General features: G+C 35.5%; 11 protein-coding genes across 20 annotated transcripts in view; 9 read left to right on the top strand and 2 right to left on the bottom strand.

Moving 5' to 3' along the window:
• The first annotated feature begins 2192 nt into the window (after positions 1–2192).
• On the top strand, positions 2193–9210 carry LOC106881337 (uncharacterized). Its single transcript, XM_014931692.3, has 2 exons — positions 2193–4077; positions 7260–9210. The coding sequence occupies exon 2, from the start codon at positions 7873–7875 to the stop codon at positions 8929–8931; it is 1059 nt and encodes a 352-aa protein (XP_014787178.1). The 5' UTR covers positions 2193–4077; positions 7260–7872; the 3' UTR covers positions 8932–9210.
• A 3071-nt stretch (positions 9211–12281) lies between these two features.
• LOC128248340 (uncharacterized) lies at positions 12282–40133 on the top strand. The gene is made up of 5 exons (XM_089355250.1): positions 12282–13344; positions 15192–17019; positions 30120–30195; positions 38039–38060; positions 38742–40133. The coding sequence occupies exons 2-5, from the start codon at positions 15855–15857 to the stop codon at positions 39672–39674; spliced, it is 2196 nt and encodes a 731-aa protein (XP_089211376.1). The 5' UTR covers positions 12282–13344; positions 15192–15854; the 3' UTR covers positions 39675–40133.
• Positions 22332–29214, top strand: LOC106881323 (uncharacterized). The gene is made up of 2 exons (XM_089355850.1): positions 22332–23439; positions 26534–29214. Exon 2 carries the CDS (start codon positions 27401–27403, stop codon positions 28694–28696), a length of 1296 nt encoding a protein of 431 aa, XP_089211976.1. The 5' UTR covers positions 22332–23439; positions 26534–27400; the 3' UTR covers positions 28697–29214.
• Positions 40134–44968: 4835 nt separating the features above from the next.
• Positions 44969–49112, top strand: LOC106881322 (uncharacterized). The gene is made up of 2 exons (XM_014931667.3): positions 44969–45213; positions 47262–49112. The coding sequence occupies exon 2, from the start codon at positions 48018–48020 to the stop codon at positions 48744–48746; it is 729 nt and encodes a 242-aa protein (XP_014787153.2). The 5' UTR covers positions 44969–45213; positions 47262–48017; the 3' UTR covers positions 48747–49112.
• Positions 49113–52782: 3670 nt separating this feature from the next.
• On the top strand, positions 52783–57115 carry LOC128248339 (uncharacterized). Its single transcript, XM_052969347.2, has 2 exons — positions 52783–52978; positions 55391–57115. Exon 2 carries the CDS (start codon positions 55613–55615, stop codon positions 56822–56824), a length of 1212 nt encoding a protein of 403 aa, XP_052825307.1. The 5' UTR covers positions 52783–52978; positions 55391–55612; the 3' UTR covers positions 56825–57115.
• Positions 57116–57242: 127 nt separating this feature from the next.
• Positions 57243–68785, top strand: LOC128248338 (uncharacterized). Of its 2 annotated transcripts, none has more exons than XM_052969346.2 (2): positions 57243–60951; positions 66467–68785. In XM_052969346.2, the coding sequence occupies exon 2, from the start codon at positions 66908–66910 to the stop codon at positions 68009–68011; it is 1104 nt and encodes a 367-aa protein (XP_052825306.1). In that variant the 5' UTR covers positions 57243–60951; positions 66467–66907; the 3' UTR covers positions 68012–68785. The 2 variants fall into 2 exon arrangements, with proteins under 2 accessions (XP_052825306.1, XP_089211994.1); XM_089355868.1 differs by having other exon boundaries at positions 61469–68785.
• Positions 68786–71927: 3142 nt separating this feature from the next.
• Positions 71928–77036, top strand: LOC106881334 (uncharacterized). 3 transcript variants are annotated; one of them, XM_014931687.3, is made up of 3 exons: positions 71928–72694; positions 73369–73549; positions 75167–77036. In XM_014931687.3, exon 3 carries the CDS (start codon positions 75662–75664, stop codon positions 76811–76813), a length of 1152 nt encoding a protein of 383 aa, XP_014787173.1. In that variant the 5' UTR covers positions 71928–72694; positions 73369–73549; positions 75167–75661; the 3' UTR covers positions 76814–77036. The 3 variants fall into 3 exon arrangements, with proteins under 3 accessions (XP_014787173.1, XP_014787172.1, XP_014787174.1); XM_014931686.3 differs by having other exon boundaries at positions 73366–73549; XM_014931688.3 differs by lacking the exon at positions 73369–73549.
• A 2189-nt stretch (positions 77037–79225) lies between these two features.
• LOC128248337 (uncharacterized) lies at positions 79226–84254 on the bottom strand. Of its 2 annotated transcripts, none has more exons than XM_089355867.1 (2): positions 84116–84254; positions 79226–82464 (listed from the first exon to the last, which is right to left on the bottom strand). In XM_089355867.1, exon 2 carries the CDS (start codon positions 82206–82208, stop codon positions 81096–81098), a length of 1113 nt encoding a protein of 370 aa, XP_089211993.1. In that variant the 5' UTR covers positions 82209–82464; positions 84116–84254; the 3' UTR covers positions 79226–81095. The 2 variants fall into 2 exon arrangements, with proteins under 2 accessions (XP_089211993.1, XP_052825305.1); XM_052969345.2 differs by lacking the exon at positions 84116–84254 and adding an exon at positions 83734–83872.
• A 231-nt stretch (positions 84255–84485) lies between these two features.
• LOC106881329 (uncharacterized) lies at positions 84486–87696 on the top strand. 2 transcript variants are annotated; one of them, XM_014931676.3, is made up of 2 exons: positions 84486–84624; positions 85487–87696. In XM_014931676.3, the coding sequence occupies exon 2, from the start codon at positions 85912–85914 to the stop codon at positions 87172–87174; it is 1263 nt and encodes a 420-aa protein (XP_014787162.1). In that variant the 5' UTR covers positions 84486–84624; positions 85487–85911; the 3' UTR covers positions 87175–87696. The 2 variants fall into 2 exon arrangements, with proteins under 2 accessions (XP_014787162.1, XP_089211981.1); XM_089355855.1 differs by lacking the exon at positions 84486–84624 and adding an exon at positions 84634–84723.
• On the top strand, positions 84545–97412 carry LOC106881330 (uncharacterized). 3 transcript variants are annotated; one of them, XM_089355856.1, is made up of 2 exons: positions 84545–84624; positions 95232–97412. In XM_089355856.1, the coding sequence occupies exon 2, from the start codon at positions 95941–95943 to the stop codon at positions 97177–97179; it is 1239 nt and encodes a 412-aa protein (XP_089211982.1). In that variant the 5' UTR covers positions 84545–84624; positions 95232–95940; the 3' UTR covers positions 97180–97412. The 3 variants fall into 3 exon arrangements, with proteins under 3 accessions (XP_089211982.1, XP_014787166.1, XP_014787163.1); XM_014931680.3 differs by lacking the exon at positions 84545–84624 and adding an exon at positions 87808–90516; XM_014931677.3 differs by lacking the exon at positions 84545–84624 and adding an exon at positions 90542–91299.
• Positions 97413–109941: 12529 nt separating this feature from the next.
• LOC106881321 (uncharacterized) overlaps positions 109942–114484 on the bottom strand; it is a 6219-nt gene continuing 1676 nt past the window's right edge. For 2 of the 3 annotated variants that reach the window (XM_052969342.2, XM_089355894.1), the window contains one exon: positions 109942–111994. In XM_052969342.2, coding sequence (XP_052825302.1) covers positions 110637–111386 — 750 coding nt within the window. In that variant the 5' untranslated portion in view covers positions 111387–111994 and the 3' untranslated portion in view covers positions 109942–110636. Of the gene's footprint in view, positions 111995–114422 lie in introns of all 3 variants that reach the window. The other variant, XM_014931666.3, reaches the window with a different exon arrangement.

Raw genomic sequence — 114484 nt, 5'->3', positions numbered from 1 at the left:
ATATAGAGGATTCAAGTATATCCTAATCATTATCAGACCTGACTTAATCAAAACAAACTGAATTTTGAGTTCTTCTGTTTTGCCTGTAATATTGGAGACATTATATAATTTTTTTTATATGCACAGGCATTCTGGTATTATGAGAAAGTGTCAAGCCAATCAATGCCTTGTGTGTGAATTTAATTGACAGAAATTGCAGGAAGCCTATCATGTGTGTGTGAATGTTGATATTCCATGCTCGTTGCTGCTTGAGTGAAACTAATGTTGATATACCCAGTTGATGTTATAGCAGGTTGCTCTGTACTTTTGAATACTTCTGGAATAAAAAAAAATTTCCTTACTTGAAAAGACAGTAAAGGTTGGTAATAGGAAGAGCATCCAGTCATAAAATCCTACTGCAAATAACTTTCCATCAAACTCACACAAACAAGAAGAATAGATATAAACCATAGATAAGCATAACTTTTAAAACGGGTAGAACTTGTGTTAAAGTACCGCATGAAACATATGCCAGACTCATGCCTCCATAAATCAAAACCTGGGTAGAAGTATACATGAATTTCAATAGAGTTTGTATTTGGTCATGACTGTGAATTTAAACTATAAAGGTTAAAGAAATAATCTTCATTTGTATGAGATTCTTTTTAGTCTTGAATATATTCAAACATTATCAGGGTCAGATTGTTCAAAAAATAAAATCTCAATCACAAGACTATGGATGGTGAAACTAAAAATGTTGGATTGGATGTCTTGCAGAATTTCTGGCTCTCTCCATTCTGAGTTCAACTCCTGCCATAGCCTGCTTGGGTGGTAGCCTTAATCCCTTATCCCTTTTAACACTACCACTTGGCATCTTTGGTGTCTTTTGCAGAGTTCACTCAATTGCAAGGACTTGTTCTTGGTCTCCAGTTTGAGGATATCTCCCTTCCCCTACCTGTTTTAGAGTCCCTGTAAAGAGTATTGCCAACCCTTATGACTAAAAGATAAAGACAAACTGATTATTGTGCAAATTTCCTTCTGTCTGAAAATACTGTAAATTGCATCAACTCTATTAAAAATTGTATCAAACAGGCTGTGGTTACTGTAAATGACCACACTTTACCTTTTACTAATAGAGACAGGTGCTACTGACGAAACTATTGCTGCAACATTATCAGAAGATAGATGATCTGTGACGTGTTTTCAAAGTCCTACATTAATTCTGGAAAAAAAGCTTTTACCACATTATTTGGTAACAAATAATTAATGCTTGTTTACAATCTTATGTGATGTAAAAACAAGGAAACACAAACATACACATGCAGATAAGGAAATTCCATGTCAATTTTTGGTCCATGCATCAGCTAAATTATGAGAAAGATATTTTTACTTTTTAAAATTAAATTAAACAAAGACAGCATTTTATGAGTTGGGGAGCTGCACCAGACTCTAGTCTGATTTGACATGGTTTCTATGGCTGGATGCCCTTCCTAACACCAACTGTTATATTCAGGTGGTGTCCCTTGGTAACCAATATATAGTCTCATCAAAAAAAAAAAATTGTTATTCTTTATACATTTTTTTTCCTTCCACACATATCTCATCTTCCATTCATATGGGCTCCGACTCTGAAAATGATAAAGATATGCAGGTTATAGAAGTTAGTGGTAATGAAGTGTGTGGAGAGATAATGGACGATAAATTCATCTAAAAAACACACGTTAGAGTTTTTGCATCTATTTGTGAAATGAAGTAAAAATATATTAAAACAAAATATCATTTTCCTACCTCTTAAAATCACTGGATATAATATAATAATCCCAGATTGCAGAATAGATTTGAAAAACTAACGCATTTTCCCTTTGCAATTTTTGGCACCAAAATGAGTTTCATTTTTGTGTGGGTAGAGAGAGAGAGGTTAAACGATGATGATATATAATGATATATATAATTATGATATTGTTACTCCATTCAAAGTTTAGGTAATCTTCGTCACCCACTCACTCTCTGTTTCTGTCACTCACTCTCTCTCTCTCTCTCTCTCACTCACTCTCTCTCTCTCTCTCTCTCACTCACTCTCTCTCTCTCTCCACACAAAAATGAAACTCACCTTGGTGCAAAGGGAAAATGCTTTAGTTTTCAAATCTATTCTGCAATCCAGGATTATTATATATTTTATATCCAGTGATTTTAAGAGGTAGGAAAAAGATATTTTGTTTTAATATATTTTTACTTCATTTCACACATACATTCAAAAACTCTAACATGTTTTTTCATCATTTATCATTTAATTTATCATTCGTTATCTCTCCACACACTTCATTACCACTAACTTCTATAACCTCTGCATTTTCACTTATTCATTTCAAACTTCTTTGAATTTTCAATCTAATGTAATCAACACTCTCTCGAAAACGTATTTCTGCAAAATGTTATCTAAAATTATGGGTAAAGAAAGAAATAGCAAAAAATATTTGAAAATGGGGGTAGGGTGAAAATTTCCAAGGGTTTTACCCCCATCCCACCACACCCCATTTTCCGGACCCCAAAAAGGGTTTTGTAGCATATTAGATCACCGGAATTCATTTAATTGAAAACATTTTTGTGAGGGAAATCTTTTCCAAGGGGGTGGGGAGAGGACTTCGGAAAATTCACAAAATCCGAGATTTTCCCCCTCGTAACTTTTAGGAAAATGGGTTTCTTTTAATGAAATTTTATAGAAATACCTTTCAAACGGCATACATTACGATTATAAAGTAATTTGTGGGGAAAATCTTTTCCAAAGAGTGGGGAGAGGACATCGGAAAATTCACAAAATACCAGTTTTTCCTCAACTGTATATATATACATATATATATATATATATATATATATGTGAGTGTGTATATATATATATATACATGTGTATATATATATATATATATAGAGAGAGAGAGAGAGAGTAGTAACGAATGAATGAGAATAACGACGAAGGGTTAAAAAAGCGTAAAAATAATTGAAAATGAAGCAAAATTGAAGCCAAAACATTAAAAATCATTTAAAGTGGGTAGAAATAAACACTACGTAGTGTAGTAGTACTGCGTTAGGGTATCCGTAGAAAGTTGAATGTGATTTCGGAATATAACGAGGAAAAATTCGAATCTTGGAAAGTTTCCGAAAGTCCTCTCCCCACCTCAAGATTTTCCCCACAAATTACTTTATAGACATAATGTATGCCGTTACAAAGGTATTTATATAAAATTTCATTGAAAAAAACCCATTTCCTTAAAAGTTATGAGGAAAATCTCGGATTTTGTGAATTTTCCGAAGTCCTCTCGCCACTCCCTTGGAAAAGATTTCCCTCACAAATTTCTTTATAATCGTAATTTATGCCGTTTGAAAGGTATTTCCATAAAATTTCATTGAAAAAACTCCATTGTGAATTTTCCGAAGTCCTCTCCCCACCCTCCCGTTGATTTGCGCGCATTTTTTTTTCATATTCGTTTCCTACCCATTGTTTTACATTCATTCCAGTATATATATATATATTTTTTATTTTCATTTCCAAGTCAAGAAGTAAACATTAACCAAAAATATTTCCAATGATTCCGGGATAATAGGGGGGGGGGGTCAGTCCCCGCCTTTTTTCCGAACGAAAATAAGGGATTTGCAGCTTATTAGTAGGTCAGGGTACTTGATTCCACGCAAAAAATCCGAGTTTTTTTTTTTAGTGAAAATCATGCGGGTGCAAGGGTCAAAATATACCCAGTTGCGTACTGTGATCGATCTAATCGACTGCCTCCCCCACCTAATCCCCAAAAATTTCGGGCTTTGTGCCTAGAGAAGAAAAGAATATTATTTATTTGAGTGATTAGGTGCTTCTAATTAGCGTTTTTAATGATCACTGCACTGCACTAAATTCGTTACGACTTAAAAGTAATATTACGAAAATAATGTTGAAGATTTGATGCATTACATCAGCTTGTTTTGTGTTGTCATTTTAGTTTACTTAATTGAGCATGATAGATACTTTCTATGTTTTTTAATATCCACTGCTCCGTCCCCGCTCGTATTAATATTACATCAAATAGTAAAAAAGAAAAGAAAGGACAAAATGCAGTAAGTTGATCTGTTGTTGATCTGTTGTTAGCTCATTGTTACTATGTTTTAGTATTTCGGGTGCAGAATGGCATATTAATGGTGAGGTGTTATTTACATTCAGATATTTCTATTTAAATGTAAATGAAATTCAAATAGATTTCCGTCTTCTTCGTAACATAAACACCAGTGACGTTCACTTTTAGAAACTGTTTACCATTCATAATAATCTTGAATAATTATGGCAAAGCAATACGTTCCACTGTCATATCTCTTATTTTGGATACCCGGTCATTGTATCCAGTCAGTATATGTATGTAAATACAGGTTTTGGAACGTAACACCCGCGATAGTCGAGGGATTATTGTATGTTCAGCACGCTTATCGATATTCATTTGAACGAAATACCAAAACATTAAAATGCAATAGAAAGATAATACATCATAGATATTATTAATAAATTATTGTAAAAGTAATCTCAAACATTTTTGTTCTCTATTGTTTGCAACATCTCGCCTCTGTAGATTATGCCAGACGTGTTAAGTAAAAATATCAGTAAAAAATAATTGAATGGAAATGTATTTTTTGCTGTTAGCATATTTCAACTAATATCTTGTTTATATGCTGAATGTGTTTATATTTAACGAGTTCTTTAATAAAACCTCTGAATATGAGATATACATAAAATCCGCCGGTTCCTGTTTTTTTTTTTCATATCTGTCTTTAGCATTCACCTGCCTAATTATAAAAATGCTGTGTACAACAGAGCACCGTTTGTGTTTATCTTGCCTGGGATCTTTCTCTACCATACCTTTTAAAGTTTTGCTTCCAGCAGAATGGACTTCTTAAAGGGATTAAATTTTAAATGGAAGTGAGCTTGATACCATGGGTTGCAGCTTTGAAACTTTTCAAAATTGGTTGTCTCTGAATAGAATCTGAATTCATGAAAATTAATTCACACTTTGACAATTTTAATTTTTACCCAAGGTTTGTGTGTCTGTGGGAGAAGCCTGGCAAAACTGTTTTTTTGCTTATTTTGCTGTAGTGTGTTGTCATCCAAACACCATAAATTTAGAGCACACATTTCTTAATGGTATCCATAAAGATGAGAGAAGGCAGGAAGGAACTTAGAGGATCATCTTCTTGAACTCCTACCTTTGAAAACAAAGTTTGATCGCCATAGAAAAGCCAGAAGGTCTCTGAATGTGCTTGAAACACAAAGGAGATCTCCTTTAACAACTCTTCTGACTATTAAAATTATTTTTGATGATAACACTTTCTTTATCATTTTGAATGTTTATATACCTTCTCAGGAAGTGTATTGCCATTTTAATCACTAAAGGCCAAACCAACTAGTTTAGCTCATATTTGGTTGATATGACTTTTGACAATATCATCGTACACATTTTCTCAGCCAGACATCTAAGTATACAACCGATAGCAATGGGATAAACCCAGCCATCCTTTTTCACTAATGCCAGTAAAGGTGCTCTGTAGGATGAGGAATAAATGAGTTCACAGGATATTCTTACATACATCTGTACCACTGAAAAACTTTACCTGAACTTCCAAAAAAATTTCATACTACTTCATTGTGAAAATCTCCAATGAAGTGTTCACATAGCCTGAGACATGGCCTATCAGCCGTCTTTTTATTTTTTTGAAGGATAAGATTGATTATCTTGTATTGAAATTTATACGCTTCATAAACAAAATTCAACTGATGTAGGAAGTGGGAAGTTAAAACATTATGACCATCTAAATGTTTCTTATTTTAACTGATTAAAGAATTCTTGAGTATTAAGATGAACTGAATAATCCTGTGAAATAATTCTAGTTGCATCTTTCATGTTAAGACATGCAAACATTGCTGATAAGACAGTAGCTACTGGATAATTTGATTTCAATTGTTGGGTGATTCTCTTCCCAACCACATGATTTTGGGTTTGATGTGTTCTACTACAGCCGTGGGCCAACCTAAGTCTTGTGAGTAGAATAGGTAGACAGAAACTGAAAGAAGCTTATATATATGTATATATATATATATATATATATAGTCTAATAATGGCAACAAGTAAAAGTAAAAAAAAATTCTGGCGCCAATACATTCGACTAAAAATTCTTCAAGGTGGTGCCCCAGCATGGCCGCAGTCTAATGACTGAAACAAATAAAAGGTGAAAAAACAAAAAATAACTGAAAAATATAACCGTGAGGCTTTTGCCCTACACACATACATTTTACATTATATACACACATATATATATATATATATATATATCATCATCATCATCGTTTAACGTCCGCTTTCCATGCTAGCATGGGTTGGACGATTTGACTGAGGACTGGTGGACCAAGTGGCTACACCAGGCTCCAATCTGATTTGGCAGAGTTTCTACTGCTGGATGCCCTTCCTAACGCCAACCACTCCGTGAGTGTAGTGGGTGCTTTTACGTGCCATCGGCATGAAGGCCAGTCAGGCGGTACTGGCAACGGCCACACTCAAAATGGTGTATTTTACGTGCCACCTGCATAGGAGCCAGTCCAGCGGCACTGGCAACGATCTCGCTCGAATGTCTTTTCACATGCCAGGAAGGCGACACACACACACATATATATATATATAAATATTCAAGGATATATACACATATTTACATATATAGATATATGTGTGTGTGTATGTTAGTTTCTCCTTGTCTTAACTTTGCATGATAATTGTAAATGAGCATCACTGTCATACAAGTAGAGTCCTTTGTTTGCATTCTACAAGGAAATATGGCTGGCCAAGGGGAAATATTATCTTTCTTGGAAACAGATGAGAGTTTCCAAAAATAATTATATTTTTCACTGACTATTATTGTTTTACTTTCCATGTCATTATTTCTTAGCTTTTTAATACTCATTGTATTAAAGATATTAATAGTAACTAAACAATAGTTTTCAATGCAAATGACGTCCCTGAGATATCTATTCATATATAGCTTCACTAAAAACATTCTTGTATCTTTTGCTATGTCTGTGTATCCCAATATTATCTTCTTCCTAAATTTTTCTATCCACACATAGGATCGTTCATTTTCACTACATAGCCATATTGTTGTTTTTCCTCTGTAGTTATTTTCTAATCTTTCTTTGTTATTTTAGCATTCAATAACTACCGTGTTAAATTTTCATTGTTCTTTCTACCATATATTTTTTATTTCAGAGTTTGTGGTGACATTGAAATGCAAATTGCTGATTCAAGAAATTTGTCGGTTTTTGGAAACAGAAGAATGATATTATCAAGTTCACAAGTAATAGTTCTCCATAACTCCACATTGCTGTAAAATTAAAATCAAGGTTATAAACAGAGTAATTGAGATGTGGAAAATATATTATCTGACATGTGTTGGTAGATACACATAAGAAATCATATCAATTAAACATTTATTCAGTCTAATACCTAATTTAAACAATTGCTAAGATGAAAGAATTTAGCAATACATTATCTGTGGCAAATGTTTCTTCTGTAACAATAATTTGACTAAGCACTAATGTCATACTGGTATACCACTGTGATACTTGTAGTAAACTATTCTTTGAGCAAGATCATTTGACTACACACAAATATATTCATTCAGGTGAGAGCCCATATAACTTTGGTATATGGAGGAGAACATCCTCTAAATTGATAAATAAATTCTTCACAAATTTACTCATACAGGAGACAAAACATATTGTTGTATTTGTTCTATAACATTCTGCAGAAGTCCATTCACGCAAGTAGACAGCTATATTACAGCGGTGTCTGTGGCAAAACTTTCTCTGAAAAAGATAATATGACTAATCACAAAAATGCTCACACTGGTAAGAAACCATATCACTGTGATATCTGTGGAAAAGCATTCTCTGGCAAAACCATACTAACTAAACACATACGCATTCACACTGGGGAGAAACCATACCACTGTGACATTTGTGGCAAAACATTTTCTGCAAATGGTCATTTAACTCAACATGTACGCATTCACACAGGTGACAATCCATTTCACTGTGATATCTGTGGTAAAACATTTTCCCAAAGGGGTCATTTAACACTTCATATTCGTACTCACACCGGTGAGAAACCATACCACTGTGATATCTGTGGGAAAACCTTCTCTGTATGTAATAATTTAACTAATCACAAACATGTTCACTCAGGAGACAAGCCATTCCACTGTGATATGTGTGGAAAGACATTCTCTAGTAATAGTAGATTAACTAGACATACACGCACTCATACTGGTGACAAACCATACCGCTGTGATATCTGTGGCAAAACATTTTCTGACAACAGTACATTAATTAGGCATGTACGCATGCACACAGGTGATAATCCATACCGTTGTGAAATCTGTGGTAAAACATTCTCGGTGAATGGTCATTTAACTCAACATGTACGTATTCACACCGGTGAGAAACCATACCCTTGTGATATCTGTGAAAAAAGGTTCTTTGACAAGAGTGGATTAACTAAACACATACGCTTGCACACTGGTGAGAAACCATTTCACTGTGATATCTGTGGCAAAACATTCTCACAGAATGGTCATTTAACTCAACATGTGCGTATTCACACAGGTGAAAAGCCATACCATTGTGATATCTGCGGTAAAATGTTTTCACGGAAAGGTCATTTAACACTTCATATACGTGGTCACACAGGTGTGAGGCCATATAGCTGTGACATTTGTGGTAAATCATATGCTGATAATCAGAATTTAAATCGTCACAAACCTGTTCACACAGGTGTAAAACCATATCATTGTGATATCTGTAGTAAAACTTACAATGAGAATAGGAGTTTGTCTAATCATAAAGAAAAAGCACATGCAAAACAAACAATAAAAGAATAAAATCATTTTAAAGAATTTATAAGAACTGTTATTTTTATGAAGCTACATAAGATTCTTGTGATTCAGATTAGAAAAAGTAGGAGGTTGGTGCAATTCAGAAACTATGTTTTTCATTGTCTTATTTTGTCTCTGATAAACATAAACTGAAACTTCTTGCAGTGAAGTATTATATCAGCCACACAAATGCACAAAATACATTTGATTTTCCTTTTGTCATCACCTACTCTGTCTCATACACAAAAACCTTCAATAAAAAGAAAACTTTTGTCTCTAAAACTCCTTCCTTGTACATGTTTTCCTTTCAGACACCAATCTGCAGTGCACACGTGCACACACATGTGTGTATATACATACATTCATCATTGCCTCACAGAAGCAGAAGCAGTGATGAATGGCGAAGACCTTTGGCATCATGCTGTGCTTGAGAAAACCCATCAAGCCAAGTAAAATTGCAGTCATGGCAGATTCTGGTGTCATGCAAATGGCACCCATGTCAGTGGCACGTAAAAGCGCCCATTACACTCTTGGAGTGGTTGGCGTTAGGAAGAGCACCCAGTTGTAGAAACCATGCTAAATCAGACTGGAGTCTGGTGCAGCCTTCTAGCCTGCCAGCCCTGGTCAAACCATCCAATCCATGCCAGCAAGGACAACAGATGTTAAATGATGACGATGATGAAATATCTATATATATATATATATATATATATATATATATATAGTTTTAGGGAAAATAACCAATTTTCAAGAACTCATCGATTTTAATCGATTTAAATTTCTTTTCTATTTGAAAATTAGTTATGAAACAAGTGTAATCTTTTTATTATATTTATTTATGATATTTACATTACTTTATATTATACTCATTTATTGTGCTTTTAATTATTAATTTTTCTATATGTGATAGTGGATTTTCATCGATGAGTTCTTGAAAATTGGTTATTTTCCCTAAAACTATATATTTTATATATACTTTATCTATAAGGCTCAATTTAATTTTTATTTTTTATAAATTGATTTTAATTGAGTTTTTTACCTGTAATTTTGGATTTTGTCCCTAATATTATTATTATTATATATATATATTCCAAGAAGCAAGGCAGTTTGGAAAAGAAAGATCTGGAATCTTAAGGACTCTGAATAATCAGAGGTTTAGGGACTTCCTAACTGAAGCATTTGATGAGGAGGAGTTACAGACTTGCAATATAGAGGATAACTTAGTAGTGGAACAATGAAGTTGACAGAGCCATTAGAGCTAAGAATCAGGCTTGAAAGGACTGGAAGGGTGGTGGTAGCAAGGAACTGTATCAGGCAGCTAGAAGGGAGGCTAGGAAGTAGGTATACTTAGCCAGGGGTGAAGCAGAAGGGAAGGGGTTTGCTAATGTTCTGTAACTAGAGGACCAGTGGCTTGAAGTGTTTCAGTTTGCAAGGCAGTGTGCCAGGGAAAACTGTGGTGTGGGAGAAGCGTGTTCACATGGATAATGGTTCACTTACAGTTAGTGACTCTGCAAGGAAAGAGGTTTGGAAGTGCCACTATGAAAGGCGACTAAATACAGAGAACTCATGGGAGAAGGAGAGTCTGTGTAATGTTGTTCCAACAGAGGGACCAGAAATCCGAATAGACAGTAGCATTGTAGACAAAGCTATGAAGGATATGAAGATGGGGAAAGTCTCCGGCCCATCAGGAATAACTGCTGAGTTGCTTAAAATATCTGGCAGTGTGGGTTATAGTTTAGTCACCCATATAGTTAATCAGGTAGTACATAAAGGAGTCATGCCCAGTTGATTATGGTGTAGCAGCATCATAGTCAAATGCAACAAAGGTAAAGGTGATGAGTTAGAAATAATTACAGCAATATCAATTTATTGGATCAGGTGATGAAAGTCACAGAGAGGGTCATAACCCAACTAATTAGGGAGAGAGTTAGTCTAGATGAGATGTAGTTTGGTTTTGTGCCAAGGAGAAGCATTACTGATGCTATATTTCTTGTAAGACAGCTGCAGGAGAAGTACCTAGGCAAAGACAAACCTCTGTACTTGGCTTTTATTGACATGGTGAAAGCCTTTGACAGGGTCCCCTGATCCCTTATCTGGTGGTCAATGCAGAACCTAGGGACAGATGAGTGGTTGGTGAGAGATGTACAAGCCATGTACAGGGATGCTGTCAGTAAGGTGAGGGTTGGCAACAAATATAGTAATGAATTCAAGGTACAAGTAGGGGTTCACCAAGGATCAGTCCTGAGCCCCCCCCCCCTTGCTCATCATAGTCCTCCAGGCAATAACGGAGGAATTTAAGATGGGTTGCCCTTGGGAGCTTCTCTGTGCTGATGACCTTGTTCTGATTGCTGAATCACACTACCAGAACTAGAGAAGAAGTTTCAGATGTAGAAGCAAGGTCTAGAATCAAAGGGCTTTAAAGTTAACCCAGCAAAAGCCAAAGTCTTAGTAAGTAGGAAAGCAGACAAATCACAAATCCCTTCAGGTAGATGACCCTGCTCATCTGTAGGAAAAGTGAAGATAGAAATTCCATAAGATGTACCTAGTGCAAGCTACAGATACATAAGAGGAGCAACAATATCAGAGGAAGGTTAACTGGGAAAATGGGTTTTGTGTGTGGAAGGTGCACTGGTACAATAAACACTAAAAATGTACAGACAATAGACTCTATCAAATGCCAGGAGGGTAAGCTAGAGGTAGTTGATAGCTTCCGCTATCTAGGTGACCCAGTCAGTAGCGGAGGTGGCTGCTCCAAGAGCATAGCTGCAAGAATAAGAATAAGCTGACTTTAGATAACTGAAAATTATGAATTTCTCCAAAGTATTGTTTTATACTATATTTTCATTGATACCAGAACTTGGTTGGAACCTTGCATTGCAAAACCATTTTTTTTTAGTTTTCCTTGAACATAGAATATTTGAAATCTTACAACTGTATTTATAGACTTAATTGTTATTTAGTAAAGTACAGTGTACATGAAGGATGTTTTGAAAGATATTGTTTCAATTAGAAGCCATATAAACTGATAATTTTGAAATGTTGTTGAGCTCAGAATAAACTCTAAACAAGTCTGGAGTTGTCTTCCTTACTTGCTGAGACAATGGAAATATTTTAGCCATTGCTTAATGTTTTTCTTTTCCAGTTTATTTATATATTTATCATAGTGACATATGAGAACACATCTTAGATAAAAGAACAACCCCAAAACATTAGATTCCATTTCTATCAATGAACTGAAGTATTTCCTATTTTTCCTTTTTTTCGTTTTATTTGTTTCAGTCATTGGACTGTAGCCATGCTGGGGCACTGCCTTAAGGGATTTTGTCAAATTGTCCCCAGTACTTATTTTATCAGTTTCTTTTTGGTGAATTACTAAGTTGCAAGGATGTAAACAAACCAACACAGGTTGTCAAGCAGTAGTGGGTGATAAACAAACACACACATATATAAACAATAATCATAATGACATAGGAGATTATTTCCTTTTACTTTATAAATTCATACAGCATATTTTTATGGTTAGTAATCAATGTGGTTACCTGTAACCTAGAACATAACTGAGAGCCAGCACGGTATCCGCCCAGATATAGCCCTCCAAACTTACACTAATATATATATGGCAACTCCTTTGTACACAAGGCTGCTGCAGGAGAAGATGATTGAAAAGAAAAGAGTCGCCATATTTCATTCCATAATGGTTACCTCTGAAGAGTGCAGGGTTAAATAATCAGACTGTTACTTAACACTTTGTTGAATCTTGAGTGTGAAGCCAATTGGTAAAATCGGCTGTAATGGATATATAATACTGTACACTTCAATTAATATACCCATTCTACTGACAGATGTACAAGTGCATTTTTTCCAGACTTATGGATTCTTAGATGGCTTACACACACATATTATGCAACAAGCTTTTTTTTCAGTTTCTGTCTATCAAATCCACTTATAAAGCTTTGGTCAGCCTGGAGCAATTGCCAAGGTGCCATACAGTGAAATTTAACTTGTAACCGCAGGATGGGCATGAAGCTTCTTCGCACATAGGCATGCCTACTACTACAAATGTTTCTTTCTAAACCTTTTGGTGATATCAACATTAATGGAAATGCTTACAGTCTTCATAATTTGTATTATTTAAAGGAGGTTTTTCATTCTACGTCTTGTGTATATTTAAAAAACAAAATGGTAAGTGACTGAAAGGTCCTTTTACGAAAGTACGGCCGATGATTCTCTGGATTAATTAGGTCTGCATTACAGTATTATGACAGGCTTGTGTCGTATGTTGTCAATGAACTTCGTCAAATATATGTTTACTACATTTCGCGTAAACATTGCTGTTTACTACAATATGTTCGTAGATGTCCACAAAGCAGTTCGACTTTCATTATTTCACCAAATAGTGTGAAAAACAGAAAGGAAACAGTAAGTTGATCTGTTTTTCAGTAGCTAATTGTTAAATAATATGTGTAGTAACATCTACGTAGACTAAGCTGGCAAGTTGTTATTTACATTCATGGAAAAATCATTCTGGTGTTCAGTTTTTGAAACTATTCATGGTCAATATGCATGATCTTGAAGTATTTGCTATTAACTGTGACGGATTATTATAATGTTTCCCATTATCATACTTCTTTATTAATTGAATTTCAGTCAAATCAATTTATACAGTTTTAATATATTTTGGACATCTAGAATTCCCGATTTATAGCTTGTCACGTTGACTTTCTGTGTCGGTTTTTTTAAGTGTCTTTGAATTCTAAATTTTTATTAATGTAACAATAGTGATGATTCTTCCATAATATAAGCTTTTACAAAAGAAGACAACGAAAAGAAAAAAATAGGGAGAGAAAAGAAAAAGAGAAGAAGAGGGAAGGACATCAATGCAGCACGAAGTGTAGCAATTGGTTGCACACCCCAAGGTTCAACGGAGCCTACTGAATTCTATCAAGAATTTGTTTTGACAATAAATATACATATATTTATATTGTATTCCGTGCGCTTAATTATATTTACTTTAACAAAATCTAAAAACATCAAAATGAATGGAGATGTTAAACAATAATCAGTCATGATAAAATTGTTTTAAATTTCTAATTCTACTTGCTTTCTTATCGTTGTTTGTAGTTTCTCGTCCGACAGTTTCTGATCAGACACGTGCTAAATAACATGCTTATAGACAATTACTAAATGAAAACATTCATTGTTTATTTTCTGTAATAATGTATCCACGTTTTTAATTGGTGTGTTAAGGCGTGAATTTAGACATAATAATAAATAGTTCAACAAAAAACATTTATATAACAACGAAATGATTATACATTACTTAACATCAGTGTAATTTATATCAAAATAGTTTTCATTAACTGTTTCAAGTAAAAGAGCATTCCAATCCCATCAACTACTGTAGGCCTTGTCTTTACGATAGCTTACCCTCTCCCTCTCTCTCTTTCTCACTTCGAGACATCTTGGGCAAATAGTCTCAGTTCGATCTTGTGAGTGAAATTGAGTTGACGGAAATTGTGCAGAAGCCCATTAAGTGGATACACACAGCCATCCTGGACACACATCCAGAGAAAGGGCACCCGACTAATTGGCCTGAAGTCACTCACCAGTACATTCCAACTTCTGACCCACAATCATGGTATCTCTTCTGTCATTCCATCATTGACCAGTCTCCTATCACCTAACTCAGGCACTTCTGACTCTTGTATCTCATTTTACTGTGTGTGTGAAATTGTGTGTGTCGGTGGGGGCTGGTGTCTACACCGCTAGGTCCCACACCAAGTACTTTTACCAATTCTTCCTTGTTAGTTTGTTGATCTTCTAGAATTTCTTCCCTACTCTTACTCTTTTACTTGTTTCAGTCATTTGACTGCGGCCATGCTGGAGCACCGTCTTTAGTCGAGCAACTCAACCCCAGGACTTATTCTTTGGATGCCTAATACTTATTCTATCGGTTCTCTTTTGCCGAACCGCTAAGTTATGGACACATAAACACACCAGCATCTGTTGTCAAGCGATGTTGGAGGGACAAACACAGACACACAAACATATACACACACATATATATACATATACATATATGTCCCCATATATGTCTTAAGTCCCCATCCTCTTATCACATCATCCATATTATTGTGTCTTTCCTCTATGTATTTTTTTAAACTTTTCTATATTATTACAATATTTCATGTTTGTTTAAGATCCTTCTCTCATAATTTGCATGTTCACTTTTCATTGTCCTTTCTACCTTATATTCTTTATTTCAGAGTTTGTGGGAACATTGAAATGGTAATTACTGATTCAAGATATATCCAGAAATATATCAAATTTTGAAAACAGAAGACAGGCATTATCAAAAAAAAACTGTTCTTTATAACCTTAATTAAGTTTCTGTGAAATTTAAATTAAGTTTATAAACAGATTACAGTATAAACATGATAACATAGGGACTGTCTTGGCGTAATGACTTCCATATCTGTTTGTCTTCCTGAGAACTGGAGTCAGTTTATTTGTTAGTTTCTAATTCCACTTTAACTCCAAGAAAAAAAAAACCAATAAAATGATTTATAACAGTTTCTTTATGATTGATACGTCTACAGATGTTGTCAAATATCACTTTTTATGGTAAGAAAAAATACATTACTACTTCAGAAATTGTTGAGAATCATCATCACTGTTTTATAGCTGCTTTTCCATGCTGGCATGAGTCATGTGTTGTCTGAGGCAACATTTTACAGCCAGATCCCCTTCTTGCTGTCAAGCTTTTTATATGCCTTTTACATTATGCAGAGACACAGTGTGACCATCCTGCAACAGAGATACACTTGATAAAACTGGAATAGATGCAGTAAATCTTGAAACGTGTCCGAGCATCTTTATTTATTATACTACATTTGAAAATAATCTTTTTCTAGATTTATAAGGAAGCTATGGAGGATAAACTTTACAAAAGTCAATTGTATGCTCAAACACAGCTCAACTTCAGTGACACATCTCTTCAGACATATGTAAATGCACAGAAAACAGCATATCACTTAAACATCAACAATAAGACATTTACTAAATGTAACTTGTTATTTAAGCAAAACTTACAACAGACAAACTCAAAACTTAAATATTTTAACATTACCAAAAATGGTCCGTTGTCTTTGCTTAAAAATGTTCAGAAAGAGGAGAAAATTTACCAATGCATAATTTGTGGCAAAATTTTCACTGACAGTAGTAATTTGACCAAGCACAAACGTATTCATACTGGTGAAAAGCCATACCACTGTGATGTTTGTAGTAGAACATTCTCTCAGAAAGGTCATTTGTCTGCACACAAATATACTCATTCAGGTGAGAAACCATATCACTGTGATATTTGTGGTAAAACATTTTCACAAAATAGTGTGTTAACTGTTCATAAGCGTGTCCACACAGGAGAGAAACCATATCAATGTGGAATTTGTGCTAAAACATTTTCCCGAGGTTATGATTTGAATAGACACAAATACATTCACACAAATGAAAAGCCCTATTACTGTGATGTCTGTGGGAAAACATTCTCCGAAAGAGGTAGTATGACTAAGCACAAACACATTCACACTGGTGAGAAACCATACCATTGTGATATCTGTGGGAAAACGTTTTCTGAATCTAATAAGTTGACTCGTCACAAACAAGTTCACACAGGAGAGAAGCCATTTTACTGTGATATTTGTGGAAAAACATTCTCAGGTAATAGCACATTAAATAGACATAAACGCTTGCACACGGGTGACAACCCATACCACTGTGATATCTGTGGGAAAAGATTTGCTGTGAGTAATAGTTTAACTATACACATACGTATGCACACTGGGGAGAAACCATATCATTGTGATATCTGTGGTAAAACATTCTCTCAAAATGGTCATTTAACTCAACATGTACGTATTCACACTGGTGAGAATCCATTTCACTGTGATAGTTGTGGTAAATCCTTCTCTCAAAAAGGTCATTTAACTCTTCATATACGTGGTCACACAGGTGAAAGACCATACAGCTGTGATATTTGTGGTAAATCATATGCTGATAACCAGAATTTATCTCGCCACAGACGTATTCACAATGGTGAGTGACTCCTCATGGTTTCAGTTGAAGAACAGCTGCTAAAAATGGTAGTTTGACTAACCACTAATGACGTTAAATGCAAGATAAACCATTAAACATAGAATTACTTGGAAGAAATTGTGCAAATTATTATTACTTCATGAGAAGGAAATTTTGTGAGACAATACAATGAAATATTGGAATTTTTATGTGACAGTCAATGTAATATTTTTATTACAGAAATGAATGAAAGTTGGATCCATTTAATTTTATGTTACTTTAATTAAAATTTTGTCATGAGTTCTGAGTTAAGGAATTATTATTATACACTGATACTAGAATATTACCCATCGCCACTGTGAATGGCATATAATAATTATAATTCAATTTTTATCAAATTTCTTAATACTTGTACAAAATGATAAAATGAGTATTAATTTTCAAAAGAAAAATATTTCCTTGAAATACAATGAAATGAAGCAAATTTCCCATTTGGATAACTCCTCCCATAAGTACTCTGTATTTATTCCCTTTCTTACTCCTGCCAATAAACCTAGTATTTACAGTCACCCTATGTCACTGATGTTAAATCTCTTGTATCTCATTTACTCTCTTTTACCTTATTCTATATGACATAAAATAACTAGCGGAATCAAATAACCATCCAACATTTATGTAGGTTATTATTAAATAGGGATATTCAGATGAGTACTTTCATTGTGGTTGTTGTCATAAGGTTTCAACCATTTTAACCTCCAACTATTAGGTTCCTGCTATATTCAGTAACATAGTCAGAGTTTCAACTGAACCCCCTGATAACCTACTAACTTAAGCTATTATATAACTCAACTAGCAAAACTACTACAGTTAGCACTTTATGATTATATTCATTACTTTGTTACCCCATTGGACAGTTGGTGGAAATTAAGAAGTATAAACTTTCTTTTCCTCTTTATTCATAGTTTAGCTGAATTCAGCTAAACTCCAGCTAATCTCTGGTTTATGCAGACTGATCTTGCAGTATCAGATGGAAGAGAATGTCTTTGAACAACAGCATAAGAATAATCTATTGTATGTAACTGAATATGACAGGCACTCGAAGAAGGCTGGAGGATACATCATCCAAAACATTGTGACAATAACAACCAAGATGAGGATGCTAATGTGAATACATCAGAGTATAATAATTGATTATATGGAAAATTATAAATAACTGTTTTAGTATTTAATACAGGTTGTTCATAAATTACCATTACAATTTGAAAGATTCAGTTAGAAATGAAAAATAAGTATATAATAAGCCTCTTTAAAGACAAAGAAAAGTAATTTAAATATTAAAACTTCAATGATATTTATTTAATATGCAAAGAAGTTGATTGATGGAGCTCAACTTTAATGTAATAGTTGTAAAGATAACTTTTGGACACCCTGTATGCCTAACTTTTTTTAAAACAATCTATTTCATCATACCACACCAGCCAGATATTCTCCATAGTTGAGAAATTCTTCAATAAACTATTCACAGTTTAATTTTTTTTAAATCTCACCTATTTGCAATATTTTTATATAGTGTTATCGTCTTTCTTTCTCAAGCATAAGCTTGAAATTTCTTTTAACTTTTTTTCTAGAATATTCAGAAACATAGTAATGAAATTGAATACAGATTTACATGTGTCAAGGTGGTGTTAGGAAGGGCATCCAACCATAGAAACCATGCCAAATCAGGCTGGAGTCTGGTGCAGCCTTCCAGCCTGCCAGCCCTGGTCAAACTGTCCAACCCATGCCAGCATGAACAACGGACATTAAATGATGATGATGATGAAGTGTAGTTATAATTTATTATTAAACTTTATATAGATGTGTGATATTCTCTACTGATATATTCTGGGTTAACTTTGATATCCAAGCTGGTTACACAGATATAAAAATATGTCACTTTTGTATCTGCTTTACAAGATTTCTTATTTCTTTATTGCCCACAAGGGGCTAAACATAGAGGGGAAAAACAAGGACAGACAAAGGGATTAAATCGACCCCAGCGCGTAACTGGTACTTAATTTATCGACCCCGAAAGGATGAAAGGCAAAGTCGACCTCGGCGGAATTTGAACTCAGAACGTAACAGCAGACGAAATACCGATAAGCATTTCGCCTGGCATGTTAACGTTTCTGCCAGCTCGCTACCTCTGCTTCACAATATTTCTGATATGAGATTGTGTTGATGTATTTTGGGAGCACCGTTCTGCCAATAATAACCTACTCACTGGTTTTAATTTACTTTTGTGTTAAGTAATTAGTTAACTGATTTTGAGAAACTATTAAAGAGAGGGGACTTATCAGTGTTTATGTCACAGCCTGTGGCAGAAGACTCTGGGAAACTAATCAATTGATGAATTAACTATGAATTGTTGACTGTAGAGTCAGAAAATTTGGAAGAAAGGGATGACAAATTTGATGAGTGACACTTGAGAAAAGTGACTGAGAGATAGTTAGTCCTATTGGAATTAATTATGCCCTAGAAGGAGAGGATGCAGGAGGCACATGAGTGGAAGAGAGCCAATTACCAGAAGTTGGTGGATGACTGTTGTAAGAGTGGGTGGAGAACAAAGTTTTTGCCAATGGAGCTTAGCAGCTGAGGGTTTACAGTTCATACTTTAAGTCAGGTCTATGGAAATCTGGGTATTACAGGAACAAGCAAAAGAATCAAGAACAATATAGTTGTTCAGAAAGTGTCTAGATGGTTCTAGTTGAAAAGAGATGGTTAATGGCATCAGTAGAATGCTGTTTACCTTAGGCTTGATCGATCAAGGTTGGATTGCCTGAATGAGGTTGTATGTTTTAAGATCCAGAACACTCAGTGACACTGATGGTGTGTTCAAGCAAAGCATATGTCAATATATCAAACATTGAAGAACTAAATTATAATACAGGGTGAAAATGGGTAACAAAAGAAATGAGGTACATTCATCGGAAAAGAATGTAGTTCTAATGCCTTCATCAGAATAGTAGTGAGATGTCAGCCCAGAAAGTTGGATAAAAAGCTGAGCTTTGTAATTATAACCCATTATGGTCACTATGACTACCTCATTATTATATTAGTAGAACTCACAAAAAAGGATATGTAGTTTAAAATGAGGTCTAATTTTTGTGAGTTGAAGAAATAGTTGCAATGCTAAGTTTAGGGAAATGACAGCTGTAAGGAATAAATTTTACAGCCAAGTAACTCTTGTACAAAGAATGATTGTATTGTGAAATTTCAGGATTTTTTTTTACATTGGATATATTTGATTTTATGAAGGTAAGGTAGAATTTGAGGAAGACTTGGTTGCAATTTCTTGTAGATTATGTGACCATGTAAAAGTTTCCTCATTGGCACCAAGTATGGATTCAGGACATCAGTATACCGCAAGCCAACCTTCAGTGAACGATACCTCAACTTCAATTCCCACCATCCATACAGTATAAAGAGAGGGATTGCTCAGTGCCTAAAACATTGAGCAAAGAATATAAGTAGTGATCGTGATAACTTGAAATAATCAAGCTCAGTAACAATCTATTAAGCAACAACTACCCTAAAAACATACTATCCACTCCAATTATGAAGAAAAGAGAGGATGAAACCAATAAACTGTCCACAGTCTGTTTACCCTATGTGAAAGGCCTTTCCGAAAAGATATAAAAGATATGCAGCCCATATGACATCAGAGCAGTATTCAAGAGTAATATAACACTTTGCAAATATCTCCTTCGTGTAAAACTACCAATAAAAGAGAATATGACCAAAAACTGTGTGTACTCCATCCCATGCAGCTGTGGTAGGTTATACAAAGGTGAAACATGTTGCCCCCTCAAAATAAGTGTAGAGGAGCATCGCAAAGCTGTGACACAAGGAGATATTGATAAATCGGGTATAGCTGATCATGTATGGAAAAATGAAGTTAAAATAATAGACAGAACACCACTGGAAAATATGAAAACTAAAAGAAGCAGCACATATGCTAGGACACAACGACCTCCTAAGCAGACCAAGTGCAGATATGAATAGTATAAGGGAACTGGTATTAAGGAAGAATAGGAGAATATTAGATTTATAAGCCCTAAAATTCCCTCCATAATTGCCCACAGGCATATGGCATAGTGGTCAAGAGCACGGGTTACAAACCCCAAGATTTCGATTCAGGGTAGTGGCCTGAATAATAATAATAACAACAACATCGAAAAATACCTGAGGAATGAGAACCCAGGTTCAAAATTTCCCCAAGACACCTGATGAAGGCTGGAGGGTATATCAGCCAAAATGTTGTGTCCTCATCCTGTTTGTGCTAACAACAAACAGGATGAGGACAATCTGTCAAATGGAAATAATGTTAGTATCATAGTGTTGACTTAATTATGTATTAACCTGAACTTCACTACAGGTCTGTATATTCTGGAATATCTTTTTTGAGGTAGAGCAAGAGAAAAATTTATTACTGTTTTAAGACTAATTGTTTGAATAGTACTGTCAGCAGTTCTAGTGGATTTATAGAGAAACAATAAACCTCAATTTGATCAATACCAAATGCCTACAGCATAATAAATAAGTTAAAGTGACATATGGAAAAATTTCTCAATGAATAGAAATGTCTTTTTAGTTGAAGAAAGAAAACAAACCTGGAGATAATTGTTAACAAGAAATCAAAACTCACCTTCACAAAATTTACATATTTAATGGAAAATCTTATAAGGTGACTGGTATGACCTTGTATCAAAATTATTGGACAGTAGTCAAAGTTGAACCTGATTTATCATTCGACAACAAGGATTTTTACATATAGAAATAGATTTAGGGAGAGTAGAAGTTTACCTAAAGCAAGCTATGGGAAATAACTCAAGAAGACCAATGCCATGAATTTAGAAATAATTTAAGTTGTGGAGTACTGAATAATATAAGTAAAAAAAATCCTCAGTTAACTGAAATTTCCTAATGAATAACTTCTGATTTTTCATTATTTTCTCCCTGCATGTTTGAAATTGCAAGGATTGCATCATTATTTTGCACTGTTGCAAGGCATAAATGTTAGCACGCCTGGTGAAATACTTAGCAGTATTTAGTTTGTCTTTATGTTCTGAGTTCAAATTCTGCTGAGGTCGACTTTGCCTTTCATCCTTTTGGGATCGATAAATTAAGTACCAGTTGTATACTGGAGTCAATCTAATTGACTGGCCCCCTTCCCCGAAATTTTGGGCCTTGTGCCTAGAGTAGAAAAGATTATTTTGTACTGTTGCATCATGAGCAAAAATTGATCAGCACAGTTGTTGTTGTTGTTGTTGAAGTTGAGAGAGTCTGACACATAGTCAGTTGGTAGGTCCTCTTATCAAGAAATTTTTCCTCAAACTTGACTTGATTGTAATTGTGGCTGCTAACAAAATATCTGGATAATTTTTGGTGTTTAACAATCAATATTCTTCTCTCTTGGATTCCAATTCAATTTTTTTCTCACACAAATGTCTAGTTTGATAATTTTAAAGTTTTAAAACATGATGTATAGACATGAGGTAAAATGAGCAATGTCTAATTCCAATGATTTCTTCTCCTGAACTGCATGGTGAGTAGATATATCACAAAGAGGACACTCGAGCAGATCGTGATGAAGCTATAGATATTTTATGTTGAAGTTTTTTATATATTTAGTTGAGATTTGTTAATTTCATATCATGTGCCATTTTCCCTGATCCTCTTTCATTTAACCTAGATATTAAATTTAAAAAAAATATTTCTGATCTTTTTGATGACTAGAGATAGATATTGATGTGTATGAATCAGTTTTCTGGAAAACTGAAGTGTCAAATTTACTTTATCTTGGCTTACTCATTTTGCCCCAACCAAAATTGTCTTTTATATGCTCAAAGAGAATGGCGATAATTTTTGAAATTGAGATCAGATTACGTTATAATGCTTTTAATGAAATCAGGGAAGGTCATTTGCTTAACTGATGTAGTTTTGTAAGGTAGTGAACATTTGTAAAAAAATATATTTTGTCTCAAATCAAAAATGCAGTAAAAACACCTTATTTTGCCACTTCCCCCTCCTCCCACTGTAAGGTTAACTTCGCTTTCAGCCCTTTGAGCTAGGTTGTAATTAATCCAAACCCTGAAATAATTTACGTCAAAAAAACTTAGATGCTGCTTTTTTAGAATCATAAGGTATTTTATACATACCATTCCTTTCATGTATATAACATAGTAGAGAATGAATAAACAACCCATTTTGTGAAAGTATGGCTGAAGAATTTATACTGATGTATCTGTATCGGTTAGTTTGGGCTGTATTATCACTGCTGTTCACTAATTGAGTATGTTGGTATATTTGTGTACTAATAATGTCCGTTAATTGCCCTCAAATCCGTTCATGTCTCAATATTATTACACCAAGTAATGAAAGAAGACAAGAAAGAAAACGGTAAGTTGATCTGTTATCAGTAGCTAATTATTGAATATAATGTTTTAGATATTTTTGTGAAAACATCTGTTTTAGCAGCCTACAATATTAATGGTCAGGTGTTATTTACATCCAGGTTTAATTTTTTATCTAAAATAAAAAAAAGTAGTCGTTGGTGATGTTCTGTTTGAGAAACTATTTAGCAACACTATACATGGTGACATTGAAGTTTATTTATTAATTACGACGTATTATCACAATGTTCTGCATCGTTTTTCTCTTGTTAGCTAAATCTCGTTAGAACTAAATCAATTGCAGTCGATATTTTGGATATCCAGAGTTGAGTTTCTCTTTTGATTAAGCCTCTATGTGTATATAAAATATGTTTTTCTTGTGTTCAGTGTGTTAAATCATATTCACTTTAAAGAAATAGGAACACATCAATACCCAGTTTATACGGTCAAACTAAAGCGTGTGTTGATGGGTGTTGATGTTGTACATCATATATAATCAATAATGATAAACATGTTTTTAAAAACCGAATTTAAACAATTCTATTTGCTATCATTTTATTGTGGCTTTCAGTCTTGGTTATCTTTGATTAGACATGCTAAGTAAGCACATTAAAAAAATTATGTGTTATATGGTATTATTTCATTTTCATGAATGGAAAATGAAAGTGGAAATAATGACACTGTTAAGCAATGATCGGGTGGACTTGTCGGATAAACCTTCCTTTCCATTCTCTCCCTCCACCCAATGAAGATATTTCTTCAGATTCATGTTTTTAACAACGGAGATAACGATTTAGACCTTTTCTGTTGCTGTCACACTTTTCTTTTTTTTTATTATAGTGTTTTAGTTGTTTTCAAATTTGGTGTACAGAAAAGACCCTACGATTTTACCAGAAATAGTTTTTCAAATTTTGAATTCTTTTCTTGAATTTTTCTGCTCTTAACATTTTTCGATTTTTTTTTTTTCTTAGCGTCAACTCTTAAAATTACGGAGATTACAATTGATTACAATATTGCAGTACTGATAAAAAATTAAAAAATGATATTCAAAATTTTTAATGCCAATTATACACAATAACTTTCTGCCTTCGTTCAGTGATCATAAAACGAAAGAAGGCTGGTTACATTTAATTTTTAGCCCCATTCACGAGTATTTTAAATCGTTGTGCATGGTTATAGTGTCATACACAACAATCTATATCATGTATGCGTACCTTTCCTTCATTGGACACTAAACTCTGCTTGTGAAGACCTGTTGAGGCAAGTGAAATCGAAATCAAATTCGATGACTGGTATCCGTGCTAGTGGAGCGCTAAGAGCACCATCCGAGTGTGATCGTTACCAGAGCAGTTGACTGGCTTCCATGCCGGTGGCACGTAAAAAGCACCATTCGAGCGTGATCGTTACCATTTGAGCATGGCTGTTGCCAGTACTGCCTGACTGGCCCTCGTGCCGGTGGCACGTAAAAGCACCCACTACACTCTTGGAGTGGTTAGTGTTAGGAAGGGCATCCAGCTGTAGAAACTCTGCCAACTTAGCAGTTTGACAAAAAAAAAAAAGACTAATAGAATAAGTACTAGGCTTACAAAGAATAAGTCCTGGGTCAATTTCTTTGACTAAAAAAAAACCTTTTAAGGCAGTACTCCAGCATGGCTGTAGTCAAATGACTGAAACATGGAAAAGAATAAAAGAATATATATATGTATATCACTGTATTGACCAGATTATTGGATATTATACACTGCTAATCACAGTACACTTCCTTGTATTGCTGTAGCTTTCGAACAATGTCACCCTGCTGAATGATGTGGCCTGCTACCAATAGATCATCCATTTACAGCCGAGTGAACTGAAGCAATGTGAAATGAAGTTTTTTGCTCAAGAACACAATGCACTACTGATTTGGAAATCAAAACCATGAACTTGCAATCATGGGTGCAATATATATATACACTCTCTCTTTCCTTTCCTGAGCGTCCAATAATACTATCCATATCACGTCCTCACCTTGTTGTTTTTTTGTTTTTTTGTTATTGTGTTTTTGAACTATATATATATATATATATATATATATTTAATCTTTTACTTGTTTCAGTCATTTGACTTGTCATGCTGGAGCACTGCTTTAACGGGTTTTGATCTCTGTTACCGAACCTCTAAGTTATGGGAACGTAAACACACCAACATCGATTGTCAAGTCATGGTGGTGGGGACAAACACGCACACACACACACACATGTATATATACGACGGACTTCTTTCAGTTTCTGTCTACCAAATTCACTCACAATGCTTTGGTTGGTCCAAGGCTACAGTAAAAGACACTTGCCCACAGTGAGACTGAACCTGGAACCATGTGGTTGGGAAGCAAGCTTCTTATCACACAGCCATGCCTGTGCCTTATGTGTATGTGTGTGTGTGTGTGTGTGTGTAATTTGTGCCTCCTTGTCTTGATATTGCATTATGTCACCATGAGGCATGCTGTGCCATTTGCTTCCACTTTTCCATGAAAAACATATCTGGTCATAGAAAATCTGCTTCAACAAATTCTGTAAGTGTGGGAAACTGGATCTTAAAATGATGATGATTAAATACACAAAGGGCTTCTTTCAGTTTCATTTACCAAATCTACTCATAAAACTTTGGTTGACCCAAGGTGATAGTAAAAGATACTTGCCCAAGGTGGCATGCAGTGGGATTGTACCCGAAACCTCTTTGTTGGGAAGAAAACATCTCAACCACATATGTACATATTCTCATGCATAATTGTTAACAATAAATTTTTTTTCATATATGTTTAATAGATGTCTGAAAAAAAAAACGTTTTTTCAGTTAATATCTGTTCATATCTAATTTCCACTAAAATCATTTTGATCTGTTTTCTCTATCTGTACACCCCATTATTATCTTCCTTCTAAAGTCCTCATGTACACATTATATCATCCATTTCCACTACATATCCGTACTATTGTGTCTTGCTTCTGTAAGTATTTTCTGATCTTTGTTATTTTAATATTCAATGTCTCTAGTCAAGTCCCTCCTTTTTAATAACCTCCATTCAATTTTGCTTTGTCCTTTCTACTTTATATTCTCTATTTCAGGGTTTGTGGTGACATTGAAATGGAAATTGCCAGTTCAAGAAATTTGTCAGTTTTTAAAACAAAACTAATGTTATCAAGTACACAAGTAACTATTGTTCATAACCATAAGTTGCAGCAAAATTAAAATCAAGTTTATAAACATATAATTCAGATTGGAGCCTGGTGTAGCCATCTGGTTTCACCAGTCCTCAGTCAAATCATCCAACCCATGCTAGCATGGAAAGCGGACATTAAACGACGATGATGAATTCAGTCACTTAAAATGTGAACAAAGCTTGATCCTAGTGACATGTGTACATTCGCAGAAACATCATATCACTTCAACATCTGTTATAAGACATTCATTCAGTCTAATCCCTTATTTAATTTGAGCAAAAAGTATTTCATATAAATTCAAGGATAACTATTTTAAAATCTATAAGTAAAGAAATTACTAAAAACAATTCTTTGTCTTTGCATAAAAATGTTCAGTGAGATATAAAAAAAAAAAAATTACCAATGCACAATCATGTGGTAAAACTTATCCTACATCAGCAATTTGACCAAGTATAAATGTATTCATACTGGTGAAAGGCCATACCACTGTGATATTTGTGGTAGAGAATTTTCTCAGTAAGGTCATTTGACTATGCACAAATATATTCACTTAGGTGAGAAACCATATCACTGTGATATCTGTGGAAAAACATTTTGGCATAATAGCGAATCAACTATTCTGAAACATATTCACACAAACATATCAATGTAGTATTTGTATGAAAACATTTTTCTGAAGTTCTAATTTGAATTAGACTCAACTACATTCATCAAAGAAAAAGGCCATACCTTTGTATTATCTCTAAGAGAGCATTTTTAGAAAGAGGGAATATGACTAATTATAAAGATACTCACATGGGTGAGAAACCATACCGTTGTGATATCGAAGAGAAAATTTTCTCTTTGTTAGCTAATCACAAACAAGTCAGAGATAAAGCATTCCACTGTGATATTTGTGGGAAAGGATTCTCTGACAACAGTGCATTAACTAGACATGTACGTGTGCACACTGGTGACAACCCATACCACTGTGATATCTGTGGGAAAACATTCTCTGGTAGCAGCACATTGAGTAGGCACATTCGCATGCACACTGGTGACAACCGATACCACTGTGATGTCTGTGGGAAAAGATTCTCTGACAATAGTGCATTAACTAGACATATACGAATGCACACTGGTGAGAAACCATACCACTGTGATATCTGTGGAAAATCATTTTCTGACAGTAATAGTTTAACTAAGCACATTCGTATGCACACTGGTGAGAAACCATACCCATGTGATATATGTGGAAAGAGATTCTTTGATGGAAGTGGATTAACGAAACACATACGTATGCATACTGGTGAGAAACCATACCACTGTGATATCTGTGGGAAAACATTCTCTCAGAATGGTCACTTAACTGAACATGTACGTATTCACACAGGTGAGAATCCATTTCACTGTGATATCTGTGGTAAATCCTTCTCTCGGAGTAGTCACTTAACTCTTCATGTACGTATTCATACTGGTGAGAGACCATACAATTGTACAGTCTGTGGGAAAAATTTCTCTGCATATAGTAGTTTAACTAGTCACAAGCAAGTTCACACAGGACATAAACCATTTTACTGTGATATCTGTGGAAAAACATTCTCTAACAGTAGTGGTTTAACTAACCATATACGCATACACACTGGTGACAACCCATACCACTGTGATATTTGTGGTAAAACATTCTCTGACAATAGTACATTAACTAGACACATACGCACACACACTGGTGAGAAACCATACCATTGTGATATTTGTGGTAAAACATTCTCTCAAAATGGTCATCTAACTCAACATGTACGTGTCCATACAGGTGAAAAACCATATCATTGTGATATCTGTGGTAAGACATTTTCTCAAAGAGGTCATTTAACAATTCATGTACGTGGCCATACAGGTGAGAGACCATATAGCTGTGATATTTGTGGTAAAACATATTCTGATAATCAAAGCTTAACTCGTCACAGGCCTGTCCACACAGGTGAGAAACCCTATCATTGTGACATCTGTGGTAAAACTTTCTCTGAGAATAGAATTTTAACTAATCATAAGAAAAAGTCACACGGAAGTCAAACCTTAGAACAATAGGATAACTTGGAAGACATTGTGTAAATTATTACTTCATGAAACTGGAAGGAATTCCTCTAGGACAGAATTTGGTGAAATATGATTGGATATTACAAGAAAATGGACAAAATTTTATTTTCTTTACCTCAATATTCTCTCTCTGAAAAACCTTTGCTGGAGATTATTTAAATTTTTTACTGTAATGAAAATGAGTTAAAGATTTACACTTTTGAATGTGACAATTTCTCTGGTAGAAAGTTAGCGTAAATAACAAATGAAGTATTGCAATGTTTTGTAATCAAACTTTATTTAAATGTGTGATCTTCTCAACAGATTAACTTTTATAACTAGTCTGGTTGTGGAAATATCAGTATTGTGATACTGTGAACAGTCAACAATTGTGTTTTGCATCTGAAGTACTTGTTTGTCTTTGAATTGATGTTTCAATACAAGCAGATTCGTCCATTCAACTTTCATTTCTAGTAGTTTTGTTTGTAAAAATAAAATGGTATGTGTGTGCAGGCAGCTTTTGAGAGTCATCATGTTGTACTCTCATATTCCTTAGACTTTCAAATGTTTGAAGTGTATGAAAATTTGCCTGTAATATAGATAAGCTTATTTCATTGTTTCTGCAATAGTGAGTTTGTGTCTTTGGGAGGTGATTGATCTGATCTTTTCAAGGCTGGAAAACACTTCAGCATCCAATAACTATTAACCCTCAACAAAGGTCAGGTACAACCTACAATGAAGTATTGCTGCAACACAAATATATCCAAGAGTACATCTAAAGAAATGCGTCTCAACTGATTGGCGTATAGTCATTCACTAAGATGTTCTAAACTCCAGTCTATAGATGAGCTTTGTCCCTTTTCTATGCATGTCTGCAGGTCCCATTCCTTCTTCTCTTCTTCTTTGGCAGTCCATCTTGACAAATGATGACGTTGTCTTTGATCCTTAGGGGTTGTCTTGATGGCGTTGGCAGGCCCTCTCATGGCCGAAAAGGCCGATTCTAGAGGCACATGTCCGATTACACTGAGAACAGCGAAGAGGGCTCCAACGAAGATGAGCTCATCTAGGATTTTGCTGACATTCCTTGAGCTGTTTCTGATTTTCCTTGTGAAGTCTAGTCCGCTCATCCTCAAAATGCTGCGTACCAGTTTTGACCATACCCCTCCAGGTAGTACGGTCTGTGGCCAGTGTTTCAATTTTACCAGGGAGGATGTTGCAGAGCTTCAGGGATTTCTTGAGATAATCTTTACATCGCTTCTTTGGACCTCCATGCGGTCAGTTACCCTCTGCTAACTTCTCGAAAAGGACAATCTTGGGTATACGGTTTTCTGGAATCCTGATAACATGCCCCACCCAGTGCAGTTGATGTTCGAGGATCATGCTGGTCAATTTTGCTCATCTCAGGATCTCCATATGTGGGATCTTGTCCTTCCAGGTCAGATGAAGAATTCGCTGGAGACAGCGGATGTGAAAGAATTTGAGGAGTTTGACATGATGAATATAGTGTCCAGGTTTCTGAGGCATACAGAAGCATGGAAACCACAACAAATAAACCACAATAAACCTCGATTTTCGTGGAGAGATTCAGATCAGGATTAAGGAAGACCCTATCCTTGAGACATCCAAAAGCGGAGAAGGCAAGGTGGATGCGATTCTGAATTTTGTGGTCAATGATCCCATTGCTTGAGATGATGCTACCCAAATAGGTGAATTTCTCGGTGTTCTTTAGCTGGTTGTCTTGGATCGAAAGAGTCATGGGGTAAACCATTTTTGGAGCATTGAAGGATCTCTGTTTTCTTGGTGTTGACCTGGAGTCCAGCCCGATGATAGGTGTTGCACACAACATTTAGGTTCTGCTGAAGGCTGGCTGGTTCATTGGTGATCTTGAAAAAGGCCACGATTCTCAGGATCATACAGTTTCGTGGTGTTTAGTCGTTTTGATGCTGTCGACTAGGGGGTTGAATGTTGATTCTAAGCTTGGAGCGGATAAGATTGTGGTTCGACCAGCAATCTGCTCCATGCACTGCGCGAGTATGGAGGACATCACCCATGTCTTGACAACGGATAATGATGTAGTCTAGATGCCACTTTTTGGAATGCGGGTGCATCCATGATGTTTTGTAAATGTCCCGCTTTTTAAAGAGGGTGTTAGTGATGCACAGGTCATACTCAGAGCAGAAAGTGAGTAGTCTCTGTCCATTAGCGTTCATTTTCCCTGTGCCGTGAAGACGGCATTGTCACACCCAACACGGGAGTGGAAGTCACCCATGAGTACGATCTTGTCTGATCGGGAGATGTTCTGAAACGCAGTATGCAGAGAATCATAGAAGGCGTCTTTTACCTCTTCATCAGAGTCAAGAGTTGGTCCATAAACGCTGAGAATTGTTAGAAAGCGTTTGTTTGAAAGTAGGATTTTGATTGTCATTAGGCACTCGCTGATACAGGAGGATACTCCAGGAATTTTCTGCAATAGGCTGTTCTTTATTGCGAAACCAACCCCATGCAAATGGGGCATCCCAGAGGGATGTCCTTTCCAGAAGAAGGTGTATCCACCAGCTTCTTCAGTGAGGGAACCCTCATCAGGGAAACGAGTCTCACTGAGTGCAGCAATGTCGACATTGTAGCGCTTGAGTTCAGTGGCTACAATAGCAGTGCGTCGTGGGGGTCATCGAGTGTCCGGCTCATCATGTGAAACATCATCAAGGAGGGTGTGAACATTCCAACATGCAAAGATAAGTTTGTCGTAGTTCGCCTTTATAGCCAGCTTGCATGGCATCACCTTCAACCACCTTCACTAGGAACAGATCTGCTGTTGGGGACTTGCAATGCCAGAGCCACATTTTCAGGATTCGGGCTCTAAGTATATATATAAAAGTAAAAATATATACACACACACACATATATATATATATATATATATATATATATATATATATATACATATAAAAAAAATAGAAATAAAAGAATTATTAAAAAAAAGGTGCCATGTGTGAATAAGAATTATATATAAATAATATTGTATAAAGAAAAGCAAAAGATATGCAATTAAAAGACATAAAATAATATATATATATATATATAAAGAGAGAGAGAGTAAAAATATACATATACACACATAAAAAAAAAAGGTGTATACATATTTACAGACATTTTGTTGGATGGCCGTTGACTATTCAGGAGTTCATCCTCCCTTTGAGAGGTTTTATTTTTCATCCTGCAGGGTGTCCAACAACACCCTGCTCACCAAGCAAGCCTGGTGGGGTTGCCAGTTTAGTCACCGATGACCCGACCATGCGATAGGTTGTACTGGATTACATGTTACCAGTAGCTCTCAAGAGCGTCCTGATATTCCACCCAGTATGTGTAGATCTTTTTTTTCCTGCTCATATTTTTGCAACTGTTTAATGTTGACATGTTAACAATGTCAATTTCACCAGTCTCTATGAGCCTGCAGAAGCTGTATACATAGCGTTTACCTCCAGACCAAACTAATAATGTAAAAGCCGGATTTTAATTGAAATACACACTCTTTCAGGTTATTGCATTCAAAATGTAAAATAATTGAAAAAAAAAATTATTTTTGATTGAGAAGAAAGCCATAACTTGGAAAAGGGGAATATGGCTGTTGAAAAATGTCTCTCAATAGAATTAGAAACTTGTATTTAGATTGAAAATTATAGAATAACTGACTACTAAACAGTGATAACAGATCTAATGCTGCAAGCTAATTATTTATTCTATAATTAGAGTAGGGTCCCCAGATTAACAATTTAAAACATTATGATGAAATAGTGAAGTAAATAAGGGTTATTAAAGAAGTGACAGTTTTGGTTGGATTAGAATGAAAGTAACGGAGGAATATATAGAGACAAGGCTGGATGATAGACGTCAGATGTAGCTTGCTGGTAGAAGGAATGACAGTTTGTAAGTATTTTACATCAAATGAATGATGAGTGAAGTGCTTAAAATTGTAAAAGAATGTATTAATGTGAACTACAATGTCATTGGAGGAAAAGTGTATTTAGAATGGTGCTGCTGAACATAGAGTGTGAATGAATTAGGTTAATTATAGCTATCGTAGAATCAGTTGAGGGTCCAGTTGTGGTGGTCAATGTAGAGGTGATCAGTAAACAACTAGAGAGTTTGCAATAGGGTGGACTCTGCTAAAAGGTGTCAGGTGGTGTTGGACTAAGTCTATCATCTAAGGAGGCTATGGTGGGATTTGAACTCAGAAAGCAAAGAGCCAAAACAAATACTGTAAAGCATCTGGTTCAATGTTCTTATAGTTTTGCTAATCTACCACTCTAGATTGGCATCTCCTTTCCATCCTGAAAGGATTAAAGATGAAGTGACCATGGCAAGATTTGAATACAGATGTGTGTGGGTGTGTGCCAAGAGAGTTTGTTGGAGATTTGGCTGTTATTTCGGTACTCCTATTTTATGAAGCATATACTCATTTACTTGTTTCAGTCATTTGACTGCGGCCATGCTGGAGCACCACCTTTAGTCGAGCAAATCGACCCCAGGACTTATTCTTTGTTAGCCTAGTACTTATTCTATCGGTCTCTTTTGCCGAACCACTAAGTTACGGGGACGTAAACACACCAGCATCGGTTGTCAAGCAAAGATGGGGGGACAAACACAGACACACAAACGTATACACACACACATATATATATATATATATATATATATATATATATACGACAGGCTTCTTTCAGTTTCCGTCTATCAAATCTACTCACAAGGCTTTGGTCGGCCCGAGGCTATAGTAGAAGACACTTGCCCAAGGTGCCACGCAGTAGGACTGAACCCAGAACCATGTGGTTGGTAAGCAAGCTACCGACCAAAAAATTTCAATAAAAAATATGTGCAAAAAAGAGTTTGTGTGAGATTTGCCTGTTATTTCTAGCGTATGGATAGACTGCTTGAAGGCTTATTTAATGTCCGAGAGTGAGTGGGTTACGTCTCCACCATGTGCGCCCAATTTTGATTTCAAAGTATTTAATAAGTTATTTGGAAATCATGAAGTGAAACAAACGATGGATCTTTCTGATTTGGCAGGCGCCACTTGTTTTCTTAATGAAACACTTTCAAACTTGGGACACTGGTAGAATGTGTCATATAAAACATCTTTTACTCTTAGTGTTATTGAGAAAATTTTATCTATTTAAAGTTATTTCATGTTAAAATTGTCGTATTTCGGTAATTTCAACCAATCACTGACGTCTATTGAAGTGAAAACAATTACTGCTGTGGAATGTAAACAACAGGTTCTAGCGGTGTAATGGGATCTTTTCCCTTGAATAAAAGTAGTGTCGTTGTTTGTCAACAACAACTATCGACGACACTGTTATTTATGACATCGTTCGTGCGTTTGTACTGGTTTTACCTTTACGGTTTTAGGGTTCGGGTTTTAGAGTTAGGGTTAGGTTTATGAGTATTTTTTCCAAACCCTAAAGCTAAAACCAGTACAAATGCACGAACGATGTCATAAATAACAGTACCGCCGATGGCGCGATTCTGCCGTTTGGGATCTTTCTGATAACATTCTACCAGTGTTCCAAGTTTGAAAGTGTTTTGTTAAGAAAACAAGTGGCGCCCGCCAAATCAGAAAGATCCGAATCATAATCTCTGTATTTTCCCACATATTTAAAAAAAAAAAAAAAAAAAAAAAATTCTGATAAACGTCAAAAATGAAGGAATGGGTGGAGGTGGGGGATTGAAATTTTGAAATGCCAATTTTTGCCAATTTTTTTTCCAAATTCGCAATCTCCGTACCCGAAAACAGGGGTTTCTGTGAATAAAAAAAAATAAAAGGGGAGGGGTACAAAAAGAAGTCTTTCCTCAACATAATTTACGGAATACTTCTTGGGCGTCCAACAACCAAATCACTGAGGCTACATTAATTCTCCAGGCCACACCTGCCTGTATCTCTCATTTTGTGACATTATGCGACAAAACAGAACTCCTGTCTCTCATTTGCATTGGGAATAGCAATTAAGGTAAATTTTCAGATTAACACCCGCACGATTTTCACTAGGGTGTTAGGGTGGGAATTCCGTCCCTAACCCTTAACACCCTAGTGAAAATCGTGCGGGTGTTTATCTGAAAATTAACTGCAATTAATTCTCTAATTAAACACACACTAATCAAGGCTGAGATTAATTATCAAGTTACTATCATCTCATGCTAAGTGGAGACCAACATGTCAAAGAATAGATCCAATATTTCCTCTGCGTGTCGTAAAAGACGGACTTAAAGAAGTTGAGGATTTGCACTCCGACTTCGTAAAACCATCACTAGCAACGCCTACTTAACAGATCCATAAGTTGGAGGGTTGTCGCCTGGAATTGGGAATCATAAACTGCGACGCGCTATTGCAGCGCATTCCTCCATACTATTACTGTTTATTTTCCTCTAAAAACGTAACCTTTCTCTTCACAACCAACCCCTAATTTCCAGCATGCGCACGTCCACATCTTCACACACATTACATCTAGCCCTCTCTTTTTGCTCTATTCACACCATCCACACTTCAGGACACCACACTCAACATGCACACACATTTCTTTAATCTTTATAGTCAGTCAGTTACTTATCTTCCTCAGCTTTTCGCTCTTTTGGATGCAAAACAGTGTTCTCCACACTTCCGCTCTGCAATTTGTCATTCTGCTTCAATTTCATAAGATCACTTAATGCTATTCTCCTTTTCTGTTCTCTCTCTTCTATTTTTGATGAATTATTTTTTGCTTCTTCCTCGCAATGTAATGAAATTCTCTCAACTCCACTTCGTTGTTTTCTTTCTTTTCCTGACTATGCTTGTATATTCTGATGCATTCTACCTGGATTACAACTGGGTTTATCTTATTAAAGTATATAACTAAGTTTTATGTTATCAACCAAGTTTATTTATTGAACCTATATATATATCAGTGTAAATACTCAGAGATCTGTTCACCTTTTTTATATTATGACATCAAATTGTGGGAAAATACAGAATGAATGATATCAGTAAGTTGATCTATTGTCAGTAGCTAATTATTGAATATGATGTTTTAGTATTTCTAGGGCAAACATCTGTTGTAACAACCCACAATATGATGTATTGATAGTAAGTGTTATTTTACATTTATGTTTAATCGCTGTTTGAAAGTTAAAATATCAGCAATGTTTAGTTTTTGAAACTATTTACTAAAACTAAATATACGATAGCTCTTTGTTTATTAATTGTCACAGTGTTCTCTATTGAGAATCTTATTTTAATAAAATCAGTTTGTAGAGAGCCTTGATATATTTTGAACATTCAGAGAAGTTTGTTTCGACACGGTCTCTATAAATATATAGGTTTATCTCGTGTTCCATGTGTTTATTTACAATTCACTTTAATAAAATATAAAATCCTCCAAGAACAGTGCAAACGTGCTAGACATCATATTGTTAAATATTTAGATAAATATTGTTAAAAATAAGTAATGTTAGCTCCGTTCTAAATTTTCACCTTGTCTGTAAAAATCTCTGATCAGAGGCATTTAATAAACTTGATATAGAAAATAAATGTATGAATAAATAAACTAATATGTAATTATATTTTGTAAATTTTAACAATCATCTCATGTATATTGCTGAATATGTGCATTTTTAATTGGTTCTGTTGTAAAACTCCTGAGTATAATATATAAAGACTTGCAGGACCCATGTTTTCTTCATACCTCTTTTTAGCATCTACCGAAATATATTTGTTGGACATAGCTGCACAAGTGAGGCCTTCCTCATAACATTTTGAAAAATTGATATATTTTTAATGAAACTTTGCGCAAATACCTTTCATATGGTTTAGATTACGATTATATCGGAATTTAATATAAGAAAAGAAAAACTGATCGGGGGAGCAGATATTTCACACATCCTGACTTTGTTTCCTCATACGTTCTGATGATGTATATTCCAATTATGTTTTAAAAAATATGATTATGTAGATTACGATTTGTGTAAAAAAATTACTTTTGGGGACTGTTCCTCCCTTTCCCTTCTGGAGTTCGCTACATGAATATTTTCTAATAAAATGAAAATTTCCAGAAATACCGTCATAATTTGAAAAATAAAATTATCAGAGGTGAATTTATTGGTAAGGCGATTTAGTATGCTATGGGTCTTGACGTTTTCATTTTTTCTTTTTAATATTCATTCAACATATTCCAAAAGGGAAAAGGTAGAATACTCCTCAAAAAAAATTTTTTTTTTGTTTCAACATATTTGTAATCATCATCAAAACATATGAGGAAATAAAAGTCAGGACATGTAAATTATCTGAAACTCTTCTAACCACCCATGAAAAAAAATTCGCAACAAATTCTAATATAGTCGTAATCTACACCATCTGAAACGTATTTGTAGAACATATTGAAAAATAGATATGAGGAAACAAAGTCAGGGGGCGGGGCACACCTGTGTAAATACGCCTTTTGTTGTGAACACTTTTATTATTGTACACATCACGGTAAATTTTCAGATTAACACCCGCACGATTTTCACTAGGGTGTTAGGGTAAGGGACGGAATTCCCTAACCCTAAAACCGTAACCCTAACACCCTAGTGAAAATCATGCAAGTGTTAATCTGAAAATTTACCCACATCACAACCTGTATCATATATTCCATCAGAGGTTTTTCATCTATCTGTCACTATACTGATAATGTCTTCTAATGTTTCTCGTTTTCTGTTATTTTACCTTCACCATTCAACATTTCCCTGACCACCACTCCTCTTTATAATATCAAAGGTTCAATGTCTCCTATAGTCCTTTCTATCAATTTCAAGCGGTGTTCAACAAATGTTGATAGTGAAATCAGAAACGCTGTTCACGGACGTCATTATATAAAGTTCGTTGATTAAAGGGACATAATAATGACGACGAAATGTTGCAACAGCTTTGCTTTTCAAAATAACTTTTAACATCTTTTGTAGAGAGTGGTGGGGAATAAAAGAAACCAATTAAATTTGCTCAGCATCCGCACCTTACAATTACGTTATTACATAGATATATGTAACAATCAGTAAATCAATAAAACTATTTCAAGTTGAAAATCAAATGTCACTTCACACCGACAATGTATGGATATACATGTAATCAAATGGTCGATATTTCTATCACAGTGTTGATTGTGTTATTGCTGAAAAGCAACAAATCCTCTTAAAGTAGCTGACTAGTTTCTGATCTGGAATTTAGATGATTTATTTCATGTCTTCTCTTTCCCTGTTATTCTTTCATTCAATCTAGTCAAGCCCCATTTCTCTAATAACATCCATGTTAGCTTTTCATTGTCCTTTTATACCTTATATTCTTTATTTCAGGTTTTCTGGTGACATTGAAATGGTAACGATAGATTCCTTTTATTTAAAAGAAATCTGTCCGGTTTTGAAGACAGAAGATATACATTATGACATGAAGTACACAAGTGGCTGTTCTTTATAACCTCAAATAAGTGACTTTGAAATATAATTTAAGGCTGTAAACATATTGCAACTGAGACATGAAGCATGGTAACATACAGAATCTGTCATGTGTAGGTGTACAGAATAAATCACATCACAAAAACATCAAGAAGAAAGTATTCACATAATCTAAAGCCTTATTTAAACAAAAATTACTTCATACCAGATCAAAATTTTTATAATTCATAATAGAACACTTCATACCAACTCAAACCTATTAGGATTCACAGTACATCAGTTGCTAAAAACAGCTGTCTCTGTAAAAATGTTCAGAAATACAAAGCTTGCCAATGCATAATCTTGCCATAATTTTCTCTGACAACAATAATTTGGCCAAGCATAAATGTGTTCATACTGGTGAAAAGCCAAACTACTGTGATATCTATGGTAGAACAATTACACAGTAAGGTATTTGACTAAATCCAAATATATTCATTCAGGTGAGAAATCATCACTGAAATCTGTGAGAAAAGTTTCTTGCAGAAAGGTAAATTAACTGTATACACACACACACATACATACATATATATATATATATATATATATATATATATAAGAAAAGTTATCAGCATGGTATGCAGAAATATTTTCTGAAGGAGGTAAAATGACTAATCACAAACGTACTCACACAGGTGAGAAACCATATCACTGTGATATATGTGGGAAAACATTCTCTGTCTGTAATAGTCTGACTCAACACAAACAGGTTCACATAAGACAGAAGTCATTCCCTTGTGATACCTGTGGAAAAACATTTTCTGGTAACAGTGCATTGACAAGACATGTACGCATGCACACTGGTGATAATCCACACCACTGTGATATCTGTGGAAAAAAATTTTGTGACAGTAATAGATTAACTAGACACATACGCATGCACACTGGAGAAAAACCATACAACTGTGATATTTGTGGAAAGAGTTTCTCTGACAGAAGTGGTTTAACTCAACACATACGTGTACACACTGGAGAAAAGCCATACCATTGTGATATTTGTGGTAAAACATTCTCTGGCAATAGTTCATTAACTAAGCATATACGTGTGCACACTGGTGACAACCCATACTACTGTGAAATCTGTGGTAAAACGTTTTCTGACAATAGTCATTTAACTCAACATGTACGCATACACACTGGTGAGAAGCCATACCACTGTGATATCTGTGGGAAAACATTCTCTCAGAATGGTCATTTAACTCAACATGTACGTATTCACACAGGTGAGAATCCATTTCACTGTGATACCTGTGGTAAATCCTTCTCTCAGAGAGGTCATTTAACACTTCATATACGTGGTCACACAGGTGAAAGACCATACACTTGTGATATTTGTGGCAAATCATATGCTGACAATCAGAATTTAAACCGTCACAAACCTGTACACACTGGTGTAAAACCATATCATTGTGATATTTGTGGTAAAACTTACTCTGAGAATAGGAGTTTGAGACATCATAAAAAAAAGGCCCATGGACAAGTAACAGTAAAAGAATAGAATCATTTTGAAAAACTTCATAAATTCACAAGCAAATTTCTATGAGGCATAATACAATGAAATTTTTGGGGAACATTACAGAAAGTGGATAAGAACTATGTTTTCATAACAATGTTTGTCTCTAACAAACATAAACTACATACTTTTTAAAAACTTCTTTCCAGAATGTTCAACATGGCAATGGAACGGAATATAGACTTACATGTCATTTTGACCTAATTTGGCTAAAACATTGTAAATATGAAACAGTTTAATGTTTTATAAAAGGAAATTTACATAAACGTATAGACCTCTCTATGAGATTATTAAAGATCAAAAATATATATTTTTAAATTATTAACTTTAATATCCACTCTGTTTACACAGACATTTGTCATAATTTTAATGCTATGAACTGTTCTATTTTGTGATTGATATATTTTTCTGTCTTTCAAGTAAAGTTGCAATAATCTATAAAAACTATTACACCGTTTCTTTCTATTAGAAGTATTTGGAAGTAGGATGATTTGATATAAATGCTTTACCTTAAATAAAACTAGTTATTTTGTACAGTATGGCATTCAAAATGTCAAAAACTATTAAAAGAGAGGCAAGCCTTCGTTAGTAAAAGCACACACACATACACAGGGTGCTTAGCTAAATTTGATGATTTTTTTATGTCACCTTTTTTTTTTCAGGAACAGCTTGATGAATTTGTAAACAATCAACAGCACTGGAAAGCATTAACATTAAAGTTGTTAAGAAAAAGTTAGCTGACATGGGAGATTGGAAGCCATCTGAATATTGAAAAAGAGTTACATGTATCATAATGATTTGCACCAGGTATCAAAATGCCAGCATCATAACTGCTGCTCAGTGCTCTGTAAAAGTTGTAAGACCTGGACAGCTGCAACAGAGGCTACAAAGCCATGGCCAGCAAGAAGGGACACAGCAGACGTTCTAATTGCATCTACACACTGGAATTCATACCCACATATTTGATCAGGGCTTTAGGCTCATTTCAGATGGCTATGTGAAGCTGCTGGAAGGCCATGTGTGTGGCAGCAGGATTCAGCTCTTTGTTATACCTTCAGAAAGAGTCAAAAGTGGTTGTCAGAGAATTTCTATGACTTTATCAGCCCCAACTTCTCGCCTCCTAATTCTCTAATTGTAATCCCATGGAATACTTTGTGTGGGGTATGGTCGAGAAAGACACCAACTGCTCTGCCTACAATACCACAGCTGAACTGGTGGCTAAGATCAAGGAGGTATTTAAAGATCTTCCCAGAGACACTGAGCAATACGTACACCAGGTTCCAGAGCCATCTTGTGGCTGCTGTGATAGAAACTGAGGATGGCTACTTTGAGTAAACTGTCACCTTCCAACCATTATCTAGTTGTTATTTTTTAAAGTACTTTTATTTTTTTTGACAGAATATTGTTTTCTTTTCCTTTCATGCAAGCTGTCAAATTTTGCTCCAGCACATCATCATTTAAAATCCGTCTTCCATGCTGCTCCCTTCACACTCTAATGGAGCATGCCTTTCTGTCCCCTTTGTACTGCTTATACTTACAGGCAGATCCCAATGTATCTTCAACACCATCTATTCCCCTCCCCCTCTCTCAATCTGACTGTCTCTATCTTTCTCTCTATCTCTTCTTCATGGTAAGACTCTTATCTTTGTCCTATTATTCTCTAACCTTTCACTCCCTCTCCCTGCTAATAAGTATTCATCTTGCAAGTTACTTGGTGCCTCTACTGGTGTTGGTACTACATAAAAAGTACCAGTGCCGGTGCCACATAAAAAGCACCCTGTACACTGTAAAATGGTTGACATAGAAACCATGCCAAAGCAGGAGATAGAAAAGCCTTCTTTTTTCTGTTGAGGGCTTATATGCCCCTTTATTAGACTATTTTCCTTTGTCATTGCACGCTGACCGCCATAAGCTTTAAGCTTATATAAAAATACCATTATTATTATTTATAGGATTGTAAAAATGGTGCCATATAAAAAATATTTGTACCGGAAGGATATATATATTGGATAGGAAAGCCTTCTTTTTTCAGTCGAGGACTTATATGCCCCTTTATCAGACTATCTTCCTTGGTCATTGCACACTGATTGCCATAAGTTCTAAGATTATATAAAAATACCATTATTATTATTTACAGGATTTTTAAAATGGCATTGTATAAAAAACCATTCACACTGGAAGGATATATATATATATATGTCATCACACACAAATGCACACACACTTATAATGTTGCCATAAGCAAGATGCAGAGTCAGTAAACTAGTTCAGAATATTATGTATATTTAGACTCAAAGTTCATTGTGGTAATTACAATGGAATTTACATCTAGTTACATGTCAGAGTTCCCTGTATGTTGATAACCTGGACCTCGTTCATTTTTTTTGAGTCAGAAACAACATCAAGATGAGTATCCTTGTTGACCTAAAATCACCACTGATGTATCTAGACCTGGTAACTATGTGGACCTGTGGGTTTAAAATAATTAAATTCAGAGTATTACTAATATGTGTAGAGTAGAAATAGTAGAAATCTTGTTAAGAAGCTAATTAAATTTACTTACAATTTGGTTATAAAAGTCATTAGTCTCATCCACATGATTATGATAAAAAATTAAAAGAACTAGAGAAGATCAAATGTTCATCCTGAGCCATAGGCTCATAAAACTGGTTCCTTGGATTGTGTGGCATATATATATATCCCCTCCATCTCTAAACAAGATGCTGGTCCATTGCTGGATTACTCATTTTTGCCAGCTGAGTGGACTGGAGCAATGTGAAATTAAATATTTTGCTCAGCACATCACCTGGTCCATAAATCAAAACCTCAATCTTACCATCATGAATTCAGCATTCTAACCACTACATTTATTCACATTGCATGTGATAACTCACTAGTATATTATAGCTTCTTTTTATTTCTTTGCTATATAGCATCCTCTGCTCTTCTGAACTGCCAAACATCGTTTCAGTCACTCAAACCACCCTGTATCTCACACAAAAACTTGTATTAAAAAAAATTATATCTAGAACTCCTTCCCTGCCCATGTTTTCCCTTCAGACATCAACCAGTAATAATTCAAACTGAACAAAAAAGCTTATATACATTTATATATTAGTTGACACAGTTTATTAGTAAATATGTCGTGTACACTTGAGTGAAATTCCTCTCCTCTCTATTATATATACATACGAATGTAGTAGATAACCGCTAGCATTTGACCACATTTTGGACCCTGTTGTGTCCACTACTCTGATTGGTCGGTATTGACACAATTTGTCTCTTGCTCTATCGCGTGCCAATATGCAACCCAACCAACCGCAGCCTTCAAATAAGGTCACGTATGACAAGCCTGTTTTCTACATCAGCTGAGCCCACAACTCCTTATAAAAAAACCTAACTTTTCCTCATCTCGATGTCTTTGGTTTCAGGCATTTTAAAGTCTAACCACTGACCACAGAAGACACCGCCATTTCCAGCGACAACACAACAGCAGCCACATGGAGACTCATCAACTTTGTCCAGCAGCATTCAGTGACCTCCATCTCCGTCGCCACCATTTGTCCTAATGTCAACATCTTTCTACATACGCATACATCTTCTTATGATGGCTTGCCAATTATTCTGTAAATATGACGCACACACAATCACACATGTTAACATATCAATAAATCTCTTAAACGTTCTACCCAGTTGTGTCTCTTATTTCCCTCTGGCACATATATGCATTGTTCTATTTATATTTATTGTATCGACCGTGTGGTGTACTAAGGAGCCATTCTCATCACCTCACTTCGCACAGACATCACAAATCAGTGACCCGTTCCAGCTTCTTGAAACTACAAAACAATTATAATGGGAGAAGAAGAGGGAGATACTCCACAGGTATCTAAACCTTCATGTCCATTATAAATATATACCGACACTGGTTACTGTGAAGAGATTCATTAAGACTGAAACCAGTCACTTTGTTTTCAAAGGGTGTGTCCACATTGTAAATTATATCAATATCTGACTAAATACAATAATATGTTTTAGTGTTCTGACTTGGACTTTTGAAAATCTGACAACTCAGCTGATCAAGTCAAAATATATGTTGGAACAGATTTGAAATGGTCGTTTATGCTACCAGAAAAGGAAAATAGTTTCTGATTTAAGTACAAAGTCAAATATTTTGAGATGATAGGTCAGTCAGTACCATTGAACTTAACTGGTACTTTATTTTATCAAACTTGGGCAGATGACAGGCAATATAACCTCAGCAGGATTTGATCTCAGAATGTAAAGAGTTGAAACAAATACCACAATGCATTTTTTTAAGATTCCCTTACAATTTCACCAATTTGTCAACTTTTGGAAAAAGTAAAGTAATATTAATTAGTGACAGACATTGTTTCTCCTGTCCTTGCTTTCGTACAGCAAGCAAAATGTAAATATAGTCTTTTACACACTAACACAGTGCGAAAGTATGAGATACATCTCGGTCATAGATAACCAAACAAACAGTTGTATATAAACTTGGTTTTTATTTAATGCCATTTTTGTTGCTATGTTTATAAGACTTGTCAGTCTGCCTCATGGTCCTGGTGGACAAAATGGAAAGGTATTGCCCAGGAGGATGGTGAGGAAGATGCACTAGAACAGCCACTCTGACTAACAAAGTTTGCATTTGTTGATAGCCATCTCTGCCCAAGAGCTGTGAGCAGGGATGTAGGCTGGGGGTCTCCACACCCACAGGTTGGACTACAAATCAGTTAGAGAGTGGTCGATAGCTTACTCTTCTCAGCTTGATGAGCAGCGAAACCTGGGCTGGCAAACAAACACACCAGATTGTCAACGCCCATGATGGAGTACTGCCCTAAATGGTTAAGTTGACCAAATTGACCCCAGTTCTTATTTTCTAAGTCTAGTTAGTATTTTATTGGTGTGACACTGCTAGATTATAGAGACATAAACAAACCTAAATGGCTGACACACATATACATATACAATGGCCTTCTGCATCTGTCAAATTCACTCACAAAGAATTGATCAACTTGCTCTGTTTTCTTGTATGTGCATCCATTTTGATAAAAATATTATTTGAATGATGACATCGTTCATGTAGCTAATACACAAAAATAGAATTTTTCCTAACAAAGGAAGATAAAAGAGAGAGAAAAAGAACTAAATAAAAATCAAAGAGAAGAAAGTTAAAAATAGAGACGTATCTATTTTTACGAAAGCGCGGCTGATGATTTGATGAATTAAGTTGGCATTAAAGTATGCCGCGTAGATTCTGTGAAAATAAAGTTGGTTGACTGCACATAAACTGAGTATCTCTATCTCTCTAAATATATATATATATAAGCATACACTCACAGATCAGACCATCACTCGGTGTTACGGCACAACATAATGAGAAAAAAGAAAATAAGTCTTTTTTTTTACGAAAATACGGCTGAAGATTTGATGAACTAGGTTTGCATTAAAGTTTATTGCTAAGGTTCTGTGAAATCAGTGGAATTGCTTGACTAGACATATAGTGAGTATATTATATCTCTACATATCTCCATATATCTGATTATCTCACCAAATACAGAGAAAACATTAAGTTGATGCTTTGTCAGTTGTTAATTATTTTAATATTTCTAGTACAAGAAACTTCTCTGTTGTAATAATCCATATTATGATCTATTGGTAGTCAGGTGTTATTTACATTCAGGCTTAATCTCGATTGAATTTAAATACTAACAGCATTCAGTTTCAGAAACTATGTGCCAAACATTAAGCATGGCAACTTTCAAGTATCATTTGTGACAGATTGTCATAATTAATAACAAATCCTGTTTTTTCTCTGTTGTCATTGAATCTCTTTTCAACCATATCAGTTTGTTCTGGATCCCGGTATGTTTTGTTCATCCAAAGTGTTTTGTGTTTTGACGAGGCATCTATCTGTATATGTTTAAATATTTACGTTTATCTTGTGTTCAATGTGGATATTTTAGTTTCAATTTAACGATATAGAAGAACTTTAAACAACAATAGAAACATTGTATTCAACTTAAAATATTAATAAACAATGGTAAAAAATTTTTGAACAGAAACTTATTGTAAACAATTGCAGCGTGGAAGGTGTTTATAAGCCATTTAAAATAACACACAAAAGCCGTCAGATTCACTTCAACATTTAAATTTAATTTGTCAAAATATTTTCCTCGCTCTGAGACCGCGACCTGTTCACTGACAAAATTGTGTTGCATCTCAGTGAACTGCATTGTCAGTGAACAGGTCGCGGTCTCAAAGCGACGAAAATATTTTGACAAATTAAATTTAAATGTTGAAGTGAATCTGACGGCTTTTGTGTGTTATTTTAAATGGCTTATAAACACCTTCCACGCTGCAATTGTTTTTGTTCCAGTACACGATCTCAGATCAGGTCACTTGCTATGCAAGTACATCTCCGTAATTTATTGTAAATTTTCTTTATATAGTTTGCAGCTTCATGTACCAATTTCTAATGAGACTTAATATGTTAATAGACAATGTTAATGAAAATGCATTATTTAGCATCCATCTCTGGTGGATTGCTTTTAATGTCTTCTGTCATAAAATATTCTGTGTTCCCTAAGTTCCTTACTGTCTTTTAGCTCCCATCCAATTTTATTGTGAACAACAGAATCTTTGTAATTAGATTTCCGTCCCTATCCCGAGGGTGTGTGTTCAAATTTCTTTTATATCCCCGGTAACCACCTTACAGCTTCACTCCATTAAAGTCCCAATGCCATGTACATCGCTGTATTGTTGTTGCCTAGTTTTGATGGGTATGTTTTCTTTAGTAAATTGATGGTGTCCCCGAGTTACCTATTTATATTATAGTCCACTCACACAAAATAAATAAATAAAAATTTTATCAGTTTTTCTACGTCTGTATACTTCATTATTACCTCATCTATGCATCATCCATTTACACACTATTGTGTCTCACCTTCACAGTATTTTCTGTATTTTTTATTGTAACATTGTTATTGTTCTGGTCTAGTCCCCACTCTCTTCAAATCATCATCATCGTTTAACGTCCGCTTTCCATGCTAGCATGGGTTGGACGATTTGACTGAGGACTGGTGAACCAGATGGCTACACCAGGCTCCAATCTGATTTGGCAGAGTTTCTACAGCTGGGTGCTTTTACGTACCACCGGCACGAAGGCCAGTCAGGCGGTACTGGCAAAGGCCACGCTCAAAATGGTGTATTTTACGTGCCACCTGCACAGGAGCCAGTCTAGGGGCACTGTGTTAAATTTTCATTGCTTTTTTTTTCAACCTTCTATGTGGATGACAACACTGTTTGTTATTTATATGTGTATACTCCCACAAAAAGAATTCTTGATTTCTTTCTACATCTGTGTGTCTCATTATTTCCTTTCAAAAGTTCTTGTCCATACATCACATCATAACTGATGTTATGTATGGATATCCTTAATATTGTTTTTCTGCTCTTCCCCTTTTATTCTCTCATTCAATCTAGTCAAGCCCTATTTCTCTAATAACTGTCATTTACATTGTCCTTTTTACCTTATATTTTTTATTTCAGGTTTTGTGGTGACAATGAGATGGTATTGTGGAATTCAGTATATTTAAGGAACTTTACCAGATTTTGAAGAAAGAAAACTGGTATTATGAAGAATAGATTACAAGTAACACATCTATAACATCTTGAGGAAGTTGCATTAATGTTTGAATTAAGATTATAAGCACATTGTGATAGAGATATGTAACATGATCGAGCTAAATCAGAATCTAGTTGCTACACAGATACAAATTTTGTCTTTTGTATACCAGTAAAAAAACATTTATATAGTTTAATCCTTTATTAAAGAAAGTTTTTTTGGTTTTTCATACAAGTTAAAAAGCTTAAATGTTTTAAAATGAATAGTTAAGTAATTATCAAAAACAAATTTTGTTCTTGCATAATGATGTCCAGAAAGATAAGAAATTTTATCAGGGCATAATCTCTTGTAAAACTTTATCCTACATCAGTAATTTGACCAAGCATAAATGTATCTATACTGGTGAAAAGTTATACTGTTTTGATATTTGTGGAAGAGTGTCCTCTCAGCAAAGTCATTTGACTACACACAAATATATTCATTTATGTGAGAAACCATATCAATGCAATATCTGTGGAAAAATATTTGCTGCATTTGATAAATTAATGTTTGGCTATGAAAATGGTATTTGTGGTAAGCATATTTTAGAATATCCATTAAATAGACACAATCCTATTTACACAAGTGAAAAGCCATGCTATTTTAATACTTGTAGGAAAACATTCTTTTGAAGAGGTAACATGACTAATCACAGAGGTGCTCAGGGTAGTGAGAATCCATACTCTTGTGATATCTGTGGGAAAACATTCTCTGGCAGTAGTGCATTAACTAGACACATACGCATACACACTGGTGATAACCCATACCACTGTGATATCTGTGGTAAAAGATTCTGTGTCAGTAATAGATTAACTCAGCACATCCGCATGCACACTGGTGAGAAACCATACCACTGTGATATTTGTGGAAAAAGATTCTCTGGCAAGAGTAATTTATCTAGACACATACGCATGCACACAGGTGACAATCCATACCACTGTGAAATCTGTGGTAAAACCTTCTCGGTGAATACTCATCTAACTCAACATGTACGCATACACACTGGTGAGAAACCATATCACTGTGATATATGTGATAAAACATTCACTCAGAATGGTCATTTAATTCAACATGTACGTATTCACACAGGTGAAAATCCATTTCACTGTGATACCTGTGGTAAATCCTTCTCTCAGAAAGGTCATTTAACACTCCATGTACGTGGTCACACAGGTGAAAGACCATACACTTGTGATATTTGTGGTAAATCATATGCTGACAATCAGAATTTAAATCGTCACAAACCTGTTCACACAGGTGTAAAACCATATCATTGTGATATTTGTGGTAAAACTTACTCTGAGAGTAGGAGTTTGACTAATCATAAAAAAAAGGCACATGGACAGCAAGCAATAAAAGAATTAATCTGAAGAAGTTTTATGAACTGTTACCTCATGAAGACAAAAGGGAATTTCTATGGGACAGATAATACAAAGGAATTTTTTGGAAAATGGACAAATATAAACTGGAGATTTTCTTTTTTCTCACACATTCTACATGATGATAGAACTGAAGCATGGAAGGTAATTGTAAATAAGAAGCAGTGCATAGTGTTATAATAAAAGAATCTCTCCACTACATGGTTATTACATTTTTCAATGATTCATTTTGGATTAACTTTAGTATCTAGTTTGCTTACACAGACATTTGTCATCATTTTAATGCTATGAATTGTTCTATTTTGTGACTGATGTATTTCTCTGTCTTTTAATTAAAGTTTTAATAATCTACAAAAACTATTTCATCATTTGTTTCTGCAAGAATAAGTTTGTGTATTTAGAAGTAGGATGATTTGCTGTAAACTGTTAACTTTAATTGAAACATTCTGTCTTGCTGATTATTGCATGCAGAATGTTAAATAATATAAAAAGAAGAGATACAAATGGAGAAAGAAAATCTAAACGTGCTGACAAATATCTCTCAATGGGATTTGAGAAATACAATTTTGACTTATAGCATCACAGAGCACTGGATATTGTCAAATTGTAACATGTTAGAAGTAAGTGACTAATAGTACAGTTAGAGCAGGACTTGGAGCAAAGCAGTATACAATAGGTGAATAGGAGGATGAAGTTTGAAAAGCTAAGTGACCCTTTTAAGGATAGAAAGTAAAAGTGTGACACAGAAGAATGCATGTTACATTACTGTTGCTATCAGAATATGATTGATGAAGTTGAAGTGTTTAAATGTTATAAGTGTTAAAGGGTATGTCCATGTGAACTACATTGTCATTGGGGAGAAAAGTATGTCCAAATCGACATGGCATGTCAGTGTGATCATTATTAAGGTACTTATTGATCTAACTTAACAAACACCTCTCAGCCCTAACCCATAATTGTCTATCTTTGACCTTTTGGCTCCAGTTTGGTCATATAGCTACCTTTTAAAATTGTCCTACTCCATTAATTTCAGTGTACCACTGGAGTGCTTATATTTGTGTTCACCAGTCTGTCACCTGTTGACCTGCTTTGTAGATATCACACCTACTGTCATTATACAACTAGTCACTGAATTGTAGCATGTTATATTTTAATACTGTCGTGTATTCTATTATGTTATAATCCTCTATCTAAATTAGGGGTCAGCAAACTTATTTCATTGATCCCTCCATTGAATAGTTGATAACTTATTGACTCCTTTCATGTGAATTTGTAAGTATAATTAATAAAAATTTGATTTAAAAACAATAATTCCTTCCTTCCTTTTGTGCTATTACCCATTTTTAATAAATATTTAATGAAAATACTCAACAAAATTGAAAAATAAAAATCCAGTCATATTATATTGACATAGACGGGATGTATACTGTGAAATATGTTTGATGAATACTAGTAGTTATTGTATTGATATTTGGCTGGAAATTAGTGAGCTTTAACCTTAAATTATCATGCTTTTCTAGATTCAATTTGCTCATAATTCAACACCTTTAATGCTTAAAATCGTTTCAGGTGTTTATTGATCCTTTGGATTGCAACCTAGACTACATTACCCCTGGTCCAAATAGATAATTCTATTTCCATTGATTGAGAGATATCTATCATCTCTTTTTTTTCCAAATCATAACTCTGCTTCTCTTTTCATAGTTTTTGAATGCAATAATCTGAAAAATATCTTGTTTCAAATAAAGTAAACTGTTTACAACAAATCACCCTTCTTCTTCGAAATACACAAAAGTATTATTGAGGAATGAAACGATGAAATAACTAGTGAACACACATTGTCTGAAAGAAGTTGTTCTCAGTAGACAAAATACAATAGCAATTAGTATGTTCATGTTAGAATCTACTGGAGTGTATTAAGAATGAATATGTGCATCGTCATTTTGATTTTTGCAACTCAATTCAAAAATTGGGAAACTACAATCAGTCATAAAATACAACAGTTCATAGCATAAGAATGTGGACAAGTGAGATTCTTCCACTGGATATGGCTGTTAATGCCAGTGACGTCTAACTTCGGATATTTACAGCATGTTTACAAGATACAATGATGTGAAAGCTCTTAAAAAATGGAGGCATTAGAATAAATGGCAAATACCAGATTCATTGATAACAAAATGCTGATTTCTGAATCATTTTCAGGATTCATCATCATCATCATCATCATCACTGTTTTAACATTCATTTTTCCATGCCTGCATAAGTCAGATGGAATTTGTTAAGGCAGATTTTGTATGGCTAGATGTTCTTTCTGTTGCTAGTCCTCACTGGTTTCCAAGTAAGATAAGATTTCCTTTTGACCAGACATATTTTCATGGAAGATTGTAAGTGAGGGACACTGCTTGTATGATGGTGATGGTCATTTACAATTAATATGCAATGTCAAGGCTAGGAGACACACTCACATATATACATACAAGTTTCTTTTCAGTTTCTTTCTACCAAACCCACTTATACAAGGCTTTGGTGAGCTTGGGGCTATAGTAGAAGACAATTGCCAAAGGTGCCACTCACTTGGACTGAACCTGAAACCATGTGGTTGGGATGCAGATGTCTTAACCACACAATAAACAATTAACATGACGATTGTTACAGTATTCAAACCATGAGGTTGGGTTGATGTTAAACTATCCATCATGTAGTTTATCAGGGTGTACAGGACTGATGTAGCATCATTAACTTCCAGAAAGATAAAGATGTGATTGGGAGAAGAAAATACAAGTGTCAAGTAATTACATCATAGATAGTTACATGTAAATTAGTACAAGAGACAGTCTGTAGTTAAAGAGGATATAGTTTGGTTTTTGTATTGGGTTGGCAACTAAGTTCCCACCATTTTTTTTTAAATCTAAATTTTTTAAAAGGTTTAATAAAAAATAACAACTAATTAATCAAGAATGTATTCACCCTTGTTGTTTACAACTTCTTCCCATCGTTCAACAAGATTTTCAATACCTTGTTGGTAGAAATCACCCGATGTCAACTCGAAAAATTGATCCAACCAAGCTCTCAATTTTGCATCAGTATTGAACGAAACTTCGCGCATAGCATTTGAAAGAGGTGGAAATCCGTTGGTGCCAAATCAGGAGAGTACAGCGGGTGTGACAGCTTTTGTATAGCCTGATGCCCTTCTTCTCACCAACCTTTACCTGTTTCCAAGTAAAGTAATATTTTCCCATGACCAAACATGTTTTCACAGAATGTTGGAAATGAATGACACTACTTGTATAACAGTGACACTCATTTACAACTATCATGTGATGTCAAGACAAAGCAACAAAAAATACAGACAAATAGATAGATAGATAATCTGGCTTCTTTCAGTTTGCATCTACTAAATTCACTCACAAAATTTTGGTTGGCCCAGGGCTATAATAGAAGACACTTATCGAAAGTGTGATGCAATGAGGATAAATTCAAAACCATGTATTTGAGAAGAAAAGTTTCAACTACACAGCCACACCTGCACCTCTATTCCTTGATTAATAACGTTTTCACCATAGTGCATAACTGATATTTGCAATAGATAAGCCAGTATAGACTAGAACCCAGAAGTGACTAGTTCCAAAAGATCAAACATCTGTACAACAGATTTATATCTGTGTAAGTATAACAAGGGAAAGGGAGAGAGAAAAAAAGGGCTTTTAAACATCTGCAGTGGAACTTTGTGAGTGACAGGTCGCAGTAATGTGACGAAAATTTTGACCCCTCTTAAAATAGAAAGAAAAGTGCAACTCTGAAATCATGAAATATACAATTACAGGGCAAAACTTCGATATAAGTAGGATCACCCAATTACAGCATAAGTACTCTATCTGTTTGATGATTGAGAACGTGCCAAGCGATCGTCTAGGTGTTGGGAGAAGCAGCTGCTATTTCTAGTGTTCTTCGGGTCGCGAGGATCGGATACCGCAGAACAGACTCGTGCAAAAGAAGGAAAACGAGGTAAGCCAATTACTTTTACTCGCACGCATACACCACAATAGACACTTGGAGAAATAAATTTCAGCTACACATTTTAATATTGGTGTACTGGTTAAGAGAAAGGAAGAAGAGAGAGAGATCCGTTTTTACGAAAGTACGGCTGAAGATTTGATTAAGTCTGCTTGGAAGTATATCACTTGGGTTCTGTGAATCTGTAAAGATGGTTTATTGGACAGATAGTAAGTATATTGTGTCTATAGATCCATAGATCAAATTATCTCTCAATATTATAACACTAAATAATGAGAAAAAGATTAAAAAACAGTAAGTTGGTGTGTTTTCAGTAGCTAATTATTTCTAATGAAAACGTCTCTTGTAACAATCCACAATATGATGTTTTGATCGTGTGATGCGATTTACGTTCAGGTTTAATCTGTTTAAATGTAAACATTAGCAATATTCAGTTTTAGAAACTATTTAGCTAACATTATGCATGGTGACATTCCAGTATTTGTTAACTATCTGTGATAGATTGTTGCAATAATAACAAATTCTCTTTGTTTTGCTCTCTTAGATTTTAGTTTCGTTTCAATCGAATTAGCTCGCTGTCAGTCTCGATATATTTTGAACATTCAGTTTGTTTATAATTATATAGGTTTGTCTTGTATTTTGTGTTTATTCATTTTAATGAAACAACAACCTACCTTGAAGCGCAGAAGTGTTTTATACATCAAAAATATTAACCTTATTAGTAAAAATGTCTGTGAAAAGTGATTGAAAACATATTTGCTCTCCTTTATTTTTTGCATAAAAGTCATTGTATTTTTAATTTGTGCATTTTGGCAATCGCCTCTTGTGTATTACTGAATATGCCTGTTTTAAACTGGTTCTGTCATAAACTCCTCGAATATGAGATAGTAAATAAAAGACTCGCTTGACCCACGTTTCCTTCATCTGTTTTTAGCACCTAACTAAGTATATTTTGTTATTGTCATAAACAACAGAACTTACATTATACGTTTTCCCGGCATCTCTCTCTATTATGATGGTGTTTGCTGTCGTTTACTTTCTCTATCCAACATTTTTAATTAACTACCACTCCACTAAATCAAAAACGCAATGTTCAGGCATTACTGTCTTGTTTAGTACTTTCTATGGTAGAACTTGAATTTATCTAGTTTAATTAATGGAGGTGCACTGTACTTTTGAGGTTCCCTAGTTTTTTTGAGTGTATTTTCCCAACTAAATCGAAGCAGGCGCTGATAGTCAGTTTAGAAATGCCGTCCTCAGTCATTGTCAAACTTGTTACTAGTAAAATGTGAAAATGATAACGATGAAGTATTGCAACATATGTATTATTCAGTAACCTTATAAAGTTATTTCAAGGTGAAAATCAAATATCACATCACACTGACCATGTATGCATCATCAACATAATCATCATTTAACGTTCACGTTCCACACCGGCGTAGGTTGGACGATTTGATAGGATCCAACAGGTCTGAAGATTGTATCAGGCTGCAATGTCTGCTTTGCCATGGTTTTTACACTTCTTACCCTTCTTAACGTTAACCACTTCACAGCGTATTCTGGGTGCTTTTTCATGACTAGAGGGATCTCACAGCTCCACATCTCTGCTTGCTCATTTGCCTTTTTACAAAGTGAGAGGTATGAACAATAGTGATGAGAGGGATGAGTGATAAAAGTACACAGTATTCTGAGATGGGTACCAATTTTTGAGGTAATATGACTCAGATGGCAGAGAGGTGACAGAAGTCCAGACGTGTTTTCAAGGAAAATTGAAAACAGACAAAACTGCTTGTGTGATTGTGACATTTGTTTACAATTAGCATGCAATGTCAAGGAGACACACACACACATGCATGCTCACCCACTTGCATATAGATGCACACACATGTACACAGAGGCATGCATGCACAAATATAAAGCTGACTTTTTTTCAGTTTTTCCCTCTACCAAATTCACTGAAAAGGCTTTGATCAGCCCAGGGCTATAATAGATGATGCTTGCACTAAGTATAGTGGGACTGAACCTGAAACTACATGGTTGTGAAGTGAACTTAACCTCACAGTTATATCTATGGCTATATGCACACACACACACTAAGTCTTGTTGCCAGCTGAGTTGAGTATGCTTCACTGAGGAGGATTAATAAGACAAACATTTGTTACTTTCACCAGTTGGTTTCAAAGACCAACTCCACTCACATTTTTAATGCATTGTATTTCCTAAAAATTTTGATTTGCTGATCTTGTAGGTATTATCTCTCTTGCCTGATTTTAGATCTTTTAAGTAACCTTTTGAGAGAATTTTGTGTAACTTCAGGAACAATATTGGTTAACCAAACTTTTTCAACCCACTACTTTATATATGTATGCCTTTGCCATTTGTTAGTTCAATCAGCCTACCATCTTGTTTCTAAAGTCTTCATCCACACATTATATCATCCATTTACATTACAAAGCTAGAGTACTGCATCTTCCCTCTGTAGATATTTTCTTATTTTTATTATTCTGCCTATCAACCTCTCTTGATAATCTCTTCAGTTTAATAACCTCTACGTTAACTTTTCATTGTTTTTTTTGTACATTATTTTCTTGTTCTTTATTTTTCATTGTTCTTTACTTCAGAGTCTGTGTTAACATTGAGATGGGAATTGCTGATTCAAGAGATATCAAGAAATTTGTCTGATTTTAAAGACAGAAGACGCAGAAGAACTGTTTTTTAATCATTTGATTAACTGTTTTTATAACATTGGTTAAGTTCCTGTGAAATTGAAACCAAGTTTATAAAAAGATTATAGATTATACTCCTGTGATGTCTGTGGAAAAACATTCCCCAAAAGAGATACTATGACTAATTACAAAGGTACTCATATGGGTGAGAAACCATTCCACTGTGATGTCTGTGGGAAAACATTCTCTGGCAATAGCGCATTAAGTAAACATGTACGTGTGCACACTGGTGACAACCCATATCACTGTGATATCTGTGGTAAAACATTCTCTGAAAGTAGTAGATTAACCACACACATACGTATGCACACTGGTGAGAAACCATACCACTGTGATATTTGTGGAAAAAGATTCACTGATAAAAGTGGATTAACTAAACACATACGCATGCACACAGGTGAGAAACCATATCACTGTGACACCTGTGGTAAAACATTCTCTCAGAACGGTCATTTAACTCAACATATACGTATTCACACAGGTGAGAATCCTTTTCATTGTGATGAATGTGGGAAAACATTCTCTGTTAGAAGTAATTTGACTGTTCACAAACGTATACACACTGGTGAGAAACCATACCATTGTGATATTTGTGGTGAAACCTTCTCTGTGTGTAATAAGTTAACTAATCACAAACAAGTTCACACAGGAGATAAACCATTTTATTGTGATATCTGTGGAAAAACATTCTCAAACAATAGTATATTATCTAGACACCTACGCCTGCACACAGGTGACAACCCATACTGCTGTGATATCTGTGGAAAAACATTCTCAAACAATAGTACATTAACTAGGCATGTACGTGTGCACACAGGTGACAGCCCGTATCATTGTGAAATTTGTGGCAAAACATTCTCTCTGAATGGTCATTTAACTCAACATGTACGTATTCACACAGGTGAGAAACCATACCCCTGTGATATATGTGGCAAAACATTCTCTGCCAGCAGTGGATTAACTAAGCATATACGTATGCATACTGGTGAGAAACCATACCACTGTGATATCTGTGGGAAAACATTCTCTCAGCACGGTCATTTAATTCAACATGTGCGTGTTCACACTGGTGAGAATCCATTTCACTGTGATATCTGTGGTAAATCCTTCTCTCAAAAAGGTCATTTAACACTCCATGTACGTGGTCACACAGGTGAAAGACCATACAGCTGTGATATTTGTGGTAAATCATATGCTGACAATCAGAATTTAAATCGTCACAAACCTGTTCACACAGGTGTAAAACCGTATCATTGTGATATTTGTGGTAAAACTTACTCTGAGAGTAGGAGCTTGACTCATCATAAAGGAAAGGCACATGGACAATAAACAATAAAAGAATAGAATTATTTTGCAGACTTATCACAAATTATTATGTCATGAAGTCACAAGGGAATTTTTGTGATACAGATAATACAATGAAAATGGACAAAAATGATATTTTCATTAACATAAACTACACATTTTTTTTAAAAGATTTTTTCCAGAATGTTCTAAAACATGGTAATAGAACTGAATGTAAATTTACACTTATCATTTTACCCATTTATCAGGTTGAAAATTATTGTAAATATGAAGAAAATTAATGTTTTAGAATAAAACTTTATTTATATGTATAAACCTTTCTATACAATTATTAATGATTAAAAATATATGGTAGTTATATTTTTAAATGATTCACTTTATCTACTCTGGTTACACAGACATTTGTCATCATTATATATACACATATACATGCACACAAATAAATGCAAGCATGCACACACATAAATGCAAGCATGCACACACACACACACACACACAGAGGATGGGCTGCATTTGCAATGCAAAATGGGAAGTAAAGTAAAATAAAATTTTTCTGTTAACTTGGTTATGTGATTAAAAAGCACTGGTTGACTAAATGCATTCGAAGTATATTTTGTAGGTAGAAACTGTGCTGCTAAAATCTGTTGTGGGTTTGTGCATGTAGTGTTTGTCTCTCGCTATTTAACAAACTGTGTTGTTTTGTTTATGCCCCTATAATGTACCAATTTGGCAAAAAGAGATTGATAGAATATGTATGAGACTTTAAAATATGTACTGTGGTTGATTTAATTGAGTAAATTCCTCAAGAGTATGTCTGAGCATAGCCTCAGTCTTGTGACGGAAACAAGTAAAAAATACCAAACAATAAAATGTATTTTGGAGTATTGCACAAAATATAGAGGGCAATGTATTTAAAATAGTTCCCAGATCACTGCTGAAATTTTGTATCATTGCTAGAAGAGAGCGCCAAAAGCAAAAATGGCGGATTATACCAAGTGGAGAAAAACAGTGAAGATCTTGCTATTATGTGCAATAGAACATATCTATAGATTTAATAGCTATCACTATGTGTTATGATGAATACAAACAATATATCTATACACTGCATTTGTAAGCAACTGAGCACTCCCTCTAATTCAAACACACTGCTTATAAGCCTATTAATTTTAGAGGTAAAGGCAAACAGGCTCAATTAGTTTGCATATTTAACAGTTTGAATACAGAGTGAGTGCACAGTTACTGATCAATATTCCAACAAGAAAGAGATGTACATAGAATTCTTCCCTCTTTTTTCTGTTCATACCAAACTGTATAGATATATTACCTTTTTTTATATGTGCAGTAGGTTGGCAGGTTATGTAAGGTAAATTCCCACACCAGCGAAGCATAGACAATGGTGAAATAGCTAAGTAGATGAGGTGACAGTTTTGGTAATCAACATCATTATCATCATCAAAATTAAAAGTCTGTGTTCTATGCTGGTATAAATTGGACAGTTTGACAGGATCTGATGGGTCCAAAAGCTGCATCGTGCTCCAGTATATGTTTTGGTATGGTTCCTATGGCTGGATTCCCTTCCTAATGTCAACCACTTACAGCATGTACTTAGTACTATTTTCATGGCACTAGCACTAGTGTGGTTACCCTGCATTCTCCATTCCTTTGGCTGAGCTGGCAGGACTTCAATAGAGAGGGAGGCAGCTTCATGCTATAGGATGAAGGGACCAGAACAGAACAGGTTTCTTGCTGTTGAAAAGTTACACAGCTACTCACATTATAGAAGAGAGGATGGGAGTGGCCAGAGTAGAGCTGGAAAGAGATAAAATGAAGTTAGAGTTGACCATCAAGATACAAGGTGAACAGAAGTGGATTGACATAGGAGACCATGAATTGTGAGTGGGTAGAAGCTGTAAGAGTGTAAAGATGAGAAGAGATGGGTAGGTCAGAGGGGTGACCAGTGATGGAAAAAGTGGGTAACACTGAATGATACAAAGAAACTAAGTTAAATTGTAGATATGAAGTGTATTGGAATATGCCTTGCCAATAGAAAGAAATTTGTAATTACTGTTTAAGTAGAGAATGACAAAGGATATACTGTAAAACTATACTTATGTCAACCACAATACCACGGAGGGCCAGATGTGTCCAAAATGTAATGGCCATATTTATGATAATTTTGTTGTGCAAATGGGCTGGAAAAATGTATTTGTAATGGATTCACATGTGTGTTCAGATGTAGAGGTGGTTAGTAAAACAAGTGACAAAAAGAGAGAAGGTTTACAGTTTCATCAAGGAATGCTGAAATGTTCAGACCATGAGTTGTGGTTGATGTGAAAGTACTTCATAGATTATGAGGTTGTTGAAGTTATCTTCGAAAATGACAGAGGTTGCATCATTGTCATCATTAACTGCCAGAAAGGTAAAAGAGGCAGTAGGAAAAGAAAGTACAAATATATATATGATATATATGTATATATGATATAACATATATATATATATATGAATATGTATAGATATTTTGGGCCTTACAGAGCCAATGACTGAGACCTTTGGCATTATGTTGTGCTTGAGAAGAAGACCCATCAAGCCGACCAAATTGCAGTCGCGGCAGATACCGCAAATGTCATGCAAATGGCACCCGTGCCAGTGGCATGTAAAAGCACCCATTACACTCTTGGAGTGGTTGGCGTTAGGAGGGCATCCAGCCGTAGAAAACCATGCCAAATCAGACTGGAGTCTAGCCTTCCAACTTACCAGTCCTGGTCAAACTGTCCAACCCATGTCAGCATGGACAACTGACATCATCGGTGTATCTCAAGTAACATTGCTAGAATAGAGTAAGATAACAGGGTAACACCATTAGTAGGAAGGTAAAGGAGGAGGGTAAAATAAAACAATACAATAAAAAGTAGAGTATGAGGAGGTTTGATTTTCCATTAGTTTTATTTACAATATATACAAAGGTGTGGTATGTTACTCTTTGCAGCCATCTTATGCGGTGTGAATTCATCGTTCTCCGTTACATGGGCCCATTGCCTCAGGAGATGCGACAAGCAGATTAGCCTAGAGGCCCAGCCAGTGAAGTGTGCTCTGCAAGCGGGCCGCAGTGGGAAAAGAGATCGAACCTCGTGGTTTCTTCCCTTTATATAGTTTGCCATTGCGAGCCTCATTGTGAGCTCGCCCATGGCAAATGGATGCAGGTGAGGTCTTGCTCCAGTCTTGGAGATGGCAATGGCTGCCGCAAGATCTCACCCAATATGGCGCTGACTGCTTGTGCCGCTACAAATCCTAATGAAAATGAAAGTCATCAACATTAATGAAAATTACTCTCAAAATGAGGAAGGGTGAGAACTCTTAAACAAGCACAATTCAATGCGTTCATCTGTTGCAGGCATATCAGCTTCTATTCTAATAAGCATATATCCATCTCCTCTGCTCCCTAAAATGTCTCACTACCTGTGTACTGTGTAAGCTTCTGTTAGTTCACTTCTAGCTTAAAATAGAATAACTATTTGAACAAATTTTCTATAATTCACAATAAAACTTTAGTGACATTTTGTAACTGTTGAAGACAGAAGTCACTTATCAAATGTGGGGTCGGAATGTGAGTCAGTGGAACAGATGAATGATATTTTCAACAGCAAATTCCTTGAGAATAAAACCAAAATTGGCAATAAGTATATAAAGAGTTTTTAATGTTAGATGTTTCTTATACAACTTCATTCGTATCGTCAGTTTCCTGTGTGCTTACATGTAAAACGAAAATAATTTAACTCATTAACTGATATCGATTTTTCTTCACCCTGCAGAATTTTTAAGATAACTAAGTTAATATGCACAACTTAACTATATTGTTTATCATTCTTAGTAAATTAAATGTTATCACTGATCGAAATGTAACAGTCTTTATATTTAGATTATATAGAAAGGGAATTTTATGTACAGTGTTTCCTGCATCAATATACTGATTATTATTGTGGAAAATAATTTTTAAAAAACGATTTTACGAAAGTACGGCTCATGAATTAATGTCATTTAGTTTTGTTTAAAAGAATATCAGTTTGTTTTGCTATCCGTCAAGTTTGTTTTGTCAGAGGTAGAAATAGTGACTGAAAATGTATCACCAGACCGATATAGTTGGAAAGAAAACAGTAAGTTGATGTATTGTTAGTCGCCAATTATTGAATATGATATTTTAGTATTTCTAGTGCAGAATCCTTTGTTTTAACAAACCACAATATATAAACACCTCACGATGATGAGGTGTTGTTTACATTCAGGTGTAATCTCTATTTACAAGTGAAACATCAGTGATGCTCACTTTTAGAAGCCATTTACCAGTACGGTAACATTAAAGTATTTGTTATTAATTGTAACATATTTTCCATTGGTTTTTCTCTCTCTCTCTCTCTCTCCTGATTTTTGTTGCAATCACATCAGTTTGTAGTCAGTGTTCATATATTTTGGATATCTGAGTAGTTTCTCTTCTGACGATCAGTATGAATACATACGTTTACTTTTTGTTCAGTGTGCTTATTAAATTCACTTTAATATATGGCAGTAAAATGTAATTAAAGACATTTATTTTTTGTCGTTATTTGTAGTTCCTTTTCTCTTTAATCTCTGATCACATGTGCATTTCGTAACATATTCTTTTACCTGTTTCAGTTATTAGACTGCGGCCGTGCAGGAAACCGCCTGGAAGAATTTTTAGTCGAACGAATCGACATCTGTACTTGTTTTCTTTTTTAAGCTTGGTATTTATTTTATCGGAATCTTTTCCCCACCCGTTAATTACCAGGACGTAAACACACCAACAATGGTTGTTGGGGACAAACACAGATACATAGATATATACGTACATATAAAGTAAACAAAAATGATATTCAAAATATACGACAGCTGTTTCAGTAGAATTTTATTAATGCATTCATTGAAGATTACATCATAACACATAATAGACAATCATCAAGTAAAATTGTTAACAGGTGAGATTTCTTACATCGATCTGAACAAATCTAACGTCTGTTGGATCAGTGGTTCATTGAAACTTAACCCTGTCACGCCGTATTCCTGCTATTGCAGGAATAGGTTAAATGTTATCTCTGCCATATTCTCAGTAATGGACAACACACGCAGAGAAATAAGATGCAGCCAATTCTATCCTTTAGTTAGCCTCCAATCATTACTCTTGAGCTATGTATGGAACTATTAATTTCTGTACTCAGGGGCCCAGGTGGAAGGTAAAGTTTAACACTGGTGCCCAGGTCTGAGAGGGTTAACTTTTGAATATAAAGGATAATTAGAGGTTATGGCTTAAAACAGGCCAATAAGAAACAAAGAGATCAAACACCCATACTTTGGAGTATATCTCTATGCATATGTATATATATATATATATAAAAGGGCATTACTATAGAAGAATGCCTCACGCTAAAACTACCATAATATAGTAATGCCCTTATATAAATATAAATAAATATATTCTAGTGGAATAAATGATGGATTTTTTCCCTTATGAGTTTTTTCACGCTAACTACTTGATAAAATTCTTATAAAAGATTTTATCCTATTGGATTAATTATATATATACGTGTGTCTGTGTATCTATTGTGCGTAAATTGGAGAGATTAGGGCAAAAGTTGATGACAGTTTTATGTTTTCTGTCTGCTAGGAACCATGTAAATTATCTCTTTTAACTGAGAAAATGCCTGCTTAGTTTTGATGACCATTTAATTACGACTTATGGCTACAATATGTTTCTGGATTCTTAAACTATTTCAACATGAGTAATTCAGATAGGTGAATTTAAATAGTATGGTTGTTTGATCCCTTTGTTTCTTATTTACCCACACCTAATTATTCTATATATTCAAATGTTAAGTTTGAATGAGTTACTGATCCTAGTAATGTTGGATTTGTCCAGATCAATGTAAGAAATCTCACCTGTTTAAAATTTTACCTGATGATTGTGAGTTTTATGTAAGACATGATCCTATTAATAAAATTCAACCAAATCAGCTGTTGTAAATTTTAAATACCATTTGTGTTTATTTTTTATACCTAGACCACAGTAAGGACCAACCGCTGAGTCGGATCAATAGTTTAAATTGGATTTGGTACATGCAGAGCTACAGTATCCTACCAACATTTGATGTCTTTGTTGTTGTTTACTTCACTGTAAGCACTATGTTATTGTGCCTAGTCATTTCTGGCATCCTACATATCAATGAGCTTAGTTTCTAATGAATCTTTATAACTAATTTCTGTATACCAAATCCACTCATAAAGCTTTTGTCAGCCAGGTGCTATGCTATGGGACTGGACTAGAACCATGTGATTGGGAAGCAAACTTCTTACCACACAGCCATGCCTGCATCTATTAATAGAGAATAATTCAATGAAAATCTATTAAGTTTTATATCTTTTAGCATACATTCACTTATACTTTATCAATGTAATGTACAATTTCATTGTTGCACACAACATATCACCTGTTCCTTCATGTTTCCCAAGCATTATTCTGATAATCATCATCATCATCGGAATATATAATATGCATTCCAATGTCCTGAGTGGTCCTAGAGTATTAGGCTAGCTCTACAATGACTGCACTCTTCTAGTTATGACTGTTTATTGAATACAGCCAGGTACAACTGCATATATAGTGAACAATACTGCATCAGTAGTTTAACTAGTAATGATTAAGTTTTCTACTAAAACACTGTTCAAACAACCACAGCAATTCTTTGTCAACAGATATGGATACAAATACCAAAGATAAAAGATAATATTTGTAACATTTTTATTTTCTTTTTCTGGCATCTCCAGATTTTAATGCCTTAGGTGATCACTTTGCTTGTTTAATGTGTAGCGATGGTCTTACCAATCTCTAGTCTCCAGTAACATTTCTCTGACCACCTCTCCATATCTTTAAGTGCACAATACCCAAGAGACCAGAAGAAATTCGATATATTCAGTTCAAAAACCAGACATGTCATAATTGAGACCACTCTTTAGTTGCCTCAAAGACATGACAACCTCTCGGTGTCATGATAAAACTCACCCAGTGCACTTTATAAGGTGGTTCTGTTAGGACAGGAGAAAAGTATGAGTAAGACATGATCCTCTAACCCCATCTAGAAGAGCAGTGACTCGAAAGAAGAATTGACTCAAACCATGATAGCCTGTCTGTTCTATGCCATCATGGAAAATAGATGCAATTGATGGTGGTGGTGGTGATGAGGATGAGGATGAAATATTGTGTTGTGCAGTGTTTATCTAAATATAGTCATTGTCACATGATACTTTATTTTCAAAAGTTGTATCCAACTGAACAGCCAAACTATTACTATTGAACTGTCACCCTTTTAATAGACCATATTCCATGCAAACATCCAAATTGCCTGCAATAATATCAACCCACCTGGAAAATGAATTGCTTTGATTCCTTTTGTTATTTATTAACAGTGTTTCACAGCCGGTTGTTGGTATCTTCTGAATTTACAATAGTAATGAGAATTGGTTTGTTAACATAAATTTATATGTCTTATTAAGATATTATAATTACACTTTGGCTGAAAAAATATCTCTGAGATATTTGTGCTAAGATATTGTTTCAGACTAATATGGCTATATCAGTAATGTAAATTACAAAAGAAGACTGAAACAGATGTGTCTCTATTTTCCTACACATGAGTACAGCAATGAATTCCGGGTAGAGGTAGGGGTCCACCAAGGTTCCGTCCTCAGCCCCCTATTATTTACCATAGTCCTCCAGGCAATCACAGAGGAGTTCAAGACAGGTTGCCCCTGGGAGCTCCTCTATGCTGATGACCTTGCCCTAATTGCGGAGTCACTATCAGAACTAGAGGAGAAGTTTCAGGTGTGGAAGCAAGGTCTAGAATTGAAGGGCCTTAGAGTCAACCTAGCTAAAACCAAAATCCTAATAAGTAGGAAGGTAGATAAAACACAAACCCCTTCAGGTAGATGGCCCTGCTCAGTATGTAGAAAAGGAGTAGGTAGTAACTCTATAAGATGTACCCGGTGCAAGCTATGGACACATAAGAGGTGCAGCAACATCAAAGGCAGGTTAACTAGCAAGTTAGTTTTTGTTTGTGGCAGATGTTCAGGTGCAATAAAGACTGCAAACAAACAGGAAACAACTTCTATCTCATTCCAGGGTGAAAAACTAGAGGTAGTCGATAGCTTCCGCTATCTGGGCGACCAAGTTAGTAGTGGGGGTGGGTGCGCTGAAAGTGTAGCTGCTAGAATAAGAATAGCCTGGGCAAAGTTTAGAGAGCTCTTACCCCTGCTGGCGACAAAGGGACTCTCACTCAGAGTAAAAGGCAGACTGTATGACGCATGCGTACGAACAACCATGCTACATGGCAGTGAAACATGGGCTGTAACTGCTGAGGACATACGTAAGCTCGCAAGGAATGAAGCCAGTATGCTCCGTTGGATGTGTAATGTCAATGTGAATACCCGTCAGAGTGTAAGTATCTTGAGAGAAAAGCTGAACATTAGAAGCATCAGTTGTGGCGTGCAAGAGAGACGATTGCGCTGGTATGGACATGTGGTGAGAATGGAGGAGGATAGCTGCGTGAAAAAGTGCCACACCCTAACAGTTGAGGGAACCCGTGGAAGAGGTAGGCCCAGGAAGACCTGGGCTGAGGTGGTGAGGCAAGACCTTCGTACATTGGGCCTCACCGAGGCGATGACTACGGACCGAGACCTTTGGAAATGGGCTGTGCGTGAGAAGACCCGGCAAGCCAAGTAAGATCGTTGCCAGTGCCCCTGGACTGGTTCTTGTGCGGGTGGCACATGAGATGCACCATTTTGAGCGTGGCCGTTGCCAGTACCGCCTGACTGGCTCCTGTAGGATTTTCGAGCGAGATCGTTGCCAGTGCCCCTGGACTGGCTTGTGCGGGTGGCACATAAAAGACACCATTTCGAGCGTGGCCGTTTTCGTGCGGGTGACACGTAAAAGCACCCACTACACTCTCTGAGTGGTTGGCGTTAGGAAGGGCATCCAGCTGTAGAAACTCTGCCAAATCAGACTGGAGCCTGGTGTTGCCATCCGGTTTCACCAGTCCTCAGTCAAATCGTCCAACCCATGCTAGCATGGAAAGCGGACGTTAAACGACGATGATGATGATGATGATGATGAACCCAATGTATAAATTTGTTCATATACTTAGATTTTTCCATTTTTACTCCAGTATGCTTTGCTAATGAGGCCATAATAAGATCAAAATATACCAGGAGTTGTTGCCTATACATGCCATAATTAATAAAATTATATTAGTCATTGATTAATATTGTTTTATTCTCATTTAATAATCATTTCTAGTTATAGTTTTTTTTTAGTGTTTCTTGCATCAAATGTGATAGAACTAACTGAATTATTACTTTTCATCCAGATCTATGTTCATAAATTATCTATTTGTAAATACATCTATGAAAAAACAACCTACTCTTCTTTCTACACTAGCATATTTATTATCTCCTTTCCAAATATCACATCTTCCATTTACACATATTCATACTATTGTGCCTTTCTTCTGTACATATCATTTCAGTATCTCTAGTCAAGATTTACCTTCAAAATAACCTTTGTGTCAACTTTCCATTGTCCTTTTCACCTTATATTATTTATTTCAGGGTTTGTGGCAACATTGCCAATTCACGAAATTTGTCAGATTTTGAACACTGAAGACTGACATGATCAAAAATACAAGTAACTATTCTCTGTAACCTAAAGCAGCAATGAAGTTTATAAACAAATTATAATAAAAAAATAATTTCAAAAAATGAAGTTTCTCTTGGTTTATCTAGGTGTCTCTTAAGAACTGAAGTCAGTTTACTGGTGCCTTTTAATTCCAAGAATGGACTCTAGGAAAAAACAAAAACTGTCCAAATAAAATATCATGAAACTGTTTCTTTATGACTGAGACATCATCAGTCTTTATCAGATATCACTTTTTAGTTCAAAAGAAAATACATTGCAACTTCAGTATTTATTAAGAGGATTCATGCAATTTATTAATATTCTCCATGGAGGTATTTGATAACAGAATATTTTAGAATATTTGTGTAGTAATTATGGAGAATAAACTGGGTGAGAGTCAGGCTTGTGATCAAACAGAGCCTGAATCCAGTGACATATCTTATCAGACATATGAAGATACAGAGAAGGTATCATATTACTTTGACAATGATATGAAAACATTCGCACAATCTGATACCTTATTTAAGCAAAAATTACTTCATACAAGCTCAAAGCTTAAATATTTAAAAATTTATAGTAAAACAATTGCTAAAACCAGCTCTTTGTCTTTGCATAAAAATGTTCAGAAAGATAAGAAAATTTACCAATGCATAATCTGTGACAAAACTTTCTTTGACAGCAGTAATTTGACCAAGCATAAGCGTATTCATACAGGTGAAAAACCATACCACTGTGATATTTGTGGGAGAGCATTCTCTCAGCAAGGTCATTTGACTACACATAAGTATACTCACTCAGGTGAAAAACCATATCATTGTGATATCTGTGGCAAAAGATTCTCTCAAAGTGATAAATTAATTCTTCACAAACGAACTCACACAGGAGAGAAACCATATCAATGTGGTATTTGTGCTAAAACATTTTCACGAAGGTCTTATCTGAAAAGACACAAATACATTCACACAAGGGAAAAACCATATAGCTGTGATGTCTGTGGGAAAACATTCTCTCAGAGAGGCAATATGACTGTTCACAAACGTACTCATACTGGTGAGAAGCCATACCACTGTGATATATGTGAGAAAACATTCTCGGAATATAATAAATTGACTCGTCACAAACAGGTTCACACAGGAGAGAAACCATACCACTGTGATGTCTGTAGGAAAACATTCTCTGAGAGTACTGGATTAACTAGACATATACGCATGCACACTGGTGAGAAACCATACCACTGTGATATATGTGGGAAAACATTCTCTCAGAATGGTCATTTAACTCAACATGTTCGTATTCACACTGGTGAAAATCCATACCACTGTCATATCTGTAGTAAAACATTTTCTCAGAGAGGTCATTTAAAACTTCATGTACGTGGTCACACAGGTGAAAGACCATTCAGCTGTGATATTTGTGGTAAGGCATATGCTGATAATCAAAGTTTAACCCGTCACAAACCTGTTCATGTACGCAAATAAGAAACATCATGAAATCAAGACAAAATATCCATTAAATATGGTAGCTTTACTTATAAATCAAATGTCATGGAACATCATGAAAATTAGCTGAAAGTAAAGTTTATATAATGTTCTATTACTTGAAGTATTTGAGAATATTTTGTAACATTTTAAAGAAAATTATGTCTCAGTGTTGTAATATTTACTATTGTTAACTTTCTATAACACTGTTTTATCAGATACCAACCAAAATGTTTATTTGGTTGAGAAAAGTTTCAATAAAATATTCACACACAATATATTAAAATTAATTTCATTGATTTATGTTTCCTTATTGTGTTGTTTTTATGTCTGTCAAACTTGAAAAATCTCATGTTTGAGAAATTTCTGGTGTCAGGTTCTCTCAAATTGGATATTTTATTTTATTTTTTTTTGTTTTTTCCAGGATATCCTGGAAAATGTTAAATAAAATTGATGTGATAATGGAACTGAATGTAGATTTATGTTTGTCAATGTATCTGGTTTAATGTCAGTCAAAAATGAGGTGTTCAAATATTTTATAATTAAATTTTATATAAATGTGTAAAATTGTTCACTATTTACTTTGGATTAACATCAAACTTAATTTGGTTACACAGATATTTGTCACTATGTTTATTGATGCTGCGAACAGTTGACAGTTGTATTTTGTGTGAATTATTTTTGTGATTTAAAACTTTTGTTATCATATATTTCTGTTGAAATACATTGCCTTTGTTTCAGTTGATTTTGAAAATAAAAAAAAAATTAGTAAAATAACTTTGTCATTATTAAGCTGGTGTTTGAAACAAATTGATATGAAATTTTGATGGAAAGTTTTAATTTAGATCACTTTAAAACATGAAGTTTGAGTCATGGAACCAGGAGCAGTCTCAGGTAGGTTGGTGTCAAAAGAGTTAAGATTAAAACTGTAATAATCTATGAAAGCTATTTCATCTGTTCTGCAAAAGTAATTTTGTGTAGTTGGAAGAATGAGTTACTCTAAAAGTCCAACTTTAATTAGAATGACCTCCCTTTCATTCAAAATATTGAAGAATATGATAGCAAAAAATATAAATTATGAGGAGAGCCATGACTAACTGAAATGTTGATATTTGAAAGATACAGAATATAGTGTATATGTAGGCATTCATCAAGGTTTATTATTATCAATAACAGACTTCAGATATGGTTACAATATATGATGTCCCTATATGTTGATAATTTAATTCACTGTTTAGGTCAGGTTGGAGGTGATCTAAGGATCAGTGGCCTTATTAGCTTGTGGTGATGACTGCGGTATCAACAATTAGTAACTGCACAAGCATGCAGGTTCAAGCAAACTAGCAACATCCATGGAAGTCCCACAGTTATGTTTGAAAACTGAAAGACTGAAGTTTACAGAGACCTATGAAGTATATAATTTCTTTTGAAACTGCATTCTTTGCTGTGATGTTTGTTTCTTGAAGTAGAGTAAAGTTTCAAAGTTATTTTCTAAAAAGTATAAATCATCTTTGAAAATTATATTTGTTATACGCATCTCAATTTATCTTTCTTGTGATTTCTTATTTCTATTTTTACATCCTGAAGTAAATATACTCTAGGAAGTGTTATATATAATTGTCTGTTAGAAAATATTAGTTCACTTCTCTTTGTCTTTCCATTGTGACTAAAATTATTAAAAATATGTTCAAGGAATAATAAGCAAACACTTTAAATAATCTTAACTATGTAACTATGCAATGAAATCAAAGATGTTAATTCTACTATTGTATGACTATGTTGATAATGCTTTAATAAAATTTTGATATATTGCACATCTTGCCTTTCATATCAAATAAGGGCATAAGACTGGACTTGAACATACACTCCCCTTGAATGAAGTATAGCAGCTGTCCTACAGTGAATTCTTAAAAAAACTTTACACATACACATGCATGCACACTTGACACATACATATATATTTATGTATGTATTTATTTCACATTGAAATAATTTGCAAATAATTTAAATGCTGTTTATAACACTGTCGGCCACCTCATTGATTTTGTTCCATAGTTTAATAGAAATATAAATTTTTGTGTGCATATTAGATTATGTCTTTGATTTTATTTCATAGTTAAGCAAAACATACATCAACCCGAGCAGAATGATATTACAGATAAGATTTACAGATTAGTAATCTGTGTGTGTATCCATTCATGTGAGTTTGTATAAAATGTACGCATCCACAAAGTTCTGTATAAACTGTGTCCACATATATGATGTGATGACCCAGCTAATGCAATCCATTGGAACAGAATTAACCTACATAGTTTAGGTTTCAACTTTTCGAGTGTGGTTGATGCCAGTACCACTTGACTGGCTCCCATGCCAGTGGTATATAAAAAGCACCCACTACACTCTTGGAGTGGTTGGCATTAGGAAGGGCATCCAGCTGTAGAAACCTAGCCAGAACAGATTGGAGCCTGGGCAGCCTCCTGGCTTGCCAGTCCTCAGTCAAACCGTCCAACCCATGCTAGCATGGAAGACGGACATTAAACGATGATGATGATGATGATATATATATAATATAATATATTGCTGTACCACTGAAATTTAGGTAAACAAAGTGTATTACATAAAAGATAATGTGTGTGAGTGAGAGAGAGAGAGAACGAGAGTGTCACTTACACATACATGCAAAAAAATACATGATGTGCACCTTCACTCACTCTTTCTCTCTCTCCCACGCACACAAAAATGAAACACATTAGTTATGATTTTAGTTTCGGTGCCAAAAATTGAGAAGGGAAAATGATTTCTTTTTTCTTCTGAAACCTCTGCAATCTAGGATTAATATATCCAGTGATTTTAAGAGGTATGAAAAAGATATTTTGTTTGAATATTATACTTTTACTTGTTTCACACACACACACACACACACAAGTACTAACGTTTTTTCAGGAGAATTTTGTATCATTCTTTATCTCTCCTGCCCAGACTTCGTTACCACCACTTTCTCTACCTTCAGCATTTTCACTTATTCTATTCAATCTTCCCCCATATCCCGGAATCATTGGAATTTTTTGTTTTTCATTGACTGAATTCCGGTGACCAAATTTGCTACAAAACCCTTCGTCACCCACTGACTATCTCTTTCTCTCTCACTCTCTCTCTTTCTCCCCACACAAAAACAAAACAAATTTCGGCGCCAAAAATTGCAAAAAGAAAATCTATTTTTGGCGCCGAAATGTGTTTCATTTTTGTGTGGAGAGAGAGAGAGTGAATGAGTGGGTGACGAAGTTTATTTACCTAAACATTGAATGGGTAACAATCTATCATAATTATATATATGATCATCATCACCATCATCGTTTAACGTCTGCTTTCCATTCTGGCATGGGTTGAACGGTTTGACTGAGGAGTGGCAAGCCAGGAAAATCTATTCGGGATTATTATATATATTTTATCTAGTGATTTTAAGAGGTAGGAAAAAGATATTTTGTTAATATTTTACTCCATTTCACTCATATATACAAAAACTCTAACGTGTTTTTTTAAAGATGAATTTATTGTCTACCTCTCCACACTTCGTTACCACTAACTTCTCTAACCTCTACATCTTCACTTATTCATTTCAAACTTCTTTGAATTTTCAATCTAATGTAATCCACACTCTCTCGAAAACGTATTTCTGCAAAATGTTATCTAAAATTATGGGTAAAGAAAGAAATAGCAAAAAATATTTGAAAATGGTGGTGAACTTTCCGAGGATTCCACCCCACCTCGTTTTCCGGACCCCCAAAAGAGTTTTGTGACATATTAGGAGGTCACCGGAATTCATTCAAAGTAAAAAAAAAAATTCCAATGATTCCCACCCACCCCTTTTTTCTGAACAAAAATAAGGGGTTTGCAGCATATTAGGAGGTCAGGATACTTGATTCCATGCAAAAAATTCGAGTTTTTTTTTTCTTAGTGAAAATCGTGCAGGTGAAAAGATCAATGGGGATGAGGAGTGAAATTTCCGAGGTTTCCACCTCACCCAACCCCGTTTTCCGGACCCAAAAATGGGTTTTGTAGCATATTAGGAGATCACCGGATTCATTCAACGAAAAAATAAAAAAATTCCAATGATTCCAGGATATGGTGGGGGGGGGGCGTTCTCCCTCCCACTTTTTTTCCGAACAAAAATAAGGAGTTTGTAGCTTATTAGGAGGTCAGGGTACTTGATTCCACGCAAAAAATCCGAGTTTTTTTTTTGTTTTGTTTGCTTTCTTAGTGAAAATCGTGCCGGTGAAAGAATCAAATAACACCCTTGATTCCACGTAAAAAATCCGCAGTTTTTTTTTCTTAGTGAACGCGTGCGGGTGTATTTCTCAAAATTTACCGAATATTCTACGTTATTGAACGAAACAAACATATACTTATTCGGCTCCCTAGCCTAGGACATTCAGTCTGTAATAGGGGCGCATAAGATGCAGGACAATTTTTGTCATACACTCAAAAATTGAAAAGGAAAGCGCATTTTTTATATGCCAGCAAATAGTTATAGAAAGAGAAATCCTTTTACGAAAATGCAGCTGATAGATAGCTACTTAAAACTACGGAAGTGTGTCTAAATTTTGTCGCACTACAGTTAATGTCTGTTCATCCTTGTGTTATTGTACCAAATTTTGAGAAAAGACAGAAAGAAAACTATTGAATGTAAGGTTTTAGTATTTCTAATGGTAACATCTCTGTTGTGACAACTCATAATATGTATTAATGGTTACATGTTATTTTGCTTTTATGTTTAATCTCTATTATCTGTTCACTTTTAGAAATTTTTAGCCGACATTAAACATGGTAACCTCTAGTATTTGTTTATTAATTATCACATGTTATCACGATGTACTCCTTCGTTTTTTTCTCTCGTTGTCAACTGAGTGTTAATTCAGCCAAATCAATTTTTAGTCAGCCTTTATTTCTGACATCCAGGGAAATTTTCTATTTCATCGAGTCCTCGTGTGTGTACATAGATATATAGGTTTATCTTGTATTCATGCTTAATTATTGTATTTTAACAAGATATAATTAAACCAAAATGCGGTGGAAACATTAAATATATTTACACCCAACCGTTGATTGTATCTTCTCGTGTTATTTCTAATTAGACGTGTTAATCATCATATTAAGTAACAAAAGTTAAGTGAAAACTATTTTAAGATTTGCTCATCTTTTAAATCGTAGTGCATACTGTTGCTGTCATACTCGTAAACTTTATCATAAAATTCATCAGATTTTTCAAGCATGAGTTTCAATTTTGATATATTCTAATGTTGCAACTCTTCTGTCTTTTTCCTTTGCCTTTCAACATCGACACACTACTGTCAAAGAAGCACTGTTTATGCAGATCGAACTAATCGGCTCAGCAAACTTGTATTTATATCGTCGAGCCCTATATTTCTGTTTATGGTCAGAATGTTATGTATCAATTGTTGCGCTTGGCAGTATTGACGAGTCTTCAGACACAGTGGCCGGAAGCACTCATATGAAAATATAACTGCTGTTTTATTCTGAGTATGTTTTTTTTTCTCCAAACATTTAGCAGTCTGTAGTGGACATGTCCAATAAACACTCCTCCTCTCCCCTTTCTTTGTTATAAGGAAACGAAGTCAGAGCATAGGGGGAGACATCAAGTTGTAATAATGCTAGAATGAAAATGAGAAGTTACATTATGTAAACAGTAGCATTTAATTAACAAATATATTATTGTTATAATAATGAGGGAGACAAAATGTTTTAGAGCTGCAAAGAACTTTACTGTTGCTATTTCTAGCATGCTAGGGAATTTTTAATAATTGAATTTTGCTTGACGTTTTGGAAATGGATTTTTTTTTAATGAAATATGCAAACACTAGCTAAATTATTGCTTACTATGCAGATAACATCTTTGACTTATCTATTCGTTCACAGTATCTCTTCTGTTCTTTCTATGTATCCCATCATTATCTCCACTCTAAAGGACTTTTAGCAAAAGATATGATAGTCAGTAATATGACGCAGTACAGAAATTTATTAAACACCTTGTAAATCAATATGCAAAGGTTATCAGAATATACATTCAAATAACCATGATAAATTCAATTAGTACAAACATTAGTTTCATTCAAGAATGTCATAATGCAGAAAGTCAACTGTATACAGAGAGAATCAGAAGGCAATAATTTTATTTTAATCTAATAAAACAATTTATTTTACACACTTTTAGAACGCTGAACAATTGTGTGCAACAGGGACCTTTTATTGTGTACAAACCATAAAGTTTAGACCTCAGTCTGACAAGAATATAGTGGAAGACATGAATAGATTTGGTTTCACTTACTACATATTTACATGGGTTCAACTGCCTTTTAGATGAAGTTGGATATAAATTCCATAGTACAGACGCTAGTACTACTGAAGAGACTAAATTCTGCAAGCCGGATAAATTGACATAACACCATTTTGAGCATGGCCGTTGCCAGTACCGCCTGACTGGCCTTCATGCCGGTGGCACGTAAAGGCACCCACTTCACTCTCGGAGTGGTTGGCGTTAGGAAGGGCATCCAGCTGTAGAAACTCTGCCAAATCAGATTGGAGCCTGGTGTAGCCATCTGGTTTCACCAGTCCTCAGTCAAATCGTCCAACCCATGCTAGCATGGAAAGCGGACGTTAAACTACGACGATGATGATGATGAAACTCATCACAGCATACAACTTGACAGTCAAGAGAAAAATTAGGTATGAAGAGTCAGAATTACTCAGGAACATAATAACCAGGAAAGCATGTTCTGGATGAGGCTGATAGAATGAGAAGCTTCAAACGATGTGGTCAATTCAACAACGTACTAGCAGCAACTGAATTAACTTTGTTTGAAGGCACATTCTAGCCTTGGGTGGAAGTTGTTTGAATGTGTACAACGCCAACCCTACCTGGTTAGTGTCTGTCCAAACAACTAACTTGTGCTCCAGAAAAAAGAGAAATTTATCCTGTCTTCCTACAGACTCACCTGCACACTACATTATCCACTTGCACTTCATAGTCATCCTTATGTATGTTTTCTCTGTAACTATTTTCTCATTTTTCTTTATTATTCCAACATCTCTTTGTGTTACTATTTCATTGTCCTTTTTACCTTATATTCTTTATTTCAGGATTTATGGTGACATTGAGATGGTAATTGCTGATCCAAGATTTATCAAGGACTTTGGCATACTTTGAAGAAAGAAGACAGACATTATCAAAAAACTCAATTAACTATTCTTTATGACCTTGATTAGGTTTCTGTGAAGTTTAAATTATGGTTATAAACAGATAATACAATATAGACTTGATAACATAATATCTATCTTGGTTTACGTGTAATTTCTTTTGTATCTGAGTGTCTATCGAAAACTAGGGTCAGTTTACTTGCTGGTTTTTAATTCCAAGAATGGACTCTAGGAAAAAACAAAAACTGTCCAAATAAAATATCATGAAACTGTTTCTTTATGACTGAGACATCATCAGTCTTTATCAGATATCACTTTTTAGTTCAAAAGAAAATACATTGCAACTTCAATATTTATTAAGTGGATTCAAGCACTTTAGTATTCTCCATGGAGGTATTTGACAATAACAGAATATTTTAGAATATTTGTGTAGTAATTATGGAGAATAAACTGGGTGAGAGTCAGGCTTGTGATCAAACAGAGGCTGAATCCAGTGACATATCTTATCAGACATATGAAGATACAGAGAAGGTATCATATTACTTTCAAAGTGATATGAAAACATTCACACAATCTGATACCTTATTTAAGCAAAAATTGCTTCATAAAAGCTCAAAGCTTAAATATTTAAAAATTTATAGTAAAACAATTGCTAAAACCAGTTCTTTATCTTTGCATAAAAATGTTCAGAAGGATAAGAAAGTTTATCAATGCATAATCTGTGACAAAGCCTTTTCTGACAGCGGTAATTTAACTAAGCATAAACGTATTCATACAGGTGAAAAACCTTACCAGTGTGATATTTGTGGGAGAGCATTCTCTCAGCAAGCTCATTTGACTACACACAAATATTCTCACTCAGGTGAGAAACCATATTGCTGTGATATCTGTGGGAAAAGATATTCTCAAAGTCATAAATTAACTATTCATAAACGAACTCACACAGGAGAAAAACCATATCAATGTGGTATTTGTGCTAAAACATTTTCTGGAAGTTCTTATTTGAATAGACACATATCCATTCACACAAATGAAAAGCCATACAGCTGTGATGTCTGTGGGAAAGCATTTTCTCAAAGAGGTAACATGATTCATCACAAACGTATTCACACAAGTGAGAAACCATATCACTGTGATATCTGTGGAAAAACTTTCTCTGCTTGTCAAAGTTTAACTATTCACAAACAGGTTCACACAGGAGATAAACCATTTTACTGTGATATTTGTGAGAAAACCTTCTTTGACAGAACTGGATTGACTAGACACATACGCACACACACTGGTGAGAAACCATATCACTGTGATATTTGTGATAAAACATTCTCTCAGAATGCTCATTTAACTCAACATTCACGCATTCATACAGGTGAGAAACCATACCACTGTGATATCTGTGGTAAAACATTTTCTCAGAGCAGTCATTTGACACTTCATGTACGTGGTCACACAGGTGAGAGACCATACAATTGTGATATTTGTGGTAAAGCATATGTTGATAAGCAGAGTTTAACACGTCACAGATCTGTTCACACAGGCAACCCATCCAGTGCCATGTCTGTGAAGAAGCATTTTCTAAAAGTGGTACTTTGATCCCAAAGAAAGTCAAATGATAAAACAGTAGAATTATTTTAAAAGAAATTGTATATATAATTACTTCGTAATGGAATTTCTGTGTGACAGTTAATGTAATGTTATAAACATTATGCAAAATATTTGAAAGCCATGTTTATATACTATTGTTTTGTTAATTGAATTATTAAAGAATATTTTGTATTATTAAATATCATATTGTAATATTTATGTCTTTCTAAAACAATCTTCCCAGTCTTATTTTTATTATCATCCATCAGAATGAAATGGAATCTCTATAACCTGCTGATTAGAAACATCCTCGCCCCTAACCAGATGCTCTCATCACAGATGCCACTTCTATAACTTCACCTCAAAAATACACCTATAAGCAATCTAAAATCCCAGAATAATGTCACTCAAAATTTTAACCAACTTCATCTACCTCATTACATGCAGACTTTGCAATGCACTAGACAAACGAAACAGGACAGCATTTAGATGATCGTTTCTGTGTAGGTCTCTTAGTATTCACCATTACATACCCATAGCTTACTATTTTGGCTCAGCTGGCTGCTCCATTTACCACATTTTGGTAACCAGATTTTTCCAACACCAGTCTTCTATATTCTCACAAACAAAAAGTTTATGTACCTTTATATTTGATACTACCTCTCACATGGGGGCTGAATGAATAATACTTATTGCAATTTTATTCCCTTGACCATTGGTGTTTAAGGTTGGATTTGGATGCATTGATTATTTAATATTGCGCTCATTAAGTTATGTATGTGATGTTCCTTTTTAAAACTTCACTTAAACATCCCAGATGATTCATTTTACTTGTGCTTACATTTAATATGAAATAATACTTTTAGTAAAATCTTTTTATAGGATATTAATTGTGGAATGTGTGTTGTTTTCAACAATGCAAAGAAAAAAAGAAAAGTAAAGCCAGGACTGATTTAAGTTACTTTGGGCAGTCTTTGTATTTATCAATGAGGGTTCTCTCACCCATGCCTTTGGGTCAAAGGAAAGGCAAGCCTATATATCTGACATAGACAACCAAGATTCAGAAATGCTAGATCGAAAAACTTTAATGAGGCCTCCATTTGTACATTTAATGGATGGCCACAATCATTAAGTTTGTCTATTCTTGCCAACAGATAATGTTTTTTGTCCTGCCAGAGTGTTCATCCAGCCTCCATAAACTAAGGTAAAGCCCCAGTGTATTGCCAGTTAAGTTACCAACAGCCTAACCGTGAGACTGATAGGCTACCATTAGCAGATCATTTACATAGTAAAGAACTATAAACCATAAATGTGCCACCAACACAATTTTAACCATAGATTTAATTAACAAAAAGAAGATTGAAGGTTGGCCATGGCATACACAAACATAATCACATGAAAAAAATCACATCTTTATTTACTCCAGTATAACATAATTGTTTCACGCTACTTGTTTGGTACTTCATATTTACAATAATAAAATTCTCTGAAGGACAAGATTTAGGCTAACTCTTACATCAAAATATGCATTTATATTCTGTAGAAATAACTGATTAAAATGGATTTTCTAATGTAAAACCACTGATAAATTAACTGTGTCAGTAAAATATAACCAGACTAGATCTTAACCTTTTCATTACCATATTTCTGTTGAAATTCACTGCCTTTCTTACAAAGAATTTTGAAATTAACATAAAATTTTGTCAAATAACTTTTGTTATTATCAAACAGGTGTTTGGAACTTGATTTAACATGAAATTTTGAAAGGATTGAATTTAGATCACTTTCAAGCAGGGAAATTGGTATCACAGAACCAAGGACAGTCTCAGATGTCTTGGTATGAAAAAGGTTAAGTTCATCCATTCTAAATCAGTTGAAAATGTAACCACTACACATTTTCAAACAGTAATACTTTTCAAAACAACAAATTCATAGTTTAGGCCAGGTTAAAAATTACCTTGACACTAATTCTAAATCACAATGTCATAGAGGCTTCTGGAACAATGTTCACAAAAGTTCAACTCTGACAGAAAGAACTGTAAAAATGGTTCTAAGTAGTGAAGTTATATTTTCACAGAAATCAATACAGCAGCAATTACATATATATATAAATCAACTACTTTAGGAAGTTGAGAATAAATATTACAACTGCATGAATCACCAACATCTCAACTTGATATTTGCTACTTTATCCATTAGGTCATCTGACATGTTTCACGGTTAACCTGAAACTGGTAGGAGATACCTGCATTACGTGCCACATAGTAGGATCAAACACAGAATGATATGGTAAGAAAGTAAAGTTGTTAATCACACAATTATGGTTATGTAGGGTGATCAAAAAGAGTCATGAATTGACATAGACAATGGAAGGAAGTAATGACACCTGGTCTAAAACTGCTAAGCAACACATACAATTGGTTTGAGATAGACAGAGTTTATGTTTTATTGTCCAACAGTTTTAAACACGAAAAAAAATATATATATAAATTTTCTTTTAAATGTTAAAATAAAACCATGAAGGTGATGATATTGGAGAAAAGCCACTAATTTGGACAAAGAGTAGACCTATAACTTTACCCTACATTATCCTTTGATGTACTTGAACACATCATCAGTGATGTTTCCAGAGACCATTGGATGTTCCAGGTCTTTCAACAATCAAGCCCACCAGCCAGAGTTGATCAAGCCCCAGCTTTTGTCCTATTAGCACTAACCCTCCCAGGGTTCACATCTTCTAATTCACTGCCACTTTGAGGCAACCTCTGCTGCTTCCATTGACAACTTAATGGTCTTCTGCCGTCAGGCCTATGGTACTTAGCATAATTATAACTGAATATGAAGCAACTAACATGCAGATTTGCATATATATCATACATTTTACATGATTTATCATGCAGTGTTTTTATGTGTGAAAAACCAATGTAATAGACAGGACATGGATATGTTGCTTGTTTTGTGATATAATTTATTCATGTTTGGTGATGGTTCCAATGTTCACAAAATGGACTCTGTCAGTACAATACAATCTCAATTTATTAAATGTGCAATGAGGATTCCACCTATATTCAGACCAGGCATGACCAGCTCTGAAAACTTAAAAGGCATGAATGACTACAGGAATTTTTTTCAACCAATTTCAGCAAGCAATGTAACCAGTAAGGCAGTAGACTTTAAAGACAACTGTGAATTCCTGCCAAATTGTATTTCTAAAAGTTTTGCTCAATGTTATTTAAAGTTGGAATATTGAACCTTTGGTGCTACACAAAATTCTGTTACTCAGTTCCATAAGAGATGCTCTCACTTTCTTCTACTTGTTTTTTGCAATAACAAGCAAAAGGTTATCAAACTTGGGTTGTAATGCTGGCATACATATTTATATACATGCAAATATCTTTCCATATAATTACTAGCCTTGCTCTGTTTATACTATGTACAGTTATCATACATAACACTATCAACTAAAGTATTATTTTCATCTTACGCAGTTTAAAACTTTAAATATCACAAAACATACTTTTATTACAATTTATACATTGTATATATGTAAATACAATTAATTGATTAATAAATATATGAACTGCAAAACATTAATTGATGGGTAATTCATGTAGAACACAGCCTCTTACCTTTACCACTCACTTCTACCTAATTATCATGATCAACCTGACAAATTGTTGTTGTTGTTGTTGGCACTCCGTCGCTTACGTTGTCGAGGGTTCCAGTTGATCCGATCAACAGAACAGCCTGCTCGTGAAATTAACGTGCAAGTGGCTGAGCACTCCACAGACACGTGTACCTTTAACGTAGTTCTCAGGGATATTCAGCGTGACACAGTGTGACAAAGCTGACCCTTTGAATTACAGGCACAACGGAAACAGGAAGTAAGAGTGAGAGAAAGAGTACAGCAGGGTTTGCCACCATCTCCTGCCGGAGCCTCGTGGAGTTTTAGGTGTTTTTGCTCAATAAACACTCACAATGCCCGGTCTGGGAATCGAAACCGCGATCCTATGTCCGCTGCCCTAACCACTGGGTCATTGCGCCTCCACTCCTGACAAATATAATATTTAAGGACATTGTTTGAATAAGTGAAACAAGTTTATTGCTTATAGACATAGTTCATTTCAGATTACAGCATTCAATGTATCTTTTCTAAAGACAATAGTGTATGATTTAAAAGAAATTTTGTTGCATAGAGGCTCTCTCTTTGGTTCAAACTTTTATGATTCATCTTCCGTTCAGGTCTTTGCTAAATTACTATTCTGAGGCAATGTTTACCATAGGTTATATTTTAGTGCCATGCTTTATGTCTAGTGTGAATGTGTTTATGATTTGATAAAATTCCACTATGAGAGAATGTTTTACCACAAATATCACAGCAGTATGGCTTTTCACCAGTATGAATACGTTTGTGACTAGTCAAATGAGTATTCTGAGAGAATGCTTTCCCACAGATATCACAGTGATATGGTTTTTCACCTGTATGGAAACGTTGGTGAATGTTTAAGCTATCATGTCGTGAGAATGTTTTACCACAGGTTTCACAGTGATAGGGTTTCTCACCTGTGTGAAGACGTTTATGGATTGTTAATTTACCACTTTGAAAGAAATTTTTCCCACAGATATCACAATGGTATGGTTTCTCACCTGAGTGTATACGTTTGTGACACGTTAAGCCGCTGTTGTGGGAGAATGTTTTATTACAAATATCACAGTGGTATGGTTTTTCACCAGTGTGAATACGTTTATGACATGTTACACCACTAGTATGTGAGAATGTTTTACCACAGATATCACAGTGATAGGGTTTCTCCCCTGTGTGAATACGTTTATGACAAGTCAAAGCACTATTGTGAGAGAATGACTTACCACAAATATCACAGTGGTACGCTTTCTTCCCTGTATGAACACATTTATGACTAGTCAAATTACTATTCCCACAGAATGTTTTGCCACAGATATCACAGTAATATGGTTTCTCACCCGTGTGAATCCGTTTGTGACGATTTAATTTGCCTCTCGCAAGGAATGTTTTACCACAAATATTACAGTTGTATAATCCATCACCAATGTGGAAACATATATGACAAATTAACTGACTTCTCTCAGAGAATGTTTTATCACAGGTGTCACAGTGATAGAGTTTATCTGAAGTGTGAATACATTTATGTAAAGACAAAAAGTTTTTTATTAGGAATCGTTTACCACAAATTTCACATTGGTAACGGAGTGAGCTAGTGTTGAGTATCTTATGTTTTGAGGTATTAGTTCTTTGTGCAAATATTTTACCGTTGTTACTACTGAGATTTGATTTCTTTTCAATGTACATTGTTTGATTAGATACACAAAGATTATCAGGGTGTTTTTCACCATGAACCTCACTCCTACACAGTTTCCCATCCATAATTTACTCTTTTGCCAATATTTCAAAGAAGAAGCAGATATCAGACACAACAAAAATATAGTTCTGGTGTAATGTCAAATTTTCTCCAATATGACCATCACCATCTAACCAATATATTTCCAATCAACACCACAATTATTAATGAAATTTAATCATAGTTAGATAAACTGTCACAAGCTTTCTTGATGATAATGTAATTCTGCAGTCTTTAAAATTTCATACATTGGTTGATGTTCTCTCAATGTCAACAGAAAATCTGAAATAAAAATTAAAAAATAGACAAAATCTCTATATAACAGCCAAATAATTGTTGGTTGATTGATTTCTCTAATCATGCTTTACATTGTATAAAGAGAGGGAGTTAACATAGTGGTGCATAATGAGGGCATATACGAGGCTTGGTGTCAGGCAATAACTTTCTGAAAAATAGACATTTTTTAAATGAAATTTTGTAAAGATAGGCCTTCAATGGAGTAGATTGCAACAGTGTTGATAATATTTAGAAACATAACATATTTGTTGCAAATTTACAAATGAGAAATTTGCTTTCGTAGCGGGAGAGAGAGATACTATATGTCCCGGTGTCCTGTCCCATTAGCAAATTTGTGCCGTTTGGCTATGAAATGTCTCGGAATGTTCATATAATAGATTATGTACTCTAATTCTAAGAAGGTAAAACTAAAAATGTTGAATTTGGCAAGGAGTCCTAACCCTGCCATGCATGATTCAAACACAAACTAATGAACATACTCATGTCACAGGTGAGTGTAAGCCTAGCACTATGTGTCTTTCCCAGGTGTCCAGTGGATGTGTAGTGAAGGCGCATGGCTTAGTGGTTAGTGTATTCGGCTCACGATCGTAAGATTACGAATTCGATTTATGGCGACAAGTTGTGTCCTTGAGCAAGACGCTTTATTTCACGTTGCTCCAGTCCACTCAGCTGGCAAAAAAAATGAGTTGTTCCTGTGCTTCAAACGGCCAGCCTTGTTACATTTTGTGTCACGCTGAGTCTCCCTGAGAACTACGTTAAGGGTACGCGTGTCTGGGGAGTACTCAGCTACTTGCACATTCATTTCACAAGCAGGCTATTCCATTGATTGGATCAACCGGAACACTCGTCGTCGTAATCCGCAGAGTGCCAGTAAAGTGGCTGTATGGCGTACCTATGTTGTATTAACACTCTCAAGTCACAAGGATTTGATTAAAAATAACTAATTCTCGAGATTCAGGATATATTATACGATTAATAGAAGTTTACGGATTTCCCCAAGCATGTTCTAACTCGCTGTTTGAAGTTCAGAAATATATTAAAAGAAACAAAAAAATGCACATAATGGAAAGTTCTTTACACAAGCACCTACAGTTTGAAGATTATCCTGAGTTAAACCCAAGTAATTTTGGTATGCTTATCTGTGTGTGTGTGTGTGTGTGCGTGTAAGAAAGAAACTTGTGGAATCGGCAAAATATAAAGAAAAAAATTAGTTACAAATGTTTAGGGAAAGAAACTAAAAAAGATAATAAATACCCGAAAATACAGTCTGTTGATAGTTAGGCTTATGTAATTTCTCGTCACTTAGTGTAATAGTTCTTTTTGCCTTTCGTATAACACTGACGGACAGAAGGAGCTAATGAAGTTGATAGAAATTATAAACATTTGGACACCTTCGTTGTCAGAATAATTCAAGCGATAAATCTTTATCTTGACATTACTAAGTTTTCTTTCGTAAAAAAATTATATCATCGAAAAATTCAGGCGATCTTTCGCTTTAGAAATATATAAGTGAAAATAGAAATCAACCATCCAAACAGCAACCCCTAGATTCCTTCAACAAGGAAACAAAGAAGAGAAAAAGTGAATTCGGCAACGAAAGAAAATGGGAGGGGAGGTAGAAAAAGGCTGTACACACCAGTCCGAACGGTGTATTCAAATGCGCCTGCAGACATAAATAATAAAGGCATTGCTACGGATAATGGCCAGCGACATTAGCAGAATTTTTTTTTCAGAATCATAATCTCCGTATTTTTCTAGGTATTTCGCCCAAAAAAGTTTTTGAAAAAGTGAAAAATAAAGAAATGTGCGGTGAATGGAATTTAAATTTTGAAGTTGCGATTTTTGCCAGTTTTTTTTTTTTTTTTTTTTTTCAGAATCGGAATCTCCATAGCCGAAAACGATGTAAGGCTAAGTTGACGTCGGTGGAACTTGAACTCAGAACGTTTAAAGACCCGAAACGAATGGTGCAACGCATTTTTACCAACAGTCGAACAATTCTGCCATTTCATTGCCCTGTAAAATATTTTTACGAAAAAGCGGCTAATGATACATTCATCAGCTCTTTATTAAGGAACAAAATGTTGGATTTCACTTCATTTCTAAATATTATTGCATCAAATAATATGAAAATACGGAAGGAAAACAGTAAGTTGATCTATTGTCAATAGCTAATTGCTAAACAGGGTATTTTAGTATTTCTCGTGCAAATATCTTTGTTGTAACAATCCGTGATATGTATTAATGGTGAGATGTTATTTACATTTATGTTTAATCTCTATTGGCTAAAACTAACAAAAATTTCGAATTTTAAAGGGTTGTAACATTTTCATTTTTAAATAATGTAAAAAAAAAAAAAACCAATGTGATTTTCATAACTAGCAGGTAAAACTACATTAATGTTGAAAATTCAAACCAAACCAGGTCGTACGAACGAAAAAGATAACTACCTTTAATAGCTTTTGTGTTAACATGTATTAACTATTCTATGATACGACAGGAAAAGTGCCATATTAGAAATCCTATCTAGAGACATTCTGAAAACAGAACATTCCTTTAACAAAGAATTTGTTTCTACTTTATTTAAACAAGACATTGAAACAACATGAAAGTGAGCGAGTTTGAACTAGGTTTCTATAACACGCCACCCTACTTTTGGACATAGCTTTTTCTCAAGCTACATTTCATTTTCAAGACAGGTTGTAATTCCAGGAATATTTGGCTACTATTTCTCGCATTCATTAATCACACATAGGCTCTCTTGTAGTAAGCAGAGGTGGTTCTGTTAGCATGGATAGGTGGATATAAAGACATTTAAATCAATCTGTGTATACATACTATTACTCTAAACTTTCTATATTTTAACACTAATAAAAAATATTCTGCTCGTCTAAATCTATTATCCCTGTATTTTTTTTCCTTTCAAAATTTTCATTTGTTTCCACTATATGTGTCTGTCCTCTGTAGATAACGTCCGTTCTACATTATATCATTATATTCTTCACTTCAGGATTTGTGTAGATACTGAAATAGTAATTGCTGATATCAAGAAATTTGATTTTGAAAACAGAAGATTATCATTATCAAGAACACAATAGATTGTAACAGAGACAGAACATGAAGATTCAGTTTGGTTTATCTGTAATATCTTTTCATATCAGTGTGGATCTTGAGAACTGGAGTCTGCTTACCTGCTGATTTTTGTTTGCAATATTGAACTCTAGGAAATGAAACTGTCCTAATAAAATATCTTGTAATTATTTCCTTATGAAGGAGATATCTTCAGACTTTGTGAAATCTCAACTTTTATTGTAAAAGAAAATTCATTCTAACTTTAGTATTTAAGAAGTTTCATAGAATTTGCTTACCTTCATTGAACATTATAAATTAATCTACTTTTTTTTAAAAGTATATTATTGAAGAAAGAAGAAAATTATGGAAGAAAAGCTTTGTGAAAACCAGGTTTACGATCAAACACAGCCTGAATCCAATGACATATCTAATCTGGTATATGTAGATGTAGAAAAGCAATCATGTCCCTTTGACATTCATAAGAAAACATTCACACAGTCCAATGTACTGCTTACAAGCTTTAAGGTTAAAAAAATTTACAGCAAAGCAATTGCAAAAACTCGTTTATTCTCAAAGGGTGTTCAGTCAGATCAGAAAGATTTTGAATGCTTAATTTGTGGTAAAGTATTCCTTCAGAATTCATATTTGACTAGACACAAACTGACTCACAGAAGCAAGAAACCACACCACTGTGATATCTGTGACAAAACCTTTTCTGTCCGCAGTACTTTGACTAATCATAGACGTATTCATACTGGTGAAAAACCATATCACTGTGATATTTGTGGGAGAAGTTTCACTCAGCTAAATCATTTGAGTAGACACAAATATATTCACTCAGGTGAGAAACCATTTCACTGTGATATCTGTGGGAAAACATTCTCTCAGACTGACAGCTTAACTCGTCACATACGTATTCATACAGGTGAGAAACCATATCAGTGTGGTATATGTAGTAAAACATTCGCCCGAAGTTCTAATTTAAATGTTCACAAATACATTCACACCAGTGAAAAGCCACACTGTTGTGATGTCTGTGGGAAAACATTCTCTGGAAGAGGTAACATGACTGTTCACAGACGTACTCACACTGGTGAGAAACCATACCATTGTGATATCTGTGGGAAAGCCTTCTCTGCATATTATACTTTGGCTAGTCACAAACAAGCTCACATAGGAATTAGACCATACCGCTGTGATATTTGTGGGAAAACATTCACGCGTAGTAGTAGGTTAACTAATCATATACGCATCCACACAGGTGAAAGACCATACCACTGTAAAACCTGTGGAAAAACATTCTCTCAGAATGTTCATTTAACTCAACATGTACGGGTTCACACTGGTGAGAAACCATACCACTGTGATATCTGTGGTAAAACATTCTCTCAGAATACACATTTAAAGATTCATATACGTGGTCACACAGGTGAGAGACCATACAGTTGTGATATTTGTGGTAAAACATTCTCTGATAATCAGCATTTAACTCGCCACAGACCTGTTCACACTGGTGTGCAACCATATCGCTGCAACATCTGTGGTAGGACTTTCTCTAAGAATAAAATTTTGACTAATCACAAACAAAAAGCACATGAAAACCAAACTGTAAAACAAGGGAAATAATTAAAAGAATTTGTAAAATTATTACTTTATGACATAATGGAATTAATACCGTGAATGTTTAAAGAACATCACAGAAAATTAATGAATGCCATGTTTATATAATGTTACTTGAATTATTTGAGAATATTTTGTAACATTTGCAAAAGGTTATAAATCAGTGTGTTGTAATTTTTATTAACTGTTAACTTTCTAAAACAATTTGTTTTGTATATCACCCAAATATTTTACATAGTTAAGAAAATTTTCAATAAAATTTTTCATACACTGATTAATAAAAAAATAATCTTTCTGATTTGCAATGTTTACAAACTACAATTTCTTTTTTTACTCTCTCCAACACAATCTGGAGAATTTCCAGAACATTCTTCAGCATGATTAAATAAGTGTATATAGATTTACATGTGTAAATGGGACGGACCATTTATTTAAATAACAAATAAAATTGATGTATTTTATAATTAAATTTTAATATTTTATCTGCTTACAGACATTTGTCGCTATTAAAATGTTATGAGCTGATGATAGCTGTGTTTCGTTATGGAATTACTTTTGTGATTTTAAATTGAAGTTGCAATAATCTACAAAGTATATCTTTTATCAGTTATTTCCAGTATAGTAAGTTTGTGTAGCTGGAAGAAGGGTGATTTACTGTAAAAGTCAGGTCTTAATTGAAAAGAGTTCCCTTGCAGATTACTGCATTTAAACTATTATAGATCATCATTATCATTTTTAATGTGCACTTGTGTATGTTTGCATGAGTTTGTTGAGGCAGATCTTATGATGGCCAGATACCCTTCCTGTCACCAACCCTCACTTGTTTCTAAGCAAATATTTTTCCATGGCCATATAAGTTTTTTGCTGAATAGGGAAAATGAATGACACTGACTGACACTCATTTACAAATATGCTATGTTAATGGCAAGGAGACACAAACTTATATATATATATATAAATAAAACTTAACTGAATCCACAGAAGCTGACCATGCTATGCAATCACATATGCTTGATGCCAGTCATGATTCTAATGGCAGATGCTATACATTGATTCAAGATCCAATTTGATCATATTAATTCTCTTTTCAGCTGTCTACCTTACCATTTAGGTCATTCTGAAAATGAGTCTGGTGTAACATCAGAAATGACTTTGTTTTGTGAACAGCAGAATGCATCACCAAAACCAAGGGAGGTATCTTTTGAGAAAGAGCTCTTGAAAAGAATCACTCTATCAATGACAACAAACATCAGAATTTGACACAAAATCCAAAACATGGAGCGTCAGCAAAGATTTTTGTACTGATTTTGTGCTCTGTGTTGATGCTCATGAAGAAATTTTGTCGCAGAAGGACAATGAATATCTTGGCTGTGATGCCTCATTAGTTGTTGCAAGAATATGTATCATCCTTCTTAAAGAAAGAGAGGAAGCCTGTGTCACTCCAGTCTTGTGGGAGAGATTTTAAGTCTCCTGTTCCTAGATGCAAGTGATTACACAATGCAACCAGGAAACCAAGACATTGAAACAATTTGTGAGGATCTTACCAGACAAACCATCAACACCTGGGGCCTTGTTCCGAAGTTTGTGGTTAGATTTGCACACCTTTATGTTTTAGGCACTCAGATAATATGTAAAGAATGGTATCTATGAACAAATCATAGTTGAGTAGGGTCATAAAATGGTCACATCTTTGACTGTGATGTTCATCAAAATTCAAAATAACTACACCTTGAATACCAAGAATTGTTTTTTTGTTGATATGTAGCCCTTCACAGTTGACTTAAGTTGGTGCAGTTTTCATGAATCCTCAACAGGAGCTATTTGTTTCATGTCCAGAGCAACAGTATACCAGTATTCATTGCCGACAGCATAGACAAAATGAATTGTTTGTCTTTTGAGTAGCTGATAGTTAATGGTGTCCAAGCACAATTAGAACTCTCAATGAATTCTGTAGTGCAGTCTGATGTCCAATCCTTTTGCTTATTCCTGGTAAACCTGAATTCTTGAGTTGTTAATCTTTACATGTGATGCTTAAAATTGTGCTACTTGTTTTCAGCCTGGGTTTCAGTTTGTTAAAGAGTAACCAAGCCACTAAAGCAGTTTCACAGTTCAAGCTAGAAATGCATGATGGTGTCACTGATTAACTTCTGAATTACATCATGCCGATCATTCCCAAGAAGTTTGAAATAGTGCTATTCGTGGTTAGCAAGACCACGAGTAAAAAAGCTTTATTTTATTTTGCAATAAAAAGGAAATAGAATTAAAAGATGCTTAAGTTGAGAATTAAATATGCAGGATCTTGAAATTTGTCTGAGACCAAAGGCAACCTATGTGTTTAAAGAGAATTCTTGGCAGAACTAAATTTCTGCCCCCACCCCACAGACTTTGGGTGATCATAACTTTCAGAAAAATGGATATTTTTTAATGAAATTTTCTACGAATATGTATTATATCATGTAGATTCCGAATATATAATTTTTTTTTTGTGGGAGAGTGTTTTAGGAGGGGGAGAATTTCGGAAAATTCACTGGAGTCCACTTCAATTCATTTTAACTTTAAGGAAAATGGAAATTTTTTATAGAAATTCTCTACAAATATACCTCGGACTATTTAGATTCCTAGGATATAAGGATTTTAGGGGAAAACAATTGGGGGTTATTTCTGAGAACTGTTCCCCATTCGGGAGTGTTTTGGAACAAGTCGTCCATATTTGTTTCCTTTTCTGTTTTGTGCATCCGTAGATTTCTACAGAAGTCCAGACAACGAAGGCAAATGACGCCCTCACCAGAAAACTCGTTGTGCTAAAAATAACAGCTAAAGGTCTGGTATACAGAAATATGTTATTATGACGACTTAACTGTTGCATACGATCTTTTTTTTTTTCACTTTAAGTAAATTCCCAGGTAAACGTTTCTAATAGAAAGGCAGAAGACACCAGAAGCAAAGATAAGGAATATACACGCACAGTTAAATATAACAGTGTAAAGTATAATTCGTTACATGATCTCTATAATAAACATGGGCGTAATTTAGTATTGACTCGAATTCTATAAACGTACTACTCGGTAATTTCCGTGAGCACGTGTTGTCTTGTCAAATGTTTGGGTAAACCTCATCACCCACTCACTCTCTTTTTCTTTCTGTCTCTCTGTCTCTCTCTCTCTCTCTCTTTATTGCACTCATTCTCTCTCTCTCTCTCTCTCTTTATTGCACTCATTCTCTCTCTCTCTCTCTCTTTATTGCACTCATTCTCTCTCTCTCTCCACACAAAAATGAAACTCATTTCGGCGCCAAAAATTGGAAATTTATTTTACAATCTGGGATTATTATATCCAGTGATTTTAAGAGGTAAGAAAAAGATATTGGCATAACTAGAGGTAAAACCCTGTAGTTATGCCAAGATGGGCAGGAGATATTTTTGTTTTAATATTGGCAAAAAAGTGCCTTAATATTATACTTCGTTTCACACATACATGCAAAAACTGTACACACTCTAACTTCTATAACCTCTGCATTTTCATATATTCATTTCAAACTTCTTTGAATTTTCAATCTAATGTAATCCACACTCTCTCGAAAACGTATTTCTGCAAAATGTTATCTAGAATTATGGGAAAAGAAAGAAATAGCAAAAAATATTTGAAAATGGGGGTGGGGGTGAAGTTTCCGAGGCTTCCACCCCACCTCACCCCGTTTTCCGAGCCTAAAAAAAAGGGTTTTGTAGCATAGTAGATCACCGGAATTCATTCAATGCAAAAAAACAAATTCCAATGATTCCGGGATATGATGTGGGGGTATTTATTTTTGAAAAATTGAAATTTTACAAAATTTTTTTTTTTCAGAATCATAATCTCCGTATTTTTCTACGTATTTCACCAAAAAAATTTTAGTTCAATAGAAATTTCAAACTTCTGATTTTTGGCAATTTTCCGGAATCTCTGTATCCGAAAACCGAAATCTGTAGTTATGCAGAATTATTTTTACGAAAGTATGGCTTATTATTCGATAGATTGATCACGGTTTTCTGTGAAACAAGTGAATTAAGCTAAAAGAATATCTAAGAAGTGTATTATGTCTGTTAATACCTATATATTTATTTCACCTATCAATACTGTGGCATCAAAGAATGAGGTAAGACACAAAGAAAACAATAAGTTAATCTATTATCAGTAGCTAATTATTGAATATGTTTTAGTGCAAACATCTTTGAACCACCCTCAGTATGTATTAATTCTGAGATGTTATTTACATGCAGGCTTAATTTCTATTTAAAAATAAGCATTGGTGACGCTCAGTTTAAGAAACTATTTACTAATAATGACATTGAAGTATTTGTCATTAATTGTAACGTATTGTCACAATGTTTTCCCAGTTAAAGCAGTTTCAATTTTGACGAGATATCTGTGTATATATTTTGGTTTATCGTGTTATTGTACTTAATTATCGTCACTTTATCGAAAGACATCAGTATTGGTAATAATCCCAAAGCAATTAAAACCATTGTTTGTTCCCTACGTTGTTTGTAGTTTCTCGTCTCTTATCTCTGCCCAGACTTGTTAACATAATATATAATTAGGCAAGCCATCGTTTTTGGTTTTATTATGCTAACATCTTCATATTTCCCGGTCTTTATCCACATATAGATCGAGTATTCCTACGATTTCTTTCACATTTTCTATCCCGGTGTTCCTCGTCACTACCACAGGTGCTTCTCATACCAAGAGGGGCACTACCAGAAAAATTAGTATTGTTGCCATTCTTGTCATTATCCTAGCTTGCTAGTGTGTGTGCCGCCCGGGGCGGCGCTTCCGTTTGCCGCCCCCGGACCCCACAAAAAACACATTGCCTACAGCAGAACCCAAAAGTGCAGCCCCTACCGCCCCCACTAGCTACGCTAGTGTTTAAAGTGACTACGTTTAGGCTTAATTTGGTCTGTATGAAGCAAAGATCCAATCCCATTCCTCGTAATGATAGCAGTATTGTTTCCAGCTTGCATCACAAAGTATTCCAATTCTGTATTCGAATCATTTTTTATACCATATCTGCTGGTGTATGGGGGAGGACAGTGTAGGGTGCACGGAATAAAAAGAACGTCTGCAGTAACTTCTAGTTAAATAATAGATTGCTGAATATATTTATTTTTAACTTTTGTCATCGAATTCTTCATGAATTATATATTCATGTAAAATGTAAATAAAGACCCATTGGATCTACGTTTCCTTCATATGATGCTTTAGCACTCATCTACGTATATTTTGTCATTGTTGTGTTCACTTTCGTTGTCAAACACAGCTCGTATCTCCTTATTCCATTATAGAAGATCTATAACTGGGTTCAATTTTTGTAATCCAGTGGTTGCTAACGAAGGGTTCCACACTGTTATTTGCTGATTGTTGAAGAAGCTCGCAAATGATGAATGACTTGTAAGACTCACAAGCCATGTACAAAAGTACAGTCAGCAATAAGCTCAGCAACGAATTTAGCATACATGTAAACACAAGTACACATGTGAAACAGACTTTCAAATGTCCAAATAGCACCCTAGAAGAAGTTGTTTTTTTTTTTTTTTTTACTTCGGTGACCTAATATATAATGGAGGTGGTGGTTTCAAAAGTGCAACAACCTGAGTAAAAACAAATTGGAAAAAGGTCAGTGAGCTATTACATCCCCTGGTAAACAAAGTGGTATTTCCCTTTCAAAGTAAAAGGTAGATTGTATGGTACTTGTATACAAACTGTGATGCTGCACAATTGCTAGACGTGGTTCTTAAATAGAGACGATTTGAGATGGCCAGAAAGAGATGAAGCAAACTTGATTTTCTAGATGTGTAATGTTAGTGTGTATGAAAGAAAATCTGAGAATAAGAGGCAACGATAAAGCTTACTCTGGGGCAGGCATGTGATGTATATGGAGGGTGGCAGCTGTACAAAGCAGAGCACTCTTAGCGAATTGAACTTGTGGACGAGAATGACCTAAGAAGATATGAGATGAAGTGGTGAAAACTGACCTCAATATGTTCAGCCTCTTGATGGATATAAGAAGAAACTGTGTTGCAAGATTTGGTGCTGGGGAATACCCATAAAGGCAAGGCAGAGCAAGTATTAAAATGGAATGAATGAAGGAAATTGGGAGAGATAATATACCTAGATTTTTGTTCTCTTGCCTAATGTGTCCCATCACTTTTTTATTCTCTCAACTCTATCATTCACTCTTTCCTTCTATTCATTGTACTATGCAGCAAGTATGACTAAAGATAGCAATGGTTCTATCCAACCATCTAATTTCTCTGACACTGAGCATCTTTTCCATTCACAGTGCCAGGCTGTCTGGATAACAAGCAGATTCAAAACCTCTCTCCATCCTTATCATTCAACCTCTCTCTCTCTCTCTCTCTCTTTTCAACATACTTATTTGTAAAGGATTATGTTAGATCATAACCAATACTTACTACCATCATTTTTTGTCATTAGTTATTACTACTTCCTCACTATACCACTTTCTCTTACTATTCATCATTTTCTCTTACCACCACCCATCTCTATTACTTTCAACCACTCAGTCTCTCTTTCTCTATATCTTTGTCTCTTATTTTGTCTCTTATTTTGTCTCACACAAGCAAACATGTAGCTGCCATCATTCTCTTTCTTCCATTATTTCCTCATATTCTGTTTCCTTTTATGTATTCTTGCTCTCTTCTTTCATTCACCATTGTTCTTCCTCTGTCCTATTTACCCTCTTGATCATATTACCTTGAGTGAGCAGAAACATTGTTGGGTAGTGAGGACTCTTTAGCCTTGTACGTTGCAACCTCATCAAGGCTTGTACTATGGTAAAATATGCTAGTACATTCTGTAAAGTGGATGACAAAAGGGTAGAGACAATTCAGGGTTGAGAAAACTCTTTAATCTGGATGAGGGCATCACAACCTCCCTTGAGTTGGTGCTTTGATAAAATAATTCCAATACACTCAGCAAAGTGGTTAGTGTTAGGAATAGCAACATACAGCCATAGAAGCCATGTCAAAAATGGAATGTACAAGTGAGACATAATCTCCTGACCCATCTGTGAGGGCAGTAACTCCAAATAAGAACTGATTTGGAAGGTGATGACTCATTCATCCTATACCAGCATGGAATGTGGATATAAAAGTCATAATGACACAGGTGTGTGTGTATAACATGCCTACATGTATATACATACATATATATGTGTGTGTGTAAAAATATATGTATATGTCATCTCACCATTTTAATATCCATTTTTTCTTTGCTTACATGGGTTACTCGAAATTTGTTGAGGCAGGTTTTGTATGGCCAGCTGTCCTTCCTGTCACCAACCCTTACCTGTTTTCAAGTGAGATAATATTTCCCCATCACCAGACATGTTTTGATGGAATATGGAAAATAAAGAGTGCTGCTTGCATGACAGTAACACTCATTTACAACTTTTATGCAATATCAAAAGAAGGAGACAGTAACACATGCACACACACATACACATATATAAATAAACATATGATGAGCTTCTTTCAGTTTCTGACTACCAAATGCACTCCCAAGACTTTTGTCAGCCTGGGACTATAGTAGAAGATGCTTATCCATGGTACCATGCCATGTGACTGAACCAGAACTATGTGGTTAGGAAGGAAACTTCTTAGTACACACACACACACACATCTATACATATATACTGATACCTCAACATTGATATCAAGCTGTTACTAAAGATCTGTTATCAGAAGTGATTATAACTGGAATTTCAATGACCTTATTCTTGTCTAAGCTTCCCAGCCTTATATTGTTATATGTTTATGATCCTTAATTATGCTATTCTTTTGACATCTGTATGTAGCTTATTATTAACTCATTTCTAATGTCCCCATCCACACACCACATCATCCATTTATGCTACATATCCATTCTATTGTCTCTTTCTTATGTAGATGTTTTCTGAGCCTTTTTATTATTATTCTGTCATCTCATGTCTCTGTTGAAGTCTCCCCTGCTTAATAGCCTTCATGTTCACTTTTCAGTATCCTTTCTAGTTTATGTTCTTTATTTCAGAGTTTGTGGTGATATTGAAATGGTAATTGCTGATTCAAAATATATCAAGAAATACGTCAGATTTTGAAAATTGAAGACAGACATTATCAAGGAACCCAATTAACTGTTCTTTATAACCTTGATTAGGTTTCTGTGAAATTTAAATTATAGTTATAAAGGGATTGCAGCATAAACTTGATAACATATCTGTCTTGGTTTACATGTAATGTCTTTCATATCTGAGTGTCTCTTCAAAGCTAGAGTCAGTTTACTTGCTTGTTTTTAATTCCAAGATTGAAGGAAAAAGAAAAAAAAAATTGTCCTAATAAAGTATCTTGAAACTGCTTCTTTATGACCAAGACATCTACAGACTTTGTGAAACATCACTTTTTACACCTAGAGTATATATATTGTAATCTTCAGTATTTATTGAAAGTTTCATATAATATATATATTCTTCTTCATGAGACATCTGAAATTTAACTAAATTTACAAAAAGGAAATATTTACTATAAAAGAAGGAGGAAACTTATGGAGGAGAAATTGTGTGAAAGAAAGGTTCACTATCAAATGCAGTCTGAATCTAGTGTTGTATCTCATGTGTAAATACAAAAAAAATCTCAACACTCCAATGCCTGTAGGAAGGTATTCACACAGTCTAATAATATACTTAAACAAAAGTTAATTCATACAAGCTCAAAATCTTAAACATTGTGAGACTTATGGTAAAATGATTGCTAAAAGCAATTCTTTACCTATTCATAAATATATTCACATAGATGAGAAAATTTATCAATGTGTAACCTGTGGTAAAACATTCTTTAAATATAGTCATTTAACACGACACCAAGCTGTTCATTCTGCTGAGAAACCATACCACTGTAATATCTGTGGTAAATCATTTTCTTATAATAGTAGTTTAACTGTTCACAAATATATTCACACTGGTGAGAAACCATTTCATTGTGATATTTGTAATAAAACATTCTCTCGAAAGTATTATTTAACTAGTCATAGATACAGTCACACAGGTGAGAGACCACATCATTGTGATATCTGTGGTAGAAATTTCTCTGAAAGTAGTACTTTAACTAATCATAGACGTATTCATACTGGTGAAAAGCCATATCACTGTGATATTTGTGGCAAAACATTCACTCAGTATGGTCATTTGACCAGACACAAATATATTCACTCAGGTGAGAAACCATATCACTGTGATATTTGCAGCAAAACATTCTCCCATAGTAATAGTTTAACTATTCATAAACGTATTCACACAGGAGAGAAACCATATCAGTGTGGTATTTGCGCAAAAACATTCTCCCGAAATTCTTATTTGAGTAGTCATAAATATGTTCACACTGGTGAAAAACCATACCATTGTGATGTCTGTGGGAAAGCATTTTCTGAAAATGGTACTCTGACTACTCATAAACGAATTCACACAGGAGAGAAACCATACCACTGTGATATTTGTGGGAAAACCTTCTCTGAGAATGGTACTCTGACAAGTCATAAACGAATTCACACAGGAGAGAAACCATTCCACTGTGATATCTGTGGGAAAACATTTTCTGACAGTAGTAAATTATCTAAACATAAGCGCATTCACACTGGTGAAAAACCATACCACTGTGATATCTGTGGTAAAACATTCACTCAAAGTAGTCACCTGACACTACATGTACGTGTTCACACAGGTGAAAAACCATACCACTGTGATATCTGTGGCAAAACGTTCTCCCAGAGCAGTCATTTGACACTACATGTACGTGTTCACACAGGTGAAAAACCATATTATTGTGATATTTGTGGTAAAACCTTCTCTGATAATCAACATTTAACTCGACATCGACGTGTTCACACAGGTGAAAAATCATATCATTGTGATATATGTGGAGAAACATTCCCTAAGAATTGTAGTTTGAGTAGTCATAGACAAAATCACATGAAAGACAAGACATGAAAAAATAGAATTACTTTGAATAAATTATACCAATTATTATTTCAGGAAACCACAATGGATTCCTATGTGGCAGTTAGTACTATGCAATAATGATATAATGTTGAACTTGAACCTTCTACAATGCAGACAAATATGGACTTACTTGTCTCAATGGGGCCATTTCTTTTGTAGAAAATCAGTGTAAATAAAAGAAGTTATAATATGTATAGTTAAACTTTACATAAATTCATAAACCTCTTTATTAATTCACTTTGGATTAACATAAATATCTGATCTGATTACACACATTTGTTACTATTTTGATGTTACAAACAGTTGACAGTTGTGTATTATGACTCAATTACTTTTGTCTTTGTGAATTTAAGCTGCAATAGTCTATATCAGTTCTTTATGCAATAAGTTTGGAAGAAAGGTGATTTACTGTAAGATTTTTTATTCTTTAACTGAAATGGTTTTGTTTGCAGGTTATTGCATTCAACACGTCAATTCAAAAATAAAATAAATATTCCAAATTATCAATTTGAGAATAGAACTATAACTTGAAAAAAGAGGATGTAGAAGTTGAAAATAGCTTTTCATATAATTAGTAACATCTATTGGGAATCTAAATTTTTAATAAAGAATTGCAGTATAACAGAGATTTGGATTTTGATAAAACATGCTGCAAGGCAAGAACTAATTCCATAATTAGAGCAGGACCACAGATAGGCAGTATATGACGAGGATGGAATAGTGAAGTAAATATGAGTTTGTAAGGAGTAGAAAGAAGTGGGTAATAGAATACATAAAGGCTAAGCTGCATGATAAATGTTAGGTGTACTTTGCTACTAGTTTCTATATCCAAATGAAGATTTTTGCCAATGCCCAGTCAGAACAAATATATTAGTAGTAGCACTAAGCAATGATAAGAAATATACAAACTTTAGGTTAGTTCAAATATATTTGTAACATATTTTAACTTTTGAAGGCAATTTACATGCATTTTACCATGGAGAAAAATAATTCTCACTTATGGTAAAAGGTGTACATATGATGGCTTCTTTTAGTTTCTATCAAATCCATTACAAAGTTTTGGTCAGTCCCAGGCTATAGTAGAATACACTTGCTCAAGGTGCAGTGGGACTGAATCCAAAATTACATGGTTGGAAAACAATATTTTCAACTTAGTTTATGAGTTTGTACAGGAAAGTACCTGCTACTTATTTAGTTTACCATTGTACAAGAAGGTACCTTTGCATATGACTGAGTTAGAATCATTATCATCCACAATCAGCCTATGTTTCACTACTATGTAGCACTACTGTTGTACACAAGCACCATATAATCTGCCTTTTATTCTGAAAGAGATCTTTTGTAGCCGACAGAGGTAATAGCTCCCTGAACTTTCTCCATCCTATTCTTCTTCAAGCAACTACACTTTCAGAACACTCTCCCCCGCTACTAATTAGGTCACCTAGTTAACAGAAGCTATTTGCTATTTCTAGGGAGCCCTCAGGGCATTTGAGAAAAGTTATTCCATGTGTGTTCTTAGTCTTTTTGACTCCTGTATACCTTCCACATACAAACACTACTTCCTCCATTAACCTTCTTGTGGTTCCACTGCACCACTTATGCATCCATAGCTTTCACTGGACATATCATATGGAATTCCTGCTTACACTTTTCCTACATATTGAGCAAAACCATTTACCTGAGGAGAGTGAAGTCTTGTTTGTTTTCCTGTTTATTAGAACTTTGGTCTCTGCTAAGTTAGCTTTAAGGCTCTTCATTTCCAGTTTTTGCTTCCACATCTGGAATTTCTTTTCTTATTCTACTGTAATAAATTTTGCTATGAGAATGAAGTCACAGCTGGTCTTAATCTCCTCTGCTGTAGCCTGGAGGGCAATGATGAATAGGAGGGGACTGAAAACTGATCCCTGTGCCCGAAATTCATAGCTATACTCACACCTAACTCCTATCTTACTGATTGCACCTCCATACATGGTTTGTAAGGCTCTCACAAGCCATTTGTCAACTCCTATCTTCCTTAGAGACTACTGAGTCACAGAGCCTGGGCTTTCTCCAGGTCAATGAATACCAAGTACAAAGGCTTACTTTCTGATAACTACTTCTACAATTGTCTTACTTGGAAGATGGCATTGGTAGTACATCTCTGTAACATAAAATCAAACTGTATCTCATCTCATCTACTGTTTTTAATTAAGCTATAACTCACATAATTTTCATGACCTGATCCAACAATTTGACACCTTGGTAATTACTTCTATCTATGGTATTTCTTTACTCTTGTAACAGTAGACACCTTCCTGTATAATTTGGTTAACTGATGGACTAGGGGGCTTTCCTTTTTCCATATCCTTAAAAACCTTATCATTAACACTGCTGTCAACTCAGATAGTTGGTTCCTCTGTTGGATCAACATAAGGAAGGCTCTTTCTCCCAGTCATTTTCTAAGTTAAATAGCCTTTCATAGTAGCATTTCCATGTCTTTTTCATTTCAGAACCACCAAGTACAAGCATACCATTATCTATCCACATCTTGATTTCCTCTGACATTCTGCTTTGCAATTTGGAACACTCATGTCTCTAACCTCATGCTATAGAGAACATTGGCAAATCACCTCCTTTCTGCTTCTCCCTTTGCTATGTAAACCTGTCTCCTAGCTTCTCTTCCAGCTACCTGGTATAATTCTCTGCTACCCCCATCCTTCTAATCCTTCCAGGCTTGTCTTTTTGCTTTTATAGCTCTGTCAACCACACTTTTTCACAATGTCACTGTTGGTTCAGCTGGGATTTTACACCAGCCATAGATTTGGTCTCTAGCTCTTAGCAAGTTATCCCAAAGGAACTTCTGGTTGTCTTCTATGCTAAACATCTCCTATTGATTAGATATCACTTCTGTATTTTATGTTCTTCTATGCCATATCGTGTTACATATAACTGATGATACATTATATTTAGTTTTTCTTTATGAACTTTTTAAATTCTACCTCATTCAACATAATCCTTTATGCAATTGCTCACCATATTAGAAATATCAGCAAAGTCTCCCTCAACATCTTTAAAAAAGAAGGATGGATACATTAGACAATGTAGTCTTTAATGCACAAAAAGACAGGATGTTCATTGCTAGACTACCATTAAATCATAAGTCAGAGAAAGTTGAGCAGAGAATCTGTATCAAGTTTTGTCAAAAGCTTGGCAATACCTGCTCGGAGGCCTACACAAAGTTTCCAAAAAGTTTCCATTGTTCTCAACACAATCAAGATCTTGTGCAACTGAAACCAGAGTGTCTTTTTGGTCAGCTGAAAACAGTTTTGGCACAAACTTGGCAGACATGTGTCTCATACCTGACTCTTCAGAGATAATGGACTGAACTGAACCGTAACTAATCTGCACATCCTCTGATAACTCACGTATGGTGATTCAACAATTTCCCCTCGCAATTCAATGCACATCAGTGGTGTTTTTCTCAGTTCTGCTGGTTGCAGGTCTCCCAGAACGTTTGTCAATATCAACATAGACTCCTCTCCATACACTTTCTGCAACTTTGTGTAGGCCTCTGAGCAGGTATCGCCATGACAACATTCTCTGTCATGGTCAATGCAACTATCACACACTACACACCTTCCTTCCAAGAACTGCTGTAAACAACGGAAGTCAGCTAGAATGTTAAAACTTAGTACGCATGAACAGTAGAGTTCAAGGTCAATCTTTGCCAAGTGGTCTCACTCTGCATGCTTTAGCTTTGTTACTTTGGCAACAGTCTGGATACTTATTGATCAGACCATGTACATACTAGTTTTTACATACAAATATCACAAATATTCTATTACTTTATTTAACATCAGTTTATCTATGAAGAATTACTCACGACTTTGAGAATCTAGGATCACTGAATGTGGATCATAGCAAATACACAGATTTCTGAAATTTGATAAAGATCAGAGCTTCTGTTTAAATAGATGACACCAAGCTTCTAAGATGTCTGCTGCTGAGATATATCTTAACTATAATACATTTTAAAACTACATTTGAATCTAATATTCAATGTTATTAGCATTGGTCACACAATACTGGATCAATTAAGTGTACCATAATTTGACAATGAAAACAATAGTTCTTTTCATTTGACTGGTATCACATTTTATAAGGCTCCTTACAACCTCTTGAAACAGTGTATTGTACATGGCAAATGATGTCTATAACTACAGTGAATATAGGGCTACAAAATTCTTTGAAATACAGTTCTATAATATATTGAGACAAACATTCCATTAAAGATGAAGACAATACTAAAAGAGAAGCCATTGAGTTGAAAATATGTCATCATTATATGACACAAGCATAACTAAGCACAGGTGTGACTGTGGTTAAGAAGTATGCTTCCCAACCATGTAGTTTCAAGATCAATGTCCCATTGTATCATACAGTGACACCTTGGGCAAGTATCTTCTATAATAGCCCCTGGCCAACCAAAACCTTGTGAGTGGATTCAGTAGACAGAGACTGAAAGAAGTCCATTACATATATTATCATCATAATATCTATCTATCTATCTCTATCATGGACGGACGGTAGACACATCGGCTCCGTAAGTTTTGCCTTTTTTGCTTCTAAAAAGTTTGTTTCTCAGTAATATTTTATGTACAAAAGCTGTGCAACAACTGACATAGTCAGTTGTGCAACTTGTTTGCACGGGAAATCTGCCCTGTGTGGCGAATTCCCCATTTTTGTTAAATTTATTTTCGGCTTTCTTAGCCATTTTATTTTGAGAATGGCGATTCCAAGCCATGTGACGAACGCCGGTCTGTTTGGCCACTCGTATGCAATAACCTTTCCTACCCTGCCTTCCCCACAACTTCACGAAGGAGGGAACAAAGGAAGTAGCACACAAACAGGTGCCAGTGTTAGCATGAACGCTAACACCGCCACTACCATCACCACCAACAACAACACCGTCTCAAAGGCTATGACCTCAAAGACAAACCACAACACCACCACCACAGCTTCGCCGTCAAATGCTACAACGGACACCTCCGCCACCACCACAGTCTCACCGTCAGCTACTACAACCGACGCCTCTGCCACCACTACAAACAGCACCACCACCAACACCACCACCACGAATTTTGCAGAAGCATTGAAGCAAAGAAAAACACTTCTACATTTCACACCGGAGCAGATCAAGCAGACCAAAGCCCTCTTAACAGAAAAGGGTTCAGGCCTACAACTAAACATACCACAAAACACCATAGAGAACACACAAAAGAGAACAATAATATACAAAATCTTAAATGCCAAAACGCGCAGACCAGAGCAAGCACCCCAAGAACTTATTGAAATTTGTTTACGCCCGATTTGGGATTTCCAAAGATATGTAAACTGGTGGCATAAATATGCCACAATCCAAGTTCGCTTTGACATCGAAGTAAAAGCCAAAGAGCTGTCGACACTCACACTACAGTCGGACAAACTAATACTAATTCCGACCTACCTTGGGCAACGTATGACCAAAGTTTCAATAAGGAATATCCCTCCTGAAATAGAGGCACAATGGCTTTTATCCGACATTTGTTACCGTATGGAAGAGGACTTCAACATCCTCGAGTATGCCACTTACCAGGAACTAAAATGGTCCGGAAAAAGGATCGAAGTATTGCTCCAAATCAATGAGAGTCAAGTAAGCAACATCCCACACCATATTGATATGCCAGATGGCCATATTCTCTATCTAGTGGTAGAAGGCAGGAGGCCTCACTGCTACCTGTGTGGCAGAGAAGGGCACCTCCGAACTAACTGCCCAACAACAAAGAAAAATCAACAAGAGCAAGAACAACAACCACAAGGAAAAAGGAACCTTTACTACCCACACCACCATCAACACAGAAAACAAGCAATGAGACACACCCAACAACACCAACAAACGAACATAAAACAGCATCCGGAAAAACACCTACAACAACAAGAACTAAAGAAACAGTTAAACCAAAAGACAATACAAAAACTGATCCCACTTCCCACACATCACATACACCACAACCAGAAAGTCAACAACCAACAACAACACAACCACTTACACAAACAAACACAGATCCACACGACATGCCCCTGCCCCCTTCCGATTCCTCGGAACCTCCGTCGGAAGACGAAAGTAATGAGGACTGGCAAATAGCCCAGAAAGGAAGGAGGAAGAGGAGCAAGAAAGGAAAAGCAAACACAAACAAAGCAGGGAGATACACAACTCCCGAAAACACTCCAGACACCAACACAAGCAACAAAACCCCAAAAGTAAGCACACACACAATGCTCACTGCCATCAACACAAAAAACTCAGAGTTGATGGAATACATCAACACAAAAACAAACATAACAAACGAAGACATGAAAACCAGCAACCACCCGTACACAACACCGCCAGAACACATCAAAATACTACACATTACACCAACCCTGCACCACACACTAAAATCTATTTTTCCAAAGGCAGTTGGCAAATGCCAAAAATACCTGGCGAAAAAACTGTACAAGGATCTCCTCGAAGAAAACCCGAAGGAGGAGACAAAAACTCTCGAAGGGTAAGTGACTCTCTTTAAAACTCTAACACTCACATTAGAATTATGCTCAAGATTGGTTGTGTAAATGCGCGTGGCTTGGGGTCTCCTTGGAAACAAGGGTACCTCCTAAACGACATAAAGTCACACAAACTAGAAATCATAGCCATAAGCGAGACCAGACTCCATGATTCGCGGGCCCTAATGTCCATGTTTGGCAGACAGTTTAACATTTATTTTTCTCCTTGTCTGCCGAGAATGGGCGGTAGTGGCACGGCGGTACTCTTTCGCAAGAGTCTGGATCTCGAAGTAAAGACAGTATTCATAGACCCGGAGGGTAGATTGGTTGTTCTGGATGTCGATGGCAACGATGGGTGTGCCTTTCGACTCATATCAGTATACGCACCACCTTTAACAGGTAGGTCAGATTTCTTTCGACGTCTAGAAGTATTCCTAGGAACGTCTCATCCTTTACTTTTAGTGGGGGATTGGAATGCTACCTTGGACACGCATCTAGACTATGTGGGCAGAGATAGGAATAGACAGGGATGCAAATGCCTCAAAGACCTGCTCAGACGTTTTCAACTGTCTGATAGGTACCGACTCGACCATCCGAATGCGCCAATGTGGACATGGACAAACCGCATCGGGTCGTCAAGATCATATCTAGATAGAGTACTGTGTAGGAGAGTAGATAGAGATAGCATAGGGTGTCCACAATTTCACATAGTCAGCTACATGGATCACAAACTTGTGACGTGTACGCTAGACTTAGATAAGACACATAGGCAGGGCCCCGGTTACTGGAAACTAAACGCGTCTTTCCCGTCGAGACAAGTTTTCAGAGACCGGATTAGCACGTTAGTAAAGAGGGCTTTGACGGGAGCCATCATCAATAACAAATGGTGGTTTGCCCTCAAGAGAGCAATAAAAGCAGAAGCGGTTAGGTATAGCAAAGCACTAGTCATAGACAGAAACAGAGTAGAGGGTGAACTAGTTAAGAAACTAGAAGAGGCAATTAGAAGTGGCATCGCATCCAACGTTTTGGCAGCGAGGTTGGCCCTAGACCAACACTTCAACGCCAAACATGAAGGGTGCGTTGTCAGGGCTAGGATGCGTGCTCTAAGGAACGAAGGTGTTGGAGCCGTGCGAGAGGCTCGGGTGGCGGAAGGGCAACAGAGCCACCATTCGGTCTCTGGTGGACGAATAGGGGCGCGAACTGCTCGAGCCGGGCAAAATGTGTGAGGCCTTTCAGCGGCACTTTACTCGACTGTTTGGGACGAGTGGCGAGCGAGAACGCAGGGTGGACTTCAGTGCCTACCTGCACAGCCTGCCACGACTCTCAACAAGAGAGGCGGAGTGCTGCGAAGGTGCCATCACGGCGGCGGAAGTGAGGGACGCGATGGCGGGATGCTCGAGGGACAAATCTCCGGGCTTGGATGGTCTTCCCTACGAGCTTTACAACTGTATGCCAGACTTGTTTGGAGACGTCTTGGTGGCGGTGTACTGCAACTGGCAGCAGAACGGGAGCATTCCCGGTTTTGTGAGCCGAGGAGCCATAACGCTGCTGAAGAAAGATCCAGACAAGGGGGACGTCATAGATAACTTTAGGCCCATCACTCTGCTCAATGCAGACATGAAAATTTTGGCCAAGGTGTTAGCCAAGCGGTTGGCGCTTGTCATCGAGAAACTGATCGGCAAGGCGCAAACGTGCGCCGTGCCGGGCAGGAGCATCCATGACAACCTCCATCTGATGCGCTACATCATAGAGCGGGTAGTTAAGGAACCTGGCATGGGTGGGGCCCTGATCAATTTAGATCAATCGAAAGCTTTCGATAGGGTAGACCATCAATACTTGGAGGCTGTCCTCATGGCGGCCGGCTTCGGTCCCATTTTCCGCGGCTGGATGGCTGCCTTGTACAGGGGCATCCGTTCGGTAGTTCGCGTCAATGGGCACCTATCAAGACCATTCGACATTGCACGTTCGGTCCGTCAGGGATGCCCCCTCTCGTCGCTCCTGTACGTATTGACTCTCGAGCCACTACTGCGGAAGCTGGCGACGCTGAGGGGCATCCCGCGAGAGTTGGGATGCGGGACGAGCGTGTCGGCATACGCGGACGACGTCACCGTCATAGTGTCTAGCCAAAAGCACATCGAGCTTGTCGGCGAGACACTGAAAGACTACGAAACGGTAACGGGAGCAAAAATCAACCGGGATAAATCAGTGGGCTTGCGGCTCGGCACCTGGTGAAGCAAGCTCATGCTGTCAAGCAGTGCCTCTGTCGTGGGACGTTGGACTGACGGTCCGGTTGAGTTGCTCGGGGTCTGGTTCGGTCCAGACCTCCAAACGGAGAAGAACTGGGACGAGATAACGAGAAGGGTGGCCACTCTAGCCCGGCAATGGGCCGAAAGGAAGCTTTCCCTGAAAGGTCGGGCGGAGGTGGCGAACACGTACATCGCGTCCGTCATCTACTACCGCCTGACCGTCGTTCCTTGTCCCGACCCTACCATCACCAAACTGGAGCGCATCCTCTTCCGCTTCTTGTGGAAAGGAAGCGTTCCGATGGTTAGGCGATCCGTTTGCTGCCAACACCCGTTAAAAGGAGGACTGGGCATGCCGTGGTTGATGATGCGCAGACACGCGCTGAGACTGCGACATCTCCGGCTCTACGTAGACAACGGTGAACAGGTGTGGTCGCCGTTTGTGCGGCGCGCTTTCCCGCAGCTCGTCTCCATGACCGAACTGCAGTCGTGGATCAAGAAGAGGCCGAGGAAGGGCGAATGGCACCGCGAGTGTCGCGCTGCTCTTCGGCAACTCCAACAACCCGGGTCAACCTTGAGCGACTGCATCACAACTAATGCATTCTATAGTGGATTAGTGGAGGGAAGGTACGACGACGATCTCGGGGCAAACCTGGGCGTCGACGAGGAATACCTGGCCCGCCTGTTTAAGACGACCTTCGGACCAGGACCTATGGACAACTTCCAGAGATCCCTGGCCTGGCAGTGTTATCGAGAAGCACTACCCGTTCGGGATAAGCTCTACAGGCATGGCTCGAGAAACACGGGGCCGACCTGTCCGAGATGCCGGCAGAGCGACGAAACCGTTCTGCACGCACTCGTACAGTGTCCCACCATTTCCGAGCTGTGGGCTTACGTCGAACAACTGCTATCGCGTGTGGGACGAGTCGGTCTATCAGCCGAGTCTATCGTGAATATTGTCGCGCCTCCTTCCTTTAAACGGGAAGGAAGAGCTATTTTCATCGTACTTGTGGCTATGGCGAAAGAATGTGTATGGTGGACGCGTCTGAAAGGTCTAGAGACAAAGACTTTCCTCTCTGGGCAATCTCTCATCAACTTCTTCAAGTATCACCTGAAGAGGAAGGTGAGAGTAGAAAGGGAAGTCTTGTCTAGTGAATGCTTCAAAAAAAGATGGGTGAATGTAGCAAGGATGGTACGTGTGAATGACGGAGCCATCTTGAGCATAACCCTATGAACTAAAAAAAAAAAAAAAAATCCAAGAAAAAAAAAAGAAAACAAAAAGGCAAAAGAGAGTCACTTACTGTTATAGTTTCTTCAATGAGAATATTGACCAAGGTTACCGTGGTCTTTTCCGTAGGCTTTTCTTTCCACGGCCAAACCTAAACTGTCCTCCCCTCCTTTTACACGAAAACATTACTGTGTGATACACGATCCCTATTGATCGCCCTTTTTTTTTTTTTTTTTTTTTTGATCCCTTTTGATCGAACTACCCCCTTTTCCTTCCTACGATCCCTTTTGATCGACCCCCCCCTTTTTTTTTTCCTTCCCCCTCCCAAAAAGAAAAGCTCTACATTGTATTTGTCCCATCTTCGTTGAGCCCTGTGTGGCTAATAAAAGAAATGTAACATCATAACATCCACTTGTCCATGCTTGCATGGGTCAAACAAAATTTTTTGAAGCAGATTTTCTACAGCTGCATGCCCTTCCTGTCACCAACCTACACCTGTTTGTATGTGAGGTATTATTCCCAATGATCAAGCATATTTTCAAGGAAGATTTGAAATTGGCTTCTTTCAGTCTTTTTATTTCCAATATTTTGTGAAAACATCTGGCCATGAGGAAATATTACTATACTTGCAAATAGATGAGTTAGTGACAGGAAGGACATTTGGTCATAGAAAATCTGCTTCAATAAACTCTATCCAACCTATGCAAGCAAAAAAGTGTATATTAAAACCATGATGATGGTGATCGTTCATGCCAAGTTTCATTCTTTGTTCAGAAGGAAAGTTTGAGAAAAGAAAAAATTCATATATTTCTGTCACAACTGGAAACCATCATTTGGAAATTGCTTTACACCTAAACCTCTCACCAGAAAACCTTGTTGTTCTCCATATCAAGAGATGTACAATCTACAGAACATTTTCAAAATGTCATTGTATAAAAATATAACACAACAAGAATTAATATTTTATAAATTTTATTGAATATTAAAACGATATCGTCCAACTCATGCTAGCATAGAAAGCAGATGTTAAACGACGATGATGATGATGATGATGATATATATATATATATATACATACATACATACACACATTCTGTAGATTTATTTTTGATCTTTATACATCAATTCTCTGCAGGGATATACATGCATATATTATATATGTATATATTTTTTATATAAATTATATCCGTTATACATATATGTGTAATTTAAAAAATATATATAGTATATATACTATAAATAATTTATATATAATATATAAATGAAGACGTGGGATGAAGTAGTGGGAAAGGATCTTCAGATACTAGGCCTCACTGAGAAGACAAGGGACCAAGACTTCAGGGATTTGCTGTGCTTGAGAAGACCTGTCAAGCTAAGTAAAATCATGGTCATCCAGGTATGTCCATTTACGCCCATAACCCCACATTTTCTTCACACATAAATTGTCCACTGGCAAAATTCACAAGCTCCTCAAGTTCCTTTCAACATTACTTGCTATCTCTAAATAATCGTCCCTCACACTAATATCTTTCTCACTCTCTCGTCTACTTCCCTCTGCGTTTTTGTCCTACTGGGGAAGTCAAGCAAGATAGCTGTCCCTATCTATATGATACTCCAACCTCTTATCTGGCACACAGCCACTTCTCTCAGCTGTGATGTCATCATCTTGCAAGCTACTTGACAATCTCGCAGGTGTCACCTAAAAAGCACCCATGCTGGTGGTACATAAAAAACCTCCTATGCTGGCATCAGATAAAAGGCATCCATGCTGGCACCATATTAAAAGCACCTAGTCCACTCTGCAAAGTGGTTGGGATTAGGAAAGGATTCCAGCCATAGAAACCATGCTAAAGCAGACGATTGGAGCTTGGTGCAGCTCTCCAGCTCATGTCAAACTGTCCAACCCATGCCAGCATGGGAAACAGACATATATATATATATATATATATACACACACACACACATATATATACATATATATATATATATAAACATATATAGGGAGAATTCACAAAAAAACAACAGACGAAGACAGGTGGTGTAGAAAACAAATAGATGTATTAGTATAACGCTCGGGAATTGAAAAAGTCTTTAACGTTTTGAGCCTACGCTCTTCCACAGAAAGGAACACAGAAAAAAAATGTGTGTAGTGTTTATATATATATAAACATATATATACATACATATATATATATATATATATGTACATTCATACATATATATATATAGCGTCGCCTTACTGGCATTTGTGTTGGTGGCACGTTAGGAAATCATTCGAGCGAGGTCATTGCCAGTGCTGTTGGACTGGCCCCTGTGCAGGTGGCATGTAAAAAACCACCACTTTGAGTGTGGCCGTTGCCAGTACCGTGTGACTGGCCCTCGTGCCGGTGGCACATAAAAGCACCCACTACACTCTCGGAATGGTTGGCATTAGGAAGGGCATCCAGCTGTAGAAACTCTGCCAGATCAGATTGGAGCCTGGTGCAGCCATCCGGTTCACCAGTCCTCAGTCAAATCGTCCAACCCATGCTAGCATGGAAAGCAGACGTTAAACGATGATGATATATATATATATATATTTATATATGAAATATAATATATTTATATATATTCTGTGATATTTAATAATGTAATATGTTGACCATTGGAGGTGCATTTGCACAAATATGTTCTTGATAATAAATAAATCTGTCCCTCTGGCCTGTTTCAGGTTCAGTCCTTCTGCATGGCACCTTGGGCAAGTGTTTTCTACTATTGCCCTGGGTTGAATGAAGCTTTACGAGTGGATTTGATGAACAGAAACAGAAAGAAGCCTGTCAGATAATATATATATTTATATATATATATACACATATATATATATGCACACATACACACAAAATGTGTGTTCATTTGTCTATACTTGCATGTCTCTGAAAATTGTTGAGCAGTGACATGGTTGTCATTTCTACTGCTAATAAATTATTTGCTTGTTTTGCACCTCTGAAGAAATTGTGGAAAAAGATCCCTTACCCAAACAACAGTACCGTGATAATATATTTATGTAACCTAGCATGGAAAAACAAATGTGAAAAACATGTAAAAATGAATATATATCTTTTGCCACAGTGCTTGGTCTAATAATGTTATTGTTTACCATTACAATATGTAACAAAATGATGACTTGCCAGAGTCAACCTTGACACTTAGATATGTTAGATAATAAATATCTGGGTAGACGTGCTAATCATTGCAGGAAGATCAGATGTAAATAGCTTTATCATGTAATCATAATTCTAAATAATTAAGCTAAATGTATTTTCCACATTACATTATAAAAGCTGTCTAAATACATTTTTCAGTATGTTACTGAAAACTTTAGCTTAACATGTCTTCCTTGGGAACCATCCAATATTCTATTGTGACAATCTCTTTCAACAACTTTCACTTTTCACTGTTTGTTTATTGTGTATCTTCTTGTGACTTGTTAAACTACTATTTCGGGAAAATGGCTTTCCACAGATATCACAATTGTAAGGTTTCTCACCTGTATGGATTCGGTTGTGGTCAGTTAAATGACTATATTGAGTGAATGTTTTGCCACAGATATCACAGTGGTATGGTTTCTCTCCAGTGTGGATTCGTTTATGATTAATTAAAATATTATTCCGAGAGAAAGTTTTATCACATATATCACAGTGGTATGGTTTCTCTCCAGTGTGAATACGTTTATGTGTAGTCAAATGAACACTCTGTGAAAAAGTTTCTCCACACAAATCACAATGGAATGGTTTTTCTCCTGTGTGTATCTGTATGTGACGAGTTAAATGACCATTCTGAGAAAATGATTTACCACAGATATCACAGTGATATAGCTTCTCTTCTGTGTGAATACGTATGTGTCTCTTTAATTTATTACTCACAGAGAATGTTTTACCACAGATATCACAGTGGTATGGTTTCTCTCCTGTGTGAACATATTTATGATAAGTTAAATTAGCCTTCTGAGAAAATGTTTTGTTGCAGATATCACAAGAATATGGTTTTTCACCAGTATGAACACGTTTATGACAAGTCAAGTCATACTTTCTAAGGAATATCTTTTGACACGTATCACAATGGTGCAGTCTTTCACCTGTATGTATATGTTTAGGATGTGATAAATATTTTCTCATAGAAGACATTTTAACAAAGGTTTCAGAAGTAAATCATACACAATGGAATAACTATTTGGGGTGACTGTCACAGTATTTCTATGTACTCTTTGTATTTTCTTGTGTCTGAGGAGATAAATTATTAGAGATTGTGATCTGCAATAAAACTGATTCTCATACACTCTCTCAACAATAATTTCTTCTCATGTTCATAAAACATAGAAATAAACCTTATCTTTATTTTATAGAGTTCAGAAAAGTTAAACTTCTCCAAAATTCCTCAATAAATACCATTTCTTAAGTGGCATTTTGTGACATCTGTGGATACTTCAGTGGTCATAAATACTTTGGGCAGAGTTAATTTTACCAGAGTTCAATTTTGCAACTACTTTTTAATGTATATCCAGATAGGAAAGACACTGCATATGAGTCAGATAAAAATGCATGTTAGATTTCTCAAAATACTGACAAATATATTTCCAATGGTTTTTTAATTTTTTTTATTTTGCTGCAATTTTGTTGACGCCATAAGCAATCAAATATATTCTTGACAATATCAGTCTGTGGTTTTCAAAATCACATCCATTTGTTAATAAAGCAAAAGTGCAAAACATCCTCTCTCAATGTCAACAGATACCCTGAAATAAAGAGAGAGTTATAACAGCATGACTATTAAAGGAGATAGAAATGTCAAAACAAACATGTCAGAAAAAAAAAGAAGAGGCTTGACCGGAAAATTTAAACAGCATTAGAGAAACATGAAGTATTTACATATGAAAGACACAATGGTATGAAATTTGTAGTGGAATTGAATTATGAGAACAGGTAGGGGTTTTGAAATAGCCTTAAAACCCATATTATATTACTTTTCAATAAGTAACCAAGGATGGATTGGTCACCAACTTTTGTGGAACAGTCAAGATTATAGAAAAGGAACAACACTAGAAGATGAGGTAACTGAAGGAATCATTACATATACTGAGCACATAACTTCTTCAGTTATGATCACCATATCATCATTTAATATCCATATTCCATACTGGCATGGGTTGGACAGTTTGGCATGATTTGATGAGTCAGAGGATTGCAATGAGCTCCAGTGCTTTAGTATGGTTCTTACAGCTGGATGCCCTTCCTAATGCCAGTTACTTTACAGAGTATACAGGGTTTTTATTTTTGAGGCACCAGTACTAGAGGACACTAGTGAGAACTAACCCACAAGAGAAGATCTTTGATTTGTGCTAGGTGTTGAGTGGCTAAAGTATAATAAATGGAAAAGAACAGGTGTCTTGTAGATGAAATATATGGCTACAATTGCTGAAAAGGGAGAAAGGATACTGGAGATGAGATGTTAAGGCATACCCTCAAGGTGAAAAAGGTGAGTATAATAGAATAGGGATAGAGAATCAAGGATGGATAGGTTTGCAGGAGTGAGATAGAAATGGGTAAAGAAGTGAAGGTAGAGAATTGTGAACATGGATGGAGGTATGGTCAATCTCAATTTGGGAGGGGGAAGGTAAAGGAAAATAGGTGCCTCAAAAAAAATCCTCTGTATAATCTGTAAAGTAACTGGCATTAGGAAGGGCATCCAGCTGTAAAAACCATACTAAAGCACTGGAGCTCATTGCAATCCTTTGACTCATCAGATCCTGCCAAACTGTCCAACCCATGCCAGGTTGTCATTTTGTGCTATATGTTCTGCCTTTTGTAATTTTCTAGGTGTTCCTTCAATGCTCCAATATTTTCAGCGGAAACTATACCCTAGCAATACTGTACAAACCATGGCCCACATATGCACTGCTCCTCACTCTAATTATTCTACAGCTACTACAACAGTTTCTGCTTTTCAGAACTAGTTGCATACCACCTCTTCCCAAGGCTACTGAGGAACACCCGTCTTTCCTCTTCTCATCAACCATATTATCTTCCCTCCTTCAGACCCACACAAACTACTATATCTAGTCATTTCTCCACAGAATGTTAACTGACTGAAATTCCCTCCCCAGCTGTTTTTGTTGTTGTTACCCTTACAGACGTTAACCTCGTATATTTAAACTGGACGTCAAATTTAACAATCACATCAGGATCTAAGGCTAAACCAGGGCTGGCCAAACTGAGGCCCGCTTGATACATTCTTGAAATGGGTTTATATAAAGAAGCATTTTAAAAATTTTATCGAAAATTAAAGATTGTAATGAAAAGTATAAAAGAAAGATACAACTGTTTTTGCAGCGATCATTCATTCATTATTGTAATAATAGCATGAGAAAGGAAAATGCTTTCAATTCTGTCAGTATCGAAAGAATGCCCAATTCTGTTCTGTAGTGTTACTTTAAACATTAAATTGATGCTATATTGACAGCAGATATTCCTTCTTAACCAAAAATTTGCAATGAAGCAAAGTGGAAATGTTATTGTCTTAACCTCTCTTTATGAGCAGGTACAAATCTCTTAAATTTACACACGTAAATTTTCGTTTCCACTATGGAAACGAAAAAACTTTTTTTTAATTTTTTTTTTTACATAAAATAATTTAGTTTTCAATCATTCAAATGTATAATGTGTCTCTTTTAGGTTGTGTAAAACAAACTTTAAATCTGTAATTTAAAAGTTAGTATTTATTTCAAATATTAACCTTTTCCCGGGAGAAACCTACAAACCAACCAGAACTTAAGAACAGAGGTTCTAAATAGGAAGTGTCTTAGCTAATCGGGGAACATTTCGTAGGCTTACGTTGAATGTATCTAGAGGTCACGAAGGTGCATCTAGTGTCATACCAAAAAATTAAGAAACATGCCGGCCCTTTTTTACTAACTGAAATAATGTAAACCATAAATCTTAGCTTTATAAATAAAAATTGTTTGACAGTTTTGTAGAATTTAATGAATTAGTGGTTGATGGAATGTTTTCTTCAAGATAGTAAACAGCATGTTTTCTCGCGATGACAGACGGAATCTCAAATAACAAAGGGCTGCATCACAAAAAGATAGGTTGAAGCATAAACATTTTTAAAGGAAAATCTCAAAACATCTTCAATTATTAGGGACTAACAACATATTAACATACCGTTTTGTAATGCCTTTCTCCGCCAAATTCTGTAGTATTGACAGATACTGGCAATGAAGATA

The sequence above is a fragment of the Octopus bimaculoides genome, chromosome 7 (assembly GCF_046866305.1).
Source record: "Octopus bimaculoides isolate indiv1 chromosome 7, ASM4686630v1, whole genome shotgun sequence".
Classification (NCBI taxonomy): Eukaryota; Metazoa; Mollusca; class Cephalopoda; order Octopoda; family Octopodidae; genus Octopus; species Octopus bimaculoides.
Note: the sequence above shows the minus strand (reverse complement) of the source record. Positions and strands in the feature narration are given on the sequence as shown.

Bases quoted from the DNA above. Each gene is read 5' to 3' on its own strand.
- LOC106881322 (XM_014931667.3), top strand. From the start codon at position 48,018: ATGACTAATCACAGAGGTGCTCAGGGTAGTGAGAATCCATACTCTTGT.
- LOC128248339 (XM_052969347.2), top strand. From the start codon at position 55,613: ATGACTAATTACAAAGGTACTCATATGGGTGAGAAACCATTCCACTGT.
- LOC106881334 (XM_014931688.3), top strand. From the start codon at position 75,662: ATGGAGAATAAACTGGGTGAGAGTCAGGCTTGTGATCAAACAGAGGCT.
- LOC106881337 (XM_014931692.3), top strand. From the start codon at position 7,873: ATGACTAATCACAAAAATGCTCACACTGGTAAGAAACCATATCACTGT.
- LOC128248337 (XM_089355867.1), bottom strand. From the start codon at position 82,208: ATGGATGGGAAACTGTGTAGGAGTGAGGTTCATGGTGAAAAACACCCT.
- LOC106881329 (XM_014931676.3), top strand. From the start codon at position 85,912: ATGGAAGAAAAGCTTTGTGAAAACCAGGTTTACGATCAAACACAGCCT.
- LOC106881330 (XM_089355856.1), top strand. From the start codon at position 95,941: ATGATTGCTAAAAGCAATTCTTTACCTATTCATAAATATATTCACATA.
- LOC128248340 (XM_089355250.1), top strand. From the start codon at position 15,855: ATGGAGGATAAACTTTACAAAAGTCAATTGTATGCTCAAACACAGCTC. The intron at 17,020-30,119 runs GTGAGTGACTCC...TTGTCCTTCCAG, and splicing joins CCACAGACGTATTCACAATG to GTCAGATGAAGAATTCGCTG. The intron at 38,061-38,741 runs GTAACGATAGAT...ATATAAGAAAAG, and splicing joins TTTCTGGTGACATTGAAATG to TTATCAGCATGGTATGCAGA.
- LOC128248338 (XM_052969346.2), top strand. From the start codon at position 66,908: ATGGAGAATAAACTGGGTGAGAGTCAGGCTTGTGATCAAACAGAGCCT.
- LOC106881323 (XM_089355850.1), top strand. From the start codon at position 27,401: ATGACTAATTATAAAGATACTCACATGGGTGAGAAACCATACCGTTGT.